Raw genomic sequence first — 144,179 nt, 5'->3', positions numbered from 1 at the left:
TCAGTACATTAAAAATGGCATTGAAAAATGGTGTAGACATGAATGAGAAGTAGATATTAGATTTCTGAAAATATGTTCTGTAAACAGATTTGAGTAAAGTGAATCACCATTCCTTCACTCATTAACATAAAGATCTCAGAAATGTGTTGGGGAGGTAGTGATACTTGGCTTCAAGCAACATAAGATTTGCAGTTAAAATGGCCTAGGTTTCTGTTGGCTTTCTAGACATCCAGCAGGAAAAGCCAACTGTACTAAGTGAAACACCTCTAAGAGTGTCTTCCTCCCAGATGTCATATAAGGATAGTTGACAGTTGGAGAAAAAAATACATCGATCACAAAGAGTAATTGAGCAAATATGGGGTTGGGGAACCTCTCAGGGCCATTCTATTGAGATTAGAGCATGCCACATCCTCATGTCTGCCCTGAATATCCTTAAAGACTTATAAGCATAAGTAGAGTTTCTCCGATTCTAAAGATGAAGAATGTGGTAGCAGAATGTGAATGGATTTGAACTAAATTTTGGAGACAAACTACAAGAACATTCAGTAATTAAAGTAATGCAGGGAGATAAAAGGAAAGACCATGTCAACATACTGTACTAAAACAGAATGGAGCCTTAACATCTTATCTTATCTAATAATAGACAAACAGGGTAATTGACCATACTTTCGCTACGCCTCCCATTGGCTAATCAGCACGATATGCAAATTAACTACCAACAAAGATGGCGGTTAATTTGCATACGTATGCGCAAAGTGGCTGAGCGAAGACCTAAGGCGGCTCCGGCCGGAGCGAAGGCCTGGGTCTCGGGTGCCGGAGGAAAACCGGTGCCGGAGGAAAACCAGTGCCGGCAGCCAGGGGAAGGGAAAGCTTTGCACGAATCTCTTCATGCAACAGGCCTCTAGTCATTCTACAAAAAAAGAACAGAGGGCCAAGAGTAGGAGTGATGGTTCCAAAATACTTGGCTGATTCATAGCAGCGTTAGAACCCAAACCCAGTGTCCTGGCCCTCAGTCTGGTGGTCTCATTCCCTCCCTCTCCCCAGAGCTGCCAAACCACCCTCCTGGCCCCATGCAGGTGAGTGAGAGTAGAGTGTTTGCAGAATGCCACATTCACAGCACGTCATCCCCTCCATCCTCATACCTCTGGGTGCTCTGGTCACGTGGACTAATCGTTCCCTGCCCACCACTGTAGACAAAATTATATCACTCAGTCCTTGACACTGACATTGACTACATGGATGGTGGTGATTAATTTTAGTTCCTTTACTAGGCCTCAGACATTGATCTTAATGCTTTGCACATTCCTGACCATTTAATCCACACAACCATCCTATGAATTGGGCACTATTATCACACTATTATCTGTATTCTATAAGGAAAATGGGGCACAAAATATTAAATAAGCTGTTCCCTGAGCCCCGGGCACACTGTGCATTGTCCTCAGACTGTCCAGCTCCCACGTCCAGCTCTGAGCTGGGGACAGCTCAGGTGCCTTGTTGCTCCCTCAGCATCTGTTCTGCTCTTCTCACATTACCTGTTGCGTGGTGGTGATATTTTCTTTTTTTAGCTACATGCCAGGAAGTTTTCTGTGGGTAATTATATGGAAATAATTAGTCTTTATGTAAGCACTGCCTTGCAGGATATGAAAGACAACTTTCAGGCAGCCATAGAACCCAGGAGGCTGCTTGTAATCACTAGGTTTCATCGTCTCCAGGAGTAATTACAGATTTCAACCACTAATCACCACTTCAACTGGGTCTACACACCTTAGCGTCTTCTCAAAATTATAATAGCAATTTTCTAGAGAAAGATTAAGGATAAAGAGGCAGACATCCTGTGGTTCTATTTCCCTGCTGGAGTTTTCTCATCAGGCATGGAGAGCAAATGCTGTTTCCTGGGGCATCAATGTCATGATCTAATCACAGCCCCCTGAGTCATAGGACATGGGGGCTATGAGGGGCCTTCCAGAATCTTCATTCAGGCTCTTCTGCTTGCATATAACAGAATCCCACTTCAAACCAGAAAAGGGATTAGGGTATTTCAGGGCTCCAAGAAAGGAAGTTCAAACAAGTCACATAGGACTCATGCCTAGAACTGAAAGTTGTCAGTTTTCTCTTGCTGGTTTGCCAGAACCTCAGTGATGAACATAGTCACAAAGGTAATAGCAAACTCCAACATATGTGCTTACATACTCCACAAAACCCATATTGTCCCGCTATACCCTCTCCCCTCATCATCCCCTACCATGACCACTGTCAGTTTTCAAAATGGAAGAGTGCTCTGATTATCTAACACTGCGTAACAACTACGCTAAAATTTAGTGGATTAAAACAACCATTTTATTAAATTAAAGATTCCTGTGGGTCAGGAATTCAGGCAGGGCTCAAGGGGTGACTCTTCCTTTCTATGTGGTTTCGCTGGAGGTCACTTGGTGACAGCCAGCAATTGAATGACCTCATGCAGAGGCCCAAGATGACTTAACTCCCAGGTCTGGTGCCTTGGTTGGCTGGAAGGCTGAGCTCAGCTGGGACTGTCAGCTGAGCATCTACTCATGGTCTCTTCAGCATGGCTGCTGCAGAGTAGTCAAATTTCTTATATGGCAGCTCAGGGCTCCCCAGAAATTCAAGGAAGCTGCAAGGCTTCTTTTGATCTAGGCTCAGAGGTCCCAGAATAACACTTCCACCACACTGTCTAGTGAAACAAGTCACTGAAGCAAGCTCAGATTCAAGGGGAGGCGAATTGGACTCTGCCTCTCCATAAGAGGAGTATCAATTAATTTGTGGTCCTCTTTAATCTCCCATAGCCAAGTTGCTAGACAACTGTCCACTCTACGCAACTATTTACTGCTTGCTATAAGTGAGAAATGGAAACAAACATCTGACCAATGGTGTGGGGGACTCGGAAGGCAAAGCCTCAGGATGGGCTGAGATGGAACTTCTGTAGGTGCTCAGGTGGGAGAGCTGGCCCCCATCGATCCTGCTCATTTCATCGGTGGGCCCTAGTTTCAAGAAGTGATGGAAAAACATTGTCTGTAAAGAGGGGATAAGGGTGGTGAGGCCTGAATATATTTTAGATGTATAAAGCACTTAGAACAGTGCCTGGCACATAGTAAGTGCCCTATTAGAATTCATCATTATCATCATCATCATTCTTAGCTAGGCATCAAAATTTAGCTCTCAGAGGCTGATTTTTCAGCACAATAATAGAAAGCAAAGGAAGAAAGAAATGTGCTTTACAACCACTCAACTTCATTTACATGCAAATTACCATTAGTAATTTATTCAAGATTCTTAAAGTAAATAAATTTCACTTCAATGTGTTATATAATAAAACAAGCATGTCGTTTTAAAGCCCTCAGGTGCCTGTCCCTACATGAATCACAGGAATGGTTACATTACATAAAGAATTGGTGATTGAGGTGACCATTTTGTGACACTGACCATTTTTCTTGCAATTCCCAGAGTCCCAGGGAGTCTTGCTACAAGCCAATGGAGTAGGAACAAGTGGATTTGCCTCCACAGCCATCAACTGCTCAGTCTAGCTTGATGTCAAACCTCATGTCCTTTAGTAAGCTGGAGGACATTTCTGCTTGTTAGAAAGTGGACTTTCTGGGTTCCATCATTAGATTTTCAAGGCCCCACAAACTCCCAGGTGCCATGGTATCAGCCTTCATTTCTAAAAAGAAAGACCACCGATATGAAAAGCTCATACATCACTTTTCTGTAACTCAGGGTACACTAATCTGACAGAACACCTGGTTCTAAGATGGTTCCTTAACGCTTGGACAGAACAATGACCTCCAGTAAATGCGGAAGAGATGCTGGAACTGCCTTGGCAGAGTGCTGACAGGATCAAAAGGCTGAGTGAGGTGGGAACGGTAGAAAGGACATATTGAGTGAAAACCCACCAACTGACTATAAGCCAGGCGGACCCAGAGACACTCCCTTCAGTTAGACAATGAAGAATGCATTGCTGAGAAGGACTCTGAAATATTTTAAAAGCTTGGGTTAGCTGTCCTCTGAAGGTCAGTATTAGAAATGGGAGGATTGGCCATTGAGCTGGGCTCCATAGAATGAGTCAAACTAAGAGGATTCTGGAATGGCAAATGGCAGTGTTGAACTGTCAGAGGCAAGGTGGACGTAGTTATCTATTGGTCAGCAAGACTTGGAGTGGCAATCAGGAAGCTTGAGCAGCAGGTATCTGTAGCAATCATACTGTTGCAAGGAGGGATAATAGATGGGGAGCAGACCAGGTATTACTTAACTTGTAAAACTAATAAAACAAAAAAACTGGAGAGTAGAGACCTGCGTAAGCGCCAATAATAAAAAAGCATGGTCCTTCCCCTTATTTCCACACCTAAGTCAGTACAGAAGTCCAGAACCCATTGATTTAATGAGGGATAAGTCTGGTTGAGGAAGGAATCTACAGCAGCACTGTAAGTATAGTAAATATTTCCCCTAAAGGTACATGTGTCTTCCTGCTAGTGTAACTATACTGGAGAAATAGGAATCTGTGTGCCTGAAATACAATCATATTCCTGTAGTTAGAGCAGAAGACTGGGGAGGTGTGCCAGATGACAAATGGAATTCTGTTTATAATGTATAATTGGAATAGATATTCTGAATAGCTGGTGGAACTGTCACATTGATTCCCTGAACTGTGGAGTAAAAGCCAGAATAATAGGAAGAGTTATATGGAGCCCTTGAAACTCTTCCTACATCTAGTCAAGATAATAAACCAGGAGCCATGTCACATCCCAGGTGGAACTGCAGAACTTAGAGCCATCATCAAAGACTTAGATCACAGATAAGTGACAATCCCCATCGAGTCACCTGGCTGTCCCCAGCAAAAACTAGATGAATCCATGACAGAGGACAGTGAACTACCATAAACTTAATGAAGTGATGACCCGAATTTCACCAGCTGTGTCAGATATAGTATCTTCACTAGAACAAATCAGCACAACCTCTGGCACTTAGTATATGCCAATGGTCTGACAAGAATATTCTTCTCAAACTTTATCCATAAAAAGGGTCAAAAGATGTTCACTTTTTTAATATGAAAAGGGGAGCACTGACATTCACTCTTCCTCGTCTAAGAGCTCTCCTTTGCAGTATAGTATGCAGAGATTTCTGTTCTCTTGGTATTCTGCACACATCACATTTGTCCATCATAGTGATAATATCAAAGCCAATTTTAACTATGGAGCAAGAAATAAACTACTTTAGATTCCCTGTTTTAAAAAGTGTGCCAGGAAGTAGAAGGAAAAACTCCACAAAGATTAAGGAGCCTGCCACATCGATGAGGTTTTTAGAGGGACAATGGTCTGGGATATGTTAGCAAATCCTCCCTTGGGTGAAGGATACGTTATAGTACTTTGTAGTTGCAACCACTAAGTAAAAGATAGAGTGCTTCTATACATAGTGCACCTTTTTGGATTTTAGAGGCAACATATATGGTTCTTGAGAATAGTGTTCCAACTCATACTACCGGCAACCAATTCCAGCATGTCATAATTTCAAGGGTTTCATCAAAAGGTTGATGAGACTTGGGGGACTCAACAGGGTTGAGTCACACATGTAGTCACCTGTTGGGAATGGCTAAAGGCATTTCCCCAAACCTGAATAGGAAACATTAAACTGATTGTGGCTGCCAGAGAGCTAAAAGGCATCTTAATCTACATGTTATTGCCTTCTACTGGCCAAACACCTGAACAGCCATAGGCTAATTCCCCCATTCTAACAATCCACTCTGTACTAAACCCTGACCCTTTGAAGTGTATATCTCTGCCTTGCCTCAGGACAAATTGTGTTAATAATTTGGGGACAGAGAGAACCTAAGACCTTAGACTTAAGATCTTGGATCTTAGCTCCTTTAGCTAAGCTCCTCTGACTCCTAAATGCCTTTCAAAATTATATCTCATCTCCAGACTCTTAATTAGTCCCTGGACTCTTTAATCTACGCACGGCCTCCTCCAGATTTCTGAACCCCTCTTGATGCTGGAATAAGAACCCCGGCATCATACGTCAAGTGATTAAAAAGCTGCCAGTGTTGAGCGACACTCAAAGAAGACTGCTAAACGTCAAGAGTGTGATGTAAGCTGTCTTTCCATTGGGCCATATGATCCAATGGACCATATGGATACAATAGACTAGAAATATCCATAGAAGATAAGGATGGTGTCTAGGGTCTGACAAGACCTGGTAGGAGAACCTAGAGTTCTGGAGCAATGCCATGCCAGAGAAATATTTGCCTTTTGAGAAAAACAAAACAAAACAATTTCTAAAGAGCTACTGGGCACTGGTAGAAACTGAATGAGTATGTGACTAGAGTTGCCCATCATGAACTGGGTGTGATTAGATTGATCAAATCATATGGTCAGCAGTGCAGCAGCAGACCATTGCTATAGAAACTATACATTCAGGATCAGGATCAGGTAGGTTCCAAAGGAGGAAATTAATTGTATGAATAGCTGACACATGGCACCTGACCTCTGTTTGTCTAACATCTCTCTCTTGACTCACACCAATGGAAGGAGAGGATTCTCAGGCCCCTTCACAGATGGGTTTGCTCAGTATATGGGTGCCAGCTATAAATGGGCTGCTTCTGCCCTAAACTCTCACTCAGGGGTGGGCTTGAAAGGCAGTGGTCAGAGGAAATCTTCCCGATTGGCAGAATTGGAAATACAACTCTTGGTGGTTCACTGTGTGCAGAGAAAGAAGTGGTCTGAGGTATGGATATACTTGATATACTTGCACTTTTGGCTCGTGGCAAATGGTTTGGATGGTTGTTCAGAGCCTAAGAAGGAGCAAGAATGAAAGATTAGAGACAAGAAAGTCCAGGGGAAAGTCATGTAGATAAACCTATGAATGTATACAAATTAATGCCCATCAGAGACCATCATTGCTGAGGAGACATGGTTCATGCTGACAGGGATAGAGTTCTGTGTGGGCCCAACAAGACGGTTTTCCTCATCAAGGTTGATCTACTTCACTATTGAAAGTCAACCTGCTAAGAAAAAAGCCTGACACAGAGCCCTCTGAGGACCACCATCCATTTAGGAGACCTGCCAGCCACTTGTTTGCATAGGACCACTTCTATTCTCTCTGTTTCCTGTAAACCTAGGCTCTTCCCAAATGTACATCCTGATCCCCTGGGATGGAAGGCAGGGGCCATGGTAAAGATTCCATAGAGTGTGAAGTGGAGACTACCTCCTGGTCATCTTATGCTCCTCCTCCTTGTAGACAGCAGGCAAAGAAATGGGATACTGGACTGGGGAGATAATTAACCTTGAATACCATAAAGAGCAAGTGTTACTACTATACAATGGGAATATAGAGGAGTATGTCTGGAACCCAGGGGATTCACCGTGCATCTCTTGTTGCTTTTATTAACTGTGATACTGTGAATGGACTGTTGCAATAACCATAGCTGGACAAGGGTAAGTAAGATGAGGGCTCAATTACTCAGGAATGGACATCTGTCTTAATTATCCTACCTGGTAAGCGACCTCACCAGCTGAAGGCTAGCTGAGTGAGGGCAATGTAGAATGGGAGATAGCAGAGGGAAGTGGTGGATATCAAATATGACCTCTAAAATAAATGCAGCAGCAGAGACCATAGCTTGTTCTACCAACCCAGCGGTTCTCAATCTGTGGGTCGTGACCCCTTTCACAGGGGTCACCTAAGACCATCCTGCATATCAGATATTTACATTATGATTCATAACAGTAGCAACATTACAGTTATGAAGTAGCAACGAAAATAATTTTATGGTTGGGTCACATGAGGAACTGTATTTAAAGGGCCAGAAGGTTGAGAACCACTGGGGTTAGTAACTAACCCAGCCGTGGGCAAACTACGGCCCGCGGGCCGGATCCAGCCCATTTGAAATGAATAAAACTATTGAAAAAAAAGACCGTACCCTTTTATGTAATGATGTTTACTTTAAATTTATATTAGTTCACACAAACACTCCATCCATGCTTTTGTTCCGGCCCTCCAGTACAGTTTAAGAACCCATTGTGGCCCTCAAGTCAAAAAGTTTGCCCACCCCTGAACTATAACCCCTTGAATTCTTTGCAGATTTTGTCACTGACTGGCACTTTGAAGGGTGCTCCCTAATAGAGGGAGTTTAATGGGGGAGAAGATAAGCCAATATGAGTAATCCAAGATATAGATTGTTCTGAAGACTTTCTTTTCTCTCAGCCCCAATTTTTACTCCTGCTGCTGTCACAGTGACTGATCCCACATAGAATCCAAGAAACTTCATGCAGGAACAACCCAGTAATGCCTTGGTTTGGGCCACAAAACTCTTTTATCTCATTTCCTGATCCAGGATTTCTCTGAAGTTCCTGGAACCTGCAGAGAAATCTACTCCACGTTCAGACAAGTGTACCCCAGAAGTGCAAGGAAGTTAAGGCCCATGTGGCTGTCTTGACCCTTATGGGAGGGAAGCAGATAGATAAATGCTTCCTCCTTTGGTCCTAAGAAGCCAATTCTGAGACGCACTTTTCAGCATTCCTCAGAAGTGTCTTTGAGATTGAGCAGCAGTCACCAATAGTAACGGTCAATTCTTGAACACATCTTTGCACTGGCTTTCCCTCATACTAACTCATGAGAGCTCATTGTGTTCATCTCTTCCTAACTCAACATTCAGTGATTTTGGATTGAATTTGGCCCTGAAAAATCACAAAATCACAAATTGGTGTTATTTTCAGAGACCTGGTTAATAAACATTTATCAACACACTACAGCTTTTTTTCTTTCCTTCTTCACTCCCTCTGCTCCTTACACCTGCTTACTCCAATCCCATTCCCAAATAAACTACCTGCACATAGGCCTGTGTATCTGATTCTGCTCTCACAAGAGTCCCGGTTAAGAAACATACTTCCCTCACAGTGGTGTCATGAGGTTTAATGGGATCATAGTGTAGTATTGTGACTATCGCCAAGACTGAACAGCCAAGACTTTGGAAAATTTACCCACTTGAAATGGTTTTATATAACTTATTGTCTCTTAAGGACCATGAGACCATAGTACTTTGGAGTTCAACTACCAGGCATCCTGAAGCAGAAAACAAGTGGGATGAAGGCAAGAGGAGCTTCCTGTCTCGTTCCTGGACAGGGTGACTTGGAGAGGTTGAGTGACAAATGTTCCAGTGGTCTCCTACTGAGGCAGGCTGGGCTTGCAGTATCTCAGGGCTGCTAGGCTATTCCATCCTCCTTGTTCCTCTGTCAGGTATTATGAAGCCTAAACTCTAGCCCCACCCAGGAGGAGCACAAAGAACCTGAGCTGGTTCCTTGGAATTGATAGAGAGCTAATTTCAAGAATAGCATGTGATTGAGTTTGAAAACCCTCTGTTATTTCCACCAACTTTATGGGCATATGCCTCAGCCGGATGGCTAGATGTGTATGTGTATATGTATGTATCTTTTAGGATGAAAAAGCTGTGTCCCTAAAGCTTCACTGTCCAAGATGGTAGCCACTGGCCACTTGTGACCATTTAAATTAGTTATAATGAAATAAAATGTTGCTCTTGGTTCCATAGCCAAATTTCAAGTTCTCAGTTGGAAGTAATTACAGGAGTGATATCATCAAAATGACAAAACTGGAGTGATGTGAGATGATGGATCCTATATAATAAAAGCCTAATATGCTAAGTGTCCGGTCGTCCACTCAACCAATCAAAGTGTAATATGCTAATGATATGCTAAGACTGCTCAACCGCTCACTATGACGTGCACTGACCACCAGGGGGCAAACACTCCAACCTATAGGTTAGCTTATTGCTGGGGTCCGGCCAATAGTGACTGAGTGAGACGGGCCAGACATGCCCTGGAGCCCTCCCACAGTCCCGCCGTGGCTGGCCAGCCTCCCACATCTCTCCCCGGTCCTGATCATGCACCGGTGGGGTCCCTCGGCCTGGCCTGTGCCCTCTTGCAATCCGGGCTGAGAGACACCCCCCCCCCCAGGTGCACAGATTTCGTGCACAGGGCCTCTAGTATGTTAATAAACCTTACTGTAGTAAGTAATCATTTGCAATATATAACCCACATCAAAACATCACATTGTACAATTTATACTTACACGATGTTATATGTCAATTATATCTCAATAAAGCTTGGGGGGAAAGAAAAAAGTAATCAATGCTCAATAGCAACATGTGGCTAGTGGCTGCCATACTGAACCCCGCAGCTATGGAATACTTCCATTAACACAGCGAGTTCTTTTGGATGGTGCTGTGAAAGACCTGTAGCAGTTGGAACCCAGGTCTAGAGTGCCGTGGGACAGCCACCGCTGAATGTGTCTATTCCCTACACTTAAACTGTTGTTGCTGAACCTCTGAGCTGCCATCTTCCCCTTGAAGCCAGGGAGAGCTGCACTAACCATTGGGACCGCCAGTGACACCTCGTGGCAGCACAAGCAACAAAAGTTAAAAGATCCCCTCTCCTTAAAGACCTGAGCTGAGTTTCTGATTTTCTGTCCTCTGAGCACATGTAACTAGCATCCGCCCACTGTGATAGAGAGGAATTATAACATTTATTATCTCTTCCCATGCCACAGTGAGTGTGTAAGTTGTTCACGTGTATGTTTTACAGGCCAACCACCTTAAGAAGTGGATGCTATTAGTATGACCCCTCTTTCAGGGATGAGGTAACTGAGGCTCAGGGAGACTGATTAACTAGTCTGAGATCATCAGTGGTAAGGCTGGGAAGAACACTATTCTTGTGCTGGTAGATCGGGTTTCATAGTCGTGTAGTTTGAATATTGAAAGGAACGTGACCTTATTCTTACTCCCAAATGGAATGGCTGGATATACAGAGCACAGGAGGAATGCTGCGGGGGGCGGGGGGGATTTCTCATTAACCTTTTTTACCTTCAGCAGTAAATCAGATTTCCCTGTTCACAGATTCCTAACTCCAAAAACAATACAATCGACAATGGTACTTCAGCAAGTACAGAAAATAAATTCCATTAAATTTTAAATAATAAACTTACTACGTCGATACATTACACCTCACTTAAGAGAGTCAAAGCATGTCAATGCTGGGTTCATTTGACGGCCATTTCAGAGTCTTTGTATAAATGTATACTAAAGAACAAAATTATAGTATTACCTGCAAAGGATTTTCAAGGTCTCCAATTGCCAAATTTTTTTATTTTATTTATTTATTTTTTTGCAACTCAGACATGGACTTCTGCTGCATGTCAAGTGCACTTTCATGCACTTCCCCCGCCTGTCAATCATCCTGAGTCCTTAATTAAGGCTCTTCCAAGGAGACTCTGACATCCCAGAGAGCAATGCTTCCACGCGGCTCCTCGCCCTCTTTCCCAAATCAAAAACCATGTCAGCAGCCCTGGTCAAAAAAGGCACTTGCTATTTCTTGGGGAGATATTTTTAACGTGCGGTTGGGGAGATGGAGTGTGCTTGGGGAATGCTGAGTCGCCGGAAGCAGGGCAGTAGGAACTGGCCGAGCCTGACTAAACGGCTTCCAGAGCCCCCCTCCAGCCAACAGCAGCTAAGTGTCCTTCCGATGATTCTCTGTGGCTAAAAAGATCTAGGTGTTGCCTCCCGAAAAGCTTACACTCAGCAAAAACTGAGCCGGACAGCGCAGAAAGGGCTTCCAGGCACCAGCTGTGTCTAGGGCTGCTCAGTTTCCCAGCTTCCCTGACGAAGCAGCATTCTTGTTTTGGGCCAGGATTGTTCCATGGAACCTCTGCTTCAGAAAAGCCATGAGAGCCAAGGGGCAGGATGTGAACGGAAGCAAAGGGCAGGTGGGGATAGCCGGATGATGAGAGAGAACGGTTTGTAGTGGGACTCAGATGTTGCCTGCTCTCTTTGAACGATACCCTTGTTTCTGGAGGACACCCTGGGTACTGGAAGATTCAGAGCATCGGGTACCACCCACATGTGTGTGGTCCTTGTCCCATGAAGTATTTTTGGAGCCCTAACCCAAACCAGCCCCTTCTCTCCCCATTTATGGGCAATAGGTGGATACCCACCCTCACCCCAGCTGCTGCTGGTTCTGTTCGACATCTTGGCTTCCTGAAATGCTGGGGCTCTGCACCCAGACGACCTGCCACTCAGGCCCTGCTCCCTGGGGAAGGAGGGAAGGGACACCACTCTTCCTGTCCTGGTACCACTGTGGCTACCACCTGTATGATTCTCCTAATTAAGATGAATGAGTATAGCAGTGGGGTCTAGCAGTGGCCTATACATTATTCTTAATGTGGAGAATAAGAAGCCTACAGGTATTGTTTCCAAAGCTTAATGAAGTAAAAATCCAAAATGGGATTTCTGTGATGGTTTCTGCTACATAAAAACCCCATCGTCATATGAACAAAGACCAGAAGAGAACAAGAAACAATGAAATATTCAGATTATAGCAGTGGGGGTGTGGTGAACATGGCTTTCTCTATGTCCTTTTTTCCAATTTTAGCAGCTATACATTAAGAATAATTCAACTGAGTGATGTACTCATTTGGAAGACAAACGAATTGCGTGTATGCAGAGGGATAGGCCTTACAGCCGGTGCTGGTGGCCTCTCCTGGGTCGTGGCTCAGCTACAGAACTTCTTTCCTTTCCAAGTGAAAGCCAGAGGCTAGGAGACAGCCAGTCAGTGTGACAGTAACACGACCAGAGCCTCCCCAGTGTGTGACCAGACGCAGACCTCACCCACTTCTGCCCATCAGAGCCAAACCCGCTTCCATGTCTCTCTCAAAGCCATCGCACCAGAAGGACTAAGCTCCCCTTGATCTATTTCCTTCCGGGACTCAGGCAGACTCATTCCTCTGTCTTACATCAGAGACATGTTTCATCAGGCAAAACATTCTCTGGCTGAATCTTTCTGACCTGGATAAGTGTAGTTCTTGATTCATGCTGCATCCTGAGTGAAGCTGTACTCGCTCTCTGAACGCTGGCCTCGACTCTGTTTTGGAGGTGAAGATGAGAAGCAGAAACCTCTGTGACCTTTGCCATGTAAACCCCCATAGACTTTGTGGGCTGGGAAAGGCTTTGCACACATCCATAGATGCCTATGTATTTTAGGTCCTTTAAATACAGAGACAATCAGTGCTAGCTAACATTTTAAGTGCTTACCATGTACAGGGACTGTGCTAAGCAACTCCTTATATGATCTCAGGTACTCGCTCCCCAGGGCGGCATGCCCTCCCCACTCCGTCTACTCCAACTCCTACACTACTACCCATTGCTGAGCTCTGAGGGAGAAATTTCAATAATTATGCCCACTTTGCAGATGAGGAAAGAGGAGCCTAGACTAAGAAACTTGCCGAGAATAACACTGACCAGCCAGGATTGGACAGTAGGCCTTTGGACACCAAAACCTTCCCTCTTAGCTAATATGCTTGCATTGCTTCTAGTGAAATAAAAGACCTATGGTTGATCGTTGGGGTATTTAAGCTAGGAGTTTCTTTTTTAGGTGTTTATTCTAACTTCCAGAATCTCTAGAACTGGAAAAGACTGAGAGATTACTTTTGTACATCTCCTATCTTTAAAGAGGAAGCTGTCATCTCTGGGCCCCTATATTAATTCAGGTCCAAGAGTACAGTGTTATGATTGGCCAGGCCAGGTTCTGGGGAAGGAGGGGGTAGGAGAAGTTCCCGTATCAACACAAAGGGCATGTGAGAAAAACTGGCAGCTCAAAGCCACAGCTGCCTGGATCTGTCGGTTTGGCCTGGCTCAGACTCTCCGTGAACACACCAATTTGTTATCCATCCAAGAAGGAAAGAGATTATCTATCCCTACCTCTGGGACTGCTCACCTCAGAGAATTTGAGTCTATAAATAAAGCCGGTCACCTCCATTAGACAGCCTAGGCCTTCATGTAGTTTGACATATTGAGTGTCAACAAGGCTCAAAAGAGGAGTGAGGAAGAGAGAGCTAGCTGCTGCCCCTCCTCTGACTCAGCGCATTACTCACCAGCCACGACTAGGCGTCTACATCTACCACCAGACACAAGCCTGCCTGGGTTGTTCTGCAGCAAGGAGCCTTCTTGGCCTAGAGGGTGGGGCCTCCTGGAATCAGGGTTGCAATCCACAAAAGAAGTGTCCCCTCCTGCAGCCCAGTGATTACCTTTAACATGTCTGATAGCTAACAACATGGAACGTGTACACTGTGCTCTGAGCTTTACATGCACCTTTTCATTTAATATGCACAACCACCCCATGAGGGAAGTGCCATTACTGTTAACATCCCATTTTACACATGAGAACATTAAGACTTTTTTTTTTTAATCCTCACCGGAGAACGTACTTAGAGAAAGGGAGGGAGGGAGGGAGGGAGGGAGGGAGGGAGGGAGGGAGGGAGGAAGGGAGGGAGGGAGGGAGGAAGGCAGGGAGGCAGGGAGGCAGGGAGGGAGACAGACATTGATGTGAGAAACATCGATCAGTTGCCTTCTGCATATGCCCCAACCAGAGATCAAACCCACAACCCAGATATGTGCCTTTACAGGGAATCGAACCCGCAACCTTTAAATGCACAGGATGACGCTCCACAACCTGAATCCCTCTGCCCAGGAGCGAACATTAAGTCGTTTAGAAGCTGGGCTGGTAATGCTGAGCTTGACTCTCCATATCTTTCTGCTCCCTCTCAGCCCTGCTCTGTGTCCCTGGGAGACGGGCCTCTGTGGCTGCATCAACAGGCGTTTCCGTTGATTTGGGCCAGGTGGGAGGGACCGGCTTGACATGGGAAGCCAGGGGATGGGATTCAGGTACCTCTGTTTTCTCTTCTTTTCCCTTCAGGTGATGATGGCTTTCCCTGCTCTCACTGCCTGGGGGCTTCACTATCCTTCACTGGGTACTTACCATAACCTCCCCACACCTCCGAAAATAATTCCTTTTGTCAAACTCTCTTCAGTTAAATTCTTTGAGTGCACCATCGCTTTCTTGCCAGGACCCTGGCTGAGGCAGAAACTAAATTTCTTGGTCAAGTTAGCACAGCTAACATGGCAAAGCTGGGATTGGGAATCTTGGCAGTCTGACTCCACAAGCTACATTTTAAATTGCTATCTACTTTGGGTAAAGCACCAAATAAAGCCACCAATGACAGGAAAAGAGAGGCCAATAGATCCAGGGATACTTTCAGCTCTAAAAATGCTATATCCTCTGGTTCCAGAGTTTCCAACAAGGAAGCCTGTGGCCTAAATGTGTCATCTTCATTATTAGAGATATCATAGTACTAAATTGGGCTCTGATGTCCTTAAACCCCTGTGGTTTAATACCAGATCAGTTACTTCCCTTGCTTTGTTCCCCCAAATTGTCTTCTCTCTCCCTCTCACTGCCTTAAGTCTGGGTTCTCCCAAAAACAGAATCTGAGACAAAGGCTTAAACGCAACAGTTTGTTTGAAAATGTGATCTCAGGGAACAGGAGTATAGGAGGGAGGAGTGAAGAGGAAGGAGGGAAAAGATGATCAAGGATGGATTTATCAAGTTGCCACTGTTACAGGTGAAGAGCTCCCATTCCCACCAGATTTCTGAGAAGCCTTATAAATTACAACTCAAAACTGTCTGCCTGAGAGAGGAAAGCATTTATCTGTCAATCTTCATCCCACTAGTCAAGGGTGGCCCCACAGATGTCAACTCGCTCATATTTGGGAGTTGCATGTCCTGCGCACTGATCTGGTGCCCATGCTGTGGTGTCAGGGCACTCCAACCTCAGATTAATGAGAGGGCGACAGCACCAGGCTCGCCTCTGTCAGGCTGTACCTGTGCAAAGCTGATTGAAGCCTTTGTCCACCGAAGTGGCATAAGCAAGAGGATTTGGCTGCTGCCCGAGAGGTGAATGGAGCAATCCATTCCTTGCCCTTGTTATGACTTCCTTTAAATTTGTCTTATCATAGTCCCCTTCAAGCTGGTGGCCACCCATACTTTCTGCAAAATCAGTTGCTGCTATTGCAGCTGACCCCCAGTCCATAATGATATTCCTCATATCCCTCCTCCATCACCCATTTAGGTTCATTCACCCTTGGCTGGCATCTTGGCTGATCTGGGTTTCCTGCTTGGAGGGTGAGCTTGAGTAGCAGAATTTCGGCACAACATGCAGCTGGGAGCCTCCAAAACGTCACCACCGGGGCTTTCACAACATTCCTTGTGTTGAAATGGACGGGGCCTGTCATTTTCTTTTTTCAAAGTCTACAGAGCAGTCTAAAACCACCATCCAACTCAATCCTTAAAATTACACAGCACCCATACTTAGCCTTCTGCCTGTACCTTATCCCCATCCACCACAGACAAAAGTAACTGAGGTGCTGCTGGCCAGGTATCACCACTCCACCTACCACCAATAATAGGGTCCTATTATCTCTACCCAGTGACCAGTGATCCCACTCCAAAATTCCAGTCCCGGCTATTGTAGTCCAGGTTCCCCTGAAAGCAGAGCCTGAACAAAGTCTTGCGTGCAGGGAGACATGAAACAGGGGAGGAAGAAAGCCAAGATGAGGATGAGTTCTCAAGGTGCACAGCAACAGACAGCCAGCACTCCATCCTAAGAAATATCCTGGGGAGCCTCATGTAATGAAGGTGAGAACTGGCCACATGAGCTACACATGGTGGACACATTTACCCATCAGCTTCCATCCCCATTGGCTAAGGCCCACCAGGTTAGCTCCCCTGCATTTCCAGGCTGTACAGATACGAGTGCCCAGCAAGGCCCGCGATCAACCCACACCAGGACACCAGAGCAAACCGGGCAGGAAGTAGAGGTGGGCAGTGCGTGCCAGAAATGAAGTGCTTCAGGTTGTACCTGCGTAACCTGGTGGGAGCCTGTGCAGAACCGATTGCTGCTGCAATGGTTGGAATAAAAGGATTTTTTCTCTCTCTCTTTTAGTCCAACATTATTCCAATAAAACATTATTTAGTGAGACAAGTCCTATTCCATCAGCTGTGCTTACTTTCATTTTCAGACCCTTCAGAGATAAGAAGGATGGAGAGAGATTGGATGAAAATGGTCCAGTGGAAAAGGCCAGGGGGTTGCGGGGGGGGTGGGGGGGAGGGAAGTGTGAAAAGCTGTGATTCCTCTTTTTAACAGTGACACAGAGAAGAAAACAATGGACATTACATGGAACATTTTCTTACTTACCTTTAGCCAAGTGCAATCAAATATAGAAAAGATGCGTGTGCTATCATAATAAATGACACAAAAATACTAATTGGACTCAAAGGAATTGACCTGAACAGGCCTCTAATCAATTTAGATCACTATTGTAAGTGTATTTTTTCCAATATTTCTCGCAATACTACATATTACCTACACTCATAGTTATGCAATCATACCATCTAATTCTAAAAGCAAGAAGGTGTTCTCTAACCCCTGAGAACACAAGACCATGACGTGCTCACTGGCACTGTGTTTCTGGAGCTTTCTCTTCTTTCAACTATGTTTTCACTTAGGTAACTGGGCTGTCATAGGCAATCAAATAGCAAATAAATCTTAATGAGAATAAAACAGGATTTTGTATTTAAATACAACTTCAGGATTTTCACGGGCTCTTTTTCTTCTTTTTAAAACAACTGTGGAAAATAGTAGCTATAGGAAGATAACAAGAGAGCATGTAAGTTTTAATCCTGATTTTGTGTAAAAATAAAAGTGTGTGTATATATATGTAGGGTGCCCCCCAAAAATGTATATGCACTTTAACAGCTGATAGCTCAATTTTGAAAATGAAAAGTATTTTAAGGAACACTGCCTTTAGAATTATTCAAAGTGTGTGTATACATGTTTGGGACAAAATAGATAGATAGATAGATAGATAGATAGATAGATAGATAGATAGATAGATAGGATAGATATGATAGAAATAGATGTGTGTGTGTGTGTGTATGACATATCATAAATATGCAGAAAAAAGTGATTAGAAAAATATAGAGCAAAATGTTAACAATGGTTATCTCTGGGAGTGGGACTAAAGTGATAATTATCTTCTTCTTATGCTTTTCTGCATTTCCTCAATCGTACATTGTTGCTCTGGGCCCTCCAGAATCCAGCCTTGTGTTGTCATGGCAACCGTGGAAAACTTGCTTTATATTGTATATGCTAAGGAAGATAAACTACTTGATGATCATCCATGACAACCATTAAAAAGCCACAGAAACCACTCAGCACTGGGACATGGGACCTGCATTGCTCATGAATCTTCAGGCTGCACCCAAATCCCAACCTCAGCCTCGAATGGACCAGCCTTGAGAGAAGCTCCTTGGATTTGTTTTCCAGAAAATCAAGATCTTGGGGGGTGGGGGAAGGGAGGTTGGATGAAGGTAGTTAAAGGCACAAACTTCCAGCTGCAAGATAATTAAGCACTGGGGATGTAATATACAACATGATAATTATAGTTAAACCACTGTGTGATATATACAAAAATTGCTAAGAGAGATCCTAAAAATTCTCATCACAAGGAAATAAATGTTTTGTAACTGTACGAGGAGATGGATGTTAACTATACTTATTGTAGCATTTATTTTACAATATATGTAAGTCAAGTTATCATGCTGGACACCAACTTCTAGAGCTTTATGCCAACTATATATATATATATATATATATATATATATATATATATATATATATGTAATATGCAAATTAGCCTGACATCATGACCGCTCAGGAGGAGCTGTACGTGCAGATGGGTGGGAGGGGATTGCGTGCTGCCCCCAGCCCAAGGGGACACACCCTAGGGGTGGGAGCATGCTCCCAGCGGCTGCCGCGCAGCTCAGAGCATGCCCCTGGTGGGTGGCAGTAGCAACCAGAGCGAAGCAGCCCTGGTCCCAGATGCCTGGGAGTGGCAAGAGCAAAGTAGCCGGCAGCAGCTGGAGTGAAGCAGCCCAGGTCCTGGGTGCTGGAGGGAAGCCAGTGCCGGCAGCCAGGGGAAGGAAGGCCTATTCTTGCACGAATCTTTGTGCATCGGGCCTCTAGTATCACAGTAAAATGGGGGGAAATATTAGAAAACTGTTCCATATGTATAAAATTGGTTCTTACGAATAATAAATGATCTCATTTTTTAAAAAGAAAAAAAAAACACAGATCTTGAGCTTTGGTTTTCATGTCAATAAGAACCTCTCATATTAATCTTTATAATCAAGAGAATCAACCAGATCCTAGGTTGTAACTCATACCTGGTGCTCAACCAAAGTAACAATCACTTGAAGGTATTTGGAGGGTTTTCCCCGATGTTTAAGTTTTAGTAAATTTAAAGTTATTTCTTTGCAACCTACTATTAAAAGTTACAGAGAATGACCACATACTTACATACACTTTGTAGAAACTTAAAGCTGCCCTCACATTTTTGTCAGACTTGTAGATTATTTTTTCTCGCGCTGGGTAGGCTGGGATCATACAGGGTCAGTCCCTCTGGAAGATAGGATGCTGGACTCCAGGATATCTGGAGAGTCTCAAAAGTGCCATGACCCTGGTCAGCTTAAACCACTATCTTTTCCCTCATCTCCACATCTAACCAACCCCCAAGTCCTGAACACCTCTGGATCTCATCCTCCCCTCCACACTCACTTCTGCAGCTGTGGTCCAGGCGATGGTCCTCTCTCATCTGCATTGCTTCACTGGCCTTTGACTGGTACCTCCGACTCTACTTTACCCGTGTCATCCAGCCTTCTCATGAACTCAGCCCTGATCAGATCACTTCTTAACATAATACTCTTCTATGATTCCTAGTTGTCCTCAAAATAAAGTCCTAATTCCTTGGCATGACCTAGAAGACCCTAGAAGACCCTTCAGACTCAGACTCATATTTCACACTGCTTGCTTTCACCAACCACACCTCCAACTGTCACTCCCCTAGGGTACCCAGCACTCCATCCATTCTTAACTATTGAATTTTCCCTGATCTCTCACTACTGGCTTTTGCACGTGGTTCCCTTAGCTGAAACATTTATCCCATTCTCCCCTCTACCTGATTAATCTCTACTCATCCTTCGGGACACAGGTTGGATGTTACTGGCTGTGGAGAAACATCCCAGATCTTGGCAAGGTTAAATGTTCCTTTTCTGGATCCCATCATGTCCCCGCGATGAAATGGCCCTTTTAATCCTTCCCCACTAGTCCATAAGCTCCTTCTGGCCATGGGCTATGTCTTGACCCCCGGGTCTTAACACACTGCCAAACATATGAAAGACATTCAATAAATACTGATTCAATAGGAAGCGATGACATCACAGAGCTCTTGGTTTACCAAAGGTACAATCTCTAGCCATCCTCGCTCCCCTTAACACAGACCTATGGGATTTGATCAGTTCAATTACAGAACCATTTAAGATTCCTTCTCCTTTCCTTTATTTCTTACACAAATAAGAAAATAGAGGAATCTGATCACTGGAGGTTTTGTATTAAAATTCCCTTTTGGAAGAGAAAAGCTTTGAATCATCTGGTATTCAAACATCTCTCTGTGTTTGGGAGACTGTACTTAGACTTTCCTAGGTGTGTATTTGGTCTGTCTGCTCATGAAAAAAAGTCTGAAACTGCATAAACTCCATAGTTGTGCTGCGTGGCACAAAAGTTTCGCATGCTATTGGTCCCCTCCTGAATTTCTCTGTGAACTAGGAAGAAAATATTGATAGGCACAGGACACTGGTTAATGAAAACCCCAGTTTCCTGGCCTGATACCAGGCTCCATCTTTTAAGACCAGAACAAATGTTCTCTCCACCTTAAAGATAATAAAATAGTCCAAGTGAGTTCTCCCCTTCCCTTCTCTTCTGCTTGCACTCTCTTCCTGAACCTAGGAATTCTCAGAAGAACAAGATCTTTCCCGCTGCAGTACATTCTTCTGCTTCTATTCCTCCATTCCTTCATCCTCATCCCACAAAGGGTTACACCTCTCAGCAAAATCAGTCTTGAACTCCATCCAGATCTGGAGACTGCAATCTTAGGGTGAGAATTTATATGACAAATTATTAATGGTTATCATTTGTATTACTGCTCCTGCTGACTCTTAAGGAAGGAAATAGATCTTTGCTTTACTAAGTGAAAGATTTAAGAGGGTGTTTTTTTTTAACCCAAGATTATTTTGTTTTTAAGCAAACTAGAAAAAGGAAGCATATTATTTGTTTTTGTACTTTCACTGCTGTTTCCTGGGGAAATTTTTTTCCTTCCTTCTTTCCTTGCTTCCTTTCTTTTATCCTACATACACTTAATGGAAAGTTGGGCGAATTAATAAGGAGTTGGATATATCTATTACCCAACATGGGATAAGCCCAATGCATTTTTAGCCAACAGTGGCTTACAAAATAATTGCTGATTTTTTTTTTCTGTATGTACTACATTCCCAGCTCTGCTGACAGCCAAAGTTGGTAATCATCAAAGCAAATAATTAGATGTTCCTCCTCAGTCACCCCCAGCTTGTCAGTCTAATAGCTTCCTCCCCAAAAGGAGGTGTGTCCTATGAGGAGGGGGTGCTAAACATATAAATAAGGGCATTTTTATTTTGTTTTCAAATTGTTTCCTATTCTTACAAATGCATATTATCTTCTGAACTCTGCATAGTTTAAAAAGGCATTTAACTGACCTTAATTTCATTTAAAGTAACCAAGCTTCTTTCACCTCCCTTCTTTCTCACACTTCATTCCCCTCCCACCCATGTTCACTATGCCTACAGTAGGTAATTTTCTTTAATGAAGAGGCTGGACACGTGTAGATTTGTGTCGCTTCACGGTCCCTTCCCCAGCTGATGGTCTACCTCATTTGCATTCTTCTCTCACTTTCTCTATCATTTTTCTAAGCATCGATTCATTCAGAACTTTGGCCTCCTCTGGCACTTTCTAATATTTGGTGCCATTTTCACATTGGTCTTGTAATATGACTTTTCTTCCATCTTCTACTCATATTTCTGACCTTGTAACCAGAACTTCATATGCTCTAAAAGAAGATTTTTTTTGTTATTATTTTTTAAAAATTGAAACTCTATATCCATTTATTTATTTATTATATTTAAATACATTTTTATTGACTTCAGAGAGGAAGAGAGAGATGGAAACATCAATGATGAGAATCATTGATTGGCTGCCTTCTGCATGCCCCCTATTGGGGTTCGACCCCACATCCCTGGCATGTGCCCTTGACCGGAATCGAACCCAGGACCCTTTAGTCCACAGGCTGATGCTCTATCCACTGAGCCAAACCAGCTAGGGCTATTATTTTTTTTTTTATTGTCTAAAGTTTTACATGTCTCCTTTTCCCCCAGTGGACACCCCCCCTCCCCCAGCCATTCCCACCCTGGGCAAGCCCCACCGCCCCACTGTCTGTGTCCATTGGTTATGTTAATATGCATGCATACAAGTCCTTTGGTTGCTCTCTAACCCCCTCTCCCTTGCCATTTGTCTCTTGTTCATCAAATTATGTTGATGAACAAGAGACAAATGAACAAGATCTATTCTTGTTCATCAAATTATGTTGATTATTATATCCCATATGAGTGAAATAGAGATTTTTTTCAAGTGGTAATCCTGCCTCTTCAGATTTTCTTGCAAGCATAACAAAGCCTATCTTGCCAAGGCCACGTGATTAAACCTTGTGCCAAGTAATACAGAGAAGGGCAAAAGTAGGTTTACAGGTATTCGAACAGCTATAAACCTACTCTTGCCCGCCCCATATACCTTCAAAACCTGATGTTTTGGGCAGCTGGTAAGAAAATGGACTGCACATATCCACAGAAAACCCAATGCTTGTGGATGACTTGATGCTCTAGTCCAAGCCGTGGATGTGATTCCAAATAAGGGTTTCATTTGTACCTCCACATGAAGAATTATCTGGAGGCACATGGAGAGAAGTAGTGGGCATTCAGACTACTCTGTATTGCTCTATATTATTTTCTGGTATCTCTATAATGTTTGATTCTTAAGTCCTAGCTTTAAAAAATGAAAGCATCAGCTTTGATTGACTATGCAAAAACTAAATATTCTAAAATTGTACCTTAAAAATATCCCACACCATTTTTGACTATGTAAGAGTCTCAGGCACTTTAAGAACACGTTTCTGGAAGACTGGCTCTGAGGCAGTGTAGGAGCAGAAGCCAAGGCTAAGTCATTGCTAATGGAATCCGTGTCCCTGGGATACTAATTAACTCCAAATATTGCATATAAACTAAGCCAGCAGCTACTGAGAGAAGCAGCTTATGGGAGAGCAAAGACTAAAGGGGTTTAAAAGAAAAGTACTATCTTCTAATTGGAGAAAAAAGACATCAGGGGCATAGGAGGAAACTTTTTCTCTCTATTCCAGCATTCTTTTGTTTCTTCCATCCTTTTTCCTTTAAAAAAAATTTTTTTTATTGATTTCAGAGGAGAGATAAAAACATCCTATATAATAAAAGGCTAAAATGCAAATTGTCCTCTTGACTGAGAGTTCCACGGGGAGTTCAACGGGGAGTTTGACCAGGGGGTGGGGCCAGCCAGCCAACTGCCCCCAGCCCCTCCCCACTGCCAGCTGGACCCCATCTGTGCATGAATTCATGCACCAGGCCTCTAGTCAATGATGAGAGAATCATTGATAGGCTGCCTCCTGCATGTTCCCCACTGGGGATTGAGCCCACCTGAGCATGTGCCCTGACCAGAAATCGAACTGTGACCCCCTGGTTCATAGGTCCATGGTCAACCACTGAGCCACACTGGCCAAGCCCTTTTTCCTTTGTTTTCCTTTCTCCACGTTGCCAGGTATAATTTCCTGGAAAGCCGACTAGAGAAAGGCTCTCCCCACCTGGAGCCTGCTCTCCCTATTCATTTGAATATGGAAGTTGTTTGGGTAGATGCTCTGCTCTCTGGGTGCCCAACCTTGCCTGAGCATGAGCATCCCCAGCTTCTCCCCTGGAGATTCAGATTCAGAGGGTCTGGGACAGAGCCTGGGAATCTGTGTTTAACAAGTGTCCCGGGTCCTCCTTATGAGTTTGGGGAATGACATTCCCTCTGAGAATACACAGTCCCTGGGCCTGCAGTGGGACCCCCTGCAGTCATGACAGAGTAAATACAGGTCAGAAGGAAGGTGTCAGCAATGGAAGCTGCAGCTATCACCCCCCCCCCCTTTCCACACAGCTCTGTTTGTTTCACTGTTAAATGTTTTAAGTGTAGTTAGAATAAACAGCTGATTCCTTATTTTTAATGTGCACATATAAGCATGTGAATCCATTCTTTTAGGTAAACCCACCAGTGGCCTGATCTACTACTTTTAACCTGGACTATGTTGGCCAGCACCTCCTCTGGTGGCAGCACCCTATTCCCGGTTTTGTTAAGAACAGGACTATTCTGATGCTCTTGAGTAATCTAAACCACCCACTAAAAATCACTGTTCCACAGCCACTGGTGCAAAGAAAATGGCTAAAACAAACATACCAGTTGAACCATCCACAGGATCTTCCATTCAACACAGATGTTCAAAAAGCTTTGTAGAAAATCTGTGATGTAAATAAACTCTTTTTATTTAAATAGTTACCTGTCCCAAAAAGGCCTGCAGAGACATTCTGCATAGGCCTAAATGCACATGTATGTCATCCCCACAGCCCTCTGGAAAAATGAAAATACATTATTTGTGACTTTATTATACTACTAGTGGCCCAGTGCACGAATTCATGCACATCCAAAGGAAATTAATTAGAAGAAATATTTTAATATTGCTATTCACCCTTTCTCCATAATAGAAGTGTTAACCAAATTCACAATCAACAATGACAGATTGAAACACACACGTGCAATTGGCGCCAGCAAGAGCTTTATATGTATCTCACATGTGCGAGTCAACTTAGCCTTTTATATATATAGAATAAACTTGCTTAATTAGTCCTGCTGTCTGATTTAGCTAAACTTTTTCCAGCCCAGTGAAGCACCCCAACTTCTCTTTCAGGTAATTGTCAGCAACACAGCAGTAAATATCAACATGAAGCAGATTATTATTGTAGATCATACAAGAACAAAGGATAAAATATTTAACTGCAGCAGTGTTTGACTATATTCTGCTCAGTGAGAAAACCTGAAATCATTTTCAAGGTCCACCATTTCTTCTTTTCAGTCAGGTCAAGTTTCTAAACTTTCTAAATCTCTGTTTTCTGGCTAATGAAAAGAAAATAGGATTCCACCAAGTCTTCTGTCTACCTACTCCAGGACTTCTGTGAGGATCAAATGAGATGAGGCATGGGAAAACACTTCACAGACATTTGGTTAAAGTGTAAAATGTTTCCACCTGGCTATAAAGCAAGTCTTGTTCGTGGGCTGAAAAAAACGCTGAGGCTATTCTCTAGGGAGAGGAAGCCAGGTGTTGCTACATGATGTCATTACCTGGCACCCACAGCCACCGTTTCTGGGCTGGGCTGGGCTGTGGGCTGCATTTTGTGCATGGGGTCTTGGCAGCATCAGCTGGGATTTGGTGGGCTGTCACTCTGGGGTGGTGGCAGGGCCTGTGTCCCACTTGGGGGAAGCTGAGTATTCTTTTGTGGGTGTCAGGTCCGTGGTGCCATTTCTCTGTAAATGGCCAGTGTGCGTCATGGCAGCTCGTGTTGAGCGTCTTCCCCCTGGTGGTCAGTGCATGTCATAGCGACCAGTCAGTCAGACACTTAGCATATTAGCCTTTTATATATATAGACTAGAGGCCTGATGCACGAAATTCGTGCAACAGTGGCCTTCCTTCCCCCAGCTGCCAGCACCTGCTTCCCTCTGGCACCCGGGACCCGGGCTTCCCTCTGGCCACCAGCAGGCATCCGGGACCCCGGCTTCCCTCACAGTCCCAGCTTCATCCGGAAGGTCGTCCGGAAGGACATCCAGTCTAATTAGCATATTACCCTTTTATTATTATAGATAGTTTGAGGTTCAGCCTATTAGCCATGACTGCATAGAGCCTGGGGCATTACTATCACCCATGTATTGCTAAATGAAGTGGCCTATTGTGTGTCCCCTATAAACAGCTTGTCAAGAATAAAAGACAGTAATGTCACATCATGCCTGCCTCCTCCTACATTTAGGAATACTCACAGCAAAGGGCTGCTCTTAGAAAAGGAAAACATACCTTCTGCAGTATCAGGACGTCTCCACTCATGAAATTACAAATTATGTATGAGTGTCATGGTTCTGGATTCTATTTTTAAACCTGACCTTGAGCTGATTTCTACTTGCCTGTACAGAGCTTTTCTTTCTCTTGATCAATTTCACACATTTCCTTACATCTTTTAGCTAAAAGAATTCAAATTATTTGATGGAAACATTCTTGCAAGCCAGCTATTATTCAAGAATGGGTTCTGAAAAGATCTATTAGTTCCCTAGAGGTCATACTTACACTTAAGTGGTTGTAAAGGAAATAGCTGAGGTGGGAGAGGAGAACTTGTGTAAGAGAGAACGTAGTACAGCATCGTTCATTTAACAAAGGCAGATACTCGTACGAAATGTTCCTTGACTAACCAGCTATTTCCTTAGGACTCTGAAATGTCACTGCTTCCTCCTGTGTGTAGAAAGGGAACTGAACTGAAGAAACGGGTACATGGTTTTGAGTCCAAGTGGGTTCTAGTCCTGATTCTTCCTGGATATAACTCTGCATAATCATTTCATGGCTCTGCTTCAGCTGTTTTCAGTTGAATGGGAAAATAAAAACATACGCCCTACTTCACACAGTAGCTATGAGGCATAACTGTGCAACTTGTCTTAAATATAGTAGAACGGGCTCTAATAGATGTCAACACGTCCTGTAGAGTATAAAGCACTAAGAACAGTGTTGTTAGTAACATTGTTTCTTCCATGGAAATGAGCCTACTCTTTATTAAACACTCATCTTACTGAAAGTCCCAAATACCCAGATTCAAAAGAGAGGGCATGGAATTACATCCCAAGAGGAATAAGAAATTATCTAACATAGGCCAACATCCCTGAAGTGGGGTGTCCTGAGAGAGGCTGGTTTTCATAAGCTTGGTTATATACCAGGACTCTGGCCACGGAGCCTGCTTCTCCCCAAAAATGTCTGTTTTCCTAATAAAGACAAATAAGGACCAACAGGGGCCAATCCTTCCATGACCAAGACCACAGGCATAGAAAAGAAACGTTCTGAATAATTCAGAACAGTGGCCGTGCAGGCACAAAGCCAAATGGTAGAGAGAAATGTTCTGGGAGCTTACCTACTTTTTTTTTAATATGTTTTTATTTATTTCAGAGAGAGAGAGATATCAGTGATGAGAGAGAAGTATTGATCAGCTGCCTCCTGCATGCCCCCTACTAGAGACCGAGCCTGCAACCAGGGCATGTGCCCTAACAGGGAACTGAACTGGTTCATGGTTGTTTAACCACTGAGCCATACCAGCCGGGCCTCTTGTGTTCTTCTTTATTTCTTCCCCATTTCTTCTTGACAAGGTCCACTGGTACACAAAAGGGCATCTCACATCTCTTAATGACAAACACATAAGAATCTATTGATAACTTTGTTGGACTCCGTTACACTATTTAAGAAAGCAAGCATACATGGAGACTGAGAGTCAATGTAATGTATTATTTATGGTGTATTTTTTCCTTGCCAAGAATAAGAAGAAACCAGAAAGAGAAAAAATAATGAAACTGGGAGACTGAAATACATACTGCAAGATACATACAAATCTACATATAATCCTCGTGTGCTGAAAGATTTTCTTAACAAAAAGATTGCATTCCAAGTTGCTGCTAGTTTTGATGCAAATGTGGTGTGCACCATGGCCCACAAGCCTATGGCTTCAAGTAGGTAGAGTACAGTCATCACAAGTTATTCTTTGTTCAAGATTTCTATTTCAGAGTTAAGCATGCCTTGGTAGCAATAATTGTTATACTTAGTGCAAGTAACCCAAACCAAGGAAAAGACACCGTGGAAAAATACAAAAGGTTTACTCTACCTAACCTAGCAACTCCTACTGAACAACATGTACCCTGCATATTTACGAGCTGTGGCCCGTGGTTGTGGAAAATTCACTACAGAATTAGAACCAATACTGCGTGTTACACTTAGTATACAGCATGCCTTTCCTGCCCAGAGCAAGACAAATCTGCTACTCGGCAGATCATGAGACCGATGGCCTGGCAGCAGCAATGTGGCGGGATGTTCTTTTTTTAGCCCCCAAATGAAAAATAATAATAATAACATGGTTGACTATCCCGACTAAATTCCAGTCCAATTCAAAACTCATCTTCAGAGCTGTCAGCTAAGAGCATTACTCGGTCTTGCATGCTGTTGAATTCTCTCTGCTGGAGAAAGAAAACAGAAAAGCATTAAAACCCCTTCCGCTGCAGAGCCACACTGAGGGACGGGCCCCCTTGAAAAGACACACTCGCGAGTGAACAAAGCCAAAGCGGCAACCCTCGCAGCTAATCCCAAACCACTGGGCACATCCAGACCGTCCATGCCTCATTAAGCCCCGGGTGCTTTAATAAGCAAATTAGAAAAGCAAAGAATGTTCTGAAATTGAAGAGTTTTTGCTGTAGTTGGTTCCATACCTTTCTTTTGTGCCTTTTGAAGCCATTTCTCCTTCTGCGATTCATCACCTTAATGCTGTAGAGCGCTCCCAGGATGAACAAGGCTCCCGCTATCCCCACCCCTACAGGCACCAGCATCCCGGACATATAGCCAGCCTGCAGAGAGAAGGAAACCGCATTAGGACTCTCAACAGGCCCCTGCCCTGGGTTCCTCATTTCTGCTGGATGGCAACAGGTTTTTAGACACCATGAATTCTCCCATCTGCTTCATTATAAAATAAAATAGCATTTAGAATACAGTTACTTTTGGGGGGAGAAGGCAAAGGGAGGGAGGCGTGATGGCTATTTTGGGATATTTCCAATACTTAGAAGTATTACCATAAATCAGCCAGACCTACTGGCACCTCCAGCTTTGATTATGCACATTTGTCAACATCAGGTTTGGGTGACAGAAATACTAGTATAATTTGTATTAAAGATGGATGAAGTAAGCTTCTCAGAATGCCAGGACTATTAAAATGCTATAAATTGGAAATGTCAACCTGAGTCAAGCTGTGGGGTGAGATGGGGTGGGGGGAGTGCCCTCTGGGATGCTATGCTTCCTGGAGGGCAGGCGGAGAGCCTTGACATTGGTGGGCGGCTCTCCCACACCCCTGGTGGCATTACAGCAAGAAAGGAAAGAGAGATGCGCTTGTGAGTGAGTGCAAGGTGCGGGCTCCTGGAAACAAGTGGGAAGAGGAGGACCCACAGAGGAAAGAGGAAGGATGTTAGATGTTGGAGCACAGGGAGCAAAGACAGGGATGAGGAGAAAGTGTGCACAGAGAGTGGACGATTGATCTATATGAAAGGGACAATCTGCCCAGTGGACAAGACCAAAGTTGGGGTTGGGAGGGAATTCTGAGTGTCCCCAGCCCCAAAGAAAGGAAGTGGCAGAGAAGGGCATAAAGATTTCTGCCAATAACAATGGTGCCTCCATCAGCAGATGAGGGGATTAAAAAACTGTGGTACATCTACACAATGGAATACTACGCTGCGGTAAAAAAGAAAGAATTCTTACCATTTGCAACAGCATGGATGGAACTGGAGAGCATTATGCTAAGCGAAATAAGCCAGTCAGAGAAAGATAAATATCACATGATCTCACTCATTTATGGAATATAAGGAACAACATAAACTGATAAACAAAAACAGATCCAGAGACAGAGAAGCATCGATCAGACCGTCAAACCTCAGAGGGAAGGTAGGGGAGGGTGGGGGAAAGGGGGAGAGATCAACCAAAGGACTTGTATGCATGCATATAGGCCTAACCAATGGACACAGACAACAGGGGGGTGAGGGCATGAGTGGGGAGTCAGGGGTGTGGTAATGGGGGGGATAAGGATATATATGTAATACCTTAATCAATAAAGAAATAAAAAAATAAAATAAAATTCCTCATTAAAAATAATAATAATAATAATAATGGTGCCTCCAAAAGTGCCTGCAGGTATCAAACCCATGCTTGTCTCCAATGTCCCCAGGGTGTCACTGTGGATACCTCAGTCCTAAGAAAGCAACGTGATCTCCACACATCCCTGGGCTTGGGTAAGTAACTCCAGACCTACCCAAGCTCAGGGTAAGGCCATCACAGTAAGGGTGCTCCCTGCATCTTGGCCAATGAGACACCCAAGGGCTAGAGGAGGATTACTAATTGGAGCCCTTTCACGGGGGAACATGACCCTAGTCTGCCTCCCAAGAAGGCCCTTTCTAGAAGCTACCCAGACAAAATACATGAACAATTTAAAACTTTTAAGCTGTAATACGTACATCAGATAGGCACTATTTTAAGGGGGAACTATGAGTCTACTCATTCATTTGACTATTTCTCCAATTTCCTATATAGCAGAATTTTCAGTATTTTTCAGAAGAAGCCAAGAACAGAGAGAGAGAACAAAAGTTTTCTAAAAAGTGCTGAAATATGCAGTCGGTGACATTTCCCCAACATTTTTAGGAGTAAGTGAAAGGAATAGACAAGGCTTTGCAAAAGTGCACCCCCTTCTGCACAGCTGGCTCGCTCCCTGGTTCTGCTTCCCACAGTCTTGACTTAGGGCAGAATATAAAAATGTTCCCACTGATTTGAGAACAATGGCATTGTTCACCAGCATACTAAGAGTTTCTTCTTAGAGAAACAAAGCCCAGTCATTTTTCAACAAATCACTATGCTTTGCATGAACCCAAACTTTTTTTTAAAGTTCTTCCAGGTCTACTTTAAAAACTTCATAATTTTCCATGCAGGAAAATGTTGAAAATTTTGGGACTCTCACCACAACTGTGAATTTTTTTTTTTAAATTACCATTCCCAATGCATGGAAACATATGTACATGTTGAAGCATGATCAACTTTAAGCACAAGAATTAGACTTTACATTCAAAGGATGATATATGAGCTTTTGGAAGTTCAGCTTGATTAACTTCTCTGTGTGGGTCTCCTTAAGTACGCAACTTAACCCCAATTACAAGACGGGAATAAAGCAACCTATCCCTTTTCAAACCCGGCTAATTGAAAATAAGTTCTCCTTTTAGAAATGTCCATAACTTGTTTCCTGCAGAAATGAAGACAAATACGATAAATGCACATAAATTCTAGTGATCACTTCTGCCCAGTACCTTTTCTCTGTTCAAAATTATTGCTTGTATGTGTGCCTGTACATGTAACACCCTGAGGACACAACTGCACTGTGTATGTTCCAGCTGAGAACACATAACTTGAATCTAATCACAAGGAAATAGTAAAAAACTAAAGTGAAAGATAGTCTTATTTTTTTTAAAAGGACTATATTCTTTTTCTTTAAATTTAAATATATATTTTTTATTGATATTAAAGAGAGGAAGGGAGAGAGAGGGAGAGAGAGAGAGAGAGAGAGAGAGAGAGAGAGAGAGAGAGAGAGAGAGAGAAACACGGATTTGTTGTTCCACTCATTCATGCATTCACTGGCTGTTCATTGTTTGTGCCCTGATTGGGGATCAAACCCACAACCCTGGTGCATTGGGACAATGCTCCAACCAATTAAGCTACCCGGCCAGGGCAAAAAGGACTATATTCTCAAAACATGTCAGTGTCATAGACAAAAGATGGCTATAAAAAATGTTTCAGATTGAAGGAAACTTCAGAATCATGACAACTAGATTCTGTACTGAAGGAGAAAACTGTTTTTATAGAGAACATTTTGGATTTATTGAAGGAACTGAAATATGGGTGCCAGATTAGATAAAAGTACTTCACTGATGTTAAAGTACTCAAACTGATAACTGTATATGTGGGCTAACAGAATGTTCCTATTCACAAGAAATACATACTGATGTACTCAAGATACAAGCACCATGATGTATGTATGTTTTCCTCAAATGGTTCACAATGGGAGACAGATTTTAACTTGGCTACCTATTGATATATTTTCAACATCTACATTGTGCCAACAAATAATAAAGCAAATGAGGTAAAATGTTAACAAGCAGATCAGGTAAAAAGTAGAGATTCTTTGTAATATCCTTGTTCTTTTTTGTAAATTTGACATTATTTTCCAATAAAGTTTTACCTTTTTAAATAGATTGTAAGCCAAAATAGTACTAGACACAGTTAGTTTGTGCTTGTTTTACATTTGTGAGAAAGGTACCCTTCCTTAGGATAATGTATTTGCTCAAAAACATCTGTCTTCAAGAAAGCCATGAAACAACCAAGTGATACACCGTACTGACAGTGCTCTTAGGGTTTCTCTGCAATAGTGGTTGTCAACTTGAGCATGCATCAGAGTCACCTTCAAGATTTGTCCATATACAGATTGTTGGGCTCCATTCCCAGAGTTTACAACTCATGGTGCCTGAGATTTTGCATTTCTAACCAGCTCCTCGGTGATGCTAATGCTGCTGCTCCAGACCACACATGAGAAGCACTGCTATGAAGTATAGTCTGGGGCTTCCCTTTTCTGGACAATTTCCTAAAGCTAGAAGAAATAGAATGAATGGTCTTGGTGACATAACAACAGAGCTGGTCTTTAGTACGTAACTATGCATCTTCAGTTTTGAGAAGCAATTTAAAATGTTGAAAAGTATATCAATAGGTAGCCAAGTTAGGATTTGCCTAACAAGCACCACTAACTTGGATATTAACTAGGAAGAAGGTTAATGATGGAAAGAGGATAAGAGCTGTCCCTGAATATATATTTGCCCTTTCTTCTAGAGCAATAGCACTTCCAGTTTGAGCTGGGTACAGAACAACAATGACATCTTCCTGCTTCCATGCAGTTGGGTATGACCATGTGATAAGTCTAACTAAGAGATGACACCTTAGTGGCACATGTAACTTCCAGGACATGCTCTTTAAGAGGGGAGGAGAGCCTTTAGCCACCACCCCCCCCCCATTTTTTCTGCACAGCAAAAGAAACCATCAACAAAACAACAAGAAAGCCCACTGCATGGGAGAACATATTTGCCAATGTTATCACCGATAAGGGTTTAATCTCCAACATTTATAGGGAACTCATACAATTTAACAAAAGGAAGATAAACAATCCAATCAAAAAATGGGCAAAGGACCTAAATAGACACTTTTCAAAACAGGACATTCAGAAAGCCAAGAGACATATGAAAACATGCTCAAAGTCACTAATCATCCGAGAGATGCAAATCAAAACAACAATGAGGTATCATCTCACACCTGTCAGAATGGCTATCATCAACAAATCAACAAACGACAAGTGCTGGAGAGGATATGGAGAAAAGGGAACACTCGTGCATTGCTGGTGGGAATGCAGACTGGAGCAGCCACTATGGAAGACAGTATGGAGTTTCCTCAAAAAGTTAAAAATGGAACTCCCATTTGACCCTGTGATCCCACTTCTAGGAATATATCCCAAGAAACCAGAAACACCAATCAGAAAGGATATATGCACCCATATGTTCATAGCAGCACAATTCACCATAGCTAAGATCTGGAAACAGCCTAAGTGCCCATCTGTAGATGAATGGATTAGAAAACTGTGGTACATCTACACGATGGAATACTATGCTGCTGTAAAAAGGAAGGAACTCTTATCATTTGCAACAGCATGGATGGAACTGGAGAGCATTATGCTAAGTGAAATAAGCCAGTCAATGAAAGAAAAACACCACATGATCTCACTCACTCATGGATAATAAAGACCATTATAAACTTATGAACAAAAATAGATACAGAGGCAGAGCAGCCTCGAACAGACTATCAAACTACGGCCGGAAGGCTGGGGAGGATTGGGGGCAGGGCGGGTAAGAGATCAACCGAAGGACTTGTATGAATGCATATAAGCATAACCAATGGACATAAGACACTGGGGGGTAGGGGAGGCCGGGGGATTGTCAAGGGGGGGAAAAAGGAGGCATATGTAATACCCTTTGTAATACTTTAAGCAAAAAAGAAATATATATATTTAAAAGAGGGGAGGAGAACCTTCAGCCACCCCCCCCCCACCCCATTTTAAAAGGGGAGGGATGTCTTAACCTCTCCTTTCCTCCTTTTTTCTGGCTAGAATATGGATTTAGCTAAGTTGAAACTGCCATCGAGGGCCATGAGATGACCTTGAAAATGAAGGTCAGAATGTGGAGCATCAAATAGAAGGAGCCTGAGCCTTCACAGTGTTGCTCCCCATTAACCCTTGACTCCTACCTCCAGACTCATAGATAGGATACAAACTTCTATCTGGGCTAAGCCATTGTCATTGGAGGTTGGTTATCTGTCACTCACAGCTGATCTTAATCCCAACTAATAAAAAAACAATGACAACAAAAATAGGTAACAACAATGACAACAACTTTTAAAAACATCACCCTTTCAAGAGCCCAGCTAACTAACAGGGAAACCAATACTGGGAACAATTAAATGAAAACAAACTGAGAAGTTTAGTCCTGGGTTGGCTGAAGAGCCAGTTAAATATGTAGTTTAGTTTTCAGTTCTAAGATGTTCTGTGACTTTCTTCAAAGAGGCAATGGTTTTATTCTTAAATAGCTTCTGAAGATAATGACTAATAAGACTTTTATAGGTGATAACTAGCTAGATGAAGAGAGAGAGGAAGGGAGGGAGTGAGGAAGAGCTACATATATATGTATGTGTATACATATGAATGTATATATTAAGTAAGTGCATAATATTTCTCGTGGAGGAGGAGATATATGGGGGAGATTAGAGTGAGTCCCTTCAAAATATGAAGATATAAGGCATTAAATAAGTCAACCATGGTGGGAGTCTCAACTATTTTTCTTCCAATTTTTTAAAATTAAGACATAGTTGAAACAATTACTATGAAAAAAAAAATGAATAGAGGGCTAAAATTTTTCAAAATAACCCAGAAAACTAAAGTCCATACATAAACTGATTTCTCTTGGTGAAAAGGACCAGGGAAGGTGCCAGGCCTCTGAGACAAGATCAGAAGGAAGTGCTCACAAGAATAAAACATATGGTCTTTGTCTACAGCTGCACAGATTTGTAACTGGAGTGGCAAAGCTATATATACATACAGGTAAGAAATTTTGCAATATCCAACTTCAAAACAAGCTACATGCCAAAATTTGTTTTCTTAAGTCTATTTTTTGTCCACTCTTGTAACTCAGAATACTTTCTATAGAAACAATGACATATGGATTCCTAAATAAACTACCAGCGCCTGTTTACTTCTCATTGCATATTTTTCCCTGAAAAATAACAAGAAGCACTACCAATGTAAATACATGCAGCTCTAAACTTGTGTACTTTTCTTCCCGCAAAATCTTGTTCATCTTACCTGATTGACCTCCCTTAGACAATTGGACCCTGTGTTACAAATGCCAAAATGGCCTCGACTAAACTCAAGAGGCTTAACATTTTTCAACATCCCTTCTAATATTTATAAACACAAATAGTCTCATTCTCAAAAACTATATTTGCTAAATTTTACTGAGAGGCAGAAAAATAATAGTGAGAATTAACATAATTTATCATGATAATCACAATTAGTTTTATTCTTTAACATTTAGCTATAGCAAAATAAATATTAACCATTCAAATATGGAGAAAATTGACCCCAAGTAATAAAAAAGATATGGAATGCCGTCAACAGAAGAATATTCTAAGATAAGCAAATTAGAGGTAACTCAATATCTGGCAGTTGATAATATTTTCATTTAACTAAACTCCCAGTTAAATCTGAGCTGGGCTATGGTAATGGGATCTGACGCAGGCTACAGCAAGGAATTCAAGACGCCATCAGTATTTTCAAGGAAAATTCCAATTTAAAATTACAAAGTAACCAAAAATGAAAACTTGGGCAGTGTTGAAAACCAAAAGAAAATGAAAAATATGAACTTGGAAGGAAGTTAATATTGTCAACCACTAAGTGGATGGCAGAATTAAAGCAAGAGAGGAAAATATTTTTCTATATTGGCCATTCCAGCTCATTACCATTTAGTAAGTAGTGGCACTGTGATGGACTACATAAAATTGGGTTTAAAAAGAGTGGTCAGGTATCCAGGTGTTTTGGGGCCACCCCTCACTATAGTTTAAAGGTGCCCATTCCATCTTAATCTTTTATTCTTAAATCAAGTCTGCCCATGGGTCAGAAGAGTCAGTGCCTTCCAAAAGCCAAGATATTTCTTCCTCATAAAGGAAGATCAGGCTTACCACAAAAGAGCCTTGCATCGGGACCAGAAATGCCCAATAGCATGGGATTACAGTCCTGAAATTCCCTGGAAGGAACTCCACTTTGATACGTTGACAATGGTATTGAGTTGAACATGCCTCTTGTATAACACTTACTCCTTAGAGCACCATTCATTCTTAAGGCAACATCTGGTATGCTCAATCATCAGATGTTGCCTTAAGAATGAATGCTTGTTATGCTAAGTGAAATAAGCCAGTCAATAAAGGAAAAATACCACATGATCTCACTCATTCATGGACAATAGAGACCATTATAAACTTTTGAACAATAGTAGATACAGAGGCAGAGCTGCCTCAAACAGATTGTCAAACTGCAGCGGGAAGGCCGGGGAGGGTTGGGGGGCAGGAGGTAGGGGGGTAAGAGATCAACTAAAGGACTTGTATGCATGCATATAAGCATAACCAATGGACATAAGACACTGGGTGATAGGGGAGGCTAGGGGACTGTCTAGGGCGGGGGGATAAAAAAAAAAAAAAGAATGAATGCTGGCCCTAGCCAGCTTGGCTCAGTGGATAGAGTGTCAACCCGCAGACTGAAGGGTCTCTAGGTTTGATTCTGGTCAAGGGCACATACCTAGGTTGCAGGCTTGATCCTGGGCCCTGGTCAGTATGCATGCAAAAGGCAACCAACTGATGTCTCTCTGTTTCTCCCCCTTCTTTCCACTCTTTCTAACAATCAATGGAAAAATATCCTGGGGTGAGGATTAACAAAGAAAAAAAAAGAATGAATGGTGCTCCGAAGAGTGTTATACAAGAAGAAACTTATAAGGAAGACCTTTTTTGCTCAGTCCTGAATCTCTGCATAGGTTATCAGGAGCAGGATAACGAATTAAAGCTCCATTACTTTGAAGTATTTGTATCTGCCAAAGCCATGTCCTCGAAGGTAAATCTGAAGGAAGAAAATACTTCTCTTACCTTGTCTTTTAGTTTTTCCATCCAGCTTCTCACTAGGGAAAATAAGAGAATAAAATGTAAACAACCATCATTTTACTTATATTTCATAGTGTTAATTCGATAACATTTAAATAGCATTAAGTTAATCTGATATGATATCTTATTGTATGAAATACAGTAAAAGAGTCAATAGTAGTCACATAAGGACAGAATAGCCTGGTTCTCAATTCTCATTTATTTAAAAAAAAAAAAAAAAGGCGACAGGAAGCACATTGTTAGATGAACAGAGAATATTTTGGTTTGCTAAATGTATTTTTTATTATTATAAAATGCCTTGGAGGGAGGTCTAAGGAAGGAGAGAGGAAATCACCTTTAAAATATCAAGTTCATTTCTTATCTGACATTTTCTCCTGAGCTGCATTCTTCATTGTTTTCCATTTTTAAGTTCACTGGGAATGCTACACTTGAATCAATGTCAGAGCAGAGTAAGGTAGGAAGTGGCCAGGGGCAGGGCAGGCTGGCCCAGCACTGGCTCCAAAGCGAAGCACTGGCTTTCCCATTTGAAGAAAAACCTGACCGAAGGTGAGGGAACAGAAAGTACTTCTGAAATATATCTAGCTTGCAAAGTGTGCCATTCCATCACAACTTAACCACTAAGAAAAAAATAAAAGCAATAATCAAGTAGCATTTATAAAAGGCGACTGGAAGGGATTACATCCACCATGAAATGTTTTACAGACCACTCTTACAACCATTTGGAATTGCCGGTACCAAGAATAGAAGGAAGCATCAGTCAAAATGAAGACATGTTAGAACAACCACGTAAAGAGCAGTTTAAAGTTAGTGGTGGGATTTTTCATCCTCACCTGACTTTGAAAGCTATAAAACTGAATGAAAATCCATTTTTAAAAAGCATCAAAAAGGAGGAAACAAGACAAATACACCCTCATTTTACATATTCACAAGCACTGGCAATTAACACCCAGACATCTTTGCAGGGAGCATAATTCTCCTCATCATACCAGGTAAATCCCCGTTTCTCCACCCAGAGGCGTGTTTCACACAGCATCTGGGAGAATTCCCAGCAGCAAGGAGCCCCAGCAATAATCCACTCAGGAACACCCCCTTTACTGGCGCTCCACTCACCCGTCTCACTGAAAACTTGGGCAGTGTTGAAAACCAAAAGAAAATGAAACATATGAAGCTGGGAGGAAGTCAATATTGTCACTCACTTCCTCCCAGTTTGCTTTTAGGGAAAAGTCAAACTAAGAACTCGTATAATTCTGCCACCATAGGTAGGTGTTCCCTTTGCCATGCCAATTTTATTTCTGTGAAAAAAGAATGTTAACTTTATTTATGGACATGTGATTTGTGTTTATACACATGCTAATAAACCAAAAGGAAAGAACTGTTTTCAAGAAATAAAACTTCATCTGAATTAGTTTAAATACTATATAAAATGTACTTTATACAAAATGTGTTACATTAATTTTATTTATTTTGTACATTAAAACAAGCTCTTAGAATGAGCAGAAGGAGCAAGGAAGGTAGGCAAGCTGGCCAAGCTCAAGGCAGATGCCATCTCTATTATCTAAGTTAATTTTAACTGAAGGACCAAGGGCTACCTGAATTTGTAAAATATACCCTTTCCATATAGCATTGTATAAGATGTATTTCATAGGTGGTTCCACTTAGCTCACATTCAATTTTGAGAAGGTTATACAGTTTCTTTAATAATGAAATTTTCAACCTCATTTATACCTTTAATAAGGTAGGAAACTTTATTTTTATCTTAATCAGTGAAAAGAGAAATGTATGTTCCACCTAAATAAATAATAAAATATCAGAGCATAGTCTTTTGCTCAAAGCATACATAACTAAATTTCAATTACAGTATTTCTACAGTATCAATAAATAAATGGAGACCAGCTCTTATTCTTCCTTGTTATTTATAATCATAAGTGCCTCTTCTAGCCCAAGAAACAAAGCTATTTTCCAATTTACATAATTACACTTAAGAATAATAAAACTTACCAAGTTTTAAATATTGTTTGCATGTTTTTTAAAGGAACTTGGGTTTTTCCAGCTTTGGATTAGTCTCTAATGATGCTAAATTTACCTGCTTTAAAATCACACAGAAACCCTATCTATAATCATTTGCTCTTCACATAATTACAGAACAGCAAGATCCCGATGAATAGAATGACCTACTTCTCTGCATAGGGCTAAGTAGCAGTAATCATGCATCTAAGAAGCAATTAATTCTGAAGGCTCTGCACTAATATTCACAGAGAAGGGTGCGAGAAGCCGATACCCTAATCTCAAGTTTCAAGTAACATTAAGTAGATATTTTGTTAACTGCAAGCTAAGAATGATACTAGATACCTACTGGGAAGATGCAAAGAGAAAGTCCTGTACTTGAGTACTTTCTCTTTGCATCTTCCCAGTAGGTATCTATTTATGAACTTCAACCAAATGGCAATACAGGTGCATAAATGAAGAAGTGTGTGTTTCTTTCTCTTCCCCAAAAGAGAACCATGGTATCCACTATTGCTCACCAAGGGAAAAACAATTTGTCAATATTCCTCCTCTTTACCTGATGATGAGGAAAAAAAATGAAAACAAAAGGTCACTGTGTTTTGCATAAGACAGCCTTGAAAATTCTGTTGAGCACTGAAGTTTCTGGTCTCACTTTTACACTCCCCAGCATCAAATCCACACCCAGGGGACCTGAAATTCATTCCAACTCACCATGACAGGTCTCTCTTCACATTTGCACTACCCAATATTCAATTGACTGGTGAAAAAGGAAAAAGTTTAGTATGCAGGCTTTATTTTTAATAGAAAGTTTACTGTTTCCTGAAGTGCAATATTATGAGGCTCCCAGTGCAAGGTCAAGTCTGTGAGTTGCTTGCCAGATCCACTGAATCTACATTTTGTCATCTCATGTGAGGCTTTAACAACCATAAAAGCCCATCAGCCCTAGCTTCAGCCTTCCATTATCAATTTTATGTAAAGTTATAGACGACTTCAGCTTTAAGACAGGTCCTCACACACCCCTCTTCTTTATATAAATTTTGGGGCTTTCACCGATAAACGTCATGCCTTGAATGTAGGATGAGGCAAAGAGAAGCCTGGCTATTGACTAGGTAAGTTTGAAATCTCGTATTCACTGATGACCTTTATCTAAGCTTTCTGACATGATTCTACATAATCTACATGAAGCTCCCACTTCCCTAGTGTCATGGCTCGGCCAACTGATGAAATCAATTAGAATGGAGAGCTGAATGAGTGGGTCTTAGAGTGGTTTCCAAGGCAGTTTCAGGGTTTGCTTTCCAAAGTTCAAATTTCCAGTTTATAATGTGTCACTCCTCATAATAAATAATGGGCAAATAGCTAGCTGCATGCACTCTCAAGAGAAACTAGGGCAAATCTTTGGTTAAGAGCTCCTGAGCATTGCAGTTAACACTCGAAGACAGAGCTTTTCTGCCATCTAAATGGATTACTTCAAAGGTAAGTTAGAGTGCAGGCAGCTCTGGTGGGGTGGAAATTGTTGGCAGGGGAGGGATTCAGCAAGGGGGGGGGGGACTTATGGATATGGACAACAGTGTGGTGATTGTGGGGTGGAGGGAATGGGTGGAAATGGAAGAGGGTATAGAAGGGATAAATGGTGATGGGAAAAAATTTTTTTAAATAGATGGTTCAATTCCTGGTCAGGGCATATGCCCAGTGTGGGGCATGCAGGAGGCAGCCGGTTAATGACACTCTCTCATTATTGATGTTTCTATCTCTCTCTCCCTCTCCCTTCCTCTCTCTGAAATCAATAAAAACATATTTTTAAAAAAATAAAATGTGCAGCCATTGTAAAAAACAATTTGGCAGTTCCTCAAAAAATTAACTATAAAATTACCATATAGCCCCACAATTCCACTCTTAGGTATATATACTCCAAAAATTGAAAGCAGGTCCTTAAACAAATATTTGTCCCATTATGTTCATAACAACACTATTCACAATAGCCAAAAGGTGGACACAATCCAAATGTCTGTCAACTAATGAATGGATTTTTAAAATGTGGTATATACATATAATTATACTAGAGGCCTGGTGCACCAATGCATGCCTGGGTGGGATTCGGCTGGCCTGCCCTGATCAGGGCCGATCGGGGGCCAGGCAGGCAGGGGGGAAGGGCCACGGGAGGTTGGCCAGCCAGCCCCACCACCAATCAGGCCAGTTGGCCGCCTGCAGTGTGCGTCATAGCGACTGATCATTCCGGTGGTTCTGGTTGTTCTGGTCATTCCAGTTACTTGGCCTTTATACACACACACACACACACACACACACACACACACACACACACACACAACGGCATATCACTAACCTTTAAAAAGGAATGAAGTAGTGATACTTGCTACAACACAGATGAACCTTGAAAACACTATGCTAAGTGAAAGAACACGAGGTACTATGTGAACCCTCCTGGAAGCTGGGTAGATGCCACATAGAACAGAAAGGATGGGATTCATATTCCAACCACACATACTCAACTCATTGTGCCTCAGGCCACATGTGACAGCCACCTGCTGCACTCCCTATTGGAGCAAACACCCAAGTCAGCCTGCCTGGCTGACTAGAAAACAGGAGTTTCTTCTTATCGAAACATACAAAATATAACATTTTGCCCTTAGATTATTTCTCTGGAGTAATCATAAAATGTATAATGTCTACTGACAGGCAAGAAACAGAGGAACCAGGAGCAAAGTCTTACTTAGGTTTCTTACTTGATATGTTTTTATTTAATTAGAAGAAGAATCCAATATATATTAGTATTTAATAGGTACCAAGTATTGTGTCAGGAAATATCTATGAAGGCTTATATATTTATAAATTAAAATTAAGACTGCAGTTATGTTTAAAAGAGAGGAGGAGAAATTGAATTGCATTTTTTTCAGCAGACATAATTAAACCCCAAAGCTCTGAGCATCGATTAGACACTAGAAATAAAATGTGATTATCCCAGAGACTCATTTCCACGCAAACACTTTTATGAGTTATTTAACTGCGCATGGCCGTGAATTAGCCGTCAACCAAAATGGATTTGTTTTCACCTAGTAACAAACCTTGAACCCACTTAGGAGTTACTTATGAAGAAGCAGCCAGAGAGCTTTCATTGAATTGCAAGATAACCATCTACATTATTAATACGTTTATTTCCTTCTTAATGTAGAAGTCAAAGGCCATCCATGCTAGGTGACAAATGTACACCACGAGAGCCTAAGCAAACAACATCCACTTCCCCGTGGCCCAGCGTCACGGAGAAACGGTGTTCCAAGATGTGTGTGAGGTTTTCTGTTCACGCAGAGCATCTTCAATAGACTTCACAGAGAACTACAGCTATGGTGAACATCTGAACTCTAAGAGAGATGCTTCCAACATTTTAATGCAGTTTACGATAGACTAACAAAATGAAAGTCAAGACCCAGTCATTTACACAGAGCCAAAAAGAAATCAAAGAATACTCTTCCCTGTCACTGTTTCCTCCCACCACATACTTCATAGGAAGCTGCCATCATGGTTCATCTTAGTGCCACAAGAGCCTCTGCTTAAAACTCCTTTAAAGCTTCCTATTGCCGTGGGGGGCGGGGTGGGGGGCGCTCTAAACCTCTTCACATGGCTTACAAGGTCTGCATGATTTCAGTTCTCACAAGCTCAGTGCACCTCTCTCCAGATCTTCACACTTACTCTAACTTCTGTCTCCACCTCCTCTTCTCCCAACTCACTCCTACTCACTCTCTAGGGTACTATTCAGGGAGGTCTACTCTGACCCCTAGACTAGCTCCCTCTCCTGGAGCACCCAGAGCACCGTGTTGTTCTCATACTGTTAATATCACCTGCCACATGTAATATAATCATGATTGTCCTTATTTAATGAGTGTCTTGCCTATTAGCCAATTCAACTCTCTGAGGTAGAGAAGATGTCTGTCGTGCTCACTGATGCAGCTCCAGCAACACAGAGCCTGGCCCAGGGTGGGGACACTCTGTTGAATTAATGACTCATCTTCCATTACAGCACATTCTTGCAAGGACTGGGGCCAAGCGTACACATTTGGAGCCAGGTAAAGGACAACCAAGCTAATATATCTAATATGGTTCTACTGAATACTATCTGTAGGAAGGGTTCTTAACCATTTTTGTGCAATGGACCCCTCTGTCAATAAAGACTATGGACTCCTTCTTGGAGTAATTTTTATTAAAAAATTATAAAATAAAATTATAAAATGCGAAAGAAACCATTATATTTAAATTCCACTATCAAGCCCTGGCCAGTATGGCTCAATGGGAGGCAACCAATCAATATGTTTCTCTCATATCCATGTTTCTCTCTCTCTCTCTCTCTCCCTCTCTCTCTCTCCACACCCTCCTTCCTTCCTCTCTTCTACTCTCTCTAGAAATGAATGGAAAAAATATCCTTGGGTGAGGATTAAATTCCATTATCAAGTTATTTTTAAATTTGCGATACTATAGTAAAGAAGCCTTTTTACGCTCTCCTAAAATAAGAAGGTCTAGTGGCAGGTCTAATTACTACCCTAATCCCAAAGTAATGATGAGCATAAGTGACATTGAGATATCTGTGATAACTATAATGTGATCGAAAACTACCTGTAATATTTGTTGTGAGAAAGATACACTGCTATTACTGCTGTGGATACTGGCTACACTGATTAGACAAAACACTAAAATTCAGTTAGACATTAGTGAAAATAAGGATGTAATTTTGACCATCCAAGTGACCATCGGAGGGAGATGGCCGTGAAAGCCGCGGAATTGCACTGCTTAGCTCTCCTGCTGTGGAGGAGTATGGGTAGGGATAAGTTTGTTTTACATTGAGAAGAAAACTTATTATCCCTACACAGATGTCCATATGGGGTTAAGACCAAGGACTAGCCTTCCCTTCACCGATTCCCGGATCCATAACCACATCTGTGCGGTGTCCATGTGTTCCCTGGCTGCTCTCAGACATTGACTACCTGAGCATGGTGGGGTGCCAGTGCAGCCCATCCCTGTGGGCCAGGGGCAGGGGAGGAGGGGTCCCCTAGTGAGCAGTTTGGGCTCAAAAATTCACAGTCAGCCTGGCCAAATCATTCTCAGAACTGAGCTGTCATCTGGGTCTTTTCCTACCCAGTCTTTCTTCCTTCCCCCTCTCCTTTCACTGAAGCCAAACATGCATTGCAGTCAAAGCTCTCCCAACCTCCTCCTGCTCCCTTCCCTTGATTCTCCGGGTGTTTCTCCCATTAAATCTCCTGCACACATAATCCCCTCTTGCTTCTGCTTCTTAGAGAATCTGAGCACAATTCCTTTTAATAAGGAAAAGAAAATTCTATTTAGCTGAGTTGATTCAAACCTGGTTATTCTGAAGATTATTTGGCACACTGTATTTACAACACTTTACCAATATCTACTTCCTGAGTTCAGGAGAGTTTTACAAAGAATTTAAAAAAAAAAAAAAGCTTTCCCATTAACTCTTTGTCAGCTAAAGGAAGGGTCATATAGGGCTAAGACCCAGGACTAGCCTCCCTACAGAGATGACAATGGCTCATTAAGGAGCCTGGAACAGAAAGAAGAGGGCTGAGACCTGCAGCCAGCACAAAGACTTGGTTTAAACACTATAATTTGAAGGAGACACAATGTCAACCCTTCAGGACACCCTGCTTCTCCTTCTTGAGAATCCTTCTGACTCAGTACTGTGGGATAGGACTCCTCATACGCAATAAAGAAGTCAATATACTGGATGGGCAGGGGTAACTTAGCATTGCAGAACAGATGCTGAGAAAACAGGGTTAGGACAAGTACATTTTCATCGGGAAGAGGGACAGAGGCTGTTGAGAGCACACTGGCTCCACACGGGACTGCAGGGATAATAACCACCTAAAAGGTACTATTGGAACCAAAATAGGGAATAAGGACACAGCAGAAAGGGGGACTGGGATCAGCACAGAAATATCAAGATGAGAGAAATAAATACAAATATGAAGTTTCTAAGAGCTGATGGGAAGAAATGTGTTCTTAACATCCCAACTTGAAACTTGGAACATGTTTTTCCACCGAGGCCTCTTCTGGTGCATTGGTTAGATTTTCTTGGCTCCTTAGAAAAAATTCTACTTCTGGTACATTGTGAGCTAAAGAGCTGTTATGGGCTGCCCCAGGGACCTTACCACAACATATAACATGGTTTCTAAGGGATAGTGTCCTTTGCATTTCAATCCATTTTGGGAAAAGAATTCACCCAGAAATACACAACATCCCATGTTTCCCTGCGTAGGAAGAAACATGGTGTTATGGGTTGAATTGTGTCTCCCAAAAAGACATGATAATATCCTAACCTCCAGTACTTCAGAATGTGACTTAATTAGAAATAGGATGCTTGCTGATGTAATTAGTTTAATTAAAAGGAGGTCAGACTGGAGTAGGATGGGCCCTAATCCAATATAAGAAGAGAAGAGAGACACATAGAGATGAGATCGCCGTGTGAAACAGAGACACTTAGGGAGAATGCCATGTTATGACAGGGGGTGAGACTAAAGTGATGCATTTACAATGCAAGGAACACCAAGGCTTCCCCATAGTGCCAGAAGCTAGGAAAGAAGCATTAAGCAGACTAGCCCTCAGAGCAGTGGTTCTCAACCTTCTGGCCCTTTAAATACAGTTCCTCATGTTGTGACCCAACCATAAAATGATTTTCGTTGCTACTTCATAACTGTAATGTTGCTACTGTTATGAATCGTAAATGTAAATATCTGATATGCAGGATGGTCTTAGGCGACCCCTGTGAAAGGGTCGTTCTACCGCCAAAGGGGCCGCGACCCACAGGTTGAGAGCCGCTGCCTTAGAGCCTCAGGCAGGAACCAACCCAGTTGAAACCTTGATTTTGACTTCTAGACCCCAGAACCGTAAGAGTGTATATTTCTCTTGTTATAAGCCAGTTTATGGCACTTTGTTCAATGACAGCCCAAGGAAGCTAATATAATAAGCATGGGCTCCCCACCACAATCCTCCCTGTCTAGACTTCCTGCCTTTGTTACAAATCTCAGTCGTGTACCAGGTTTCAAGGGGCTGGACTCCATGCCGAGATGGAAAACACTTTTGGGAACTGGATCCCTGGTAGCAAAAATCAGCTTGCTGATGCTCTCTCTCTAAGGACCTGAGTCACCTCCGTGTTCCTCGGGAGCAATTTGCACGCTGAGGTAACCTAGTTCAGTCCTGGCCCCAATATATTACACTTAAACTGTACTTTTATTCCAAGAACACTTATGAAAATTGCCTCATTAATTCTCATGGCTCTCCTGCACAGAAAGAAAGGGACAAGTACCATTATCACAACTTTGAAGATGAAGACACTGAATTCTAAGATCCCAGGACTACGAAAAACATTGCGAAGTCATCGGCTCCAAAGAGGCCCTAACCTGTTGTTTAGCAGAATCACCTGAGCAACTCAGCAAAAGCACAGGTCCACAGGCTCGGCTCGGCTCAGCTCAGCAGTCCCAGGACACAGCCCAGGAACATGTATTTCTAACAAGTTCCCCAAGGAATATTTTGCTTAATAACCTGACTAACACAATTTGTGAACTGTCATTTGGGAATCACAGAGTGATGTAGTCTTTCTCAAGTTTTAGAAAGATTATGACATTTTTCAACGATGGACCACATATAGGACAATGGTTCCAATGGGTTATAATGAAGCTGGAAAATTCCTATCACCTAGCAACGTCATAGCTGTCATTAATAGAGAGAAATGTTCGTGGTGCTTTATCTGCTTACAAGTAAATCTACGGTTGAAAAAGAGAAACAAACCAAGTAAACAACCATGGACATATTTCTGAAATATGACTGAAACCTCCTCAAGAAGAGCCTCAGGCAGGTCCTACAGGAGGTTTTCCAGACGAAGGCGCTGTTATCATAGGAGACGACAGCTCCATGCATGTGACTATCCCTGAAGACCTCCCATGGGACAAGACATGCAGGTGGGAGACAGTGATACTGATATCCTGACCCTGTGAAAGCCTAGGCTAATGTGTGTGTTTGTGCCTTAGTTTTTAACAAAAATGTTAAAGGAAAAAAAAAATAAAGTTTTTAAAATAGAAAAAAAAGCTTATAGACTAAGGATATAAAGAAAGAAAATAGTTTTTGTAATAGCTGTACAATGTGTTTGTGTTTTAAGCTGTGTTATTATAAAAAATGTTTAAAAGTTTAAAAAAATTTTAAGTTTATGAACTAAAAACATCACAGTAGCTAAGTTTAATTTATTATTGAATATTGTTAATAAATTTAGTGTAGCCTAAGCGTTCAGTGTTTATAAAGTCTACAGTCATGTACGGTAGTATCCTAGGCCTTCACATTCACTCAACACTCACTCACTGACTCACCCAGAGCAGCTTCCAGTCCGGCAAACTCCATTTATACTAAGTGCCCTGTACAGATGTATCATTTTTTACCTTTTATACTGTATTTTACTGTGCCTTTTCTATGCTTAGATATGTTGGATACACAAATACTTGCCACTGTATTATTACTGCCCACAGTGTTCAGTATAGTAACACGTTGTGCAGGTGGTAGCCGAGGAGCAATAGGCTATAGCATGTAGCCGAGGTGTGCAGTAGGCTATGCCGTCTCGGTCTGTGTGAGTGCACGCTATGACCTCAGAATGAAGAAATCACCTAATGATGCATTTCTCAGATTAAATCCTCATCATAAGCGACACATGACTGTGTATGAACAGATCCCTTTTACAAGATTAAATTTCTATTAATCTTCCGGTACTAATAAATTATTTTTATTATAATATTACTTTAAAAATACAACCGTAGAATAAAATAGAACCTGAGGCACAAAAACATGGAACAGACTGATGAATCTCAGAGGAAAGGGAAGAGTGGGGAGGGAAGAGATGAACCAAAGAACTTATATGCATACATGCATTACCCATGGACACAGACAATAGGGTGGTAAAGGCCTGGGGTAGGGCAGGATCCAGGTGGAAGGGAGCAATAGGAGGGGTGGGATACTCTCAACAATAAAGATTTTTTTAAAATACAACCCTAAACCTAGATTTTTTTTTAAGTCACCTAATTATGATAGCTCTTTTATATGACCATAAAACCAGAACAAATTTTAAAATTAAATAGCATCTCAATCAAATCTAAATTGACACCAGCAGGTTCTATAGGACGGCTACAGGACTTTAGATGACCTTTCACTGCTGCAAGACCACGTGGCAGGCTCAGGCCACATGTGCTCCCGGAAACTCCATTCCCACAGCTCTTTCCTCCAACAACCACAGACAGGTCTGCCTTCCCACAGCCTGTCTCAATGTCATGGCCTTTGGTGCAGGAGAACATGATCATCGAACACAACACAAACACAGGCTTTCCAATCACATGGCGTGCTCAGCTATGGGGAGTCATCCAAATCATCTAAACTATGCTTATCCTAATGTGTTCACATTTTCATCCAAACATGTGCACAAGATTTAAAGTTTCTCATAGTAAATTTGTGGAACTCCCTTTGATAAACCTTGCTCTAATCCATCTGCCTTCTTTTGGGTAGTGTCAGAATTCAGTAAATGTGGGTTTCAATTTCTTAGTAGAGTTAACACTATATTGTGCTTACTGTATAGCAAATAAACTGTTCTAAGCCCATTATATAGTGTACAAGATGATGTTTACCTTTGAGCAACCATGAAAGGCAGGTTCAACCATTAGCTCCATTGTGCAGATGAGAGAACTGAGCAAGAGAGGGTACGTAACTTGCCCAAGATCACACAGCTCCGAAGTGGCAGACCTGGGAATTGAGCCCAGGGAGTCCAGCTCCAGAGCCAGTGCTCGTCACCACTAAATGCAAACACTTGCCAAGTGATGGATTCATATCCCAAGATTAATGGTAGAATCTGGCTTCTCTCTGCTCCCAACAAGCGGGACTCTGAGGCAATGGATCCAGGCCAGCACGAGTTGTAGTAATTAGAAGCTCGGGGAGGGGTGGGAGGTTGTGCGGCATAGCGCTAGGAAAAAAAGGGCCTTAGGGACTCACCAAGTCAAAAAGCCAGGCAAACCACCCAAATAGGCACCCAACCGGAAAAGCTGGGTAAAGTGGAAAAATTCAGGTAGGTATCAATAGGACAGAAACCAAGGAAACCAGATGAGTGAGCAGGTCTGACGCCGGTGAAACAGAGCTTAGAAATATTCTCTAAGCAGAAAAGAAAAATGCCTGCAGCCCTGAGAGTGACAGGGAGGAAGCTGTTAAAGTTGCCAACTTAGCTCCAATAGAATTCTGCAAAAAGGAACCCCAGTCCTCACAAGATAGATAAAGGTGACACCGAAAACTCTGGAGAGTGAAAATCATAAAAGCTGCCCTGGCTGGGTGGCTCAGTTGGTTGGAGCATCGCCCTGTGCCGGGGTCCAACCCCAGCAGGTCCAGGGGTCCCCAAAGGCGTGGACGGAGTCGGCGAAGAAGGAATGACATGGAGACAGCGTTCAGTTGATCAGCAACCTAGCCAGGATCTCTAGCCCGGATCTCCAGAGAGGTTCTGCTTCGGATCTCCAGCGAGGCTCTGCAGCCATGTTCCCTCGCTAGGTTCCCCAGCCAGGCTCTGTCCAGGCTCTCCAGTCAGGTTCAGTGTCCAGGTTCCAGTCAGGTTCTCCTGCCAATCTCTGTAGTCAGGTTCAGTCCAGGATCCCTTGCCATGTTCTCCCGCTAGGCTCTGTCTCTAGGCTCCGTGTAGATTCTGTCTTCTTGATTCTGTTCTAAGTTCTGAGTGTTTCTGTCTTGTTACAACTGTATTTATACCAGTTGATTCAATCCTATCAATCTCTATTACAAAGGTTAGGGCGTTTCTTATCTCCATTCCAGGGAGAAAAGATTATATAGTTTAAGCATGATTGTTCGTAGTTAAAGGGATTAATTACCCGCCTGGCACTTAGTTGAGGGGTTTTATTCCCTCCCTAACTTCAGGGGAAAATCCCTACCTGGGGATTCAACCTTTCTCGGAGAGGTGACTTTGGTTAAAACACAGCGCCAAGAAGGTGAGCAAACTTATTAAGAACCGTATGCCATATATGCCAGGTCCCTAGAAACAGCAAGCATGGACCGGCTCCTGGCAGCCCTGTACACCAAAAGGCTGCAGATTCGATTCCTGGTCAGGGCACATACCTAGGTAATGTGTTTGATTCCCTGTCAGGCACGTACTGGAGTCAACCAATTGATGTTTCTCTCGCCCTTCCTCTCTCTCTAAAATCAATAAAAATATATACTAGAGTGAGGACATTTTTTTAATCATACAAGCTCATTACAGGAAGAACCCAAGGCTCCATCCTCAGAGACAACTGTATATTTTGTCTTGCCATCTGAACCTTGCTAACTAATACTTACTTCTCACATTCCAAAGATAGAAAGACAGCAAGCTACATGTCATGGGCTCAATCAAAGATGAAGCATGAAGATTAAATGGCTGTACTACTCCAATGAATAATCTGCTTTCTGAAAACCTTATCTGGATATAATTCATAGGAAGCTACCTAAAAGGAAAACTGGGTTTGTGTGGTGAGGAAAAAATATACCTGCAATACTGACCAACATGGCTTTCCTCTCCCCTTCAAATTAGCCGACGTTCGCCGTGGCAGTCAGCACTTCATGCCTGTCTGCTTCTGGAGAAATCTTGCCACTTTTTCTTACTGAAGGGCAATTTTTTTAAGGGAACAGCAACAACAAAATTACAAGAAAAATATGGGAAATGAGAAAGACTGAAAAAAATGTTAGAGTAAAATCAAGAGGAGTAACATGAGACTTACGATGTCTGAAAGCTAGAGAAGGGGGGAGAGGGGAGAGGAAAAGAATCTTTTTAAGTGACTGGCATTAAGTAAGAAGAGAGAAAGTAATTGGGCTTTGTGCCCATAGTTAAACCCTTTACTTCAGAGATAAGAAAATCAACCCACCGGACTTTTGATCAATATAGCACTAAGCCTCACCGATGAGAGGAGAAGAAAAAAACGTAAGCAAAATCAAAGGAAAACTGTGCCATAGAGAATAGATCATCTTTCACTGCTGCAAGATACACTTGTTTCTGAACTATAAAAAAAATGTCATTAACATAGATACTCACATTTCATTTTTTTGAGGGGGTGTCTTTCCCAGTCTATGTCAGCACTAAATTTTATGTATGATGGTTTGGCACCAAAGGAAGCACCTATTTTATGTTATAAAGTAAAAGCAAAGATGTAGATTCAGAAGAGCCACATGTTTTGAACCTCATGAGCCTACATAGGTTCTCTGTGCTGGCTCAATTCAACAACTCATTAAGCTTCTTCAATGACATGGCACTTGCTGGAGGTTTGGTACAGAGATGATCAAGACACAGTACCTGCCTTCAAGGAGCTTATGACTCACAGGAAAGACCCCGCAAAATTTAATATCAGGCACGTGGGTAAGTCCCCATGATGGCAAAGATGTCTGTCACAAATAACGAATAAAGGCATTAATGAAGGAGTGTTTTTACTTCTATGGAAACTCAGGGAGAAACTCGCTTCCCTTTGAGGATTCTCTAAGTTAATGATAGTGACACGAGGGTGCCATACCCTAAGCTCATCCTTCCCAACAACACAGGCTCTTCCACTGCGGCTCAGAAAAAGAGCAACCCTGGTTTTCTTTAAGTCTCAACCACTGAATTCTGATCCTGAATCCCTAGTTGGTTCCCCTTATGATTCCCTGTTCCTATGGCTTAAAGAGTGAATGATTCTACCCAGAATCATCTCTGGTAAAGGATTTGTGTCCACCTAGGTCAGGGGTGGGCAAACTTTTTGACTCGAGGGCCACAACGGGTTCTTAAACTGGACCAGAGGGCCGGAACAAAAGCATGGATGGAGTGTTTGTGTGAACTAATATAAATTCAAAGTAAACATCATTACATAAAAGGGTACGGTCTTTTTTTTTTTTAGTTTTATTCATTTCAAACGGGCCGGATCCAGCCCGCGGGCCATAGTTTGCCCACAGCTGACCTAGGTTCTCACATAGAGACTCAGACCTGATTTCACACTTGTCAGTCTGCAGTGCCAGCTCAGGTCTCACAGCATGGGACCGTAGCCTTCTAACCGTAGCCTTCCAGTGGAGCACTTTTCAGATGGCTTCACCTCTGTGCTTTGATTTTCTAATGGCCGTTAGTACAACACTGTCTAACCCTGCAGATGCAGTGATGTGGAAAGGGGAGCGGATGAACAGACCCTACTCCAAGTCTGCCGAGGCTGCAGTAAAGCTCTTGGCTGCTCTACTCGCACCCAGTTCAGTCCAAGCAAGTCCAGTGGGGACCATACTGCTTTGCTCATTATTATACCAGCTAACGTTTACTGTACGCTTACTGGGCACCAGTGCTCTGCTGAGTATTTGGCAAACATCTCAGCAAGTTCTCAAAACTACTCTACTGCCGTCACATTTTACAAAGAAGGAAGCTGGGGAAGTGCCGGGCTCATGGGGCCATTCTACAAATGCTTGATTGAAACTGTCTCTTACCTTCAGAGCTTTTTTGTCAAAGCATTTTCAGAACTGTTGTTTGTTTGCCTCTCTGCTGCATACCCTCAGTCAACCAGTCTCTCTATCTTGAAACAGTCCTTTCCTTTCTCTTCTGTGACATCATGCTTCTCATCTCTCCTCCTCAGGCTTCTCTGGGAGGTCTTACCTGCTACTGTATCTCCCCTTTGAATTATTAAAGTTTCCCAGAGTCTTCTTCCAGGCCTTCTCCCTCTAAACTCACTCTGTAGGGCATTCTCACCTACTCCCATGGCATCAGTACCATTCAACGCTGATGACTACAAAGTGTATAGCTCCAACTCAGCCTCTTCTCTAAGACATAGCTCTCTTGCAAGTGTCTCTCATCTACCTAAAACATAAGTCATGATCTCTCCTCCTCCCCACTCCTGCAATTCCCCTAACTCATATCCTACCCTGGTCTTACCCATCTCAGTAATGACACCACTACCCACTCAACTGCATCAGCCAGAATCCTATGAGTCACCTTTAACTCTTACTTTCCCTTCCTCCCAAGATCATAATAGAGGCCATATATGACAAACCCACAGCCAACATCATACTCAACATGCAAAAATTAAAAGCACTTCCCTTAAGATCAGGAACAAGACAGGGATATCCACTTTTGCCACTCTTATTCAGCATAGAACTAGAAGTCCTGGCCACAGCAATCAGACAAGAAGAAGAAATAAAAGGCATCCAAATTGGAAAGGAAGAAGTAAAACTGTCATTATTTGCAGATGACATATAGAGAACCCTAAAGATCCCACCAAATAACTACTAGAACTGATAAAAGAATTCAGTAAAGTAGCAGATTGCAAAATAAACATCAGAAACCAGTTGCATTTTTATAAATCAATAATGAACTATCAGAAAGGGAAACTAAGGAAACAATCCCATTTACAATTGTATAAAAAAAAATGCCTAGGAATAAATTTAACCAAGGATTGAAAAGAGCTGTACTTGGAAAACTATAAGACACTAAAGAAAGAAATTGAAGAAGATACAAACAAGTGGAAGCATATTCTGTGTTCATTGATAGGAAGAATTAACATCATTAGAAGGTCCATATTCCCAAAGCCATTTATAGATTCAACATAATTCCTATCAAGATATCAATGGTGTATTTCACAGAAATAGAACAAATATTCCAAAAATTTATATGGAAACACAAAAGACCCCAAATAGACACAGAAGTCTTGAGAAAGAAGAACAAAGTTGGAGGAATCATGCTACCTGATATCAGATTATATTACAAGGCCATCGTAATCAAAACAGCATGGTACTGGCAACAAATAAAAAATAAACAGACATATAGATCATTTGAACAGAATAGAGAGGCCAGAAATAAATGCCTTTATGGTCAATTAATATTTGAAAAAGGAAGTAAAGACATACAATGGGGTAAAGATAGTCTATTCAATAAATGGTATTGGGAAAATTGGACAGTTATATGCAAAAAAATGAAAATGAAACTAGATCACCTTTTACACCATACACAAGAATAAACTCAAAATAGATTAAAGACTTAAATAATATAAGACCATGAAACCATAAAAATCCTAGAAGAAAACATAGGCAGTAAAATCTCGGACATTTATCATAGCAATCTTTTTTCTGATATATCTCCTTGGGAAAAGCAAACAAAAGAAAAATAAACAAATGGGACTAATCACGCTAAAAAGTTTTACACAGCAAAGGAAACCATCAACAAAATGAAAAGACAACCCACTGAGTGGGAGAATATGTTTGCCAATGAGACGTATAAGGGGTTAATATCCAAAATTTATAAAGAACGTATACAACTCAACACCAAAAAAACACACAGTCCAATTTAAAAATGGGCAAAGGCCCAGCTGGTGTGGCTCAGTGGTTGAGCATAGACCTATGAACTAGGAGGTCATGGTTCGATTCCCTGTCAGGGCATATGCCCGGGGTTGCGGGCTCTGTGCCCAGAGTGGGGTGTGCAGGAGGCAACCCATCAATTATTCTCTCTCATCATTGATGTTTCTATCTCTCTCTCCCTGTCCCTTCCTTTCTGAAATCAATAAAAAATATTTGTATATTCAGGGAAAAGGACCTGAATAGAGATTTCTCCAAAGAGGACATGCAGATAGTCAATAGACATATGAAAAAATGCTCAATGCCACTATTCATCAGAAAAATGCAAACTAAAAACATGATGAGATATCACCTCACACCTGTCAGAATGGCCATCATTAACAAATCAACAAACAAGTGCTGGCAAGGCTGTGGAGAAAAGGGAACATTCATGCACTCTTGTAGGGAATGCAGACTGGTGCAGCCACTGTGAAAAACAGTATGAAGGATCCTAAAAATATTAAAAATGGAATTTCTTTATAACCCAATGATTCCACTTCTGATAACATACCCGAAGAAACACGGAACACCAATTCAGAAGAATATATGCACCCTATGTTCATTGCAGTGTTATTTATCATAGCCAAGGTTTGGAAGTAACCCAAGTGTTCATCAGTACATGAGTGGATAGCAAAGCTGTGGTACATTTACACAATGGACTACTACTTAGCCATAAAAAAGAAGGAAATCTTACCCTTTGCAACAGCATGAATGGACCTGGATAGTATTATGCTAAGTGAAATAAGCCAGTGAGAGAAAGACAAATACCACACGATTTCACTTATATGTGGAATCTAATAAACAAAACAAACCAACACACAAAATAGAAACAGACTCGGATAGAGAACAGACTGACAGGAGAGGGTTTGTGGAACTGGGTGAAAAAGGTGAAGGTATTAAGAAAAAAACTCGAGAAACTAAGATGGCGGCATAGGGAAACACCGAAATTGCTGCCTCCTACAACAACTTCAAAACACAATAAAAGGACAAAACGGACATCATCCAGAACTTGCAGGAAGGCTGGCGGGTGGAAATTCTACAACTAGAAGGAAAAAGAAAAGCACATTGAGGGTCAGGAGCTGCAGAAGCAAAGTGCAAAGGTACGGAGGCTCGAGAGTGCGCGGAAAGGGGCTGGTACCTGAGGACGAGGCTGTCTTTTTGAATTGGGAGGGAGTCACAAGCTCCTGACTGCTCTGAACTCTGGTTCCGGGAAGTCTCTGGGGACCCAGGACTCATATGGGGAGAAGCTGGACTGTCTGGCAGCGGGCAGAACTCGGAACTCGAGGGCGGCTTTCCCTCAGAGGTGCTTGCAGCAATTGAATTGTCAGGACACTGAGACACGCACGGCCCCTTAGGGCAGGGCTGAGAATCCGCCATAGTTCCTTGTTCCGTCCTTTGATTCCCTGAGACCCCGCCCCACCCAGGCTGTGGCAGAGGCTTTTCATATGAATGCCCTGGCCCTTTGCAACCTGAAAATTACCTAACAAACAGCAGCTGGGCCACAGACCCAGAACTTTCAAGAGAAGGCCCAAGGCCCCACAGCAGCTTGCATTGCTTCACAGCTGGGCCTCATCAGGGCAACTCCAAACTCCAAAAAAGGAAGGGGAATCTGCAGTTCTCTTCATAGCTCCTGCTGGGTAACCTCCAAGAGCCAGTGTACCCAGTGGTCAGAGGGGGACCATCCGGATTACAACTCCTCAGATCCATAAGGGACACACCCAGGGGGCAGACTCAGTGAGCACCAAAGCCCCACTGAAGCAAGTCTTGCCCCAGAAGGGTGTCTTCAGCACAGAAGTTCTCCCACTGCAGACACAGCCGATTCTCACTGCCAATTGGCCTGGAGGTCAATTCCCCCCAGTGATCCTACAACAATCGAGGCATAACTACAACAAGACTGTGCACAAAGCCCACAAGGGGGTGCACCAAGAGTGTCCACCTCAGGTAACGGGGGAGGCTGAGCCACTGGGCCCTACAGGACACCTAGCACACAAAACCACTCTACCAACACAGGGAAGCATAAAAAATGCGGAGACAAAGAAACAGGTCAAAAATTACAGAAATGGAGGAAAGCAAACGACTGGATATAGAGTTCAAAACCACGTTTATAAGGTTTTTCAAGAATTTTATGGAAACCGCCGATAAATTTAGTGAGACTCTCAAGAAATCTAGTGAGAACCTCGAGGATATGAAAAAGTACCAACTAGAAATTAAGCATACACTGACTGAAATAAAGAATAATATACAGAGATCCAACAGCAGACAAGAGGATCCCAAGAATCAAGTCAAAGATTTGAAATACAAAGAAACAAAAAATACCCAACTGAAAAAGAAAAAAGAAAAAAGATTCCAAAAATATGAAGATAGTGTAAGGAGCCTCTGGGACAGCTTCAAGCGTACCAACATCAGAATTATAGGGGTACCAGAAGAAGAGAGAGGGCAAGATATTGAAAACCTATTTGAAGAAATAATGACAGAAAACTTCCCCTACCTGGTGAAAGAAATAGACTTACAAGTCCAGGAAGCGCAGAGAACCCCAAACAAAAGGAACCCAAAGAGGACCACACCAAGACACATCACAATTAAAATGCCAAGAGCAAAAGACAAAGAGAGAATCTTAAAAGCAGCAAGAGAAAGAAAGTCAGTTACCTACAAGGGAGTACCCATACGACTGTCAGCTGATTTCTCAACAGAAACCATGCAGGCCAGAAGAGAGTGGCAAGAAATATTCAAAGTGATGAATAGCAAGAACCTACAACCCAGATTACTTTATCCAGCAAAGCTATCATTCAGAATAGAAGGTCAGATAAAGAGCTTCACAGATAAGAAAAAGCTAAAGGAGTTCATTACCACCAAACCAGCATTATATGAAATGCTGAAAGGGATTCTTTAAGAAGAGGAAGAAGAAAAAGGAACTCTCACCATTTGCCACAGCATGGATGGAACTGGAGAGCGGATAAATACCACATGATCTCACTCATTTGTGGAATATAATGAACAACATAAACTGATGAACAAGGACTGATCCAGAGACGGAGAGGCATTGATTGGACTGTCGGGCCTTGGAGGGAAGGTAGGGAAGGGTGGGGGTAAGGGGGAAAGATCAACCAAAAGACTTATATGCAAGCATATAGGCCTAACCAATGGACACAGACAATGGGGGAGGTGAGGGCATGAGCGGGGGGTGGGGGCGGGGGGGAGGGTAGGGGGTAATGTGGGGATAAGGACACATATGTAATATCTTAATCAATAAAAAATATATTAAAAAAAAGAAAAAAACTCATAGATAAAGACAACAGTATGGTGATTATCAGAGGGAAATGGGGTGGAAGAGGTAGGAGAGGGTGATGGAAGGAGATTTGACTTTGGATGGTGAACACACAGTACAATATATGGTGATATATTATAGAATTGTACACTTGAAACCTACATAAATTTATTAGTCAATGTCACTCCAATAAATTCAGTAAAAAAAAATTTTAAAAATGAAATCACTATTAGAAAAACAAAGCATGGTCCCTGAATCAGCAGCATCAGGGCATCACCTGGGAGTATGTCAAAAATGCACAATCTCAGGCATCACCACACCTACTGAATCAGAATCTGCGCTTTAATCAGATCCATCCTCAGAGACAATTGTATCTTTTGTCTTGTAGTCTGAACCTTGCTAACTAACACTTCTCACATTCTACATCATTGTCATGGGCTCAGTCAAAGATGAAGCATGAAGATTGAATGGCTGCGCTACTCCAATAGTCCGCTTTTTGAAAATCTTATCTGGATATAATTCATAGTAACGAGATATGTCAGGAGGATGAGTCAAACGCTCAGTAAAGTTTAGAGAAGCACTGCTTTACATTTCTGTGCCCCAGTCACTGCCCACCAGTAACAAATCTGATGGAAACCTACTTCGAAACAGGGACTCCGATTTTTATAGAACAAACGCTTAATACACTGTTTTAAAAGTGAATTTCCGAGAGATTTGTTTTAGAATTTGAGTGTACAAAATGTGATTCAAAAAGCTCAGCAAATGACATGGCCCTGCATTTTAATGATCTGTGATACTCAGACCCTTGCCTGAAACGCTAAGGGATTTAAAAATATAGCTCTAGTCATACAAATGAGAATAATTTCTTTTAAAGCTTAATGTGTATTAAGTTGACCTGGAAAAAGCCACTAGAGGAGATGAAAACTTTTATCCCGAAGTTCAACTTGAGGATGAAAAACTTTTAGAGGGAATGTCACCAAAGGAAACAAAACTGGAATTCCTCCCAAAGGGAGCTGCTGAGTCACAGAGTCATAAAATGTAAACATAGAAAAGACCTTAGAGCAGTGGTTCTCAACCTTTCTAATGCCGCAACCCTTTAATACAGTTCCTCATGTTGTGATGACCCCCAACCATAAAATTATTTCTGTTACTACTTCATCACTGTAATTTTGCTACTGTTATGAATCGTAATGTAAATATCTGATATGCAGGTTGTATTTTGTTACAAATTGAGCATAATTAAAGCATAGTGATTAATCACAAAAACAATATGTAATTATATATGTGTTTTTCCGATGGTCTTAGGTGACCCCTGTGAAAGGGTCGTTCGACCCCCAAAGGGGTCGCGACCCACAGGTTGAGAACCGCTGCCTTAGAGGCTGCTCTCTCAGCTCTGCTTCACTCCCAAGAACACCATTCTGCAGTATTTCGGTTCTATAGTTTCTTTTTCCATCGGTTCTATAGTTTCTTTTTCCAATGAGCTCCAAATGATTCCCATTTATCAACTAACCAATCAGCTAACCCGTAAACATTTTTTCTCTTCTGACACCTGCAGAGTGCAGTCGGGGCAGAAAGTTACACTTGCTCCTTAAGAAAGCTCATAGTTTCATGAAATGGAATAAAAGCGCGTAACAAAGCTGTATGAGTTATGTGCCCAGGAGATTCACAGGAGCTGCTTTAGGAGAAGAGAGAGGACCCTTGAGATAAGGTGGTCGTGGGGGGTTCTTGTGGCTAGAAGGACTCTTGGAGCTCATCATATCAAGGGCACTGGGGAGTGCTTTGGCCAAGGTCATACTGCAAGTCTCTTGATGAGCTAGAGTGAGAAACCAGGCTCCTAACTAACTCCTTCTACCATGCCACACACCCTCCTCAGTGTTGGCTTCCTGAAATTGGGCTCTAAGACAATGTCTGCTAGTTGTCACCAACATCCATTCTCCAGTCTACAGCAACAGAACCATTTCTGGGCACGTGTTGCCCAGCTGCCCTAGTTTTTCATTCTTTTGGAGTTAAAGGGGTGGCCCTGTGACTAAGTTGTTGCCAATGAAAAGTAGAGGAAGTGACATATATGACTCTGAGGCCCAGATGTGCCTCCTTCACCCTTTCCGTCCCTTTCCCACCAATAGCAACCCCAACATCAACAATACCCTAGTGCAGAGGTCCTCAAACTATGGCCCGCGGGCCACATGCAAATACAAATATTGTATTTGTTCCCATTTTGTTTCTTTACTTCAAAATAAGATATGTGCAGTGTGCATAGAAATTTGTTCATAGTGTTTTTTTTTAAACTATAGTCCGGCCCTCCAACAGTCTGAGGGACAGTGAACTGGCCTCCTGTTTAAAAAGTTTGAGGACCCCTGCCCTAGTGGGTGTCAGAGCAGCAACTTTAGAAGGAACCCTCATCCCTGAATCATCCATGGAGCAGAGCCACCTATCAACCTGGACTGCTTGCCTCGGGCTTTTATGTGAGAAAGAAATAAACTTCCCTCTTCAGTGAGCCACTGAATTTATTTTGAAGTCCCTTTGTTATAACAGCCCAGCCTTACCCTAACCAATAGAGCTTATAACCAATATCATATAACCAAAGTGAGGTTAAATGAAATTGTATAAGAGCTGTAGTTAAGAAGTCTTGTGCTTTCCTACTTTAATGAGAAGTAGCATTTTGCATTAACTCCTTGTTCCAGCTCAATGCTTGTATACATGGATGGAGATAAAAATAGACATTTTAATGGACAACCAGACAGACACGTTATTCGGCACTGCTCAGGTGCCAGATGATTTGTTAAACAACTTACATACACATTAGATTAATTAATCCTCACAACAACCCCATTGCCGGGAGCCGGTCCATCCTTGCTGTTTCAAGGGACCTGGCATATATGGCATACGGTTCTTAATATGTTTGCTCACCTTCTTGGTGCTGTGTTTTAACCAAGGTCACCTCTCCGAGAAAGGTTGAATCCCCAGGTAGGGATTTTCCCCTGAAGTTAGGGAGGGGATGAACTCCTTAACTAAGTGCCAGGCGGGTAGTTAATCAATTTAACTACAAACAATCATGCTTAAACTACATAATCTTTTCTCCCCAAGAAGACAGACCCTACACAGAACCTACAGACAGAAGAACTTTGCTGGAGAGAACATGGCAAGGGATCCTGGACTGAACCTGACTGCAGAGGTTGGCAAGAGAGCCTGACTAGAACCTAATACAGAACCTGGCTGGAGAACCTAGCGAGGGAACATGGCCACAGAACTTCCCTGGAGATCCGAAGCAGAACTTCTCTGGAGATCGAGGCCAGAACTTGGCTGGAGATCCTGGCTAGGCTGCTGATCAACTGAACCCTGTCTCCGTGTCCTTCCTTCTTCGCCAACTCCGTCCACGCCTTTGGGAACCCCTGGACCTGCTGGGGCTGGACCCCGGCACCCCGTGATCTTGGTACTCTTATTTACACACTAGAAAAAAGAGGCTTAGAGCCATGAGCTAATTAAGTCTATAACTAGTATTGAGTGGAATTCAAACTTAGGTATGACTAACTCTAAAGCCAGTGCACTTTTCTGAAATCTCTATCGTGTGTGTGTGTGTGTGTGTGTGTGTGTGTGTGTGTGTGTGTGTGTATTTTGACAGACAGGGATCAAGTGAATGAAATCAGTGTGGCGGCTAGACGTGGTGACCAGAAACACTGAACTGGGAGACCTGGGGTTTTTGCACAATGTAACTCTGTCCAAGCTATTTATCTTCTCAGGGCCTAAGTGTCCTCTGTGGTAAAACGTTACCTGAACCAGATGATCTTTGAAGAAACAGCTCTAAACTCTCATCAGAAAGGATATATGCACCCCTATGTTCACAGCAGCGCAATTTACAATAGCTAAGATTTGGAAACAGCCTAAGTGCCCATCAGCAGATGAGGGGGGCGGGGTTGGGTGAGATATCAATCAATGAACTCATATACGTATATGCATAACCCATGGACACAGACAATAGGGTGGTGAAGGCCTGGGGGCAGGAGGTGGCGGGGGAGCAGGCTGGGGGAGAGGTCAATGGGGAGAAAGGGGACATATGTAATACTTTCAACAATAAAGATTTTTTAAAAAGAAGAAACAGCTCTAACAGTCTTCAGCAAACATGCAAAGGCCCAGCTGTCACTCACACACTACCATCGATTCAACCACTTTTACTCTCAAATCCAAACCAAACAGAAGACCTTGCAAGAAAAATAAGGGTTGTGTTGCTCTGAAGGAACAGCCTAGTAAGAACACTTGAACAAACTATATAAAACAACCACAATACACCCACAAACTCAAATGCATGGAGTTTTAGAGTATCATAGATTATGACTCTTCTTTCTGTTCAAAGCTGGTTCTCTACTTTTCTTTAGCAAAGGAAGACAGTACTAATAACTGTCCCAGAATGAAAAGATAGAAAAGTTTGTTCTTTTCCATCACTGTTTTTCATTGCAGCCTTGCTTATAGAGCAATAAAATTAAAGAAGCAAGCATAGGAACACTGTATAGAAGGGCCCATAGAAGGGCAAGAGAAGAATTATGAAGAGTGTTAGAAATCAGCCCTAAGGGCTTATGAAAGAGGGGACTGATTCCCATAGCAAGAACCTGTAAATGGTGTGTAATGTGGCGGAGAGGGGTAGAAAGAGAGGACAGTTTAAAGTGAGGCACATAACCCGTCCTAGAGACACAAAGAGAAAGGTCTGTGGGGCATAAATGAGCATCAGAAAAGAGCTGCATTAGCACAGATTAAGGACAAGATTCTTCATGAACAGAGAGGCTGCATAAAATATTTAAATAGCCTTTCTGGTATTTCCTGTTTCGCATGGTGCATGTAATCCAGAAGGTCATATTCTTGATGAACCTGCTGAATGTGAGATGCTAAGTCACTTTGCCAAACACTTTGTCCAAATCTAGACAGAGAGGTCACTATAGAAAGAGGAGCAAGGTTTCAGGAGATTCCTGGCAAGGATGCTAAAGCTCATCACAGAGTCAGCAATAATTTTAAGGTCAATATTTATTACCAGCCTTTTACATGACGTCTGCATACCCAAGATCTAGGGAATGTAGATCAAAACATCTCTTTAGCTGCTGCTTACGGATAAGGTTGCAAATGGACTCTTGGAAATGACTCAATTCATGTTTAGAACACTAATCATCTCAAAAGTACCCTGCAAACCCCCATTCACACCACATCACTCACCAAAAATATACCACTGAAAACCCTCTGAAGCAATAACTCTCTCCACGTATGGCATTTATGGGGAATTAATGGCCAGCTGGAGTCTATGGACTATGACGACAGCCAACAGTTATTAATGCGTAGGGGAAAATTTATATTCTGATTCACTTTTCCAAAGGTAGCATCCTTTGGTGTGTGAAGAATATAAAACCCTGGATTCTGCATAATAGGTGAGTTCCCTGGTATTTTCATACAGACTGGTGGGCTCCCTTGGACCGCAGCTCCAGATTTCAAACAATTGAAAAGCTAAGTAATGAGATGTGTCAGGAGGACGTTTACAGTTTTAAGCCATGTTGTCAACACACAGAAAACAAAGTGAGAATTCAGACAAACTAAAACATAAAAGTGTCCCAGAATCTGCAAAAAGGAAAAATGTTTTCAATGTCTTCATATTATAGTCCCTTTTAATCCATATTGGGTTCATTTTTAAATCTTATTTTATACAATCACAATTGCATCTGCAATGTTTCCTGGGCTGTATTTTATTCACTCTTCCACCTGTCTGCCTACACGGAAAAGCCTGAGTCATTCATCTCCAGGGTCTCCTAAGCAGGGGAGTAAAAGCGGCATTAATGGGTCAGCTTTACTGCTATTTGTTAAAACTCCTTGTTACTAACAGAGAATAGCTTGTTCTTGGCATTGTACTCCCACTGCACTCATTTGCCTCGATATTCTAACTCCATGAACTTGTGGAAGGCAGTCTGGTACTAATTCTAACAGATAAATTGACTACCATCAGCAAAGACTGGTGATGGTCTGGTAGGGATATAAAGATTTTGAAAATATCTTTACCCCTTAATAACGGATGGCCCTCCACACCCATGGTGTGACCTCTAGAAACTACAGCATTTGAGAGTCTTAGATTTAGATATTGAAAACAAGGAATAACTGGAAACTCTGACATTGATTTTGTAGATTATCCCAATAGAACTGTGAAGCAGGGGGTCCCGTGGGGGTGAGGCCGACGGAGTCCTAACGAAGCATGCCCGACTCCGGAGACCAGGTTCAGTGACGCAGATGTAAGTTTATTGTGTAAGTGCAGCAGTATATATAACATTTTGGACCAATCAGAAGTTTACACAATCCTTAGGGCAGCCAATAGTAGCAAAGATCAGGGTACTATGTAAGGGCTCTAGGGGGCTTACTCAGGCGGGCGCTGCCACTTCCTGGTGTGCTGAGGAAGCTTGTATAGGCAGAGTGTGCTCACGCCATTGCATCCGCCACTGCACTGAGATAAATCTCCTGAGTTCTTCCCACAGAACTGCGCAGTGCATCTGTGGCAAGAGCTGTAAAACTAAAGCAACCACAAAGAGCATTTCTGAGTCAGAATATCACTTACAAAATACTTCTCTGGCTGCAAGAGGACACTGCTGTTTGCAGCCATCAAGACCAGGGGAAACGTATCTCCAGGGTGTTTGGGCTGGTGTGAAGCTTTTCACAGAATATGGATAGTAAATGCACAAAAGGAAGATGTTTTCAGAGTGTCCAGATTCCCAAACTTCCTCTGTGAGTATCTGTCTGATTTATTTCCCATGTCTCTCTCTCTCCCGGTCTTCCCTGCTGGGGCCACTGAAGCAGCCTCGGCCTACCCTGGTTCCCAAGGTAATGGCGACAGAGTCAGCCTTTACCCCTACTTCAGCCCTTTACTCCCATATGGTGAGGCTTACAGTTAATCACATTCCAGATCCCACGTTGTGCTCCAACCCCATAAGGTTCCGGAACGTCTAGCCTGGCCTACGATGGACTTGAGAAGAGTCTGGCCGTCCCTACAGCCCTTACTCCCTCGCCCTGTGCAGGCTCAGTCCAAAGCATCCAGATTCTCAATTCTGATCAATTGCCCATCAAGGACCAGAGACCTTCCCTAAGCCCCAGCTCACTGAAATCCTGCCTGGTTTGTGCCAGTCCCTCCTCCAAGGCTTAATCCTGGCACCCCACCCACCAAATCCAATTCTTGTACCTCTAATCCACTTCCTACTGGTGACAACCACCTGCGGAACATCTCACGTGAACAACTCCTGGATTTTCCTCTGCCTTGCTCAGCCGCCTCACCCCACCCCCACCCCCATGGGTTAGAATCAATCATTGCTGAAATCAGGACTGAAACTTGATTTCTATCAGGCATCATGCCTGGTCCCCCTACTGTCCCCTCCAAAGCCAGAGTCTGTTTTCTTCAAAGAGAGGATGTTTCTAAAAACAATAGGAGGAATCAAAGTCATGAGACCTGGCAACCTTGAATGTAGGGACTAGTAAGGTCAAATATCAAATATAACTGAAGCGTCCATCTGGTAGGACTTTTCCCAGCTCCAAAAGCATACTAGTGTTCTACAGATCTCTCTCCACACCAAAAAACCCAAGCCTACTGCATCACATGCTATTTCAAGTACATGACTTCCCTGAGAGCTAACCCTAACCCTAACCCTAATCCTACATGGAAGCTTTCGACTAGGGGGTCAGAGGTGGCATTGAAAGTCAGCATCAACTTATATTGGACCCTATGTTTAATCATCTCATTTACTCATTACGAAAGCCCAGTGAGGTCAAATTATCCCCCATTTTATCCAAAAAACCCTGAGTTTGTCCAAAATCACTCACTTAAGTACAAACTGAGAATTGAGCCCAGATCTGTTAGATTCCACCCCTTGAGCTCTGTCCACCAGCTACAATGTTTTCCAAGGAGAGGCTTCCTCACAGAGCAGCCAGAGGCAGGGAGGATAACCAGAAGGGAAGGGGGACCAGGAATGCTGGAGGAGGAAGTGGCCAGCAGAGCCCAATGCCACAGAAAGGCCGCAGAGGAACAGAAAAGGGACGACAAATGTGGTAAATGATATTAATGGGAATAAGTGGACACTAAGTATTATGCTAAATGCCCGGCTGTATCAATTCTTTTGAGCCTTACAACACTCCCCAAGGGTAGGCCCGTTTAATTAATAAACACAAACTAAGACACAAAAAGGTTAAATGATTTGCCTACGTTTATACAGCTAGCAGGGAGTGGAGTCTGGACTTAAACCCAAGTGAGCGGCCCCAGGGTCTGCAGCCTTAGCCTCTGGGAGGCCCCTGAAGGCCTCCGCAAGAATAGTTTCAGTGGGGTGGTGTGATCCAGCCAGCTTGCAGGTGGGCTGTGAAGGGAAGGGGGAAAAGAAAGCAGGGACTCAAAGGGGGATGTGTTGGTTTCCTGGGGCTGCCGAAGAGAGGGCCACAAAGTGGGTGGCTTAACCAACAGGAATTTATTCTCTCAGTTCTGGAGGCTACACATCCAAAATCACGGTGTTGACAGAGCTGTGCTCCCTCAAGAGACTCTAAGAGAGGATCTTTCCTTGCCTCTACCAGTTTCTGGTAACCCCAGATATTCCCTGGTTTATGGCAGCATCACTCCAACCTCTGTCTCAGTCTTCAAAGGGCTCCTTACCTCCGTGTCTGTGTGTCTCTGTGCCTCCATGTGGCATTCTCCTTGTGTGTCTGTGTCTGAGTCCAAATTGTCCCTCTTCTTAAAGAGACATCAGTGATTGAATGTCCTCATAATGAGCTCATCTTAATCTGATTAAATAAAGAGATTGTATTTCCAAAAAGACCAGATTCACAAGTCCTGGGGGTTAGGACTTCAACATATTTGGGGATGAGGAGGGTTCAATTCAACCCATAAAAGGAGCTATGAGATCAAAAAAAAAAAAAGGGTTTTCAAAGAGAAAGATGATCTACTTGTTCTTTTAAAATAACATTTTATTAACAATGGTAGGCAGGTCCTGGTTCTTTATAAATGAGCAGAAAACTTGATTATCTGCATCCCAAGAAAGGCTTGCCATGCCTGGCATATCATTTTTAATATTCTGCTTTGATTCGATGAGTTGAAGAGGGACACAGCCTTACAGCATTTGCCAAGAACATTCTGGTACTATCCATCCATCACATCCTCCCCAGCTCACATCTCCCCTGATCAATAAGGAAGTGGAATCAATGCTCATGTCAAGATGCCCAGTTAACTCTCAATCGAAGGGCCCAACAAAGGCAGCAGTTGTGCAAACACTAAAACTAACAAACAGAGACTTGCCACCTGGCTGGAATTTGGTTGGTATTTTCATTGATAATTTTCTTAGGCAATTTAAAAACATACTTTGAGCCTGGCTGGCATGGCTCAGTGGTTGAGCATTGACCTATGAACCAGGAGGTCATTTTGCATTCATCGATTCCCTGTCAGGGCACATGCCTGGGTTGCAGGCTCGATCTCCAGTAGGGGACATGCAGAAGGCAGCCAATCAATGATTCTCTCATCATTGATGTTTCTCTCTCTCTCTCCCGCTCTGTCCCTCTCTAAAAGCAATAAAAATGTTTTAAATAAATAAATAAATATAAATAAATAAAAACATAGTTTGAAATCCCTCAGTTTACCAGTATATCAAACGCAAGTAGGAGTCCAAGAAGTAACCTAGAATTAGCTAGATTGGCAAAAGGAAGCCTGCTTGAGAGTAGATGGTCAATGCAGATAATCCACTCGTGTCTAACCAAGAATTAGCTGTACTTACAACATCAATACTAGGCTGATCCAACCCCCAAAATATTAGCATTAAAATTTTTGCCTTAATTCCAGCACAGAATTAGTTATCACATAAATTGCCACTCAGAACATTTATGCATTCATTAACTTTCCCAAAAAATGCTTGTTTATTAACCTCTCCTCCCTGAGTAGTTTAGAATAGTATCCTAAGCATGGAAATGTAGCAAAACTCTAATTAAAAAGCCTAGAAAGAATGAGCAGGTAGTAGCTGTCAAACAGTTTCTGATGCCTCGAGACACCTGTGATTCTCACCATCTTTGCTCTTTAAATTCACAACCACTGTAGTCGCTACAGTATTGGAAAGCCAAGAATGACAACTCCCAGCTGAGGCAGAAGACAGCAATATTATCAACACGCAAGAACGCTCGTAAAACAAACATACAACTATTTATACAAATGAATGCTGTTCTATTCAACCAACTCAGAAGCTACCATTTACTCCAATAATATCAATTATTACTCAAAACTTTTAAAAGATCCCTTTCCTATGATTACCACCAGATTGTGTAAAATATTTTGCATTCATTGATTTAGCAAATTGTTATTTAGTGCCAGCCATATACATGATGTTGTGCTGGGTGTCATTGATTTTTGAAAGATTCAAGAATAATTCAGAGCAAAATCAGATGAGTGACATTGTTAACTAAGCAAGGTAATGCTGTTTGGGATAAAAAAAAAACACGTTTCACACAAAAAATATGCTGCCAGTCAAAGTATAGTTCACTCTGTATGTATCAAATATAGCCCTTCAGTGGTTTCAGAATCTCTTCAGAATAAGTCTAGCTGACCCAGGACCTTGGAGGATGAATTCTTAGTAAAAAATGGCATCGATTTAAGAGAATCTACTTGCTTTTTCTTATTGTGTGGTTGCAGCCATTCTGTTCCCTTAAGCCTCAAGGCTCCAGGAAACGCCTCAAATCAGACACTTAGGCTGAGCCTGCCAGCCATCATCCCTGTTTATTATCTTCCTCAGAGACGGTCCAATTGTTTCCAGTTTCCCTTGAGAGATCAAAACGAAGGGTGAGTCGTGGTTTGTGTGCCTCACTGCAAGTACACAGCATGCTCTCCACAGAGCTTCTCCTCACGCCCACGTGTCCTTTAGAATGAGCCTGTTTCCTTCCCTAATTTATTCTTCAACAGAGGATGGAAACGAGCCAGCTCCACAGGCAGATGTGAGTGCCTAGATGACACATTTATACAGCAATATGGCTCCGCATCATCCCAACCACCTAATACCCACATCCTTGAGTGTCCTGATACTCCTCTTGAGAACCTGTGGATTGCTTCTAATCAATCGAATATGGCAAAGTTGATGAAAAAAAATGTCCAGGGTACGTAAGACCATAATGTCTTTCTTGCTCACAGACTTTCTCTCTTGTTGGATTCGAAGAAATAACGTTGTTATGTTGTGAGCTGCCCACGGTGAGGCCCATGTGGTAAAGAACTGAGGGCAGCCATAAGCCAACAGCCAACCAGTCCCGAAGCCCTCAGTCCTACCACCAGCAAGAAACGGTATTGTGTCAGCAACCAGGTGAGCTTGGAGGCAGAGGCTCCTCCAGCGCAGCCCTGAGATGAGACCACAGCCTCAGCTGAGACCTGGAAGCTCAGATCCCGAGGCAGAAGACCTAGCCAAGCTGCGCCTGGCTCTTAACACTACTTCGTCGCCACAAGTTCTTCTTACCATGGTGGTAGTCTTGCTTGTTTATTTAGCTCACATAAAATGACTATTAGTTTTTAGAAATTCCCGGGACAATTCTACAACGGCCAACAGCAGATATATATTTTTAGTGGCCACTTTGATACTAGTATCTCAGCATGTATAATAAACGTGTTATAACATGTCACAGTCATGCCTGTGCATTCTCTGCCTCCACCTGAGAAAGTTAAACATTTTCTTCACAGTTACCTTCAAGAGTAAACCGGGCCTAGCCGGTGTGGCTCAGTGGTTGAGCGTTGACCTAAGAACCTGGAGATCAGGGTTCGATTCCCGGTCAGGGCACATGCCTGGGTTGTGGGCTTGATCCCCAGTGTGGGGCGTGCAGGAGGCAGCCGATCAATGATTCTATCTCACCATTGATGCTTTTATCTCTCTCTCCCTCTTCCTTCCTCTCTGAAATCAATAAAAATATGTTATTAAAAAAAGAGTAAACCAGAAATCAAAAATAGGTAAATCCAGAGACAGAAAGCAACCTACTGGTTTCCAGGGCTAGAGGGAGAGAGGAATGAGGAATGACAGCTTACTGGGTTCAGGGTTTCCATTCAGAGTGATGAGGATGTCTCAGAACTAAGTAGAGGTGATGCTGGCACAACACTGTGACTATAGTAAATGCTACTGAATTGTATATTTTAAAATGGTCTTTTTATGTTATGTGACTTTTACCGCAATAAAAAAATTTAATGTAAAAAAAACTTTTTTTAAGAGTAAACAGAGAGTAGTAAAGATCCAGGAAGCTTTAAAGCAGCGGTGGCCAACCAGTAGTCCACGGGTGGTCCATGAAGTCTGAAAGGTTGGCCACCACTGGTTTAAGGAAACCTTTGGAGCAGCAGTCACCAATTAATTGGTGGTCCGCAGACCACGGGTGGTCCGTGAGGTCCAAAAGGTTGGCGACCGCTGGTTTAAAGGTTTCAGAGAAATATCTTTTGAACCATAAAGTAAAGTCAATCTGGTCACTTTCCTTTGAGGAAAAATCAAAAGTCACTGTACTACATGCTGTTTCCAACATACTATATTCATGGACCCTAAGAGGTCTGATCATAAAATTTACCACTGCCATTAAAAATATACATTGGGAAAAAACCAAGACGGCGGCATAGGTTAACGCCGGAGATTGCTGCCTCGAACAACCACTTCAGAGATATAACTAAAGGACAGAGCAGACATCATCCAGAACCACAGGAAGGCTGGCTGAGTGGAAATTCTACAACTAGGAGGAAAGAGAATATCATACCCAGACTCAGAGGAGGCGCAGTGCTGAAGTGAAATACTCAGGTGCGGAGTGCGCGCACAGAGCGGGCTGGCGGTGGAGGGCGCGGTTGTTGTTTTCAATCGGGAGGGAGTTTCAGACTCAGCTCCAGATCCAGGCGAGTCTCTGGGGACCCAGACTCAAATGGGAGAAGCGGGACTGTCTGGCTTCGGTCGGAACTCGAAGGCAGCTTTCCCTCCGAGGTTTGCAGCAGTTGCTGGGACTCTGAGAGGCAGAGCCCCTAGGGACAGAACTGAGAGCAGCCATAACTGCTTGCTCTGCCCGCCCTGTAGATCCCTGGGGACCCTCCCCGCCCAAGCCCTGCATAGAGCCATTTGCCGGATAGCCTCAGGCAAAGGCTAGATTAGCACCGCCCTAGAGATCCAGCACAGAAGCTCTCCCACTGCAGACACAGCTGACTCTCATAGCCAGTTAGCCTGGAGGTCAAATCACCCCTGGTATTACCGACAACAATCAAGGCTTAACCACAAGACTGCGCACAAAGACCACTAGGGGGTGCACCAAGAAAAGATAAAAAAATGCAGAGACAAAGAAACAGGATGCAAATGTCAGAAATGGAAGATATAGAGCTCAAAACCACACTTTTAAGGTCTCTCAAGAACTGTCTAGAAGCTGCCGATAAACTTAGTAAGGCCCTCGAAAAGACTGGTGAGACCGCAGATAAATGTAGTGAGATCCTCAAGAAATCTAATGAGACCCTCGATGTTGTGATAAAGAACCAACTAGAAATTAAGCATACACTGACTGAAATAAAGAATATTATACAGACACCCAACAGCAGACCAGAGGAGCGCAAGAATCAAGTCAAAGATTTGAAATGCGAAGAAGCAAAAAACACCCAACCGGAAAACCAAAATGAAAAAAGAATCCGAAAATATGAAGATAGTGTAAGGAGCCTCTGGGACAGCTTCAAGCGTACCAAGATCAGAATTATAGGGGTGCCAGAAGATGAGAGAGAACAAGATATTGAAAACCTATTTGAAGAAATAATGACAGAAAACTTCCCCCACCTGGTGAAAGAAATAGACTTACAGGTCCAGGAAGCGCAGAGAACCCCAAACAAAAGGAATCCAAAGAGGACCACACCAAGACACATCATAATTAAAATGCCAAGAGCAAAAGACAAAGAGAGAATCTTAAAAGCAGCAAGAGAAAGAAAGTCAGTTACCTACAAGGGAGTACCCATACGACTGTCAGCTGATTTCTCAACAGAAACTTTGCAGGCCAGGAGGGAGTGGCAAGAAATATTCAAAGTGATGAATACCAAGAACCTACAACCAAGATTACTTTATCCAGCAAAGCTATCATTCAGAACGGAAGGTCAGATAAAGAGCTTCACAGATAAGGAAAAGCTAAAGGAGTTCATCACCACCAAACCAGTATTATATGAAATGCTGAAAGGTATCCTTTAAGAAGAGGAAGAAGAAGAAAAAGGTAAAGATACAAATTATGAACAACAAACATGCATCTATCAACAAGTGAATCTAAGAATCAAGTGAATAAATAATCTGGTGATCATAATAGAATCAGGGACATAGAAAGGGAATGGACTGACTATTCTTGGGGGGGAAAGGGGTGTGGGAGATGCGGAAAGAGACTGGACAAAAATCGTGCACCTATGGAAGAGGACAGTGGGTGGGGAGTGAGGGCGGAGGGTGGGGCGGGAACTGGGAGGAGGGGAGTTATGGGGGGAAAAAAGAGGAACAAATGTAATAATCTGAACAATAAAGATTTAATTAAAAATATATATATATATATACATTGAGCCCTAACCCGTTTGGCTCAGTAGATAGAGCGTCGGCCTGCGGACTGAAAGGTTTCAGGTTCGATTCCAGTCAAGGGCATATACCTTGGTTGCGGGTACATCCCCAGTGGGTGGTGTGCAGGAGGCAGCTGATTGATGTTTTCTAACTCTCTATCCTTCTCCCTTCCTCTCTGTAAAAAAAATCAATAAAATATATATTTTTTAAAAGAGTGTGGGTTTGGACCTTGATGCTAGGACAAGCTCAGACTTTATTATTTTTTTTAAATATATTTTATTCATTTTTTACAGAGTGGAAGGGAGAGGGATAGAGAGTTAGAAACATCGACCAGCTGCCTCCTGCACACCCCCTACTGGGGATTTGCCCGCAACCAAGGTACATGCCCTTGACCAGAATCGAACCTGGGACCCTTGAGTCCGCAGGCCGACGCTCTATCCACTGAGCCAAACCGGTTAGGGCAAGCTCAGAATTTTAAAAAGAATACACATTGACTGTAATAGTCATGCATGATTATAGAAGCATTAAAATGCAAAAATCACTGCTATTAGAATCAAAGGAAAATACTATCACAAATAAACACAGTTACTACTAGTTTAAGTGGACACAGTTCACTTGACTAATCCACAACATAACTTAGAACGCAGTGATATAAAATGGAAAAACCATAATGTCGACTATGGGAAAAATGCATAGGAAAAAGTCTGGAAGGTCGTTTGTTTCCTCTGAGTAAGAGGGTTTGTGGGTGAATTTTCCCATCTCCTTCAAACACTTTTGCAATGTGTCAGGGCAAGGTTTCCTTTCCTTTTTTTTTTTTTTTTACTTTTTTTTGGTTATTGACACTATTACAGGTAGAACAACCACAACCACATTAACACACCAAACAAGAAACAAGATGAAAATATATGTGAAGATGTGCCCTAACTGGTTTGGCTCAGTGGATAGAGCGTCGGCCTGCGGACTCAAGGGTCCCAGGTTATGATTACGGTCAGGGGCATGTACCTTGGCTGCGGGCACATACCCAATAGGGGGTGTGCAGGAGGCAGCTGATCAATGTTTCTCTCTCATCGATGTTGATGTTTCTAACTCTCTATCCCTCTCCCTTCTTCTCTGTAAAAAAAATCAATAAAATATTTATTTTTTTAAAAAAAGAAAATATATGTGAAGATGTTAATCTCAGTCTTTGGAGGGTGGAAGCATGAGTGAGTCTCTCTTCTACATTTCTGCAACTTCAAAGTTTCTATAATGAACACTTTTAGTGTTTATAATGCAAATATATGTAATACAGGTGGGTTACCAGAACACTATGATAAAGATCAGTCAGGGGTTCCTTTCCTTTCGCCTCCCTTTTGCCTCCCCATTTTCTCGTAGGAAGAGGGCCTCTGGCCTCAGGTGCCAACATTATGCAGTAAGAAGGGAGCACAATAGCAATAGAGAGGTTTGTTTGTCTAGGTTGATATTTCCCACTGACAACTTCATTTAGTCAATAAAAACTTATTAAGGATCAACTAAAGGACTCGTATGCATGCATATAAGCATAACCAATGAACACAGACAATAGGGGAATGAGGGCATGTGCTGGGGGGTGGGAGTGGCCGGGGAGAGGTCAATGGGGGAAAAGGAGACATATGTAATACTATATGTAATACTTTAAACAATAAAGAATTTTTTGCCCTAACCGGTTTGGCTCAGTGGACAGAGTGTCGGCCTGCGGACTGAAGAGCCCCACGTTCGATTCAGGTCAAGGACATGTACCTTAGTTTCGGGCACATCCCCAGTAGGAGGTGTGCAGGAGGCAGCTGATCGATGTTTCTCTCTCATCGATGTTTCTAACTCTCTATCCCTCTCCCTTCCTCTCTGTAAAAAATCAATAAAATATATTTAAAAAAATAAAGAATTTTTTTTAAAACTTATTGAGGGTCTACTATGAGGTGTGCCTGGGACAACTATGATTATGCAAAGTCTCTGATTGTGACACTTCCAATCAAGACGTAGGATGAAGCTGGAGTCTCAGTGGGAGAATGAGGAGGAGGAAGGTGGAGGAGACCAAGCTAGAGGGGCTCCGACCACTCATGGAAAAGCAACCCCAGGAAAGTGGCTGCACAGCGTTCCCACCATTCCCTGGCCTCCCAGTCTGTGGTGTGCTCTTGCCGGGGTCCAAACCCCAGCGGGTCCAGGGGTCCCCAAAGGTGTGGACGGAGTCGGCGAAGAAGGAATGACACAGAGACAGCGTTCAGTTGATCAGCAGCCTAGCCAGGATCTCCAGCCAAGGTCTGGATCTCCAGAGAGGTTCTGCTTCGGATCTCCAGCGAGGTTCTGTGGCCATGTTCCCTCGCTAGGTTCTCCAGCCAGGTTCTGTCTGAGATCTCCAGCCAGGTTCGGTCACCATGTTCTAGTCAGGTTCTCTTGCCAATTTCTGTAGTCAGGTTCAGTCCAGGATCTATTGCCATGTTCTCTCCAGCGAAGTTCTTCTGTCTCCAGGCTCCCTGTAGGTTCTGTCTTCTGAATTCTGTCTCATGAGTTCTGTGTCTGAAGTTCTGAGTGTTTCTGTCTTGTTACAACTGTATTTATACCAGTTGATTCAATCCTATCAATCTCTATTACAAAGGTTAGGGCGTTTCTTATCTCCATTCCAGGGAGAAAAGATTATGTAGTTTAAGCATGATTGTTCGTAGTTAAAGGGATTAATTACCTGCCTGGCACTTAGTTGAGGGGTTTTATTCCCTCCCTAACTTCAGGGGGAAATCCCTACCTGGGGAAACAACCTTTCTCGGAGAGGTGACCTTGGTTAAAACACAGCGCCAAGAAGGTGAGCAAACATATTAAGAACAGTATTCCATATATGCCAGGCCCTTGAAACAGCAAGGATGGACCGGCTCCCGGCATGCTCTAAATAAGGATTATTCCTGGAGGAGGGCAGAGCCAGCACCTACCTAGCTGTTCCTGGGCATAGTGCCAGGCTTATATGCTTTATCCAAAATTTTTGCTTTGAGCATCTACTGCTTCACAGTCACAATAAACAAACAAAAACAGGGGAAGTGAACTAATATTAACCCTTGCCTTACTCCTTTTAGCCAACCAAGCAGATGGCTTTAGGAAGTGAGGGGTCATTATGTGCAAAAATAATGACCTTACGAAAATGTATGAAATAATAACTCCCAAGAGAAGTTGCAAATTCTCTTCAAGTCAAGAAAAAAGAGAGATGTGGTACATTTACAAGTGGAATACTACTCTGCCGTAAAAAGGAAGAAAAGTTTGCCCTTCGCCGATAGCGTGGATGGACCTGGAGAACATTATACTAAGTGAAATAAGCCAGTCAGAGAAAGACAAGTACGACATGATTTCACTCAGATGCGGAATTTAATGAACAAACTGAACTGCCAAACAAAATATAGACAGACTCATAGATAGAGAGCAGGCAGACAGCTGGGGGAGGGGGAAAGGAACCGTGGGGGGAGGGTTGGTGGAGGGATTGAGCCAAAAAGAAAAAAGAGAGAGAACTTATGGACATGGTCACAGTGTGGTGATTGGGGAGGGGGGGGTCGGGGTGGAGGTAGAAAAGGGCATAGAGGGGATAAATGGGGATGGAAAAAATAAATTTTGAAAAAGAGAGAAATAATAACTAAAAGAGTATCAACTTCTTTTTGGAAAGTGCTGGCTTTTTCTGAACTCTAACAGACTATACGTCACTGAAAAATCATTTAAGCGGCCTGAATGATTTTTCTTGTCAGGATAATAACGGATGTGACAGCGCTGGAGGACTAAAAGGAAGTAAGAATATAAGGCAGGCAGATACCGAAAAAAGACCTTGTAAAAGCTTTTAGTTCTTTTTATGTTTCACATCCTGAAAATGGATATACCTGCAAATTGATTATAAAAATCACCTTTGGAAATGAAGTGGTGGATTATTAGTTCATTCTCCTCCTCTCCCCACCCCCCCCCCCAAAAAAAATTAGTTGCTGATGCTTTTGCAGTAAAGGACGCATTAATGTTCCCACCTTAAGCTTTACATGTTGATTGCCACTCTCTGACTAGAGTAATTGCCTACACTTGAGGTGCGTTGTAGTTTGGAAAGATGTTCTTTGCTCCTCGGAACACCACATCACCATGCCTGTCATGAGGAGATAGCATCATATTGGCCCTGCTCAGCTGAAACTGAGATATTTCACTAGCCTTAATGATGCCTCCCTGACAACCCATTCATTTGGGAATGAGCCTAATGATTTGTCACAGAGGGACACCGAAGTCAATTTCAGGGAACTAAGAGCCAGTGACAAGTTGAACAAAAGCACCCTTGTCAACTCATCCAGCAGGCAAAAGTGTTACAAGGAAAGTGCTCCAATTCTTGGATTTGAAGTGGCATAGCCAAAATAAAGCTATCAACTCTTACAGCTTAAAGAGGACTTGATCTTTAGAGATCAAAGGTCAAAGATTCTCTGGCCATCAGCTCAGACTGTACCTGCAGATGTCAAAGCCTTGCCTGGAAGATCAGCAAGGCACTGTATCTTCCAAGTTTCCTCTTTCCACGGTCACTGACATTTTCATTGGGAAATACCGCAGTAACCACTTCCATCCATTCATGTATGCACAAACAATTCACTCATTTAGTTCAACAACCACTTACTGAGCCCCTAAAAGGTGCTATAACTAGGAGAGGTTACAGGGACTACAAAGATCAATAAGGCATGACTCCCTGCCTTCAAGTAGCTCACAATCTTATAAGGAAGACAGACATTAACACGTTAAGCACCAAGACTGTTTTGTCTTCCTTTCCGTTTCAGTCACCAGTGACTGACATAGCGCTTAACGTGTTAAATACAATGTAACACATGCACGAAGGGCTATAGAAGTATAGACAAGGAAGCAATCAACCAGGAGAATTCTCCCAAGTGAGATAACGTTTGCATCCAGTATTGCACAATGAATAGGCATTCTAAAGACAGACAGGGGAGACCGGGGAAAGGAAATTCCAGACAGAAAAACCTGGACATGCAAAATTTCATAAACAGGAAAGGACATTGCATGCTCAGTTTGAGAAGGGTTTGGTGTGCAGGGATGTGAAGTACACACAAAGCAAGAGAAGAGGTAGGAGATGGTTTAGGAAGGCAGAGTTGAGGCCCAAATGTGCACAGCCTCAAATGCCATGCAGAGGAAACTCCTTTTATCCCATAGGTAAATGAGGTAGCCAACACAACAAGGTTTGGGTTTAAATGGCACTGTGCTGTCTTATACAAATTGATTCTCTCTCAGAACCTGGCATAACACCCTCTCACAATATCAATGCAGGGTGTCCCAAAAATATGTATACATACTAAACAGCTGATAGCTCAATTGATGTTTCTTCTTTTTCAGATTTAACCCATCCGATATAATAAAAGGCTAATATGCAAATTAACTGAAGGGCAGAACAGCCGATCGCTATGATGTGTATTGACCACCAGGGGGCAGACGCTCAACGCAGGAACTGCCCCCTGGTAGTCAGTGCACTCCCACAGGGGGAGCACCGCTCAGCCAGAAGCCACGCTCACGGCTGGCAAGCTCAGTGGTGGTGGTGGGAGCCTCTCCCGTCTCCACAACAGCACTAAGGATGTCCAAATGATGGCTTGGGCCTGCTCCCCGGGCTCCCGGACTGCCAGAGGGTTCAGGCCAGGCTGAGGGCCCCCCTCCCCAGTGCACAAATTTCATGCACTTGGCCTCTAGTTGAAATATATAATTATTCAAAGTGTGTATACATTTTTGGGGACACCCTGCATTTGTTCAATAGGGTTGCTGCTGCTCAACAGACATAATCAGAGTTGTGCTTTAGAAAGGTATCACTGAGAACAGTAGGGAATGGACTGAAAGTGGAAGAGACTGCAAGAAAGGAAATCAGTACAGAGGCTCCCGCAATAGTCTGGCCTAAGGAAGACTGGATGGCAAAGAAGGATGAACTCCACAGTCGCTTAGGAGAGAGAATGAATGGGACTTTGCTTCTGCCTGGATGTGGGAACTGAGTGAAACAGAGAAGAATTAGAGACCACAGCCAGATTTCTAACTTAGACAAGTGAATATTCCCAATGGCTCGGTAACCCTACTAGAAGAAGAAGGAGGAGGAGGAGGTGGAGGAGGAGGAAGGGGAAGAAGAGGAGGAAGAGGAGGAAGAGGAGGAAGGAGAAGGAGAAGGAGAAGGAGAAGGAGAAGGAGAAGGAGAAGGAGAAGGAGAAGGAGAAGGAGAAGGAGAAGGAGGAGAAGAAGAATGAGAAGGAGAAGGAGAAGGAGAAGGAGAAGGAGAAGAAGAGGAGGTTGACAGGATCCAGATCACCAGTGGAAGGTTTAGACTTGGACAGGGGCTGGGTCATCTCTTCTTTTGAGAAAAAAAAAAAGAAAGAAAGAAAAAGATAGGCTGGAAGTGAGCAGAGGAAAACACATAGTGACCTCAGATCTGTGTAAGGCCCCTTCACATATATGAAAAAACTAAGGCTTAGAGCAATTAGGAGAGTTACCCAAGACCACACCACACATGAGAAGCAAAGCCGGAGCAGTATTAGAAGTTTCCCCAGGGCTCCTCCCATGATATTACAATGTTTCCTTTCACAATTTAAGACCTAAGACAGTATCAAACACTTTAACTTCTTGAGCATGGAAATGGAAGAGGGGCCCTGTATGCAAATTAAAAGAAATTGTATACAACTATCCCTTTCATTATTCTGAATGTCCAGCTCCTGGCAATTTGTTTCCTAACCTGGTATATTGGAACACTTATTTTCTTTATCCTAAGGGAAATATTTGGAAAGATCACTAGACAGTCATACTAGACTTGGAGCCATGATTTTTTTAATGTGAGAAATAAATATTTTTGAATGAATTAAATAAAGATGAGTACAGATCCCAGAGTTAAGTTTAAAAAAAAACAACTTAGTTTTGTAATTTCTTAACTAAAAAGAAGGCCAAAAAAAAGTTGTTACTGATTCATCAGAAGACATTTCTGCTGTCTCTGCAATACAATTTTAAGTCTCCTAAAAGGAGGCATTCAGATTTACTAACTTGTTTTTACTCATCCAAAAATCAATATTTGGGACTCTTAATAAATTGAATTTAGGGTTTCCAAATGCAATTCATGAGTCGCAGGAGATACAGCAAATATCGAACAGAATAACTTCGAGTTCCTTATCAATATTTCATTCCTTATTATCTGCTTATAATGTCTGTGACCTAATGCATAGCCAGTCCTTCCCTCCAGCCAGGTCACGTACCTGTCGCCTAAGTGCGTCCCTCCTGTGTTTTAGGCTGACTTCAACATCCTGAGGGACTATGAAGCTTCTCGTTTAATCCAAATCCCCAGCGAGGAGTGACAGTAGAAGTAAGAAAAGACAGACTGCTTCACCATTCAGTTTTATCTTCCTTCCATACAGTATCCACTAATAAACTATTCCAGAGTAATTGTCAAAGTACCTGACATATAAAAGACACTTAAGCCGAAACCGGTTTGGCTCAGTGGATAGAGCGTCGGCCTACGGACTGAAGGGTCCCAGGTTCGATTCCGGTCAAGGGCATGTACCTGGGTTGCGGGCATATCCCCGGTGGGAGATGTGCGGGAGGCAGCTGATCGATGTTTCTCTCATCGATGTTTCTAACTCTCTATCTCTCTCCCTTCCTCTCTGTAAAAAATCAATAAAATATATTTTTAAAAAAAGACACTTAAGCAGTTTTCAGTATCTCGAGTGAAAAGTAATGATGGCAATATCAATTATGGTTAACTTCTTAGATCTTTCAAATTGTCTAAGTAAAATTAGGAAGGGAAGTACTCTTTTAAATGGTGCTAATGACAACAGAGGTAAATTGAATCCCAGCAGGAACCTGTGAGAATCTTAAATGGAGTGAAGGGATCCCGACGCTGGCTTCCTCATTTATGACTTGGCACATGATATGGGCACCTTCTGAAATAGTTTTTTAAAATGTATTTTGCCGGAGACCAATTCCAGCATGTCATAATTTCAAGAGTTTCATCAAAAGGTTGATGAGACTTGGGGACTCAACCTGCATCTGGGAATGGCTAAAGGCATTTCCCCAAACCTGAATAGGAAATATTAAATTGCTTGGCTGCCAGACAGCTAAAAGGCATCTTAATCTACATGTTATTGCCTCCTATTGGCCAAACACCTGAACAGCCGTAGGCTAATTCTGACAATGGACTCTGTACTAAACTCTGACCCTTTGAAGTGTATATCTCTGCCTTGCCTCAGGACAAATTGTGTTAATAAAAAGCATGGGGTCCTGGGGACAGAGAGAACCTAAGACCTATTTCGTCTCCAAACTCTTATCTACGCACAGCCCCTTCTCCAGATTCCTGAACCCTTCTTGATGCTGGGACAAGAACCCCAGCAATATTTTTTAATATTTTTATTGATTTCAGAGAGGAAGGGAAAAGGAGAGAGAAACATCGATGAGAGAGAATCATTGATCGGCTGCCTCCTGCATGCCCTCCGCTGGGGATCGGGCCGGCAACCTGGGGATATGCCCTGCCCAGGAATCAAACCATGACCTCCTGGTTAATAGATCGACACTCAACCGCTGAGCCATGCCAGCTGGGCTGAAATACCATTTATCTCATCCCTGACCCCTCCACTCAACCAGGTCCCCTGATCATCTGCTTCTATTTCATCTAGCACATGCCCTACAATTACACTGACCTCTCTGTACTATAATTACTTCATTTTTGCTATTATATCTTTAATAACCTGTCTTTCTAACCAGACAGGAAGCTCCATAACGCAAGACTATCTGTACTGTTCATCATTGTAAGCCCAGCGCCTGGCAAGTTCCTCACACTTAGCAGGTGCCCAATAAGTATTTCTTGAATGAACAAATGGCTAAATGAATGAAAGATGGAATGGAATGATTTGTTGAATCAACCTTTTTTTTTTTCTGAAAGAGACTTGTCCATATAATAACATAGGTTACTGAAAATAATAAATAGTAGCATAATGTAAAGGGTTTGAGTTTGGGGTGGGGAAGAAAGCTAGGTGCTCCGTTAAGTTTCATAGCTACTATGTTCCTTTTCCTCTAATGCAGTGGTTCTCAACCTTCCTAATGCCACGACCCTTTAATACAGTTCCTCATGTTGTGGTGACCCACAGCCATAAAATTATTTTCATTGCTACTTCATAACTGTAATTTTGCTACTGTTCTGAATCGTAATGTAAATATCTGATATGCAGGATGTATTTTCATTGTTACAAATTGAACATAATTAAAGCATAGTGATTAATCACAAAAACAATATGTAATTATATATTGTGAAATATTTATTGCCAACTACAAATATGTGTTTTCCGATGGTCTTAGGCAACCCCTGTGAAAGGGTGGTTCAATCCCCAAAGGGGTCGCAACCCACAGGTTGAGAACCGCTGCACTAATGGAATGTTTGGCCAGAGCTCTCCTGGGTTTTAGTTGACTGCAGCGACATCTACTGCTGAGTTGGAGGAAGACCCATCTTTTCACTTGCTGATTGCAGGTGGCGCCAAAGACTACACTCCAGGGCATTCAGGAGTCACCCTGTCAACCTGTATAATAAGTCTCAGAGACCATGATCTCTATTTCACAGAGAAAACTTGACTGCATGTTTCATTAATATGTCCCACAGCAAATTAGGGACAGAGCCCTCACTGGCAACTCCTGGCTACAATGCTCCTCATGGGAGCCCTGCCGAATGAGAAGGCATGACTGCGGCATAGTAAATGCCTCGCTAGAGGAAATGCATCACTCCCACAGCTCCTCTTCATCTGAATGCCACCTCTATGTCTATATTTGGCTTTGAGAAATTCTCACCTCTTTAGGAATTTGCCCCATAAAATGTGGCAGCTCCAAACTAAATGAATGAGGGGAGGGGTGGGAGGGGGAGAGAAGACTTAGAAGATTATATATAACGAAGCATCCTTATGCCATTTTGCAAAAATAATCTCCTCTTATTTTTCTAGTGCCCCTTGTTCATGTAAGAAGTCACTCTGTGTTAGCTCATCGCTGAAGCCAATCTGCTGGTTAGGCTATAAGAAGCTAAACAACACGAGAGGCAGCGCTGCTTGCGATCACAGATGAACATATCCCAAGCTGGTACACCCAAATGCCTACAAAATTTCAAATTTTACACAGGACTATGTTTATTGCCTGAAATAAAGTAAAAAGTCGAATACCACCCACCCCGCGCTGCTGTCTCCTCAGCAGGCTGTTCTGTTGACAGAAGCCCACCCCGGTGTGTGCACATTCATGCTCACTGCCTTGAGTTTTAAAGCAAGTACTGTCACTTCTCTTCACTTCCTCGTGTGCTCTGAGAAAGAATAGATTTGTTGATTTCATTAGGAAAAACAATCATCTTTCCAAAGCTTCAATCTACTTTTAGACAGACTTACTTTTCAACTTGGGCTTAGAAGACATATGCCTTGGGAGAACTCCATATAGCATAGTTGCAAATGGTCTTCAGTTCTAGAGGCCCCAACAAGTACGGATGGTGGTGATATACTGGTAAATGCTTAACAACCAGCTTTACTCATTCCTATATGAATTATATTTATTAAACTGAAGCTGCTCTTGACTTTGGCACTAGACACAAACACTTTCTTAAAAGGTTAAACTGCATTATTAACATTTTCTCCATCACTGTAAGTCTAGACAACCAACGAAACAATAAACCGAGCCCTGATTGGCAGCGTTCACCCATTCCTATGGTATAAATAGTCCCACCACAGCCAATTTCAAGCTACCAATATGCCATCACTGAATGCAGATGGGAAAGATGCCCAGCAGCACCCATTATATGGTGTTATTTCTCCCATACAGATACAGGCGTGCAAACAAACTCAAGAGCACAAACGGAAGTAAAATAATTGGGAAGTGAAAGGTTTTCAGTATGTTTATCCGCATTTTTTTCAAATAATTCATTTAATTTTAAGTTTATATAATTTGATTTTTTAATGGCTATATCTAACAATTGGCTTATAAAAATTCCTGGAACTTTAACAATCGACTTTTGCAATTCAGTACAAGCTGGCTCCAGCATGGCGCTGGAAAAGCTCACAGGACTGCGAGAGAAACTTGGGTTGATGTACATGTTAAGAGGGGCATCTTTACAACCAAACAGACGTGGGCTTAATTCTTGGTTCTGTCACTTACTGGATGGATATATGAACTTGATCTTCAATTTATTCTTATAAGCAAAAGTAATAATCATGGGAATGATCAGTCTGAGAAGCTGGGTTCATGGTAAGAAGATTTAGCAGTAATACACAGTAGTCGAGAGGGGCGTAGTTCATCCCCATTGCGTCTCTGCAGCTGGGAACAGCCAGTTTTACTTTTACAGGCATGAAGACAGAGACGGATAAAATGCCCTTGTCACTATCATTAAGAATAAAAAAAATAATAATAATATTGGAACTGGAGAGCATTATGCTAAGTGAAATAAGCCAGTCAATGAAGGAAAAATACCACATGATCTCACTCATTCATGGATAATAGAGACCATTATAAACTTTTGAACAATAATAGATACAGAGGCATAGCTGCCTCAAACAGACTGTTAAATTGCAGCGGGAAGGCTGGTGAGGGTTGGGGGGCAGGAGGGAGGGGGGTAAGGGATCAACTGAAGGACTTGTATGCATGCATATAAGCATAACCAATGGACATAAGACACTGGGGGGTAGGGGAGGCCAAGGGATTGTCAAGGGCGGGAAAAAAAAAGGACACATATGTAATACCCTTTGTAATATTTTAAGCAATAAAAAGGAAAAAAAATAATATTCTATATAATAAAAGGCTAATATGCAAACTGACCAAACGGCAGACCATCCAGTCACTATGACGCGCACTGATCACCAGGGGCAGATGCGCAACACAGGAGCTGCCCCCTGGTGGTCAGTGCACTCCCATAGGGGGAGCACCACTCAGCCAGAAGCCAGGCTTGTGACTGGTGAGCACAGCAGCAGTGGCGGGAGCCTCTCCCACCTCCATGGCAGCGCTAGAGACGTCCGACTGCGGGCCTAAGCCAGCAGCCAGATATCCCCCAAGGGCTTCTGGACTGGAAGAGGGCGCAGGCCAGGCTCAGGGGACTCCCCCCGCCCCCATGCACGAATTTTGTGCACCGGGCCTCTAGTAACATAAATAAAAAGTGTTTAACAGGACCAAAATTAGCTAGTCTAGGGTCTAACGAATTCTGTCTTTAATGGAGGATTGGGAGGGCGAACCAACTGCAGCTTTAATAAAAGCAGACACTAAAATTTCCTTTTTAAAAACCAACTTTTGGACCCTTTAATCTCACAACTGAGGCTTTCTCGATTTCCGAGATAAAAAGTGTGTCCACTGGCCCCTTGCCCCCCACAGTGTGGTCCACAGACTGGTAGCATCAGCACCTCCTGCAAACTTTGTCCAATTGCTGCAAATGCACCACCCCAGACCTACTGAGTTAGAACCCACATTTTATCAGACTTTCCAGAGGATTCCTATCCATGTTAATCTTCAAGAAGCACCTTTTCCTAAGGATTGTGTTCATCTGTATACAATTATTATGACATTCATGCAAAGAAGTTGAATATTAACTTGCTACGAGGCTACCAAGTACAACAAAACATTCAATATTCAAGTTCATAGCTTAAGGCTACTGCCTTTATACTAATTATCCTGAAGGTATCCATGTTTTCTTTCTTAACAGAATTCTATAATCATCCTTCATGTTCTGAACATTAAAATAAATAATTAATGTGGGGGGGGGGGGGACCTTAAAGGCAAAAATGTAGAAAAGACACAGAAACCTCATCAATAGCTTGAAGAAGTAATTTCTGAAAAGTAAAACACTCTAGTCAATCATGTATGCTGTATCTAAGGCGATCACTTTAAATCTCCCACTACACTGGTTAAACCTAACAGCTAATTGTATGTAATGCAGACAATTGCTGGGTCATGTTGAAAAGAATGAATCAGCAAAGGCTGCTAGAAATCCATGTCAGATTTTTAAATAGTTCAACTATTATGCTCTCAAGGACATCTGAATTTTCAAATTGAATTGTGGCAGTGGATTCCCTTTTCTCAAATACAGTCTTACTGGGAACTCCCAATGTGTGAACAAAGCTCCCTGAGGAAGTACTGAGGAAAGGAACAGACTCTAGGGGCTTTTTGTACCAGGCCCCGCGCCCTTCTCCGCCTGGTGAAATCAACCTAACCTTTAAGGTCTCATAGAAATGAGCTTCTGCTTCACTTTGTACATATGTATCTGCTCGTGCAATGTTACAACAAGCCTGTGAACTAAGAGTTATTACGCCCTGTTTACAGTTAGGAAAACTGAGGTTCAGAGAAGATGAAAGTTCACCCAGGGTCAACGGTGGTAAAGCAAAGGCTTGGATTTCCTGATTCCAGATTCGGCTCTCCACTGCCATCCTGCGTGTTGTCTCCAATGCTTTCCATAGTTCCCCTTGGTTGTAATTGTTATTTCACCTTTGGTACTTTCAGAGCTTTTTTTTTTTCCACAGCATCTGACACATCCTGACTCACATTATAGATTTTTTTTCTCCCCATGACTCATGCTCCCGGAGAGCAGACACTGTGTTCTGCTCCTCACTAATGATCTAGCAGTGATTTATAAGCAGCAAACCGTTTTTCTGGGACTTGCCTTCTTAAGGTAAGTGCACCCCTGGAAGCAGACCCCTGAAAATGCAAAGTGCTCTCCAAGCTGGTTTTGTTGCAGCTAAGCTGAATTTACCACCACCTGTCCCACCTCCACCCAGGTGGGGTCTTGTGACTAGTTCTCACCAGTGGAATCTGAGTGCAAGGAAAATGAGTCCATTCCAGGCTGAGGAGTTCCGAGCAGCCTTCCCTAAGTTCTCTGTTTCCCCTGCCTTCTGGCTGGATGCAGAGGATCCGGTGAAGTTGCTTAGGCCAGTGGTTGGCAAACTCATTAGTCCACAGAGCCAAATATCAACAGTACAACGATTGAAATTTCTTTTGAGAGCCAAATTTTTTAAACTTAAACTATATAGGTAGGTACATTGTTATTAACTTAATTAGGGTACTCCTAAGCTGGCCTTTGCTAAAAACGTCCTCAGTCTGATTGAGGTTCGTTCGCTGAGGTCGACCCCTTCCAACTCTACCATCCACACTCGTCTTGTATACTTGTTTCGTCTGTCTCCTTTCCGAAAACTGACTTCTGTGGATGGGCCACAAAGTTTCTTTTTTTTTTTTTTTTCAGCTGTTGGTCTAATTAGCATATTACGCTTTTATTATTATAAATGGCGCCTGGTCCAGGAAGTCAGGAAGGCCTCAGAGATGTACACCTGAAACTAATACAATATTGAAGGTCAACTGTAATTGAAAAATAAATTTTAAAATAAAATTTAAAAATAATACCTGCCAAGTACAAGGCAGATAAAAATTACAATAAAAAATATAGTGGAAAGAACACAAACTTTGAGTTTACACAGAATTGAGTAAAATACCAATCCCAGCAGATATTTCATTTACCAAATGGAGAGTATAATAACTTGAGTAGATGATAAGAAGGGTTAACATTTTATGTAATGCCTGATACAAAGAAGGTTTTTAATAAATGACTATTATTATTACTATGATTATTAAAATATAAAAGTTGAATATTTTCTCTGTATCTAACTTTTCCTTTAAAAGAATCTAAGTTCTTTCGTCTTACAAAGTTATGCCAAAATTAGCTGCCAGTTACATAATTCAAAACTGAGTCTTAAGTCCTATTCTATGTAGAAACACTAGTACATATGAATTGCTACTTTAATAGATTTCCCAAATATGATTTTTGTTATGCAGATTGTTTAGGATTCATTGTGTCTGTTTTACCACATCCAATCACATTTTAAAAAAAATATTTTTTTAATGCTTTCAGAGAGGAAGGGAGAGAGAGAGAGAGATAGAAACATCAATGATGAGAGAATTATTGATTGGCTGCCTCCTGCATGCTCCACACTGGGGATCAAGCCCACAACCCAGTCATGTGCCCTGACTGAGAATCGAACCTCAACCTCCTGGTTCATAGATCAACACTCAACCACTGAGCCGCGGGCCGGGCTCCTATCACTTCTTTATTACACGTTCTGTGGGGCCACAAAGTTTCAATCGCACTGTACGTGCACACCCGCACGTGGTATTTTGTGGAAGAGCCGCACTCAAGGGGCCAAGGAGCCGCACGTGGCTCGCAAGCCGCGGTTTGCCAACCACTGGCTTAGGCCCAAGAGGATGGTAGAATCACTTGGAGGAAGTGTAACTGAGTGACAGTGGGAACTATGAGGAAGGCAAGTATAAGTCGACTGTGTTAAGCCTCTGACACTGGAGTTGTTTGTTACAGCAACTGACCTTCCCTGACAGATACAGTCCACTTATCCACTTGGTTCTTTTAGTAAACAAATATTCTTTCACAATATAAATGCGTTCAAACAAATTAGGGTTCCTAGGTATTCTTACAGTAATGTATAAGAAAACATTTAAACTTTGGGATAAGAATGAGATGATTGGATATCCTTTTAATGGTGTGCTATAACTACCTGATTCTATCAGGTCTCTGTACCACCTTTAGACTATTTTACAACCCTTTACATTGTAGATAACATTGTAGATTCTTCTCTAGACAAGCAAACTGACTGCCCAGTGGAAGGAGAGCCTTCACCCTTGAAAAAAGTGAGTCCTGCATCATCCATTTGTAAATTCACTTAAACAGGCCTTGACTCCAGGGAAATGTGTGATCCTTTGATCTCTCTTTTGAACTAGTGGTGGCATCTGCCTGGTTCCTCTATTAATTAGTGAGTGTTTAAACATCTCTGACACACATTCATTTTGTATCTGAGAATCATGATGCTACCTTCTTTGAAAATTTATCTTTTCGCAATTATGAGTTATTTATGGTCCCTCAAGAAACCTTTAAACCAAGGTCTTCAAGAAAGAGTGTACTGATGGAGGGAGAGGGATTAAAAGAAGACTAAAGCCTACTTGGAAACCAGGGTGGGTGCCACTTATGCTCCAAGGAAGAGGGCAAAGTGAGGATGATGAGGATGGTGACCAGGGAGGAGGAAGGAAAGATTCCACTGAAGACAAACTTCCCTGCATCATGACTTCCCCAGGGTGTGCCCCCACCTCCTTCTGATCAATGGGTTAAGTACATGAGTTGCCTTTATATCTCTCTGTGGTTTCCAGGGCTCAGCCTTAAATAGCAAGGCCTACCTGGCAACAACCTCCACTTAACTCTGAGAGCTCGACCTCCACCACCCACCTGCTTCCACCCAGCAGGCTCGGAAGCCGAGGCCTTGGTCCTGCAGGACGTGCAACAGTTTATCAGGCCTGTGATACACAAAGCAGGTGGGAGTTCACCCGGTGCCTACGGCTGACTTCACATCACACTTGAGGCAGCTGGAAGTCACCAACATTACTTGGGGTATTTATCCCCAAGGAGCCATCAAACCCATCCTGTTCCAAACAGTTGCCGTCTCCTTTCAAGAGAAACAGCTTGAAATTCAAATCCCATCTTTTCAGAAAGATTTCGACCCCGCAGGAAAACTTAGAGGCGGAAGGTGTAAATGAAAACCCTCTGAGCTGTGAGCACTCCTCCGTTTTAAGTGCCTTCCCTGGGTCTTGAGGATGGGTATGTTTGTCACGTTTATTTTGAAGATGCTTCACATGAATTGAAGCCGGGACCCCTTGTTGACCATATTATCTATTATTTGGTGCCAGGTTCCGTGAAAGAATCTTTCTGTCCAACAGAAAAGCGGGACGTTCTGAGTTCGAAAAGCAGAACCCTGTGGCTATTACTTCGCAAATGCTCAAATGAAATGATCACGTTCCCTGGCTGACTGCAACTTCACCTGCTCGCTCAGCTTAGCACTGAGGCTTTAGCATCCGTATTCTGTGGTCTCAGTTGGAGGAAGGGAATAGTCACTTAATTACTCTCGTTTCTGAAATGCAAAAGTTTACTGCGTTCTTTCTTTGATCCAGATTAAGAAAGACAAAGTCTGGGAGACGCCATACGTTCCAGATTCTTAACAGTTTCAGACACTTAATTAAGTAAGCAAATTAAGTAACCTGAATTTAGCATCGTCTACTTTCAAATCAAAAGGTAAGGACACTACTTTCTCAGTTTTGTTTTAACATAATTAGAAGCTTTTTAACATCATCTTTATTTTCAAAGAGGGCAATTTTAGTTTCTTCCTTTATGAAAAATTTCCCAGTTCTCACAGCATTTCTTCTGGTTTAACTCTCAGAGAGCCTGCTAGATGTTTTCACATGATAATAATCTCCCAACTGAGCCTACAAGTGCATTCTGATTACAAAGAAATTGGTTCACAGCACTCTCCTCAGATGTAATGTTCCTTATTAATGTTTTTATTAACTGTAGCTGACAAAGAGATTATTTCCTGGCTTAGTTCCAAGACTCCTTTTCTAGCTCTCCAAAGGAAAAGTGACTGCTGAATTTTCACATAAGAAATTCATTCCTAGTGAAAGAAATGAGATTTTTTTTTCCAACTCCCTAATTCAACATAACCTAATTAAGAAAATACCGATAAGGGCGCCAGCTTCTGAAAAGCATTAGGTCCATTATCTCATACAGATCATTAAAAGAAATAAAAATGAATCTCTTGGAGCTGAGATATTTGGGTTTAGGTTTCCATAAGGACGTTCCTGATCAACAAGTTCAAGTTTCTTTTTAGGGACTCTTTAATACAAGGACCCAATATCTAGGATCTGCTACATGGCATTGAAGACATGAAAGAGAAAATATTTTTCAAACCAAGACTCTAAAGCATTTACAATGCTATAATATAGTTATAATTTTGCTTCAGCCAAAAGTGAGATACAATTCTCTGATTGGGGGAAGCAATGAACCAGTGGCAGAGAGAATCAGAATGAATAAACTTCTCACTTGCCTCTAAGTGATGCTGTGGCTGTTTTATTCTTTAATAAAATCTACCAAAGGCCTCGTCTCTATTAAGCCACCAATTAATCAGGGGTATGTGTATAAAAGAGACAAATACATTTTAAGAAATGCTTCCTATCCAAGAATTGTACAATCTCAGTTACCTGATCTAACTCTCTGATTCCTTATTTTAACATTTAATCCCTCCTTCACTTTTGCTGCATTGTATTTTTGCTTTTCACTACCTGTCCTTAGAATTTCAAATCCTTTGGCGTCCTGGGGCCAGCTGGAGAGGTTAGCAGTTCTTTTCAATCACACAGAAGCCACTGCTTCAGTACTGGGGGGACCCAGCTGGTGCAGAGTTTTATTTTAACACCCAAGGCTGATTTCCCCTCCTCAACACAGGAACAGCCCAAGGAGGCTTTGTGCAGAAGGGAGTTGGCTGCATGCTCTGGACATACAAAATCATACAAAAGTGTGGCTGCCACTATGCTGTAGACACACTCTCTACTATTTTATGGATTTCCCTCATTAGTGTTTAAGACTTACAAGTTGACTTCTCTCTCATTTTCTCAAAAAAAAAAAACCTGACAAAAAGAAAAAGGAAATTTGCAGTGTTCTACAGCTGACTTGGGCAAAAGTAGATGGTGTGTGTGTATATGTATGGAGGTAGGGGAGAGGGAGGGAGGGAGGGAGGATATGACTTGAATTCTGCCTATGACTCTTGAAATTAATGAATTTCTGAAGCTTCAGTTCTGTCTGCCTGAGAATTTTGGTACAAAAGTCCAACAAAGAGCTGTGGAAAATAAGTACGTGTCAGCCTTTAATACAATTTAGCACAACCCACAAAATCCTCCATGCCATCAATCCTTTCCTCTTTCCAAACAGCTAACATTTCCTATGTTAAAGGAAAGTCACACGAAAGTGTGACTGTAGCCAATATACAGAACTGTTCATCAGCGATGTCATGAACATCAAAATGAAAGGCAAAAACAGAAGAAACCTGAAACACTAATTCAAAAGAACATATGCACCCTTATGTTCACTGCAGCATTATTTATAACTAGAGGCCTGGTGCATGAAATTCATGCACTGGAGGGGTGGGGTCCCTAAGCCCAGCCTGCAACCTCTCACAGTCCAGGACCCCTTGCTCCTTACCGCCCACCTGCTCACTGCTCCTTACCACTTGGCTCGCTGCTCCTTAGCACTGGCATGGAGGCGAGAGAGGCTCCTGCCACCGCCGCTGCGCTCACCACCTGTGAGCCCAGCTTCTGGCTGAGTGGCATTCCCCCTGTGGGAATGCACTGACCACCAGGGGGGCAGCTCCTGTGTTGAGCGTCTGCCATCTGGTGGTCAGTGCACATCATAGTGACCAGTCATTCTGGTCATTCTGCCATAACGGTCGCTTAGGCTTTTATTATATAGACGAGTGGGCCAGTGCACAAAATTCGTGCACATTAAAAGGAAATTAAATAGAGGACATATTTTAATATTGCTATTTGCCCTTTCTCTATAATAGAAGAGTCTGGCCGTCCCCACCCCCATTAGACGACACCAAGACCCAACTGGCCCCACCCCCGTCAAGCCCCGCTGGGTGAGGGATGCAGCCTCAGGGGGATGCAGCCTTACATCCTGGCGCTAGGGCAGGGGACGCGGCCTCAGAGGGGCATGGCCTCAGATCCCCCAGCCCCAGTGCCTGGGCTGGGGGCGCAGCCTCAGGTCCCATGGCCCCGGTGCCGGGGCGGGGGGCGCAGCCTCAGGTCCCCCGGCACTGGGGCAGGAGGCGTGACATCAGGTCCCCCGGCCCCAGCCCAGCACCATGCAGCCTCAGGTCCCTGCTGATGGGTCCTTAAGATGTCACAGAGTCACAGCATCATGACCATTTGCATATTAGCCTTTTATTATAATGACTAGGGGCCCGGTGCACGAAATTCGTGCACTGGATATGTGTGTGGGGGGGAGTGTCCCTCAGCCCAGCCTGCCCCCTCTCACATACTGGGAGCCCTTGGGCGTTGACCCCCATCACCCTCCAATCGCAGGATCGGCCCCTTGCCCAGGCCTGACGCCTTTGACAGAGGTGTCAGGCCTGGGCAGGGGACCCTCATTTCCCCCCATCACTGGTTCTGCCCCCAGCCCAGGCCTGATGCCTCTGGCCCAGGCATCAGGCCTGGGCAGGGGACCCCCAGACCCCTCCGATTGCTGGCTCTGCCCCTTGCCCAGGCCTGATGCCTCAGCCAGAAGCGTAGACCCCCATCACCCTCTGATCGCCTGATCGGCCCCTTGCCCAGGCCTGACGCCTCCGCCAGAGGTGTCAGGCTTGGAAAGGGGACCCCCATCTCCCCCCGATCACTGGCTCTGGGCCCCGCCCAGGCCTGAGGCCTCTGGCCCAGGAATCATGCCTGGGCAGGGGACCACCATCTCCCTCTGATCGCTTGCTCCACCCCCCGCCCAAGCCTGACGCCTCTGACCCAGGCCTCAGGCCTAGGCAAGGGGACCATCATATCCCCCCAATCCCCGGCTCCGCCCCCCACCCAGGCCTGATGCCTCGGCCAGAGGAGTTGACCCTCATCACCCTCCGATCACCAATCACCAGATCGGCCCCTTGACCAGGCCTGAGGCCTCCGGCAGAGGTGTCAGGCCTGGGCAGGGAACCCCCAGCTCCCCGCGGTTGCAGGCTCCGCCCCTGCCCAGGCCTAACGCCTCTGGCTGAGGCGTCCGGCTAGGGCAGCGGGGACCCGCAGCTGCAGCGGCCCCGCGATCGTGGGCTCCGCTTTAGGCCCAGGCAAGGGACCCCTAGCTCCCAGGACTGCCAGCTTCGACCGTGTCCAGCTCCCATTGCTGGCTCCACCCCTACTTCCTGCTATCACTGGCCAGGGCGGCAAAGGCGCCTGATTCTCTGATCATGGCTGGGGGGCAGGGCAAAGGCGGCCCCAGGGTTTCCGATCACTGTCAGTGGCAGGGGGCTTCTTCCTGCTTTCCCTTTCGCCTCCCTGCATTGTGCCTACATATGCAAATTAACCGCCATCTTGTTGGCAGTTAACTGCCAATCTTAGTTGGCAGTTAACTGCCAATCTTAGTTGGCAGTTAATTTGCATATAGCCCTGATTAGCCAATGAAAAGGGTATCGTCGTACGCCAATTACCATTTTTCTCTTTTATTAGTGTAGATAGGCAAGATCTGGAAACAGCCCACGTGCCAGTCAATAGATGAGTGGGTAAAAAAGCTGTGATCTACAAGGCCATAAAAAATAAGGAAATCTTACCTTTTGTGACAGCATGGATGGCCTTGGAGAGTATTATGCTAAGTGAAAGAAGTCAGTCAGAGAAAGACAAGTACCATATGATCTCACTTATATGTGGAATCTAATGAACAAAATGAACTAACAAGAAAAATAAGGGCAGATTCATGGATAGAGAGTGGGCTGACAGCTGTCAGAGGGGAGGGGAGTTGGGAGGTCTTGGTGAAAAAGGTGAAGGGATTAAGAAAAAAAAAGAAAGAAAGAAACAGAGTACATTAAAGTGTTTTTAGTCCAGCACCTGAATTTCTTTAGGCATGGCCAGCTCTCGTTTTGATTTTTGGTTCATACAAATTTCTGTATTTGTGGTCCTCAGGGCACACCTGCGAGCACAGTTGGAAATGGGCAGCAGGAAGGAAGTCTATTCATTTTTATGTATGGAACCTATTTATAGCCTACCTCATGCTATAAAGAGGATTTAAGGCTTCTGACAAAAATAACGACAAAATAACAGGATGAAAGTATTCACCACAGGCATATGGACAGATTTTTCTCCCCTAGAAGTCCCCAACTACTACTAATCTGCAAGCAGCAACAGCTCAAATGGAAAGATCTGTGAGGAGATAATATCTTGGACTTGGAAAGCATCCTCCTCTGCAGACCTAATTTCCCTTATGCACTCATCCTCAAGAGGCAGGGAGAGGCAGGGACCACAACCTCTACTTAAACTCTGGTACCAGAGGGTCTTGCCTGTATGAAAAAGGATGTCTGCACCCAAGTCTTCTGCTCTTCCCATCTAGGAAAAAATAATTCAGTTCTTTCCAAAGAAAGAGTGCATGGTATCACTCTCAAAACCAGAAACCCTGGGGACCACCTCAGGAGGGGAAGGAATCCCACCCAGGTAATTAGCAAGATGCTCACTTATCCCAGGAGATGCTCAGTCATCCCAGATGCAGGAGTCTTGGTACCAACCTCCATGACCAGATTTAGGAGTGTGTAATGTGACTGTGGGCTTTCTGGGTAAACCAAAGCATGAATATTGAATTTAAATTTTATCTCTGTGTGACTGCAAAAAAAAAAAAAAGCTAAAAAATAAATGTAAGGCACACTAATCCAATATACAATAGATCATGAAAAGCAATGTAAATCTTTGCTAATAGGGATTCCATTCATAGAAGATATAAACACTTCTTAAAATTCTTTTTCTCCACCCCCTCTGCATTAACAGAAGCTGCCTCACCCCAAGGGAACAGCCAGTGGATTCGGTCCAGGACAGCGGTCCTCTAGGTAGAACCCAGGCATCAGCATTTTTATAGCTCTCCGATGTGCCACCAAGACTGAGCACCACTGGTCTGGAGGCTTTGGCCAATCTACCACTCGTTTTGTGCTGGTTACACTGGATTAAGGTTTCATTCCCCACTCTCCTCTATACTCACATTCAATTACATTAGCCCGGCAGCTTCCCTGGCAACCATTTAATCCATAGCTTAATATGTTATACATCAAAATGGCATTTGTTGCAATGAAGAGTTCTTTGAAATCTCACACTCCCCACTATCTTTTTGCTGAGCATCTTTTTTGTCTTTTTTTTTTCCTGCCACAGCCCATGTTGCACTCTATTTAAGTGTTCAGTCTTAGCTACATAGTGGTTTAAAAGAATAAGAAGAAGGAGGTCAAGGAGAAGAAAAGAAAAGAGCTGACACGTTTTAGTAGCAAGAGTGTGATTTTCTCCCAATCAAGAGCTCAGTTTCTATAAGGTCTGCACCGAAGTGTCTCAGGTTCAATTCCTGGTCTGGGCACATACCCAGGTGCAGGTTCAATCCCTGGTCAGGGTGCATACTGAAGGCAACAGATCCATGTTTCTCTCTCTCACTCTCTCTCTCTCTCCCTCTCTCCCTCCCTCCCTCCCTCCCTTCCTCCCTTCCTCTCCCTCTCCTTTCTTCTTTCTCTCTCTCTAAAAAGAAAGGATAATTGTGTGATTATCATATAACAGGATAAGAAGTAGTGTCAGTCAAGCATCTGCTCTTTGTACAGGCTCTCATCAATACATTTAAAAATGAACTTATTAGATCAGAAAAGAAATTGATTCTGCACACATGAATAAAGAGCTTCCTGTAAGATACTAGCATGTTACCAATCAATCCATCCACCTCACCTACAACATGGAACTTTCTCTCCTGATTCTCTCTATCTTGACGAGACAGTTCACTCCACAATCAAAAACTGAGCTCTCTCTTTCCAAAGCTTTAGAGGCAATATGTCTGTGACAGTGAGCATTTGAAGCCATGGATCTACTGCATCACCTTAGAAAGTCATTCAAGTTTTCTACTTTTCTCAGGAAATTAGACTATAATCTACTCAAAGACTTTGCATTATTTTTAGCCAATGCCAGATACCCACTTCAATCTGTTCATTTTTCAATGTTTATGTGGGTTTTAGCACTTGCTTTAGAACACCATTCATATTGTAAAATAAAATATGAAAATCTATTTAAAAAACACTTAAAAATAGGAATGAAGATGATGGCCAAATTAAGTGTTATTATACTAAATAGGTTTACTTTCTAAAGGGTCTCGATGCTTGCATTTTTAATGATTCATTAAGGAAAAACTATTGAATTTTACTATGTTCACATTCTGACTACAGCTGTCATGCAACTCTACTTTCTAAAATGATGCTGCTTATGAAATACTCACTGAATCTCTATCAGTTTCTAATTTCTACTGAAACAAATTATCACAAACTTAGTGGCTCAAGACAACAAATTCATTACCTTATAGTTCTGCAGGTCAAAACCTGAAATAGGTCTTGAGGGGCTGCAATCAAGGTGTCAGCAGGGTTGTGTTCCTGCTGGAGGCTCAAGGGAAGAATCCATCCCTTGCCTTTTCCAGCTTCTGGAGGCAGCCAGCATTCCTTGGCTCCTGGCCACATCACTCGGACCTCTTCCTGTCATCACATCTCCTTCTCTGACTCTGACCCTCCTACCTCCCCCTTCTAAGGACACTTACGATATACTGGGCCCACGCAGGTCATCCCGGATAACATCCCCGTCTCAAGGCCCTTAATTTAATCACGTCAGTATAGTTCTTTTTGCCAGGTAAGGTGACATAGTCACAGAGCCCAAGGACCAGGACACAGACATCTTCGGGGAGCCTACCACAAAATTCATCACAAGTAGGGAGGGGGGTTTTCCTTTATTTCATCTAATCTGAGAGAATTTAGGATACTGTATCAATTAATATTGATCCAGAAGTTTTTGCTGGTTTTGAGTTATGAGGAGATACTCCTGACACTCCAAGGAAAAGTTAATGAGCTGGTAAAATTTCAGTCCCAGACACTACTCAAACAGTCTTCCCACAACAGGGAAAAAAACAGCTTGAAAGGTTTGTTCCTTGTTTCAGTTCCTAGAAACAGTACTAAAAACACGTGGACAACATGAATTTGTCAGAAAAAGAAGTGACAGCAAAAGGTAAGACACATTTAGGAAAACAGTAACTTATTATAATATGAAAAAGTCTGAAATAACACAAATGTCTTTGTCAACCCGTGTGTATGCACCATGCTCTTTCAACCCTCCAATGCCTTTGTGCATACTCTTTCGTTGGCCTCCTTCCCCTGCACGCTCTCTCTTATCTACTCATCCTGCAAGTGACAGCTCTGCTCACTCGCAGCTAATATAAATAACCCCCTTCTACATTTCTGCTCTGCCCTCTTATAACCTACTTTTCCTATAGAAACCCTCCCTGCACTGAAACCTTTATGAGATGGCTCTGCTCTAATCAAGAAAAGGCACTGCCTTGTTTTTCTTTGTGTTCCAAATGCCATGCAAAGTTCCAGGAACACAGTAGGTGCTCAGTTAGGTTTGTTAGAAAAAGAAATCAACCAAATCTAAAAGACGGCTCATCACAAACTTCTATAAAGGCGAAAAGATGACTTTAAATATCCTCGTGCATGTTTCTTTAGTTCTAGCGATTATGAAAAGGATTGCTTCTGAGATTACAGACCTTTAAAGGTTTTACCAATTCCAGTTTGAGCTTTAAAAAAAAGAGAGAGCTTATTTTAAGCTGCCCAATCTTGTGATAAACAGACACTGGGACTTTCCCATTCCATACTCATTTGAATGCACTCACCCTTTCTCACCACTGATCTAACAGAGTTTTCATAGGAGGTGAGAAGAACAATCTTTAAGAAATAAGAAGTAATAGGATTCTAAATTAGAAGTTTCAACCAGGCATCAAGACACACTAGTATGATATCCAGAGTAACATCCCTGACCAACATCCACTTTTTCAATGAAATCCCCCAAAAGTAGTTATATGACTCTTAAACCTAACCCCTGCTACACTGAAGACGGTCAATGGAACGGGCTGCTAGGACAAAGGGAATTTCTTTGGAGAAGTCTCTTTGCCTCAGGTCAAGAGAGTGAGGCCTCAAGGAGTCACCCAAACCTTAGTAGTGTCTCTTCCAAAAACAAAAACAAACAAACAAACAACAAAAAAAAAACAAGAGAAGACAGACAGCAGAGCTTCCCTGACAGGGAAGAGAGTGCCAAGTGGGGGTCAGCCTGCACCCACAGGGTCTCTCACATAAAATGCGGCCACAGCCACACACAAGAGAGAGTAAGCAAGGGGTTTCTGGTCAGACACTGACTGCTAAAATGATACTGTCTGACAATGGAACGCCACCACAAGAGTGAACAGAAAAGTCTCTGGACTCAAATTTCGCCTCGGGAGTATATTCTACAAGGACAAAGGGTGACTGACTACATGACTCTCTGACTCCAGACCATTCACACTGCTTGTTAAGTGTGCTGGTTACACACACTTCCTCCCCATTGGGAAGTCCTCCCAAAGCCCAGAGCTGTCCTCCAGCTGGGAAGGAAAGATGGAATTCCTTCCAAAGATCAGGGAACCATGCTCTCAGTGAGCAGGTGGAGACTGTGTGGAGCCTGGTGATTTAAGAGCATTAAATATAAACATGTCGAAGAAAAAAACTACCACTTTCCCCCAAATGAACAGCCCATCGACATAAACAGAAAGTTCACTCTGCTCCCTAATCAATGTCGCCTTAGAAAAGTAAAAGGAGGGGAGGGAGCAGGGAAAGGGAAACACCCCGGACTCTTACCCAGGCCCTGATTCTGCTGCTCCCACTCGAGGGCATCTGGCACCGGGTAGGTGACTCCCTCCAGAAGGTCCCTGCTTTCCTGCTCTAAGTCAGGCTCCTGGGAGGTGACACCAGGGAGAGTGAACCCACGCAGCTCAGTGTCACCACCCAAGCTCTCATCCAGGGAGTCTGCATCTTTATCCTCTTCATCTTCCTCCTCGTCTTCCTCTTCTTCATCCTCCTCCTCCTCATCCTCTTCATCCTCATCTTCTTCTCCCTCTGGACAAAGAGAAATTAATGATAAAGTGACTGCGAATGAATCTTTTCAATGACCCAAATGCTATAAAATAAGCCTGCTTGGCCTGTGAACACAAACTGTATAGCCAAGTTGAGCAATGTGAGTTTTGTGGAATTTTGTGCCCATCTTTTTTTAAAATTGTTCTATTGAATTTATTGGGGTAACATTTTTACTAACACTATGTAGGTTTCAAGCACATAATTCTATAATGCATCATCTGTATATTGTACTGTGTGTTCACCACCCCAAGTCAAGTCCTCTTCTATCATCACTAATCCCCCCGTTACCCTCTTTTACACCCCCTACCCCTCTTCCCCTCTGGTAATCACCATACTGTTGTCTGTGTTTATGATGTTTTGTGTGTTTTTGGTTTAATCTCTTCATTTTCACTCAGCCCCCCAACTCACCTCCTCTCTGGCAACTGTCCATCTGTTCTCTGTATCTATGAGTCTCTTTCTATTTTTTTCATTAGTATATTTTGTTTATTAGATTCCACATATAAGTGAAATCATATGGTATTTGTCTTTCTCTGAGTGGTTTATTTCACTTCGCATAATACTCTCCAGATCCATCCATGCTGTTGCAAAAGGTAAGATTTCCCTCTTCTTTTACAACTGAGTGGTATGCCATTGTATAAATGTACCACAGCTTTTCTATCCACTTATCTACTGATGTGTGCCCATCATTCACCTACATTTTAAACTTCTTAAATCACAGTTTTGTCAGATAATTATTATGCATCATGTTTATTTGTCATCAAAGTTCAGGTAACATGAATTTTTATTAGTTATATTTATATTTACTAGGGTAGGAAACAACCTCTTCCTGTTTTCTGGAGGTCATTAAAGATTTATCCTTCGGAAAGCACACTAAAATGCTAACAGAATTTAAAAGGAGCATCCCAATCCCTTTATATCTGATAACTAGAGGCCTGATGCACAAAATTTGTGCAAGGAGCTCGGCCCTCGCAGCCGCGGTGGCTGCCTTGGCCCTCACAGCCCCAGCTTCCTCCAGAAGATCATCTGGCTGTCTGGTCTAATTAGCATATTATGCTTTTATTATTGTAGATACTAAACAAGAGAATTCATTATTTTGGCACAATTGTCTTTTCATTCTCCTTCTGCATCAGTGAGCAGAACTCACAATCATGTTAAGTGAGAGGTACCTACATCCACTCCTGAAACTGTTCTCTGTACAGGAGTGACCCACGAAATGGAAACAATTACCTCAATGTTCCAGTCCAACCCAGGAGGAATTGGGAGATGGGATATTGATTAAGGACACTCAGAAAAGCAACATGGTTGAAAATCATTTTCGCTACTATCATCACAAGAGTTACAGTCACGTTTGTCATTTTCAGTGCTTCAAATGGGGTAGGTTTAGGGGACATAAGATCTCCATTTCATTTTGTTTCACCAACTTTAATGTTCTAGGAATGCTGTGGGCCCCACGCTCACCGTGGATGGACCCCTGGAGCCACCAAGGAATGCCGAGACTCTCTGCTGCTTCCAGGCAGTTTTCCCCACACAGATCCCTTCTCATCCATCATGTACAGGGTTTGGTTTGGTTTGGTTTGGGTTTTTTACTTTTAAAAAACTTTGCATCTAATATTTTTCATTCCTATCCTATAACCGATCTCTCTCTCTGATGCCTTACCCCTCAGGACATTCCTCCAGCAGCTATCTCCTCTCTCTCCTGCACCATCAGTCTCCCTCCCTCACTTCAACCAGACGTTCCCCATCAACCTACAAGCAAATTCTAACAGATCCTATCTTAAGCACCTACCCTTGACCTCGTATCTCCCTTCCATGGCCCCCCACCCCCAGTGTCCCTCTCCTTTTCAAATTTCTTGTAACAGTTATAGAGAAAACAGGGCTGCCACTGTTTCAAAAATTCAACACATATTTGTCAAGCACCTAGTTCCAGGCACTAGGCATACAGCAAGGATGTCTCTGCCTTCGTGGAGCCGATCTGACGCCTGAAGGGACATACCGCAAACAGACAGATAGAGGACATAAATTACACCCCAACTGAAACTGGCAGAAAGATAGAAAAGACCAGGTGCTCTAGTTTTGATGGGAGATCGGGGAAAGCTTTTCTGATAAGGGAAAGTCTAAACAGAAATCATACCAAAATAATGAATTCTCTTGTTTAATTTAGGTCAATTTAGGAAGCGCATCCCCAGCCACAGGAAGCAGAGGGAACAGCAAGGGCAAAAGTCTTGAGGCAGATGTGTGCTTGTATGCAGAGAATGGCTAAGACTGGGCTGGGGTGGGGGGCAGGAAGGGACAGAGAGAATCTAGGAAATGAGGTGGGCGGGGGAGGCAGGGGCCAGGTCTGACATATGTTTATAATGAATGACTCTGGCTGCAGAGTGGAGAACAGGCTATGTCAGAGCAAGAGACAAAGCAGGAGACCCATTAGGAGGCTATTCCAAAACCTGGGGGTAGAGGATGGTGCTCTGGACAAGGGTGTAGTTCTGGATGTGGGGAGAGGTGGTCTGATCTGGGATGTAATTTGAAGGTAGAGCCCTGCTGATGATGACAATGTGGAATGTGGCAGGAAGATCCCACTTTACCAAAACTAGGGACTAAAGGATAAAGAGCAAAATCAAGAATTTTATTTGAGCCCAGCCAGTGTGGCTCAGTGGTTAAGCATTGACCAATGTACCAGGAGGTCACGGTTCCATTGCCAGTTTGATTCCCAGTCAGGGCATCAGTTGTAGGCTTGGCATGGGTATGAGATGTGCAGGAGGCAGCTGATTCTTTCTCATCATTGATGTTTCTATCTCTCTCTCCCTCCCCCTTCCTCTCTGGAATCAATAAAAACATAGTTTTTTAAAAAAGAATTTTATTTGAGACAGTGATGGCTATGCCTACGACCTCCAAGTGGAAGTATTAGAAGCCCAGGAAAGATCAAAGCTAGAGATAAAAATCTAGGAGTCATCTATTAATAGATAATATTTAAAGCCTTAAGACTGGCTGAGATCACCAAGAGAATGAGTGTTGGGAGGCAGGGAAGTTGATAGAGAAAAATGGTCACTGGCTTATCGAACATTTAGAACTTGGCCAGCAGAGGGCGATCCAGCAAAGGAGACAGAGAAGTGACTGCTGTGCGGGAGGAAAACCAAGAGAGAGTGGTGTCAGGGAAGCCAAATGAATAGAACAGCTGAGAGGCCGAGTAAGACCCTGAGAACGTCCATCTGGCTTTGACAGTACCTCTGCCTTTGACCTTGTGGAGGTCATTCGTGACCTTGACAAAAGTTGTTTCCGTGCAATCGTAGGGACAAAAGGAGGGCTGGATTTGAAAAGGATATTAGAAAAAACTTAGTAGATACAGCAAATATAACTCTACAAGAAATTTGAAAAGGAGAGGGATACGAAGGGGCCGCTGAAGAGATGTATGAGGTCAAGGTTCAGTGCTTAAGATAAGAGCTCTTAGAATGTGAATGTAAGCTGATGGGAAGATCTGGTAGAGAGGGGGCTGATGGTGCAGGAGACAGAAGAGACAGGAATGTCCTGAGGGGTGAGGCATCAGAGAGAGGGCGGTCACACACGTGAACTCGGTGCCACGCACACTTGCTGTGTCATTCTGAAAGGTGACTGAATGTTGGTGCCTCAGCTGCCTCGCTGTAAAACGGATTCCGACCCCACAGGGCTGCTGTGAGGATGGCATTAGTTGATATACAAGGTATTTACAACACAGTGGCCCATCCATAAGGCTGGCGGCCGCCTTGCTATTACTGCGAGGGGATGGGGGCCAGGGCACAGCTGCTCCAGGTGCCTCCTCCTCCGCAGCGGCACAGCGGGCAGCTGGGCAGGTCTGGTGAGGGGAGTGTGTGAAAGTGACCCTCATATTGCTTGTATTTTTCTCAGTCAAATAAAACAGCTGGAAAGGGAAAGAGAAATGTTGGTGATCTGAGGCGAGAGGAGAAAAGTGTGAAATAGTCATCTTGAAAAATGCGTGAGTAGATTCTCCGGGGATATGTGGTCGAACTACGAGGCTACAGGCCCCCCTAAGATGAGACAAGGTAAATGTAAAGTGAGGCAGTGAAGATGGTTGTGTGGTTTTCTGCAGCCACATTCAGCTGCCTGGGTGCAGACATGGGTGGAGGGGTGGAGTCGGCAGAGAGATTTAACCAGTGGCAAATTTTGCTAAAAGAGCTCATTTGGGGACGGGTTGGAGACAGAAGTAGCTGATTGAGCGTGAGGCGAGTGATTGTAAAGATGGACCAGGCAAAGGCACAAACTCTCAGCAATAAGATGAATAAGAACTGGGGTCTAATTTAACATGGTGACTACAATTATCAATACTGTATTATATACTTGAAAGGTATTAAGAGAGTGGATCTTAAATGTTATCGGTACCCAAAAAAAAAGGTAATTATGGGAAAAGATGGAAGTTAACTAACCTTATTGTGCTAATCACTGTGCAGTACATACATGTATCGAATCACACTGTACACTGTACACCATAAACTTACCTATGTTACATGTAAATATGTGAATAGAGCTGGAGGGGAAAGACTGACAGGCCAGGAGGAGGAGGTTTGATAGAGAAAAAGCAATGGGGTCACTGGATTGTGGAGAAAACTACCACCAAGACCACTTGATGGCTTTGCTGACCTTCCTCCTGCAGACAGAAATTGGTCATAAGCTAAAATATATTAATTTTTAAAGCATCATAAAATCGTTTTTAGTTACCTTTCCTCTCCACAAACCGAAGAGGGTTGTACCTGACCGGGAACACAAAGGCAAAGCCAGAGCTCGGAGCCCTGAGTGGCAGCTCTCCTCACTGAACCACTGTCTTCTGACCACTACCACCCCACGGACAACTTCCACTTCGTCCTCAGTGTGTTAGGTTAACTCACTTCTGGGTGTATAGCCAAAGGAAATGAAATCATTATTCCAAAGGATAAAATGAACTCCCATGTTCATAGCAGCACTATTCACAATAGCCAAGATATGGAAACAATCCAAGTGTCCATCAATGGAGATATATATATCTATATACCACATGTGTATTATAATGTACCTATATGTATATTAATGTGTATATTATTCACTCTTTAAAAAGAAGAAAATCTTGTAATTTGCAACATGAAAGGCATTACGCTAAGTGAAGTAAGTCAGACAGAGAAAGAAAAATACTGCATGCTGTCACTTATATATAGAATTTTTAAAAAAGTCTAACTCATAGAAACAGAGAGTAGAAAGTGACTGCCAGGGACTGGGAGGTGGGAAAATCGGGAGAGGTTGGTAAAAGGTACAAACTTTCAGCTATAAGATGAATAAGGTCTGAGCATCTAATGTAAAACGTGGTGACTACCGTTGATAACACCATATTGTATAGTTAAAATGTGCTGAGAGCAGAACTTCATGTTCTCACAAAATAAAAGGTAAATATGTGAGGCAATGAGTGTGTTAATGCAATGGTGGAAATCCTTTCACAATGTACGCATATATCAAACCTCCACAATGTACACGTTAAGTATCTTACACATTTATTGTCAAGCACAGCTCAATAAAGATGGGAACAAATCAAGTTCAGAGCTAATAAAAGCAATGCAAAAGTCATCTCACTCCATCCTTTTGCATCCTGAAGAGAGGGCAGCACCTGAGCAAGCCTAGGCCAACAAACGGTGATGTGATTTGGAGGACACTGCTTCAGTCAACCTGTGTCATGTGTCGTAATCTCCCCCACACTCACCCACCACGGGAGCGCCTTCCTTCTCTTCCTCCCCGCCCTGAAAGGCCTGACAGGAGACTCAAACTCCAAGTCAGACAATAAACCCGGGGAGTTCTCTCTCCAGAAACACCCTTTCAGAAGACCCCTGACTGACAGCCGTTTCCTCGCCCATAACAATACTTTGTACGTCCGTGGGGCTGTTCTTCTAAGGAGCTCAGGTAAATTGTAGGCATCATCTGCCAAGCTTGCAGTGTTGGCTCGACGGAGAACAAGGGTATGAGCTCTGTTTTACTTACAGCCTACTTCGCTGCTGATATAACTAATTGTCTTGGGTGCTCAAGCATCATAGCACAGCCTCCAACAGGTTTGCTAAACCTGGAATTTTTGACTATAGGTCAGGCCTTTTTTCTTTATTTATTGCAAACATTTCTGCCTGAGGTACCAACACCAAGAATTTTAATTTTGTTCAGGTCCCGGGCCATGGGTTAACTCCCAACAAAATCAGTAGAAGATATGGGAGGAAATTTGCCTTCTGATCCCAGCCTGAGTGATCTCACCAAGTCTGGTTGCCATTTAAAAGGCGGTTCCCACCGAAGGTGTTCCGGTTTTCTCATTCCACTTTCTAAATCTGATTTTGATATTTGTAGATTCCCAGAAGGGACAGAAATAGTGGCTAGCATTCCCACGGTATTACTAACGGGTCAAAGGGGAACCCTTGGTGGAGACCATGTCATCTCCACAGTGGGAGCTGGAGGAACCCCAGGAGCAATACTTGCTCCCCAACATAACCGGGCCGACAAGAAGACTAGGATCCCTCCTGTACTTTCCGCCTCTTTGGAACTGCAAGGACTCCTCTGAACCCTTGTCTTCTGCCTGTTCATTCAGGATGGCATGAAAAGAGACAAGAGGCGGGGTGGCCCCGCTGGGTGGAGGCTGAGCATGCATTAGCCTCCCTCCCACTATCCCTCGAAAGGGAATGGCTGTGACATTTCTAAAAGAAGAAGTTGCAATGTGTTTTCCTGGGAACCCTTACACCCATATAACCAAAAGCTACTGTAGCAAGGTTTCCACACATAAATAGTGACTAAAGCACTAGAAATAGCTTTTATTCTCCAGATTTTTTTTTTTTTAACTTGGGCATCAAATTGGGCACAAAGCTTAAAAGCCAAAAAAGAAAAAAATTAAAGTGACTCTCCAGCAGATGGCGCTCTGGGATCACAAGGGGTTGAGGAACCCTGGAAGTTTCTGAATAATGACAAAGTTCAGCAGCCCACACAGTTAAGCTGACTTAGAATTTATAGGCGTATATTATGTTTCCAACATCTTAAATATTCCTGCCAGCTAAGTGTTTTCCCATTTTTACCATGTAATATTAGATATATACAAAAGGAAAGATATACAACATGTATGTTATTAAACTTAATACTGAAATAAACCCCAGAGAACTCACCATTTAACTTCAGAATTGGAGTATTACTAATGCTGTTGCCTGTCTTTGCATATTCTCCCATCATCTTAACCAACTTCTTCCCCTTAATGCCATAAAAATATTACTGGATGTTCTTTTCTGGGACTTTTTTTCCACTTGGATTTGTGGTTTTAAGTTTCACACATCTTGTACAAAACACTGGTTGTTTATTGCACACTAATGTATGGTATTCCGTTATGCACATTTGTCACTATTTATTTCTTTATCCTCAGGTCAGTAAATATTTGGGCTATTTAGTTGTTGCCAATCTTTTCGTGTTATGTATAGTGCTTCTCTGAACTCTTACAGACGATCTCTAGTGTATCTATCAAGAGCTTCTCCAGAGTGTATTCCTAAAAATGTAACTGCTGGGGTAAGTGTTCAATGCTCTAAATAATGTCTAGATAAATTTCCGTAGCTCCACATCCTCGCCAACCTTTGATCTTGTCAAACATTAATTTTTTTAATGCGGTGTGTATAAAATACGTCGCTGTAGGTGTAATTTGCATTTCTCTAATACTTCTGAAGTCAAGTATCTTTTAATCATATGTTTGTGTCACTCAGTAATATGCCTAGTCATATGTTTGCTCCTTTTTCTTTTGGGTTGACTGTCATCTCCTATTGATTTTTTAAAATATTCTTATTGATTTAAAGAGGAAGGGAGAAGGAGGGAGGGATAGAAACATCAATGATGACAGTCATTGATCAACTGCCTCCTGCACACCCCCTACTGGAGATCCAGCCCGCAACCCAGGCATGACCAGGAATCTAACCATGACCTCCTGGTTCATAGACCGATGCTCAACCACTGAGCCATACCTACCTGGCTGATTTTTTTTTAGTTCTTTCTATTCTAGACACAGATCCTTTATTAGTTATATGTATTACAAGTATCTTCTCTAGTTTTAGAAGTTGTACTTCACTACCTTTCTCATATCTTTTAGTTCTAATAGAGCTGAATTTGTCAATATTTCCTTTTATGGTTAGCAATTTTTGTATCAGAAATTTTGAAAATTCTTCTGTATTATTAGTTCAGAAATATATGTTATAATTTTCTCCAATTTCTAAGTTTTGTCTTTCACATCTGTTTTTAAACCATATGGAACTGATTTTCGTGTCTCGTGTTACATTCAATCTGATTTATTTTCCATATGGACAACCAATTTTCCCAGACAATTATGAAAAAAAAGGGCTTGCCCCTCAGCTCTGCAGTGCCATCCCTATCATATGTCAAGGACACCTACAGGAGTGTCTGTTTCAATGCTTTTTATTCTGTTCCACTAATCATTTTCATTATCCCTGTCCATGACCACATTGTCTGAATATATACAGAAATAGTGAGAGTTTTCTAAGTCTTACTATCTTAGTAGTGCACTGGCTATTTGGGGGGCTTTTGCTCTTCCATACACATTTTACAAAAAGTTAGTCAACCTGCTATGAAATAATGAAATGGAAAAATAAAATCTTATTTTTATTATGTCAGTCCTTCTATTTTCTTTGGGGATCTTTTGCTTTTACAGCTTAAGGTGGAGGCTGTTTAGTTCATTAATTTCCAGGCTTTATTCTTTTCTAATAAAAACTTTGAATATCTAAATATCTCCCTTTAAACATCCCTTTACCTTCTTCTTACGACTTTTGATATAATAGTTCACTATGATTCAGTTCTAATTATTTTTATTTTCTACTATGATTTTTGTTTTGATCCATAACTTTTTTTTAAAAGGTATGGAACAATTTATCTTTTTTTTCCCTAACTGAATTGAACAGCAATCAGGGAATGTGGCCGGCATGTATCAATTCTGTGAAATTTATTGCTTTATGGACAAGTACATAATAGTTTTTGCAAGTATTTAATGTATGCCTGAAGATAATGTTTGTTCTGTAATGGCTGGGTACAGTATTTTATATATGTCCATTAATGCATTTTGTCTTAAATTTTATGTTTGAAAACTTTAGCAAATTAAATTCAATACATAAAAAGGACTATGCATCATGAGCAACTGGGTTTATCCCAGAAACACAAAGCTGCTTTAGCATTTGAAAATCAAACTTTGTAATGCACCATATTCACAGAAAAACCATATCATCATCTCAAAAGGTGCAGAAAAAGAGATGCAATAAAAGCATTTGAAAAAATCCAGTATCAACTTAGGACCAGAAAGCAACTTTTAAAAGAAGTTCTAGCAAACTAGAAAAAGGAGGAAACTCCCTCAAGCAGACAAAGACATCTACAAAAAAACCCACAGCCAGCATCAGATTTAGTCCCCTTGTACTTACTGTCACTATTGATATATGAATTTGTTCTCTTATTTGTCCTGCCTTTTCTGTGCTTTTCTTTCATGTCGTCCCACTTGTTTCTTTGGCTGTACTCTTTATGATGCCTTCAAATTTATCTTCCAGGTCACCAACTTCTTATTGCATACTTAACCATTTAGTCACTGAGAGTTTCCACATACACCCCGCCCCCCCCCAACAATTATATTTTTTTATGTTTTGTTTCGTTCTTTTAAAAAATCTACTGGATCGTTTTTGTTAGACTCTTATGACTTGCTCATTTTTGTGATTTCATCTTGTATTTCTTTAAACCTTTTATACATGATTATTTTATACTAGAAGCCTGGTGCACAAAAATTTGTGCACTCGGGGGGTCCCTCAGCCCAGCCTATGCCCTCTTGCAGTGTGGGACCCCTCAGAGGATGTCCACCCCAGTGGGGACCCTCACCCCATGGAGGTTTGGCCAGCTTGGTTGAGGGGCTGATGGCTGTTTTCAGGCTGGCCACACCCCCTTTAGGGTGGGGGGTCCCCACTGGGGTGCCTGGCCAGTCTGGGTGAGGGGCTGAGGGCCGTTTTCAGGCTGGCCAAGCACCCTGGCGACGTAAGCTCCCAGCCTCTCTTTTTTTTTCTTTCTGAGATTTATTTACCTTCTATAATTGAAACTTTGTTGCCTTTAGCGGAGGCCTGCGAAAAGCTTGGCTTCTTCCATCGCCAGGGACAACCCACTCCTGCTCGCTCCAGCTCCGTGGCCACGGCCGGCTGAAAGCAGGTATCTGGGGTTTATTTACCATCTATAATTGAAACTTTGTTGCTTTCAGTGGAGCTCAGAGCCGAGCCGTGGCAGGTGGGGAAGCTTGGCTTCCTCCACCACTGGAACAAGCAAGCCTCCTGCTCACTCCAGCTCCATGGCTGCCGGCCACCATCTTGGTTGGGTTAATTTGCATATAGTCGCTCTGATTGGCTGGTGGGCATGGCTTAAGGCGTAGCGAAAGTATGGTCAATTTGCATGTTTGTCTTTTATTAGTATAGGCTTCTATTCTAATAGCATTAGTATCTAAGGTCTTAGGTAGGGAGTAAGCCAATCAATTGTTTGCCTTTTCTGCTGACTCGCAGTCGTGGCTGTTTGTTCCTTGTTTGCTGATATTTTATTACAAGCTTATATTTGCTTGGTCTTTATCTGTGGAAAACCAATGGATCTCAATTGGGAATGATTTTTTTCCAAAGAGGATTTAATTTACTTCTGTAGGAAGTCAAGTTGTGATACAAGCTTGGAATTACTTTATTCCTCTTTAAAAGACACAGGCTTAATGTGGGAATTTCAATCCAGGTCCCTCTTTTTGCTACTCACCCAAGGGAAGGCTCCTGATATTACCATTTCTCCTCGAGCCCCTTTACATTTCCAGTTTGCTTACATCTTATAGTTCATTAGAGGCCTGGTGCAAGACATTCGTGCATGGGGGTGGGGGGAACCTCAGCCTGGCTTGTGCCCTGTCACAATCCGGGACCCCTCAGGGGATGTCCTTAGTGCTGCCTCGGAGGCAGGAGAGGCTCCCGCCACCACCGCTGCACTCGCCAGCTGTGAGGAGCCCAGCTTCTGGCTGAGCGATGCTCCCCTGTGGGAGCACGCTGACCACCAGGGGGCAGCTCCTGCATTGAGCGTCTGCCCCCTGGTGGTCAGACCAGTTATTCTGCCGTTCAGTGATTTGCATATTAGCCTTTTATTATATAGAATCCCTTGGGTTTCAGCTCACATTTGAGATGGGTCAAGCTAAAAAGTGCAAGCTCATTCATTAAAACATATGTTTTACCCAAGATCTATTCATTTTGCCATGGTAGGTTCCCTCATGTGCCCAAACTACAGAATCGAACAGTGACCTCCTGGTTTCAACCTTGGAGCTACACCCACTGGGCCAAATAACGTGCCTCCAAAAGCACCCATATCGTCTGCATTTGAAGTGCATCCAACAAGCTGAGTAAGAGCCCTTATTGGCTTTTCAAATTTCACTTTCAGATTCTCCAATTTCAAACACTCATAAGAGCATCTGTAATCTGGGGTGCATTTTAAAATTAGATAACATCTCAAGTGTTACTGTTCATTACATATTCTGCTTTAAACATTTCTGTTCATGTATTCAGTTCTCTCTTTTTTAAATGCCTCCTCACCGTGATTTTTTTTAAAACCTCCTATATTAATACATACAAATTTCGTGAAAACTTCTTACTGAAATTTAAACTTCCCATGAGCTCTATGATACTATATATAATAAATAGGAACTTTCTCCATTCTAACCTTTACAATATTTAAAAGGTACATGCATGAGAAAATAAAAAAGCTTGAGACAAGATAATCTGTTCACTTCAAACACCAGTTGCAAAATGTTTTAGATTCAGCCCACATTTCAGATAGATGTTTAAATCTTTCCTTATTTTTTTAATATTAATTCCTTTAAATTAGAGGAGTCTGCCCTGGATAACATCATCTCCTATATCTGGTTAGCAAGCGAACAAGAGCAGTGTGCATAACGACCCTCACTGGTCATGACAGAGTCCCTTTTCTGCCTCAGTGCCATATAATTGGTGTTCTCCAATAACTTCTATAAATCCCACCCCAAATCAAACTCAGTTCTTAATGGATTCAGCCCTAGAGCAATAATTGTAAGTTTTAAGGCCTAACTCCTGTTCATTAAACAACTCACTTTGGATTCAGATGACAGCCTTTCATGTATTCCCCTCCAGAAAGTAAGACTACAGCAATACTATTCTATTTCTCAAGGGAGCTATAGAGAGAAACATAAAAGCTATACTAATATTGTATCTGTAAATTCTGAACCTTACAGAGTAAACCTTTCTCTTCAATAATTTAGTAGCCTTAAAGGAATATTTGCTTAAAGCAAACATATACAGAACTTGTATATAACAATCCACATCTACTCAAAAGATAAATTATAGGTTAGTTAGGTTGACTGCCAATTTTTCAAAACTATATGTGAAAGTAGATTTCCCCTTCAAACTTCAAAACATGACTCAACTAATCCAAAATAAGATTCACATATTAATTTGTGGAAACATGTTTTTTTTATCATACCTCTGTGCATTTAGCTCCTGGAAACCAGAGATCATGTCTTATTCTTTTTGTGCCCCACCTCCCAGGATCAAGCACTGTGCCTTGCACAAAACAAGCCCTCAATATAAGCTGATTGAACAGAAATAAAATGAACAGCACTTTAATTATCTTCATCTTCAAAATAGCTAATAATTCCTTTAAGGGCTCAGGATATACTTTTTCATGTATATTCTGTATATGCTTCCAATGAGTAGATATCAACTTTTTAAGGAAAATCCACCTACATGTTTTAGTCACACTAGGGTGGGGGCTGGCCCCACAGGGAAAAATGACCTTTGTACAGACTAGCTCCAATAATGTTTCCAGAAAAGGGTCTCCCTCCTCTCACCTTGCCTTTCTTTCCCTCTCTTCCACTTTGGCTTCCCAAAGTGGGTTGAAAGAATCACTTAAGTTTATTGACTTACCCTTACCTGCCTGAGTGCAGAGGCTGGTATGGATTCCAACAAGAAAGAAATAAAATAATGTTCAACCCCACCATGGGATGCAAGCAATCTAAGCCAATTCCTATTGTCTTTCTAGCAAAATGTAACTGGGAACCACTGCTTCATTCACATTAAAAGTGCTCAAGTGCAGGCCCTAAGCAAGCACTGGATTTAACATGTAGTAACAACAAATAGGGCAAGTCAAACAGGAAGCACATCAAGTAAACAAAGTAATGCTCCTAGAACCACGTTCCCCATCACTGATCATCACTTACCCAATCAGGTGCCTACAGGCCACTTGGACACAACGAGGCAAAAAGATCTGACTCTGCCCTTACGAAGGCTTTGGAAAATTCAGCTGAGAGCACAAAATGATGGTCAATGGCTGAAGACATCCATTTTGGGTGTGTACATTCATAAAAAGAAATGACAGGCAGACGCTTGGATTCATCACCAACACTTTTTTAAAAAATCAGAATATTTTACATAAAAGTCAGAATTCTCAGCTTATCTTGGAAAAATTCTGAGATCTGGCATCACTGAGCTCACATGCTCCTCCTGGCAAGCACGCGGGAGCAGCTGCCTGGATGGGAGGGAGTGTGTGCTCCCTACTGCACCACACCCACCTGTCTTAGGTACCTTCCTTTTTGCTCACTTACATTATCTACCTGGCCCGGACCCGGGGTTGCAAGGAGAAGGTGTGAATATTTTGTTTTAACAATTAACCCTGGTGGCCCTCTTTAGGCGCTGCACCCCTGCCTGGATCCGCTGTGAAGGAGGAGAGGCAGAGGCAAAGGAAGGAGAGGGGGAAGAGGGAGAGGGTCAAAGAGCAGCAGCGATTCTCTTACAAACACATTGAACACGGAAGATGGGAAGTTCTTAGCCAGGAGGAGTAATTCGCTGCTTAAATACATCACAGAGAAAAATGAAGAGATCTCCCAGTTTAATGTAGAACAAAAAGCAGAGAAGAAAAAGAAGTTAGAGGATGAAAAACTCCAGTGGAGCCAGCAGAGGCTGGAGGCATGGAAAGCGAGAATTAAACTCTGTCACTGTTTGGAAAAGAGCAAGCCCTCAGCAGACAACTATTATTTTTTTTTTATCCCTTTCTCTCTGGAAAATGAAAAATCCAACCGTTTCTTTCCCTTTTGCTTTTGCCCAGAAAGGTTGGTAAGTGGTAATTTTTTATAAAAAATTAATACACAGTAGTACATGATTAGTGCTATATATATATATAGTTATAAATGATGCAATATTAATTATGTATTTAGTATTTAGTATGTATTTACCCAGGTCACGCATGTACTTACTACAAGGCAAGGTTTCACCTTATTCTCACACCAATATCCCTGCTTTACTCACAAGGAAAAACTGAAGTCTAAGGAAAGTACATAAGGGGATCAAGACCACACTGCTTATGCACGATGGTGCCAGGACAAGCCCGGTTATGCCTGTTTGAGACCAGCACCAGAGCTAGTGCCACCACACTGCTCGTCGCTGCAGGCGGGTCTCAGAGGCTTCATAAAGGAGGAGGAGTTTGAGCTGAACTGTTTCCATTTCTGCTTCCCATCTGTTTGACGTGAACTTCATAGCCGTCTGTTGATGGAGCAGTATAGCTGTATTATTTGCCATAGATTGTAACAAAAGGACCCTATTAGCATACAGGCGCATCTCTTGTGTGGTGGGAACAGTGTGATGTTGCCTAGATGTGAATCATGCCTCGCTTTTCACAGAAATGGGATTTCCTCTGAAAGGTGGGATGTACGTGGTGTCAATCACGAAGTGGTCTGGCTGTCCACTGCCCAGGGATTGCAGGTGTGTGCTTCAAGCAAGGAAGTCGGGACAGACAAGATACGTAATAATTGACTGCTAGTGTTTAGAATGCTTTCCATACACTTTCCAAATATACGTATATGGGGTTGGCGGGTCCCTACTCAGTGATGGACCCTGGACGAAATTTACATCCTGATCTTGGCTCTTCTATGGTGGAGGCAGGGATGGGGAGGAGGAAACAACGAGGCACTGAGAAGCCAGAAAGCCCGACAAGGTACCTGAAAAAGTTGTTCCAGTGCTTTGGGTACAGAACATATAAAACCTTCTCAGACAGAGCTTGGAATGAGGGCATGGAATGAGCCCTGGGAGCTTGTTAACTACGGTAAGATCGGAGGGGACTGTGTACCTTTTGAGCCTGATTCATTTTATGTTTCTTTTCTTTTTTCTTATTTTATTGCTTTGTGTTCCCTTGGGCTGGAGCCAAATAGTTTTAAATGTCCTACAAATTTCAGTTGAAAAATGTGAGAGTTTTCATCTGCATGAGAGTTTTAATAGGAAAGGGGACTCCAGCAGAATCCTTGAGAAAATCCAGAGGGAGCAGGGTCAGGCCCTCTGCGTACCTGGAGAACCTCCTTCTCACGCTAAAACCGTGGGAAGTTCTTTGTACTGTTTTTATAAAAGGAATTTATGTAGAACATTTTGTTTGCAGGTATCGGACAATGTAGAATGGAGGTAGAATGGCTGAAGAAGAAATGGCACTGAAGATAAATGCAGACAGAATCAATGTAAATCTTTCAGGACAAATAGAATGTCTCCAAGTGTGAACATGTGAAAATCTCATAAGGCCATTAAAATTGATGCATTGTATTTTTCTTCCAATCTTTTCCTTTGGGGATATGTATGCCTGTCCATGGTAAGGTGTCATCTAATGCCAAAACAACGTCATGTTATGAATACAGCCTGGGAAAGTACAGTTGATGATATCCTACATTATTTCATACATGGTTAAGATTTCTAATTGTTTATACTCCAAGGCAATACAATTCTCATGTTTACACTAGTAAAAGGAGAGTTATGTCTATCATTAGATTGAAACAAATCATGTATTTTTTTAAAAAAAAAAAAGCCTTAATTTTCTGCAAATATCTAAAATGTCTTTGAAATCTCCATAGCCCAGGATGTAAGCTACATGTTTGCTTCACCAGCTGCAGAAAATCCCCCACACTAACCAATCCTTTGGCCTGGGTTTCTGAACATCCCCCTCAAGACAGACATCGTGGTTTCCTATAAATGAAGTATTTGTTAATCCAAGGCTAGGTACCTGGTTGCTCTGCTACATTGAAAAACAGCCACTACTGTTACTAAAAACTATTCTTAAGAAGTAATTTATCTACCCAACAAGCTAAACCTGAAAAACCTACTTGGTTACATGTATAAAATAATCGATTGCTAGTGTTTAGAATGCTTTCCATAGTGTTGGATTCATCACCATTTATTTTCTATTATTATCAATAGAACTATGAATATACATATATATACACAAGTCTATGCACATAAACACAACACAAACACACAAAAGACTCAAAAGCATAAATATCAATTCCTTATTTCTCTAAGCGGGGGCTAAACTCTCTTTTATAATCCCTAAGTCAGTGGTTCTCAACCTTCCTAATGCCGCGACCCTTTAATACAGTTCCTCATGTTGTGGTAACCCCCAACCATAAAATTATTTTTGTTGCTACTTCATAACTGTAATTTTGCTACTGTTATGAATCGTAATGTAAATATCTGATATGCAGGATGTATTTTCATTGTTACAAATTGAACATAATTAAAGCATAGTGATTAATCACAAAGACAATATGTAATTATATATGTGTTTTCCGATGGTCTTAGGCAACCCCTGTGAAAGGGTCGTTCGACCCCCAAAGGGGTCGCGACCCACAGGTTGAGAACCGCTGACCTAAGTCCTTTTTCTGTATTTTTTTCTGTTATATTTTTCTACTTTCTACCTTGCATTTCTGTTGTTTATGTATCTGTCTTACTTCTACTAAAGTTTATGCTCCCTAAAAAGCAAGATCTACCCCCATTTCTTCTTTATTTATCTAAATCACCAAATAATTATAAAATGCACACATAGCCCTAACTGGTTTGGCTCAGTGGATAATAGTACTCTTTTCCACATCTTCCCCATTTGTATATCATTTTAGTGGCTCTGCTATTGAGACCAAATTTAATCCAAAGCATTTTCAAGAGCAAAGGCCAAACTTGTGCCCATTCTTAACATAATTAGAGTGAACATCCTTAACTTCATACTAGTAGTAGTGATAGTTCAAACTCACCACACTCTGCTTGATCTTTAATATCATATTCTACATAGCAGCACCCAGAGGTAAATCACATAAACTTGGCCTCAAGATGAGATTTTGAATGCTCCTTTTCATTCATCCATTCCAGCTGCCTTCTGAATTGAGAACTTAGATGAGAATTGAGAAAATACTTTTATAAATGCTCTCTGAAAATGAATACTGGGAAGACTCCCAAAATTGATATTTTGAATTAAAGTGCAGGTGAAAAGCAAACATTTCTCTCATAAAAATTAAATGAGTTGATTATCCTCAGTGGAGCTATTAAAGAAAAACATCTCAGAGACTTCTCCATAATTCCATTTAAAGAATGCATTTCCCAATTCATTTCTAATTGACCAATAAGAGAAAGTGACAAAACACCTTGACTTCAATACCAACTATGAGGCACCACACAGCCAAAGATATTATGCAGTCATCTGAATGAAGGCATGTTTTTCAAACAAGAATTTCTCCTGAAATTTCAAACCAAAATGTCATTTGTAAGCCTTGACAAGGATCATAATTTAGATTTTAAAAAACTGACAAAATATATTCTCAAAAAGAAGTTGGAATTGAGTTGTGTAGAAAAACTAAAACTCCAGGATAACTTCAACAAGTTAAGAAAATTCTCACACACTTCAATACAACTGCCATCATCTACTAAATTTAGAAAATTATTGCAGTTTCGCAAGTATAGATTATTCACAAATATAATTTTTCGTCTCTGATTTAATGAGCCCTGCTGGGTAAAGCTGTCATCTCTAATTCAGGTTAATTTGGGGAAAAATGGCTGTTTCCAGATGGCATTGCGAGCAGAGAGCTAATAGGAGACTGAACTCAAAGTCATACGATTTTTATCTTAATGGGAAGTGCGAGAGCTGCTAGCCTCTGAGCTCGCATTGATCCATTTCTTAAAGCAGCATTCTGCTATGGAATTCTCCACACCACTCCTACAATGCCATGTTTCTCTGTCAGAAAACTACAGTGTAACCCTGGCTGAACCACCTTCCCTGCGGTAGAGCAGTCGAAATACAAAATAACAGCACAGCCTATGTCTTCAGCGCATCAAACACATGGCTAATTTAGTGCCCCAAAGGTTGCCTGCCTTCCAGATTAGTTTAAGAAACTTGTGGCACGGCTCAGTGGTTGAGCATCAACCTAGGAACCAGAAGGTCATGGTTAAATTTCTGGTCAAGGCACATGCCCAGGTTGTGGACTCGATCCCTGGGGGGGGGGGGGGGGGGGCATGCAGGAGGCAGCTGATCAATGATTCTCTATCATCATTGATGTTTCTATCTTTCTCTCCCTCTCCCTTCTTCTCAAAAATCAATAAAAATATATTTTTTTAAAAAGAAAGAAAGTAGAAAGCTCAGCACTGCGAATCTCTGGATATTCTGCACCTCCAGCCAGGAGCTATTCACCTGCCAAAATGCTGATGAATAAAACAGCCTTAAGTCATATTCCCAGGCTTCCTGTTTGGGCAGCTGCGCTCCACACATCTGTTTCATGCTCAACGCCAGTGTCTTGGAAAGTATAATCTGGCATGAATTTCTGTCTTAACAGGGGAGAAGACTGTCTCTTTCCAAATAGTGAGACATCCTAACCAGGAGATGTTATGAATAAAACAGAATGACCCAACATGAGCAACCAGAGCAGTGTTACGAAAATACAATCCACATTAAGACTTCCATCCAAGAAAATCAGGTGGGGAAACTCAAGTTTTCCATGTAAACCAGTAGTCTCGATACAACTGCATGTGTAACTCACCCCAAGCTCTTTTACAATGTGAATGCCCGGCTGGCACGGCTCAGTGGTTGAGTGTCAACCTATGAACCAGGAGGTCATGGTTCAATTCCCAGTCAGAGCACATGCCCAGGTTGCAGCCTCCATCCCCTGGTGTGCAGGAGGCAGCCAATCAATGATTCTCTCTCATTATTGATGTTTCTATCTCTCTCTCCCTCTCCCTCCCTCTCTGAAATAAATAAAAAATATATTTTTTTAAAAAGAAAAATAATAATAAAATGTGGATGCCCGATCCCATCCCACACAACCAAATCAGAATCACTGGGAGAAGGACTCAGGCAGAGGGGTTTTTTAAAAGTTCCCCAAGGTGATGCTAATGTTCGAATTTAGTGCAGAACTACTGATCTAGACCAGGGGTCAGCTTTTTTAGTAAAGGGCCCTGTTGTAAATATGTTAGGCTATACATATATGTGGGCATTCAGTCTGTCCCAACTACTCACTGCTGCTCTGGCACCAAAGTAGCCACAGACACTACATAAATGAGCATGTGTGGCTGTGTTCCAATACAACTTTCTTTAGGAACACTGAAAGGTGAATTTTATATCACTTTTCCATGTCGCAAAATGTTATTCTTCTTTTGATTTTTTTACAATCACAAAGATCTGGAAACAGTCCAAGTTCCTATCAGTAGATGAGTTGATATACACAATGGAATACTAGGCAGCAGTAAAAGAAAAAAGAAAAAAAAAGAACCTCTTACCCTTTGAGATAACATGAAGGGACCTGGAGAGTATTATGCTAAGCGAAATAAGCCAGTAAGTGAAAGACAAATAGCACACGATCTCGCTCATATGTGGAATCTTATGAACAAAATAAACTGGCAAACGAAATAGCTCCAGAGACATGGAAGCATGCAACAGACTGACGATCCTCAGAGGGTGGGGAAGAGATTAACCAAGGAACTTACAGCATACATGCATAGCCCATGGACACAGACAATAGTGCAGCGAAGGCCTGGGGAGGGGGCGTGGGGAGGGAGGGGGTTAATGGGGGACAATATGGGACATCTGTAATAAATTCAATAATAAAGATAAAAAATTTAAATAAATAAATAAAAATTAAAATGCAAAGACCATTCTCAGCTTGCAGGCCACACAAAAAAAAACAACAACAACAAAACAAAAAAAACAGATGGCAGGCCACATTTGCTGGGCCGTAGTTTACTGACCCCTGATCTACCCTGCAGGTTGAATCCACGTCTTACTCTTTTCTCAAAACATTCAATTTGTCCTAGGAAAGATTCCCTTCAAAGCATGGGTACCTTCAGATTCAAGTTGGTCCAGGCCATACGGGGCAGCTGTGTTAACACGGCTAACGGAGGGAACACCGGTTCTTCTCTCCGAGGATGCCTCAGAATCAGAAAGTGCTGGGGCGATGCTGGGTGCCTCCTCCATTATTCCAGGGGGTGTCACTGGAGAGCCCAAAACTGGTGTGAACAACTCCTCTTTTGGCCCTGTGACTGTGTCCATTAGGTCTGCCAAACACAAGAGACAGGACTTGACCCAGAGATGATCATTTTGGGAAATGTACACATGTGTTTTTACTTTCTAAGCAAGAAGTGATTAATGACACTTAAACCAGCTCCCCCTTCCCATGCTGCATCAGCCCAGTGACCCAAGGCAAACACTTTATCTTGCAGGAAAATATACTGTCTCCAATCAGAAACTGGTTTTTAAATTTCAGTCTCCCATTTATTCTATTGACAATATTATGGGTTTAATTTATTACCAAAGATTGAAAATTTCAACAAAAATTTATTAAATGGTATACCAAAGACTATTTTAAAAATCAAGTCAAAAAGTAAGAGCCTAGATCTGTGTCTGGAATCTGCTCAAGTTCAAAGCAGCCAAATTTAGCTCCAGGACTTCCCAAATCTAAAAATTCTATGATAGTAGTATTATTTTGCAAGCCTGACTGGTCATCAGAATCTCTTGAGATAATTTTTTAATGTCAATTTCATGCTTTCCACATATCCCAACTTACTGAATCAGAATCTCCTTAGTGGTAAAGCCTGAGAAAATATTCTTAAAAGCTCCCAGGATAGTCTCACATATATTGTTGTTGGGAGTATAAATTGGTGCAATCACTTTGGAAAACAGTGAGCCGTTCCTCCTAAAGTCAGACAGTCATATACATTATGGCCCAGCAATTCAGTTCCTAAGTATATACCCAAGAGAAACTCCCACACATGCACGATGGAGAATATGAAAAAGAATACTCATGGCAGCAACGCTCGCAATAGCTAAACCTGGAAATGACCCAAATGCAAATCACTAGGAGATCCTGGAGGAAGGCTGAATGAATAAACTGTGATATATTTTCATAATGGAGTATTAGAAGCAGTCAAAACAAAAGAGCTAGAGTAAGTAAATCTTGGCCATAGAACATTAAGTAAAAAGAAAAAAAAGAAAGTAAGTTCCAAAAAGACTACCTACAGGACAATACAGTTTTTATAAAGTTAAAAAAAAAAAAAAACTAAAATTTTTAAATGTATAGTTTTAGGAGTAAATATAGATGTAATAAAACTAAAAGAAAAGGAAGTCAAGCCCAGCCAGCATGACTCAGTGGATGAGTGTCCACCTATGAACCAGGAGGTCCCGGTTCGATTCCTGGTCAGGGCACATGCCGGGTTGCGGGCTCCATCCGCTGTGAGGGTTGTGCAGGAGTCAGCCCATCAGTGATTCTCATCGTTGATGTTTCTATCTCTTTCTCCTTCTCCCTTCCTCTCTGACGTCAATAAAATATATTTAAAAAGAAAGAAGAGGAAGTCAAGGGAATGATGAACACCAGATTCAGGATGACGGTAACCGTCAGAGAAGGAAGGGGCTGAGATGGGAAGGGTCATGGCGTTACATGTAGAGTATTGATAAGGCCCTGGGGGATTTCTTGAGGGGGGGGGGGAGAATAATAGGATTAGAAGGCATTTATTACATTGTTAAAAATAACTCCGTTAATAAATAAAAGCGGGCTTTACTTGAACCAATGATGAGACAAACATATGAGACCACCCCAAAAATAATTAAATAATAATTTTGTAATTATTAAAAATTACGAATTTAAAACTACTGACAATAATTTTTGTCATCCTGATAATCACCCAAATTTGAAAACTTCACTGTCTTTAAGATATCAGAGCCTTTGAGGCCCTCCTATGGAGAAAGCAGTGTGTATACATCATTTCAAACCCTTACAATAACATTTAAGGTAGATAGGCATTATTTAAAGATGAACAAACCAAGGCTTGAAGACATTAAGAAACTTACTTGAGGCCACAATACCAATGAGGGCCACAGCGGGGATTCAAACCCGCGTGCTTGCTCTCTTGTCTCTCCCCCTTTAACAACTCCGGGCAGCCAGAGTTGTCCAACTAGGAGAGCGGTCTCGGGGAGTGAGGCCTTTCTCCAGTCCCTAAGAGAGGCCGCCAGGAGGTTTTTCTTGGGAACTAACACCTCATTGTTTCAGGCTGTGTGGCATCTCTCCAAGTAAGAGTCCGCCCACCTTCCTATTCACTCTCCAGGTGTGTGCGCGTACCCTGGTGACAGGGCCACCATCTGCCTCACTCATTCCATTGCTCATCAACCCACAGAAAAGGTCCACCCCCATCACACCGAGTCCCACTCCCTCCCTTGCAGACCTTCCACCGCGGGGGTAACTTCGAAAGACAGAGGCGCAGCTGTAGTTGGAACTGTAGTGGCCAGAGGCTCCCATCTTCTTGACAGCTGAGTAGCTCCGGGGACATCAGCCACGGCAGCGGGGACCTCTTTTCCTCCCTCGGTCTCCCCATCTCCTCTGCTCACTTGGAGGGGAGACACCTGCGGCTCCTGTGTCACCAATGAGAAAGTGGCTGCTGCCTCTGCAACAGCCGTCGTCAGCTCTGGACCGGTGGTGTCTTAAAAGAGGGGAAACGACGTTTTAAAATAGATCGAATTCCTATACCTCAAAAAGTCACTATATAATTGATACATTGCAAAAACAATCATCTATTTCAGGGGATGGGAAGGCAAAGGAGTCGCTCAGGAAGAAAATGCCAGTGAATACATGTTCTCAGGGGTAGGGAATCAATCTAAGACAGAGTTAGAGAAGTTCATGTAAAAAAGAAAAACACATAAATCTAAAACAAAATAGGAAGATCAACTAAGCTCCCTTTTATGAATTTCAACATAATCAGTTTGTTAAGAACTAAGTTATTCGCAAACATTCTCAGAAGCATTTGTTTAAATTAATTTTCATAATGGCAATTTTGAAAGTTAGCATTTTGAATTAAAGGGATAATAATTGCAATAATTAATGTTTACTGACTTTCTATTAAGGCCACACAAAAAGCTAAGTGCATGGTGGACATTATCTTATTTTATCTCCCCACATGTAATCAGAGGTGGTAAGTAGTACCATGGAAGCCATCTCTCATAGTGGTCAAGAATGCAGGTTCAAGAGCCAATTTGCCTGGGTATGAATTCTGGCTCAGCCACCTACTAGCTGTGTGACCTTGAACAAATTACTTAACATTTCTGGGACTGGAGTTTCCTTAGCTAGAAAGTGGAAAGAGTAGTATCTATCTCACAGAATTGTTACAAAGATTAATTACGTAACACATGTAAAACCTTTGGAACATGCCCAGTACTTGGTAAGTATTTAATAAATACCAGCTATTATTACTTGTTTTACAAACAACTTGGGTTTAAAGAAGCTAAGGAACCTGCCTAAGATTACATAGGCAGTGCTCTTAACCACTGTGCTAACTGTGCCTGTCATTGGATGAATGAATAAAGAAGTTGTAGTACATATATACACAGTGGAATATTCTTCAGCCATGAGCATGGGCATCCTGCCGCTGTCCGAGGAACAACCTGTAGGTCTGCGTTTGCTTTTAGATCATAAAAGACAATGAAACAGACCTGTGGGATATATGTATCTGTCCAAGGCCCCTTTCTTTATGTTCTAATCCCCTAAAATAAATTATTACAGATTATTTATAAGGGTCAATATTTGCCCCCTGATAGGGAGGAATCACGCTGCAAATTTCAAATACTGAGCCACTATCAAAATTTAATTTCTAGAAGACCCTATTATCTCTCTTTTTCAAATGCTAGATCCATAGCATATTAGCAAGTCCAGTAAGTGATAAATTAAAAAATATATAGCATTCTAGGGATAGCTGAAAAGGTTTCTTCTGATATTTATTAATGATATCATGATACTTGCTATTACTTAAGATATTTTTCTTTGGAAACAATTTATTTGTTTTAAAATAGGGTTTGTAGGTTTTTCAATACAAACAGTTCTTTTCCTGGTTCCCATCCAGATCAGACTATTTTTTCCTCTGAGTTGAAGAGATGTGTATACTTGATGTGCTGCCATACCTGCTAAAGGGCAATGTGAGTTACAGTAAGGTTCTTACACAGACTTCATATTTGCACTTTGTACCACTGTTTAAGTTTTGCTTCCTTCTTCCTTTCTCCAGTGAGACTGTAAATCTCTTGAGAGCCAGGATTCATTGCCCTTTTTGTACCTTTAGCACCTAGGACAATGGTCCACCATAAAAAGATAGTAATGTGCAGTTTTATCATTTGAAGCTGTAAGCATGCTTTATGTTGCCCTCATTTTTGAAAGCATAATGAACACTTTTGAGAACAAATATGTAAAAATAAATTTACAGTCTATTGTCATAGTTTCATGAAATAGCAAGAAATCAAAATAACACAGTACTTTGGAATAAGTGACTGCTGTTAGAGAAAGGAGAGTGAGAACTATAAATAATAATGAGAATTTAAAAAATAACATCCAGCCAGGCTGACGTGTCTCAGTGGTTGCGCATCGACCTGTGAATCAGGAGATTGCGGTTCGATTCCCAGTCAGGGCACATGCCCCAGTTACAGGCTCCTTCCCCAGCAGGGGGGCTTACAGGGGCAGCTGATCAAAAATTCTCTTTCATCATTGATGTTTCTATCTATCTCTCCCTCTCTCTTCCTCTCTGAAATCAATAAAAATAGAAATGTGTTTTTAAAAATTAAATTAAAAAATAACATCCAAAATTTCTCTACCAAGCAAAATAGAGACAAACTCATAGATAGAGAGCGGGCTGACAGCTGGAAGGGGGGAGGGATTGAGCAAAAAATTTAAAAAGAGAAAGAAGGCTTGGACATGGACAACAGTGTGGGGATTGTGGGAATGGGAGAGATCGAAGAGGGTATAGGGGATAAATGGTGATGAAAAAATATAAAATAAAATTTTCTAAATAAAAATTGAAAAAAAAGTCTCCACATTTTTCATTCTTTCTACTTCCTGTAGAAATAAAATGTAATCATTATTATAATTACTTTTAAAACCTGATCTTCAACTGAACCAGCTGAAGAACAGGCTGAATCCAAAGACTGATAATCTCAGGGAACTCATCTGTTCATAATGCCTCAAACACCAAGAAATCATTGCGTATCCTGAAAAAGATAATGTCTTAAGTAGTCCTGAGAACTAAAATGATTGGCATTTGAATTGCTTACTTTTGAAAAATACTTATAACCACCAGAAAATGGGTAAAAGCTTTTTGGCTATTCCTTAACTACTATTGCCAACAATCTCAATTTTTCACACATTGTTTTTAACTCTATGGGACAAAAAAATAAAAAAATTTAAGTGAAAGGAATTAATAGATTGCTTCTCTATGAAGAACTTTTAGAAGCTGTTTGATTAACTTGGACAATGCAGGCAGTCAAATTGGATAATTTCAGTCTAAAAGGTTCTCATTCCTCATTACTCACTCATTGGCCCAGTATTTATTGAGCACCTACTAGATACCAGATATTGTGCTATGTTTTAGAAATAAAAAGAAGTTGCCCATTAAAAGTGAGGCAGTCACAACTAAGTAAGGACTACACTCAATAATCAAAATAATAATCGGACAATTACCAAACTCGTTTATTTTTTAGGCTGCATTAACAGAAGCTAATGCAAGTCTAGTATATAAGAATCATGGATTAAATTGTGCAATGAATAATCTGGAACCATATGACTTAATGCTCCAGGAACACCTTAAAGTGTTACAGAGAATTATAGTAAACTTCTTGTTCCGTCATATCTAATATCTTCCTGGTCATGTGAACCCAACTCTCTTCATGGAACTTAAAAACCAGCTTACAAAACATTTTCTGGAAGCTTCTATGAAAACTTACATTATACTAGGTCTTTCAGTCTTTTAAATATTTTATTTTTTAATATATTTTTATTGATTTCAGAGAGGAAGGAAGAGGGAGAGAGAGATAGAAACATCAATGATAAGAGAGTATCATTGATCGGCTGCCTCCTGCATGCCTCCTACTGGGGACTGAGCCTGCAACCTGAGCATGTGACCTTGGTCAGACTCAAACCCGGGACCTTCCAGGCCACAGTCCAATGCTCTATCCACTGAGCCAAGCTGGCTAGGGCGGTCTTTCAGTCTTTTAAAAAAATGAATTGGACATGTAAAATTCAAGCTTTTATCATTTTAATTCAATCCCAATTACACTTCATAAAACATATTACTAATTTGATAGTTTCCATTAATTAGTCTACTTAGCAGAAGTAACAAGCTGCACATATTCCAAAACAAATCAGAACGAGCATATGCAAGTTACACTGTCTTTCCTTGTCCAGGCTGTTATCTAACCCACCACACATAATAACAGAAAAATATTATCCATCAGCAACAAATGTAAGGCTTGTCAGCTGGTAACATTCCCACATGTAAAGGCCAAGAGCCACACGCAGTGCAGAACCGAGGCAGCAGAGAAGGCTTGCCTCTCCCCCTTATTTCTAGATGAACTTCTTTTGGGGAAAACAAAACCAAAAAAGCCTATATGGTTAATACTATGAGATAAATATTTACCTAAAGCTTCTTGGCAAAAAAATATCAAGGACAGGAGTATTTTTACATCAATCTGTAAATAAGTATCCTACATTTTTATTATACCACTGAAACATATGCCTAATTCCTTCACATTTTCCTATATATTTATACATTTTCATAACGAAGTGTTAAGTCTGTAGGCAGACTATTAAGTCTGTATCAGGGCTTCTCAGCACCGTTGACATTTGGCTCAGATAAGTCTTTGTTGTTGGGGGGCTGTCCCGTGCTCTGTAGGGTGTGTAGCAGCATCCGTGGCCTCTACCCACTAGTGCCAGTAGCCAGCAGCACCCCTCTAATGGGACAACCAAAAAGGTCTCCAAACTTTGCCAAATGATGGGGTGAGGAGAGACAAACCGGTCCCCTTAAATACCACTGGTCAATATATATATAGGAATTCAATTTGGGGATAATTTTTATATAACATATATTTTTACTTGTGTACTTTTGCTTTTCATTAAAACTTAGATAACTTCTTTTTTTGAACAGAGATCCAAAGTCATTTTAAGGCAAATAACAAAATGAGTTAGTCTGTCTCCATCTATAACCCCTCAGTGAAAGAATTACAGTACTTAAATACCCTAAAATGCACAAAATACAGTTCCTTTAAATTCAGTTGCTACCAGTAATATTTTTGGTTCTAATATTTGCTTCATGGATGTCTCAGCTAATTTTCTTTGTTGTTGTTGTCCTTGGATAACTGATAATAAGCACCAAGTGAGGGCTGATTCTGCCTACCGGTAAGAAGATGAGATATTTTATCTCTCTCGCCATCACCTCTTTCTCACCTCCCCCGTGAATGTTACGCCTGAGGGGAGGGGGGAGGCGGCTCTCAGGTTGCACAAAACCTTGGCATCGGAGATGGATGTGGGCACTGAATGCTGCACAGCTGTAGCCGCCAGCCGGGAAAATCCATGGGGTCATCTCAGATTCTCACGAAGCCCTGAAGTTTTAGGAAAGAAAATTCATGCATTGCTTGGGGATTAGGCTTCCCAGATGTCTGGTTCTGAGGGTGGTTTGATTCCACTGTGGCCACCAGGAAGCTGTAGGCAATCCACCTGGGTAGAAAGCTGGGGCCACTGTAGAGCCACCTTTCTCCAGAGGCTCATAGAGCATCCTGCACACCCAGGGTGTGACCCTCACTCCCGCCCACCACCTGCCTAATGACAGTCTCCCATGGAGGCCGGAGGTGGCACAGAGAAGTTATTTGTAAATCGTCACTTTTAAAAAATAAAACACTTAAAACCCGTACAATGTTAAATGACAATTATATTTCCATTTGTAAAAAATGATAAAACCAAATGAAAGCACTCCAAATTAAACAAAGCTTGTTTTTTGTTTCTTTTACCTTTAAATGCATTTCTCAGTGGTTGATAAGCCTCAGACTCATATTCTGAGATGGGAACGGTGGTCTCTAAGAAAAACAGGGCATCGTTTTCCGTGGTGGATTCTATGGCGTCTGCAGTGTTTTGAAACAGGTTCACAACAGAGACTTTTGTATCTTCCATCAGACTTGTGGGAGTAAAGGAAATCTGATCGGTGAAGGCAGATGACCTCCCCTCCCCAGGCGCTATTGGCAGGGCTGTCTCGGAGTGTGTTTCCCCTTCAGGCAGCCCCAGACCCATCTGTGCAGCTTCTGTCAAAGCTTCGTCCCCTTCCACGCCTCCCACACCATTAGGGGTTACTTGGGCTGTCGGAGACGTTTCCATTCTCATCGGAGTCTCTGTATTGTCTCCAGGCCTTGGGGTCTTTATCTGGCTTACACTCTCTAATTTGGTGTCATCCCACTCATCGCCTAGGACAGAGGTCGCTTGGACAGCTGTGCTGACACTCTCTGTGACTTCTGGGGCTCCCAGCAGGCTGTCAGTTTCTGCCTCAACACCCAGGCTGTACTCAGAGGTTGCAAGCCCGGGGGTGGTGGCAGTCGCCTGGGTATTACCAGCTGTCATCTGCGAAGGCTTCTCCCTATCAGACTTGAGGCTTCCGGGCTCGGTGCCTGCGATGGGCTCTGCACCAGGAAAAGACGTTATCCTCTGATCTGTGTCTGCTTCAAATTTCTCCATCCTTAGATTGGTGGTTAGTATTTTGTTAGTGTTCACAGAGGATGAAGGTGAATGTCCCAGACTAACGCCTCCCTGACTTTCAGTGGTAAACAACTGATTGTCCACAGACTTCAGAAAACCTTGTGTTGCTTCGGCAGTCCCTTCTACAGTGGGCTCAGTGTTGGTCCTACTAAAGAGTTCCTCCTTCTCATCCACATTCCCAGAACCAGCTGCCATGATAGGGTTGGTCACCATGGCCTTGGGAAGCAGGCTTTCGGGAGACGTCCTCTCTGGCTGGCTGGAACCAACCACTTCTTCCCCTGCCGGGACCACTGGCTCCGTGGCAGTGTCGACTCCAGGGCTCTTAGGCTGCATGAGCCCAGCTCCTGTAGAATGGCCTTCTTTGTCAATAGGCGATACTTTATTTAATGGCATTGCTGATGGTCCCGCTAGCACTATCATTGGATCTTCGGAGACCACGGGATGGGGAGTGCCCTTTGAAGCAATGGAGGTATTTTCTGGGTCATCTGAGTTTATCCTCTCAGGCTGCCCTCTTCTTTCATGAGCATGTGCTATCTCCCTTCTCTCCACTTTGGGGAAGGCCAAACATTGTATGGCACCGTTGAGAAGTAGAAGGCTACAGAAAGCCAGACAGATGTGCAATACTCTTGGTCTTCTCATAGTGGAAGAGAAATGTGCACATAAAATGGCAGAGTTGACAACGGTAGTGAGTGAGTCCTGCAGAAAAACAAAGCATATCAAACTGTCACATAAATATATTTTGTAAATAAGCCCCTTTGAAACCATGAGTTAAATAATCTCCTTGACTTTATGCTCAGAGATGGTATGTAAGAGAGAACCGTTCTATTTCTTTGTACCTTTGAGACATGGATAACCCAGTTCATTTTTCCCTCCTGAATTCTGCAGCTGATTTAATGTGATGCTCTCTAGAAAAAGGTTCACAGAGTTCAAGTACTCAGTTCATTGTTTCCTAAATACCTACTTGAAATAAACTACCCTTAGAGTCACATTATTCTCCCCAAATTCCTCTATTAATCATGTAGTCAAGTGATTGCAGAAATGTCCAGGATATAAAAAGTAAATCTTACATTTACTTACATTACATTCAAAGAACGTTTAAGTATATTTTAAAACTAGACCCCCGGTGCACAAATTAGTACACAGGTGAGGTCACTTGGCCTGGCCAGCCATCAGGGCTGATCAGGGCCAGAGGGACCACAGGAGGTTGGCCAGCCGGCCTAGGAGGGACCGCAGGAGGTTGGCTGGCTGTGGGAGGTTGGCTGTGGGAGACACTGACCACCAGAGGGCAGCTCCTGCATTGAGCATCTGCCCCCTGATGGTCAGAGCGCGTCATAGCGACCAGTTGACAAAACAACTGGTCACTTAGGCTTTTATATAGAGAGAGATGTCATCACAAAATACTGAATACCAGTTATATTCATGAGTTTTTAAAAAAATATAAATGAGTGCTCACTTTGGCAGCACATATACTAAAATTGGAATGATACAAAGAAGATTAGCATGGCCCCCGCACAAGAATGACACGCAAATTCGTGAAGCGTTACATGTTTTTAAAAATAATAATAAAAATATATAAATGTTTTCAAGTAAATTGTCTTTAAATTTTAAAAATTCTTTCTTTTCTCTACAACAACTATAAAAATTATAAGCAAAACCTTCATGTTTAAAATGTAGGGAGAAAAGGTAAGAGTTAATGTAAGTGTATTTATTAAAAGAAATAAACGTTTTAAGAGAACCAATACACATATTAAATTAACAATCCTTACTGAAAACACACTCTTGTAATATTAAGATTCACTGCATTAAAAAAAAAACCACTACTCACTCTCATCACAACTAAAACTATATCAAAACTGATCATTTTCCCCAAAACTTAAAGGTTTTAGTTCTTTTTCATCTGTTTGGCTGAGTAGAGCCCTTTCTTTTCCCATCATCAGAAATTTCTCAGATGCTGCAGGTTTTCTAGAAAATTAAACCTAGGAATGAAAATTCCAAAATATAAAACTTATCTTTATAAAAATTATACCTTTTCTTTCTTTCATGGCTAATCATTAAACTATTCAGTTTAAGCATGTGATGTGCACACATAAAATATAAAATTTCACATTTTCATAAGGCCCTTTCCCCTGAAGGTGTTCAAAGCTTTAACAGTGTTATCTCATCTAGTCTTGTAGATCCTTCTGAAGCAGAGAAAAGGCCCAGTCCCTAGTCCTCGATGGCTGCTGAAAAAAAGAAGGCTGAGCTTCTCCACATGAGGAAAGAGGAACCCCTGGATGCAGAGCTGAGGCACCTTGCCGAACTCCCAGCACCACATCAATGAGTCATCTTGGAAGCGGATCCTCCGGCCCCAGTCAAGCCTTCAGATGACCCTACAGCCCCAGCTGACATCTCAACTACAACTTCTTAAGAGACCTGGAGCCAGAACCACCCAGGTAAGCTATTCCCAAATTCCTACTGCACAGAAATGGGATGAGATAATAAGCATTTATTGCCACCAGGTTTGGAGGTAATGTGTTACACAAAAAGCTTGAATCCACAGTACTTTGGGAGAATACAGAAATGGGCTGATGTCATGAGGCACCCCAGTGCCTCGTGCAGAAAAGCAACAGTATGTCAGGGATCATAAATTTAGCAGCAGGAGAACATCAAAGCCAGAGGTGACTAGGAGAAATATAAGCCACTGCCCAGCCCCTGACAAGAATCCTCAGGGATAGTGAGAAAGATGTAAAATTTCTCCTTAGGTAGGATCAAGGTTTGAACCAATTTTATTTAAATATTAAATTACATTCAGTCATGTAGCTAGCATTGTTTTAAAAGGAGAGAATATGGGAAAGATATTTGATAAAGAGGGAATGGCATGGGCTAAGGCATACCAACATTCTGGACATTAGTTATCACTTTAGATGAGCCACAAAGCATCCCAGTTCATACCCAGGTAACAGATTTGGTAACAGTACTTGGCCTGCTGCCTCTATTTTCCTTCCTTAAAACAAAAATATATGAGAGCTGTAAAGCATGAGTGCTCATAGTTGATGACATTACACCTTCATATTTCTGTGCAGACAAGTTGAACTATGAAACCCTATATAGTGGAAGATATAAAAAAGCTACAGAACTCTGGTTCATTTCTGATCTGATATGTCCTAAACAAATATTTTTCCTATTCCATGAAATCTTACTAAACATCCCAGAAAAAGGAGGGTGTGGCCTAAAAGCTTACCCTACAAGCTCCCATGCTTCTGGATAAAAACCTGGGGGTGGGGGCGGGAGTGGGGGTTGGGGGGAAGCACTAGTCGGTTTGACTCAGTGGATAGAGCATCGAACTGCGGACCAAAGGGTCCGGGCTTGGATCCTGATCAAGGGCACGCACCTCGGTTGCAGGCTCCTCCCCAGCCCAGGCCCTGCTCTGGGCACAATCAATCTATGTGATTCTCTCACATCGATATTTCTCTCTGTCTTTCTCTCTCTCTTCCACTCTCTCTAAAAAAATCAATGGGAAAATATCCTCTGGTGAGGATTTTAAAAATAACAAATAAATAAATAAATAACATTAAAAAAAAAACCTTGGGAGGGGGTTGGAGGAGTAGGTCCATGATGGTAGCAGTAAAGTTTAGAGGGTCATGGACTAGCATCAGAAAAATGATTCCTGACTCCTACCTTCACTGTTGTTAAAACTTGCTATGTGAGCCTTAACCGGTTTGGCTCAGAGGATAGAGCGTCAGCCTGGGGACTCAATGGTCCCAGGTTCGATTCCGGTCAAGGGCATGTACCTTGGTTGCGGGCACATCCCCAGTAGGGGGCGTGCAGGAGGCAGCTGATCCATGTTTCTAACTCTATCCCTCTCCCTTCCTCTCTGTAAAAAATCAATAAAATATATTTTTTAAAAAAATTAAATTAAATTAAAAAAAAAAAAAACTTGCTATGTGAGCCCTGGCTGGTTTGGCTCAGTGGATAGATCATCAGCCTGGGGACTGAAAGGTCCCAGCTTTGATTCCAGTCAAGAGTACATGTCTGGGTTGCAAGCTCGATCCCCAGTAGAGGGCTTGCAGGAGGCAACGGATCAATGATTCTCTCTCATCATTGATGTTTATATCTCTCTCTCTCTCTGAAATCAATAAAAAAAATTTTTAAAAAAAACAACTTGCTATGTGATATTGGCCAAATTGCTTCAGTTTCTCTTTTGACAAAATGAGGAGTTAAAATAATCTTCGAAATCCCTTCTACCTCCATAATTCCATTTTCACATTTTATCTACATGACATAAAATAAAAATACAATATCTTTATATTCCCACAACTTTGCCATTGAGCAGGCAAGGCACCCAAATGATTGAACGAATGCTTCACATTTTATTTAATATGTTCTGGAGTTATGTGGGCCTAGAGGAAAATTTTGTGATCAAATCAGACTGGGCAGAGGAGAGGCAAAGAATTAAGATTTAGTCTAACCTCAATTGCCTTCCCGAAATCAAGTTTTCCTTCAAGGTTTTATTTTCACCCAGCTCTTGAGCTTTAGAGTATTTGTGTGGAAGGAATTCTGCCATTGCTCTAAAAGACTTTCCTTCTGTAATTAAGTGTTGGCCACCTGCTTTCTAAATCCAATTACAGCAGGAAAGTGGGGTGAACTGCTAGCCTATTCTATGACTGTGTATTGTGGCCATATGCTCCTTCTCTCCACTTTTCAAAATGACACCTGACCTCTAAAAGAAGCAGGAAAGACAGCCTGTAGAAATGGCAGCAGGGGACATGCTGCAACTCAGATAAATTGGTAGATGACCTTCAAGTTCCAGGTCTTTCTCCATCTTTCAAAGCACAGAACAGCTTCACGTAGTCACTCCCAGGAGCTTGGTGTCCCCCACTGGGAGTTGCAGGACATTCGAGAATAAATACAAAAAGACTGACCATTGTCAATTCTATGACAATATTTCTAAACCTATATAACCACCTGCAACCATATTTTTAAGGCCTTTTCTTTTGTCCTTGACATGGTATCCTCTCCCTGGACACAGGAAATGTTCAGTAAATATTGGCTAAACAAACAGATGAATATCTATGGCTCGCTTTGCTGGGGGAGAAAGAGGGAGGGGGGACTTCATTGCCTATTAGAATTATTTGTCTCAGTGATAAGAATATTTAGTAAACAAACAAAAGAAGATTTCTCTAACGTTTCCTTCACACTGTAACTTTGGATGCTGCTTTCCCTTCATTATATCCATCAGGGCAAATTAATTCAGATAAATAAACTCTAACCCAACTGCTAACTGATCGTGGATATTAGCTTCTGACAGCTTAAAAAGCATCCCTGCCAGAGCAAGTCAGGAGCACGTTGTCCATCACTCGCTATCAAGGTATGCTAATGGCTCAGCAGTCCTCTGAACAACTGACCGCATTTCTGCCACCAGTGGGCAGATAAGCTGTCCTGTCAAGCATTATCTTTGACGATCTTAAATAGATACAGTCCAGAATCTGGTTCTTTGTCAAGTCTAGGCATACTCAAGTTTCAAAGACACATGAAAGACAACATAAAAATAAATAAAGCCTTAGCCATCTTGTCAGACTTAATCACCAGTTTTTTAAAACACTCGGTCACTATTTTTCCAATTAGAATTTATACTTGCACTGTTCGGTGTATCACCCACACACACACACACAAAGGGGACCAGCATGACAAACATCCTCAGCGGTGACAATGCTACTCTTCTCAAAGTAAAGTGGATTGCAGGTGTCCTTCGTAAGGAACATGAGTGCTGCCCTAGGACTACTCAAGACACAGGAGGGCTGTGGAGTTTGCCAAAAAAACAACAACGAAAAACTGGCGACAATCTGCTTGATATTTTTATTTTCTTGGGATAAACACAAATACCATAAAGAGCTGGTTTGGGGTTTCAGGAAGAAAGCTGCCCAATCTCAGATTTTCCTCGTCTAGGGGAAGTTACTTGGATGCCACCTAAAACATGCCATGTTCTTCATCTACCCTTCACCCACACTAGGCTTTGCTGGGGGAGCCAGGGGGAGAGATTTCATTGCTTATTAGAATTGTGCATCTCGAGTGTCTTAAAATAAACTCAATCATAAATCTTCGGTGTCATCTTGAACTCTTCTCTCCTTTATATTTTAGGTTCACAACTCCTGTGGATCCTTCCTCACAATATCTCTTGGAATTGTCCCTTCGGTCACATCACTGAACTGTTATTATTTTAACTGCCTCTTAATTATCTCTTTCAGACTCTCTTCTCTCCAGTAAATTTCATACAATCCAATGGTTTATTCTTAAGAATTAAAATGACAATAATTTATTAAAAATGACTACCATTTGGGGATGCTATGAGTCAAATGTTGTATGTGCCTTGTATAAATTACCTTATTTAATCCTAACAATAACCTAATGAGATAGGTACTACCATCATCCCCATTCTTTGTTAGATGAGAAAACCGCAGGCTGGTCGAGGAGAATTAACTTGCCTGTGTGATTGTGTCTGTTTCTAAACTTGTGAATTCTATCAGATTTCCAGTTCCCCGCCTTTGCCACTACAACTCTCTGCCTTCCCAAAATGCATAAGGTCCCCAAACATACAACCGCCAAACTCCATATCTGTAATGCAACCCCACAGCACTTGTGCCCAGTACAGACACCATTGTCAAGTAGGTATATTGCCCTCTTCTGTACCATACTCATTTCAGGTTCCTAAGTTTTGCTCATGACACCCGACTAGTCAGAGTTCCTTCCTTCTCCCCTACCCTAGACACCCCTCCCCCACCATGTAACATCCAGTGTACTAACTGTTGTCACAAAATCGCCTCACCCCTTCTCTTCCCACCCTTCTCCCAGCTCCTCTAGCACAAATAATTATGTCTGTAAGTCTGGTCGCCTCAAATAAGGTTATGTTCCTTCCATACAAACACTGATCTTTTAGCTTCTTCTGCTTGCCATATAATTGCTAATAATGGTAGGCACATAGAGGAGGTGTTCAATTAATATTTGCTGGCATGAAGTGAATATAAATAACCACTTAAGAATGTGAAAAAGAATGTGAGCAGAGTCTCCATTTTATATTGTAAGATTTTCAATGACATTTCATGGTCTAGCGGCTAGCCTATATAATAAAAACCTAATATGTTAAGTGTCCGGTTGTCCGGCCATTCAAACAATCAAAGTGTAATATGCTAATGATACACTAAGGCCGCTCAACCGCTTGCTATGACGTGCACTGACTACCAGGGGGCAGACAGTTGACCGGTAGACCAGTCATTATGATGTGCACTGACCACCGGGAGCAGACAGTTGACCAGTCGACCAGTCGCTATGATATGCACTTACTACCAGGGCACAGACGCTCCAACGGGTAGGTGAGCTTGCTGCTGGGGCCCAGCTGATCAGGACTGAGCAAGACGGGCTGGACATGCCCTGGAGCCCTCCTGTGGTCCCTCCCCGACTGGCCAACCTCCTGGGTCCCTTCCTGGCCCCGATTGTGCACTGGTGGGGTCCCTCAGCCTGGCCTGCGCCCTCTTGCAATCCAGGCTGAGGGAACCCCCACCCCAAGTGCACAAATTTTGTGCACCAGGCCTCTAGTCCATATATAATTATATGTCATGTTCTTCACATAGTCAATTTTGACTACATTGTCAATGTGCTATTTTAATAACAGTAATAACTTCAGTGTTCTCATCTCTGCTATATTTTAGGTTTTCAGTGTTTATTTCATTTTAAAAACTAGATCAACAGTAACAAGTGACAAGTCTCAGAGCTTCAGGTCAACTTGCTTCCCAGTTACCATCTCACCTCTAAAAATCCAATTAGTGATTCTGTGATTGATGAAGGAACAGGAAACTCCCTTCCTTATCTGTGTCTTGATCATCTTCCCTTTTTGTGTTTTTCCTGACCCTCAATGATGAATTTGTCATTGTCTTACCTTTTCTTGTAATCCTGAAGGCCCTCACTGCCAAAGCTTTTTCATTTGCCTAGAGCAGCGGTTCTCAACCTGTGGGTTGCGACCCCTTTGGGGGTCGAATGACCCTTTCACAGGGGTCGCCTAAGACCATCAGAAAACACATATTTTCAATGGTCTTGGGAACCGTGACACCGCTCCTCTATCCGTCTCCAGGCAGGTCCGCCCACATGCAGATACGCCCACATACGAGTACCCAGCGTATTAAAGGGTTGCGGCATTAGGAAGGTTGAGAACCACTGCCCTAGAGCAAGGCTTATCAAGACTCTGACCCTATTAATCCAACAGTGGCACAGAGCATTAAGATACCCTTCCAATTCACTGTTTTTGACAACCGTCAGTGGCCTGATTCAGTGGCTTTAGGATCATCTGTCCCCAGTCATTTTTCACTATAAATTAAGTAGCTGGAATGACAGATGATCCTTTCAGCACCATGTTTGACCACAGAGGAAGGAAGGAGAATAGAGTAACCACAAAGAAAAGCATGGTCCCCCAGGAAGGGGTAAGTGGGCTGGGTCACGATGGTTACTCTGGCAACTCCCTGCGGAGGGCTTCCCATTCCTGCAGGTCACAACTAAGTTCTACACATTGAGCCCACAGCTCTATTCTCCGCAGTGTAGCACTACAGACAAATGAAGATGTCTGTGCTTATCATCCCTCCCACACCATCTTACTCCTAGTAAAAGAAGCGAGATCTGAAGACTTAAAAACTGGCTTGAAATTCCAGCTCTACCTTAGGCAAAATCACTGAAACTCGGTTTCCTCGTTACAAAATGGAGACAAGAATGTTTATTCTGTTTTCTTCAAAAGGTGCAAGAGAAACCAGGAAAGTGATAATAGACATGAAAATGGTTTGAAGAATTTAAGACATATTAGCGTGGTTCTGACATGCACTCCCCTCAAACTACAGAAATGTGAGCAATTTGAAGCATCCATAACATCCTTTTTCCTCCTAGCTATGTCCACAGAGCCTCGCCTTTCCGCTTCTCATATAGACAAAGTGGCCAGGGAATCATCTGATGTTTGCAGAATCCTGCCCTAATCAATCTTGATCAGCAAGCTCCTGTCCATCCATCATACAGTTATTTTCAATGACCCAATCTGACACTTCATTTCTGTTCTTTGTGCTTCACAAACCTCATTTGCTATACAAGGTCTCTAAGAACTAGCTGCACTTAGGAGAAGGTAATCCAATCCCCAGGTAGACATTTCAAGGAATAAACATAATATGTAACATTTCAAGCTGAAATTTGATTCAGACACTCTCCTTATAATCACCAAGGAGACACAACAGAAAAAAAAAAAAACAACAACAACAAAAAACAGGATTGACCACACATCTTAGTAGGAAATGAGTTTTCATTTTACAGAGATTAAGCCCAGGTTCCCTTGGAACACCAGCTTCCCTATTGTGAGAATAAACAAAATTCAGTGAACAAAAATACAATTCCATACACAATTTTTCAGACAAACTGCTGAATAAACAGTGAAGTACATCTTTAGTCAAAAGAGTGGAAATAGGTAACCCAGCTTCCTCTTATTGATGCTATACTTAGATTTAGCACCAAACCATATCTGTAGAACCCAATTATGACCCAGAAAGGTTTAGCACGAAATGCCAAAATACAATGGTAAGAAACTTCCTATGAAAACAAAGACAAATCCGCCTCTCCCTAGTTAGCTGTTGCTGTAGCTACATCAGACTCCCTCAGTCTTGGGAGTTTTGTGAATAAACACAATCCATATCAAGTCAGCCGCATAAGTGTTTGGTTCATTCTTAGGACAAATACAACAGCTCTCCGTTATTCATAAAAGTGAGTCTACCCTAAAATCTCTACTGTGTGTAAAAATAAGTACCAATGTTCTGATGCTGTGAAACCTTACCCCCGTTTTGCGTTTCTTTCAATAGATGCTGCAGAGAGGTTCTGCGGGCGAGGGAGCAAGTCGGGGTGTGACTCTGTAGGCTCCTGGCTTAAATGAGACTCCTTGGAGCCCAACAGCATCCCTCGTGACCAGGGAAATACACAAAAAGGAGGGGGAGGCATGCCAATCCTGGTCACACATTTTGCTCCCTACCGAAGAAATCCTGCAGAGGTCTACGGGCGGATTTGTGAACCACTCCCTCTCCCCTGTAAGTTTCAAACTAAAACTTCCACACAATGAAAGCAGACACTTTAAAACAGCCCCCTCCTCTCCTCCACAGCACCTCTGCCCTGAAATGAGGTGCCAAGATCCTGACCGACCCTTGGGATCGGCTTGGGAAGGCAGGTTTCTCCTCTTTAAGAACTCCAACTCTTCAGAGTCCTCGGCTGCTTCCTCACCAGCCAGGGCTCGAACACGTTCAGAGTCTACACAGGTCAGGTTCTGTCAGTGCCCAGGACGCACACGAGACATCTGGGCACCTCCAGGCAGCACCTCCCAACAACCGTTCTGGAATCTCAGGCAGAGCCTGACCTCCGCGTCTAACCCGCAGGCCCTCCTTCCAATAAAGTGACCTTTCTAAGGAGCATCCTCCTGCCGCGTGCTGGGGGACCGGCCAGGGTCTGAGTAAGGAGGCTCAGTGACACCTCTGCGCTCAGCACTCCACTGTTTGTTTTCGGCAAAGTAACAAACAACACATTTCGGTGGCCACCGCAGCCCTCATTGGCTCCTCAGCTGCTGGGCACGGTTTGGCAGCGGGGACACTGCGATCGATGCTTTGAACGGAGCAAATCGCAGCCTTCGGGAACTTCGCTATCACCGCCGTGAGGTTGGGAGGGGAGAGAGAGAAGAAAGAAAAGCCCACACAAAAGCAGCTAGTCCTGCAAGCTCCGCCAGCACAAAGGCCCGCTCGCCGGTGCGGAGCCAGGAGGCTGGGCTGGAGCGAGGAGTGCGGCGAGTCCTCCGAGGCCTGCGCCGCGCCCAGCGCTCGCGGAGCTGCCCCTGTGCACCCCGCGCCACGCACCGCGTTCCGACTGGGGCGCAGGGCGCACGCCTGGCGCGCCCCTGACCGCCGCGCTCCCCGGACAGCACGGCTCCCGGGCGACCCCCCGCTGCCCAGGGCTCGGGCTCCGTCTCTGCCCGGCCCTGGGTCTGCAGCCACGGCTCCCCGAGCGGCAGGAGCCCGGCCGTCCTCACCTGTGCGCCTTCAGCCGAGCAGCGCGCGGAGAGCGGCGGCGCCCGCGCTCGGCATCCCCGCGGCGGCCCCTGCAGCGGTGGCGGCCCGCTCCTCAGTCTGCGATGCCAAGGGGGCGGGCGCCTCGCTTTGTTGCTTATTCATGAGGCCGTGGTGACGGCTAGGGATTGGACGGACGATGTGCCCGCCCCGGCTTCGCTGCCCCTGACACCCGATGCGGTCGTCCCACGCCCCTCGGAGCCCACTTACCCGCCTCTGCTTTTGCGCTGGGGACGGGGCGGTAGGAGCGAGTCCTGCTCGGGGCGGGGCGCCTGAGACCCCCTTCCCGAGACCCCCCGCCGGGCTGCCCTTCTTTGAAGCCTGGGCTTCCGCGATAGCTTTCCCTCTGTGTCTACGAAGAGGAAACCAGGCTCCGTTTTCGCTAGAAGAGCCCTAATTTCTCTGGTCCTTGATTAGGGCAAAGGGCGCAAGTAGGGGGCTGTAGAACGTTCCTTATGGAAATTGTACCGCGTCGCCGTGCCCCTAAATTGGACCCTGTAAAATAGCGCTATACACAGCGTGTTCCTTTCTCAGTCACTCGGAGAAGTTGAAAATAAGTGCTAATAAGTAGTCGGTTTATTGAGCCCTTTGCTCCTGCCAGGCACAATGCTAGATGTTTCCTTCACCCATCACCGACTTGATCTACTCAGTAACCCTGGAAGGTCGATTTGGGTAATCCCTATTTATTAGGGGAGCAGGTTGAGGCTGAAAGCTATATAACTTGCCCGAGGTCTTATGGCTAATGCGGGTGATTCGTTACCTCCTTTCTTAGTATCTCAGGGACTGTTTTCTTTTTCTGTTTCTCCTAATTGTAGGGGAAAAGGTTTCAGGAACGAGGGGCCCATTCTAGAACAATCCTCACAACACTTTCTATTTGCAAAGCACTCTCCACATGCCTTATCTCTTGTACTTAGTAACTACCTTCTTTTGAATAGCTGTCTTAGTTCTGATTCAGTTATTTGCAAACTCCTTGAAGTCAAAGTAAGGGCTCCTTCACCTTTTACCCCCACACCTAACACCATGCACAATTGTGCGTTGTTATCTTACCTATTCCACCCCTCTGTAGAAGATAGTATTTTTGTATTTCTAGAAAGATAGTCAACAAAGTTGCTAAATGGAATGTGATTGAGTTGAATTGACTCTATAAGATATGTTTTTTATGTGTATTCAATGCAATACAATGTCACACATTGTACTGTGACCAGGTCTTCTACCTGGATTCAATACCCACCAAGTGAATAAGTCACACCCAGCCTGCCCAAGTTGTGTTTCAACATTTTCTTTGTAAGTCATGTAGTATATGGTGAGATTCCCAGCTAGACCACAAAATTGGGTCTACTTGACCCAAATGCAGTAAATAATAGTACTAATTAAAGCAACCTAATCAATGAGGTTGAACCAGAGGGCCAAATAGAATAGAAGACAGAAGGAAAGACTTCCAGCTCCCGGCACATCTAGACCCAGCCCTACACACAAACGAAATATTCAGTTTCTTTGACATCTTTCTCCCTCTCATTATGAACCCCTCTCTAACATCCTTGTGTTTTCTTTTTTAGAAATCCATGATACTGTAAATCAGTGGTTCTCAACCTTGGCTGCACATTAGAATCACCTGGGAATCTTTTTAAAATCCTGATTTCTGGGCCTCATCCTCCAGAAATTCTGTTTCTTTGTTATGGGGTGGGGCCACAACATTAGTAACAAAGAAACAGAATTTCCGGAGGATGAGGCCCAGAAATCAGGATTTTAAAAAGATTCCCAGGTGATTCTAATGTGCAGCCAAGGTTGAGAACCACTGCTGTAAATCCTCACTACAAAACTCCACTACCCACACCTGCTTTATACGCAAACTTTCGTTCTCCAGAATTACCCTTCTCCCAGAATAGAATTCCTATTAACCTTTTCCTCAATGCACATTATTTCAGCTATGCACAAAAAGTAAGCGATCTTATTGGAACTCCTCTACACTAGTCTTTTATCCTTCCCAAAATAGTTCATATTGCTTTAAGCAATCTGATTAATGCAATTCATCTCAACAGCTAATGCCGGTGTTGTAGGCAGTTAATGAGCAGAACAAGGACGATGGGCCACGTACAGGAAGGAGGTCATCAGGGTGGAAAGCCCCAGGTCCCTAGCAATGGACACCTTGCCCCCAGGATTATTTTTCCTCCCCTCGCATATCATTTGTCATGCAGTGTGGACCCCCTGACTTTTCCTCCCTGGAGGTAACATCTAGGCCTCAGTTATATTTTAGCTCCAGGCCCAGGTAAGCAATGAAACCAGCCATGGCTGACGTTAGGACGCCCTGCCCTGGTGCCGGGCAATCAATCAGTGGAGATCACACCTGGAAAGCTACGGAATATTCTATTAAGATCTTTCCCGGGACTTCCCCTAAAATCTCTGCCCTTAAAACCCTTCGGACAGAGTTCCCAGGGCACTCTCCCTCCAGGAAGCATGCCCCATCCCCTTCCCCACCCCCTACAACACTGGTACATGGCAGTGATACTAAGATCCACTCTTCCGGCCAGCATCACGCACATTGTAAATCAGGAAAAGTGGACTCTAAAAGTCAAATCAGTAAATCCACAGGTAATGGATGTTATTAACCTTTTAAAGGTGAAACAAGAAATTGTATGTGTGCACCAAGGAGTCTGGGAACACTCAAAACTACAGTCGGGGTAAGTAAGCAAGGAAGTTCAGGAAGGCAGTTTTGGGGTTGCCAGATTTAGTAAGTAAAAATAGAGAATTTCGATTCAGTATTTGGGACATACTTATGCTAAAAATTATGTATTGTGTATCTGAAATTCAAATGTAATGGGGCATTCTGTATTTTATCTGAACTTTGCAGTATTAGGTGATTGCTTTGTCCTGGTTGGTAAAAAAAAAAAAAAAAAAAACCCTTTATATCAGAAAGGAATTGGTCCCATGTAGCAAAGGACAGGACAGTCAGTCCCAAGAGCCAGGAGTAGACAATGTCCATTCAAATGCCACCCAGAGGGGAGAGTATTGGCGATGCAGACTTGAGCATTAGGGTGTCCTGGGTGAGGCTATCACTAAATTGGGTAGAATCCTTCACAGTATATCAGCTAATTCTCTTTATTCTGCTTCACAGATACCAAGTAACTGACACCTTGATTTCCCATGTATAATGCCCATACGGCACTGCTGAAATGAGATATGTGAGCTAGCTTGTGTGTGTCAATTTGTAACAGACCTACTTCTGATGCCCACAAAAAAAAAAAAAAAAAGGGTTTCTGGTCTTGCAAAAGTGAGAACAAGACCGTGAGTAGAGCTGACGCTACCAAGGTAAGGGCCACTTAACGGCCCACATAAGAGCTCTTGACAAGCAGCCAGCAAGACCTCCCCAGACTCTGCACCACTGTTTCCTGGGGATGTATTTTGTTTTCGTTTGTTTTGTTTTGTTTTCACTTGAAATTACATGAGTAACAAGTACATGAGGCAACAGAACAAAATGAAATGAAAGAGACCCATGAGGAAAAATCTTCCTAGAAGGCTGAGTTTACCTAGAATCTCCTCAAAACCTTGCCTGTCAGTCCGTGATTTCCCCCTCCCTTTATTTTTGAGCCTCTAAAACTCCTTCCTTGGCTTCTGTTGTTCTTATAGGCTCCAAGGCACCCAACAAGGAGGCCCAGGCATGGGTGGAGAGGACAGGTGCTTCTAGGTATAGTAAGGGGTCTTCTACAATTGGATATTCTTCACCACAAAAGATTGTCTTTCCTTTCTGGCCTTCCGAACACTATTATGAACATGAGCTTCTCAGCATCTCCCAATGTTCTCTGCCCAACTGCTCCCTGACTCTCATTCTTGTTTGGAGACTTCCTGGTTGCTTTTAATTTTTAAGTTGAAATTCGCAGGAGCCAACTCTAGTGTAAAATAGTATTGCTAAGTATACTCTACTCACTGTGGGCATTCAATAAATATTTGAATGGTAATGGTTATGGTGATGATGATGTAAATGATGGTAATATTGTTAGAATCCGTTTCATTAATTCTGATAGCTGTTTTCATTGCATCCGAAACCCTCAGAACATTGGATGTGACTATTTCAGTGATAATGAGCTTAGAGTTTTGCCTCCTACTAAATTGTCTTAAGTATGCAGGTTATTGGGAAGATAAGTAGGTAGGAGGAATCCGATAACAAATGATTTTCCTTAAACAAAGCCTTAGAACAGCAAATTTTTATACACTGTGGTTGTTTTTAACTCTCAACATGAGTTCATTATATTTACCTATAGTATTCAACTCTCATTATGTAAATACCCAGAAGAATTCTCTTACTTCTCTGCTCTCCCCTAAGAAACCTATTATTATTGTAGAAGCAGAATATTACATGCTTTACATTCTCTTTTTTTAAAAAAAATCTGTTATTTTCTATATTCCCTTATTAAGTGTTAAATTTTTTAAGCTCCAAACGTTCTTATTCAGTTCTAACAAAAGTTTTTATGCTGTTACCTTGAAAAAAGCAAGATAAGAGAGGAAGGAGTTACTAATGCAGGTACACAAACAAAATTTCTGAATAGTACATCTATTTAAAAAGATACTTTTTAGATAAAGCCAAGGGTGAAAACATTTACACAAAAGAAATCTTGTCTTTTTCTTTTTTTGGCAGCCATGAATAATGTCCTTGTGAAACTGTTTGTAAAAATTCTCTTAAAAAGATTTGAACATTAAAGGTTTAATGTCTCCTATGAAACAGACCCTTTAATCCTAAATGAGTTGTTTGTCATGAGTAACTATATTCAAAATGGTGTCTATAGCTGTAGTAAAGATATGAATTGCTCTTTACTATGTCAGACAAGAGTCTCATCTCCATCCTTGTCTCTTTTTCTCTATGCCTAATGGTAAATAAATTGATGACTTTAATAGATTTCTTATCTTAAATAATGGGCATGAGGCATTTATTATTAACATAATGGTATGCATACTTTCTGCCTATGTTGCAAAGAAATATTATTTACTCTCCTCTGCCTTTACCAAGGATAAAATTAAAGAAAATGACTTTACTAAGGAATAGCAGAGCTCAAGCTTGAGGAATCATTCTTGTCAGAGAAAGTTCTTGGAATCTGGAATAGATTATGAAAGACATTATATATTCTCTTTTGTTCTAAGTTTCTAAAAAAGGATAAATTTTGGAAGATGGTGGCATAAGTAAATGCCTGTACTCCCCGCCTCCCGTAGCTACATCAATATTACAACTAAAATACAGGACAACCGTCATCCAGAACCACTAGAAAGCTGGCTGAATGGAAGTCCTACAACTAGAGACGTAAAGAAGAAAGCACACCATCCGGCCAGCTGGGAGGTGATGGTGCGATTCCTGGTCAGGGCACATGCCCAGGCTGTGGGTTCAGTCCCCGGTGTGGGGCGTGCAGGAGGCAGCCAATCAATGATTCTTTCTCATCATTGATGATTCTATCTCTTTCTCCCTC

At 42.5% G+C, this 144,179-nt stretch overlaps 1 protein-coding gene and 1 non-coding gene across 2 annotated transcripts; one reads left to right on the top strand and one right to left on the bottom strand.

Annotated features, from left to right (window-relative positions):
• Window positions 1–27,458: 27,458 nt before the first annotated feature.
• Window positions 27,459–138,805, bottom strand: ARMH4 (armadillo like helical domain containing 4). The gene is made up of 8 exons (XM_059695060.1): window positions 138,693–138,805; window positions 126,895–128,326; window positions 121,305–121,559; window positions 118,932–119,144; window positions 98,497–98,754; window positions 37,034–37,065; window positions 28,438–28,572; window positions 27,459–28,188 (listed from the first exon to the last, which is right to left on the bottom strand). Exons 2-8 carry the CDS (start codon window positions 128,267–128,269, stop codon window positions 28,120–28,122), a joined length of 2,337 nt encoding a protein of 778 aa, XP_059551043.1. The 5' UTR covers window positions 128,270–128,326; window positions 138,693–138,805; the 3' UTR covers window positions 27,459–28,119.
• LOC132223669 (U6 spliceosomal RNA) lies at window positions 129,076–129,182 on the top strand. Its single transcript, XR_009450504.1, has one exon. It is a non-coding gene; the product is annotated as a U6 spliceosomal RNA (small nuclear RNA).
• Window positions 138,806–144,179: the final 5,374 nt, after the last annotated feature.

The sequence above is a fragment of the Myotis daubentonii genome, chromosome 1, assembly GCF_963259705.1.
Source record: "Myotis daubentonii chromosome 1, mMyoDau2.1, whole genome shotgun sequence".
Taxonomy (NCBI): Eukaryota; Metazoa; Chordata; class Mammalia; order Chiroptera; family Vespertilionidae; genus Myotis; species Myotis daubentonii.
Note: the sequence above shows the minus strand (reverse complement) of the source record. Positions and strands in the feature narration are given on the sequence as shown.

Excerpts from the sequence above, each read along its gene's own strand:
- ARMH4 (XM_059695060.1), bottom strand. The coding sequence starts at position 128,269 with ATGAGAAGACCAAGAGTATTGCACATCTGTCTGGCTTTCTGTAGCCTT. Across the intron at positions 98,755-118,931 it reads GGACCAACTTGAATCTGAAG|AGGGAGAAGAAGATGAGGAT; the intron begins GTACCCATGCTT and ends CTCTTTGTCCAG. Across the intron at positions 28,189-28,437 it reads TCAAAAGGCACAAAAGAAAG|CAGAGAGAATTCAACAGCAT; the intron begins GTATGGAACCAA and ends TTCTTTCTCCAG.